Genomic DNA, 144,179 nt, shown 5'->3' with positions numbered 1-144,179 from the left:
CATAAGTGAAAGAAAAGTGAAGAGATTACATAAGTAAAAGAAGAGTGAAGAGATTACATAAGTGAAAGAATGTGAAGAGATTACATAAGTAAAAGAAGAGTGAAGAGATTACATAAGTAAAAGAAGAGTGAAGAGATTACATAAGTGAAAGAAGAGTGAAGAGATTACATACGTGAAAGAAGAGTGAAGAGATTACATACGTGAAAGAAGAGTGAAGAGATTACATAAGTAAAAGAAGAGTGAAGAGATTACATAAGTAAAAGAAGAGTGAAGAGATTACATAAGTGAAAGAAGAGTGAAGAGATTACATAAGTGAAAGAAGAGTGAAGAGATTACATACGTGAAAGAAGAGTGAAGAGATTACATAAGTGAAAGAAAAGTGAAGAGATTACATAAGTAAAAGAAGAGTGAAGAGATTACATACGTGAAAGAAGAGTGAAGAGATTACATAAGTGAAAGAAAAGTGAAGAGATTACATAAGTAAAAGAAGAGTGAAGAGATTACATAAGTGAAAGAAGAGTGAAGAGATTACATAAGTAAAAGAAGAGTGAAGAGATTACATAAGTAAAAGAAGAGTGAAGAGATTACATAAGGGAAAGAAGAGTGAAGAGATTACATACGTGAAAGAAGAGTGAAGAGATTACATACGTGAAAGAAGAGTGAAGAGATTACATAAGTAAAAGAAGAGTGAAGAGATTACATAAGTAAAAGAAGAGTGAAGAGATTACATAAGTGAAAGAAGAGGGAAGAGATTACATAAGTGAAAGAAGAGTGAAGAGATTACATACGTGAAAGAAGAGTGAAGAGATTACATAAGTGAAAGAAAAGTGTAGAGATTACATAAGTAAAAGAAGAGTGAAGAGATTACATACGTGAAAGAAGAGTGAAGAGATTACATAAGTGAAAGAAGAGTGAAGAGATTACATAAGTGAAAGAAGAGTGAAGAGATTACATAAGTGAAAGAAGCTTAAAAAAAGAGATCTTTTCTAAAGTCTTTTGCTTTGGTAAAAGTTTGGTTAACAAGAAAACATAAAAATATATATATACATTTTTAATAATTCGTAGAATTATTGTTTACAACTATAAAAACATTCATCCATGTTTGAGACTATACGTTAGGTGGAAGCGTAGGTGGATTAAAACATTAGATTTCTTTCAAATTGTGTAAAATATAAACTACTAGCAGTACACCCGCCGCTCTGCCCGTTCATTTGTTATTCCATGGCCGAAAACTTTCTCTTTTTGTTTTAAATTTCACTAAATACGCTCCCCTTAACGTACTTAGAGCCCGTGAGTGAGTGAGTGAGTGAGTGAGTGAAAGAGTGAGTGAGTGAGTGTATCTGTTACAAAAAAGTTTAACGTCCCGTTCTCTTGCCTTTGCTCTCTCACTTTCTCGTCATTCGTTTGACAATAGTCCGCTTTATATCGCCCCTCCAGACACACACACGCACATGTACTTTTAGGGAAAAGTAAAAAAATTAAAAATACGGAAGTAGTGTGATATTTTTTAAATGCTTTTTATGTAGAATGAGGCCTTTTGGGGAAATACCGAAAATAAAATACAAAGGTTTGATAGAACTTGCGCTTTTTCGCAAATCTCGGTTGTCATGTTGCAAATCTGTCAAAACCGAAATCTTCAAGCCGACTTACTAGCCACTTTGCTAGTGAAGTGCTTATGAAAATATTGATTCTTTAAAACTTACTTTAAAGCGGCGACCTATTCAGCTTATAGCACCACTTCAGTCAAGTACATTTTCTTTCCCATGTTCGAGATATCAAACAAAACAATTAATTACAAATAGTTAATTGGTTAATTGGTTATTTAAAAAAAAAAGATTCTTGTGTTGTCATGTAGAAGAAATAATGGTGCGAAATTTCAGCTTGATCTGAGATCGAGTGTCGAAGAAATAACGTGTACAAACTTTTTACTAAACAAACAGAGTGATAGGCAGTTGTTCAACTAGATGTATACATCTTGAGTCCCAAGAAGCAAAAACAAAACTCAAATAAAAAAAAATAAAAAAAAATACTAAAAATACTTTCTTTTTAAAAACAAAGCTTGTATAGCGGAAAGAACTACACATTTACAGCCATATATGTATAACCAGGGCTATCTTTAAATGGAGAGCTAAACACCCCCTATTCTTTATTTTATTTCTTTGGTCCCTGACACCCAATTTATTGATAGACATTGACCATTTTTAAGCCAGAATGAAAAAACACAACGTGCTAACAAAGGATATTACACTGTCAATAAATATTTCGTTAAAATATTTTTTCTAACGTGTTAACTTGAATATTACTCCTGCAGTTAAGTGTCTTGATTTGATAACAATATTTTTAATAATTAGTGACAGTCAATTAACTCCTTGTTATTACTAATTTTTTTTACTTAAGATGCGTACTTAGCCAGTGTGTATCAGGCCATGACGACTTTTACACACCTGACATCCATAGGCTTACTATCGTTCCCTATTGTAACAGTTACTGAAACCACGAATAAAATAATTAATAAGTAATAATTAAGGAAGATGTTTCTAACATACGTTCTTTGCATTTAACATATCTTACGTACGTTCTTTGCACAATAAAATAAAACAAAGATGTGCATGTTTGCGTGTGTGTATTTTTTTTTTGCCTTGTATTAAAACCTTTAGAAAGAAAGCTAATTTCATTGTTGAATTCTTTTGACTTATTAAATAACGGAAAACCTTACAGTACATTTTAAAATCGCATAAAATAAATTGAATAATAGTACCGCAGTTAGATCTAGCAAACAAAGAAACAATATGCTGGAGCGTAAAAAAAAAAACAACAACCCTTGATCTCTAACTAGTGGACGGGTATAATGTATCTACATGCTTGACTGACCATGTCAATGTGTTATCTTTTTTAACTGACACCCAACTCTATTGCGTGCGTATGCTCAAGGAAAAAAACAATGCTTGATGGTTAACACAAACAACTATACACACTACACTAGGACTACATGTGTAGGCTCACTAGGTATATCTGACCAAGTTGTTGGTCTGAAATTCATGAACACACACATTCGACCACTATACAAGGCAGATTGTACTTTACTTATGAGATTTACATTAGTAACTAGTTAAATATATACTAACATTATTTACATTGACCTTCCTACACACATCCTTTACAGTTGGTGGTATCGTACATACACGCAGACACACTCATGCTATACAGATTTTTAGATATACTGTTAAGTTTAAATAAATCAATCAGTAACAGAGTTTAAAACAATAAGGTATATAAAAGGAAAAAAAACAATATAGGTATGTTATTTAACAGTTTCGTAAAATGTTCAGCAATACAAGATATTTACAAGACACTTAGGTATCCGGCTCCGGCTCCGGCCCCGGCCGAATATCAAATTTTACTATCCGGTCATATCCGGCCCCGGCCGGATATCAAAAAGTACTATCCGGTGCACCCCTAATATATATATATATCTGTTGTACGATTTATTTTCTTTTTTCTGTGTTTAACAAAATTAATTATTCATTAATTATCATAATTTATTAAATAATTGTTTAATTTTTTTTCATTGATCCCTATTTTCATAGGGAAATTTAATAAATGTTTCCAATCGATCTGAGAATGAGAAGTGAGGGCAATAAGGTGTACAAAATGTGTACCAGACAGGCTGTTGGAGTGAGTTGATGTCAGCTTTGTACAAATTATAACAAGATAGAAACAGATCACGCACTCACACGGTCACCCACATATACACAAAGCAATCAGTTTATGACAATAAGGCCACATTTTTAAAAAGTCTAAAATATAACCAAAATTAAAAAAAAAAAAAACAATAGTCAGATTATTAAAAATGGAATATTTCCAAACACAACAGTAGTTGTCAATTTAATATATTCTTTTTTATAGGTCCATACCTAAATGTTTATAATCTAATCTTTCATGATAAACAATACAATCATATAAAGTTGGTGAACGAATTTTTAAATAGTTTATGATTAAATTCACGGTTTTCAGTGAAATAATTTGAACTTTGTACACTTTTTACTGGCCACGCAATTTTCTAGTGACCCTTGTATCAAAGAAACGGATCAACTAACTTCACCAATCTCCGAGGACCTTTCAGAGTCACGTCTGAACTAAAATGAAACCACGGAGGGTCTACGAACTGAACTCCCCTTAGACCAGACAAGGTTTCTCGGATGTTTTTCTTTGGTATTACCCAACGTTCACACACACACACAAACACACACGCAATTACACTCGTATATATATATATATGACCCGCGGTGTGCGGCCGGGTTTACTCAATTTGTAATAGAGTTTCGCTCTTTAATAGAGGAAAATTTAGGTTTTTTATTTTATTTTTAGTCCCCTCCCCCTCTTGTTTCGAAAAAGAGGGAGGCATTAAACATACACTACGGTCTCCTCCATGATATAAGGAACATTTATGCCACGTTTTGTCAAGATACATACACCTTACACTCTGCTTTATATAGTAGATATCTATAGTAAGAGCTGTGTTGTCTGCCCTAACCGACATCCCAAATGACTGTCTGCGTATCCCAGATTGAGAACCTCGCAGCGAACCTGGAGACCAGACTTTCGAGTTTATTGCTTCCTGGCATCATCTGTGGTCAAATTCAATATAGGAGGCCCACTGGTCAGTTTGACCAAAATCTGATCCAGACAAATATTGGCGTTCACTTAGGCAGTAGATTAGTGTTTACACTGGACGGTCTTGACCGCTATCTGGTCATTTGTGTTAGTGACTAAGGTTTTCATGAATGCCAGTCACGTGTCATCCCCACTGCCTCATGGTTTAGATTTATCTTGTGTGTGTTTATCACGTGATCAGTTGTTTCAAATCATAATGCACATATAGAAATCATATTTGGAAAGAGACATTTCTTTCCAGTCCAAAGATTTTAAAAGATGTCAGAAATGTTTTCGGCACATGAGACACAGCTGCTACCAATACATTGGACACACACATGGTGTAGGCGGAGCCGTTCTTTGCTGGCCTCTGTATCTTCTTCTAAACTTTGTTTCGAATTTCAAATAATCACGTGATCTTGGAAATAGATTTCAAACTACCAATTTTAGAGACGAATTTACTGCCGTGCATTGGCATATAATGTAAGAACAAGTACAAAAAGATAAGCCCATAGAGTAAGTACTAAAGATGTGCTCACTCCCAGAGAAAGTACTAGAGATGTGCTCACTCCCAGAGCAAGTAGTATAGATGTGCTTACTCCCAGAGCAAGTAGTAGAGATGTGCTCACTCCCAGAGCAAGTAGTAGAGATGTGCTCACTCCCAGAGCAAGTAGTAGAGATGTGCTCACTCCCAGAGCAAGTACTAGAGATGTGCTCACTCCCAGAGCAAGTAGTAGAGATGTGCTCACTCCCAGAGCAAGTAGTAGAGATGTGCTCACTCCCAGAGAAAGTAGTAGAGATGTGCTCACTCCCAGAGCAAGTACTAGAGATGTGCTCACTCCCAGAGAAAGTACTAGAGATGTGCTCACTCCCAGAGCAAGTAGTATAGATGTGCTTACTCCCAGAGAAAGTAGTAGAGATGTGCTCACTCCCAGAGCAAGTACTAGAGATGTGCTCACTCCCAGAGCAAGTACTAGAGATGTGCTCACTCCCAGAGCAAGTACTAGAGATGTGCTCACTCCCAGAGAAAGTACTAGAGATGTGCTCACTCCCAGAGCAAGTACTAGAGATGTGCTCACTCCCAGAGAAAGTACTAGAGATGTGCTCACTCCCAGAGAAAGTACTAGAGATGTGCTCACTCCCAGAGCAAGTAGTAGAGATGTGCTCACTCCCAGAGCAAGTAGTAGAGATGTGCTCACTCCCAGAGTAAGTACTAAAGATGTGCTCACTCCCAGAGAAAGTAGTAGAGATGTGCTCACTCCCAGAGCAAGTACTAGAGATGTGCTCACTCCCAGAGCAAGTACTAGAGATGTGCTCACTCCCAGAGAAAGTACTAGAGATGTGCTCACTCCCAGCGCAAGTACTAGAGATGTACACACTCCCAGCGCAAGTACTAGAGATGTACACACTCCCAGAGCAAGTACTAAAGATGTGCTCACTCCCAGAGAAAGTACTTGAGATGTGCTCACTTCCAGAGCAAGTACTAGACTAATCGAACATCAAGAAATCTGTGCGATTACTCATAAAGAAAGTGTAGGATATCTGGCAGGATTTTACAGTTAGATCTGAATTTGAACTCGTGGCTCACGCATTCTAGGGCTGATGTGCTAACCACTCTGTTAGCGAGGTTCTTGTGAATAGAGAAGATTAATAGTTATAGAATAGATTGTTATTTTATAATTTAGAACTGCGACCTATAAAGGGAAATAATTCAGCTTATACTATCACTTCAGTCTAATACAATTTCTTTTCCTTGTTTGAGATACCAAACAATGTAATTAATTACAAATAGTTAATTGGCTGATTGGTTAACTTTTAAAAGAAAAAAATTGATTCTTGTTTTGTCAGGTAAAAGAAATAATAGTGCTAAATTTCAGCTTGATCCGAGATTGGGTGTGGAAGAAATCACGTGTACAAACTTTTGTTTTTCCTAAGCCCATTTGTAAAGAGATTTTTTTTTTTTTAGTATTTTAACATGCACTGTTTTATAAACGCTCAAGTTCCTAGACAAAATCTGGCCAACAAATCTGACACTGTTGTGGCGTAATTGATGTCTGCCATAGATGTTATGTCACCCCCCCCCCCCACCAAAAAATAAAATGTAACCTTAAGGAAAAATGTTTGTTTTAATATGTTCACCGTCTGAACAGAAGCTCATAGTCCCAGTGCTGCTTTTCATTTCTCGGAGACACAGTATGTTACGATCATGGGCGAAGTCGGGGGGGGGGGGTTCTTTGGGTTCAACCCCCCCCCCCCCCCCCAAAATGAAATCCCCCCCCCCGTAGGTATTTAGTGACTGCTTTTTTGCTTTGATTTTGTTTATTTTAGGTGAGATTTTAATACTAAACTATCACTCGCCCCATCACAGCAAAGGAGGTTTTGAGTTTAAAACCCCCTACCAGGGATGTTAGAGTTTAAAGCCCCCTACCAGTGGGGTTCGAGTTTAAAACCCCCTACCAGGGGGGTTTAAGTTTAAAACCCCCCTACCAGGGGTTTTCACATTTAAATTCCCCTCTTCTATAAAACAAAACAAAAATGCAAACGACAATCCCCCAAATTTCACGAGCACAGTTAAGGAAGATTTTGATTTTTAAACTCCCTCCAAAATTTATGATAAACCCCCTCTTCAATATGAAAAAAGAAAATTTTCACTCAAAATTCTATGAGCATAGCCAAAGGGGTTTTGAGTTAACCCCCACCCCTCTTCAGTAGGGTTTAAAGCTAAAAAATACCTCTTCAATACCCGGTATAAAAAAAACTCAAATTACGCACTCGAAATGTTATGAGCGTAGCTAAATGGGTTTTGACTCAGTTTTGAATTTAACCCCCCCCCTTTCAGCGGGGTTTGAAGGTAAAAAATACCTCTTTAATATTAAAAACAAAGCAAATTATACACTCAACATGTTATGAGTATATTCAAAGGTGTTTTGAGTTTAAATTCCCCTCCAGTGGAGTTAAAGTGGAGTGAAGCTAAAAATTACATCTTCAATATAAAAAAAAAGAAAATACACACTCAGAAATCTATGAGCGTTGCCAAAAGGAGTTTTGAGTTTAAACCCCCTTTCAGAGTGGTTTGATGCTAAAAAAAATACCTCTTCAATATAAAAAAAAAGAAAATTACACACAAAATTTATTTTGAGCGTAGCCAAGACAATTGGGGGTTTTGAGTTTAACTCCCTCTCCTACAGATGGCTTTTTAAAAAATTTAAAACCCCTCCAGATGGTTTTGAGTTTAAAATCCCCCTACAGAACGTTTTGATGTGGAAAACCTCTATCCTCAATATTATTCTAAAGCGAACTACAGTTACTAAATTCTATGACCGTAGCTAAATGGGGTTTTGAATTTAAAAAAACAACATAACTTCAGAGATTTTTTAGTTTAAAACCCGCAACAGATGATTTTGACAATAAAACTTCCCTTTCGATATAAAATCTAAAGCAAACTATAATCACTTAATTCCAAGAGCGTATTCAAGAGAGGTTACATATTTCTACCAGTGGCGGGGCTCAATTAATAAAGTGCAGTGAATAGTCATCTGCCGAAAGGTAAAAACACTAAATGTCGCTCAACAAAGATGGCTAAGACAGATTTTAGAAGTCAGTTATAGAGATCGGGTCTAAATCAAGGAAATCCTATGCCGAACTGAGAGTCAACACGTTAGTAAGATTGTGACAGAGCGTCGCACGAGGTTTGCGGTTCATGTACTCCGACAAGATGAATTACACATTAGAAGAGTTGCGATGACATCCTAGTACAACTTGGCGCCACTCATTCATGGAGGTCCTCGGAGCAGGTGGAAGAGGCTTCAGATATTACCAGTGACAGATTTTTGTGGAAACAGCTTGACGGCAAATGCGCCGAACGGAGCGGGATGGTCTAGGTCAGTAAGAATAGCACATTAGGTTTTTGAAATAAAACTTTTTAATAGCTTTAAAATGCACTGTAGATACCTCAGAATATGCATTTTGTTGGCTTTCATCATCAGAAATAGTGCATGGCGGCGGGGCTGCACCCCGCGCTGGGGAGCTCCTAGCGCTCCCCCAGACACCATTGCTGGCAATGGCGGGAAGTCTACAATTTTCCCACTAACTCCAGGAAGAACCTATTCTAGGGCACAGTAAGCGTCTTTCGAAAGAATGATGGGTCAGAATGTAATAAAGATTATATACACACACACACATACATACTTATAAATATATTTTTTTCGCGGGGGGGGGGGGGGGCGGGGGGAGAAAAAAATCCCCCCAAACCCCCCCCCCCCCCCGAAAAAAAATCCTTGCTACGCCCATGGTTACGATAGTAGTTCTCTAGACTTTCTTTTCAAATAAAAAGCTGTTTCAATCATAGGGTGTAAAATAGAAGAGCTTCTTACGCATGCAAACATTGTGACATGCGCAGAACACGTTCGGCTTTTAATATAATTGTCAAGGTCAGACAATGGGGCTGACAAAATGACGTCAGTGACAGTTTATGTTGTTTATAGTTTTATACTTATATCAAATAGTCCACTGGGTCATAATATAAATGCCTAGTTACTATAGTTTAGGTTAAACCTTTATATATATATATATTGTCAAACATACAAAGGTCAATTTTGTGCACTGCGATAGTTTTAACAAGTCCTGTTCAAAATAATATAAGTTGTCTGTGCTCCAAGTCTATGGGTTGTGAAAGTTGATTCTACAAGGCTGAAAAGTACACACAATGTATTACGTTTTTTTTAAAATACTTCGCGTATTACTACTTCCGGCTTCTTTTCACCGGATACACCATAAAGCTTGCAATTTATGAATTAGCCTCCATGTATGACAATCCTATTCACTACAATAAAAGAAACCTTAGATTTGATTTACTTCATAACAATAAGTCAACTAGACACTGTTTACAGTTTCTTCTAGTTTCTCCTCCGACTCATTCTCTTATGACTTTGTCTCTGTAGATATTATTTCCCCTGTCAATGTGTCTTGCTGGTTCTTTCATAAGGACATTTGGTTCAATAATCAAATTTCTATCAACCAACTCAAGTTTTATTTCGCATCTAGTCCTTAATGAAATTGATTTGGCACAGGATATTGACTCGAGTCCTGGGTTGCTGTCCATTAAGTGACTCTAGCCCTGCTGTGGGGTCCGGGGGAAACTGGCGGACAAGATTTGTGCCCATTGATCGTGTGTGTGATTATCTGTCATTGATTTATTTCTGTTTCAATAATCTATAGGCATGACGGGATTGAAACTCTTAAGATAATGTCAGCTCATTTAAAAAGAAAATCCATTCAGTGGATTGAAGTTATACCATGAAGTTATTTATGAAGTTATACTATGAAGTTATTTATAAAGTTATAAATCTAGAAATGTAATTAATAAACAAGCAAAATTGAATTCAAAATATTAAAAAAAAAACAAAGCTTGTATTGAATAAAGGCAGAGGACCGTCCAATTGCTGCCATTGGCTCCAGTACAATCTGCCCATGTGGAGTGTCACCAGAGAATGCTGACCATGTGGAGTGTCACCAGAGAATGCTGACCATGTGGAGTGTCACCAGAGAATGCTGACCATGTGGAGTGTCATCAGAGAATGCTGACCATGTGGAGTGTCACCAGAGAATGCTGACCATGTGGAGTGTCACCAGAGAATGCTGACCATGTGGAGTGTCACCAGAGAATGCTGACCATGTGGAGTGTCACCAGAGAATGCTGACCATGTGGAGTGTCACCAGAGAATGCTGACCATGTCCTCCAAAACTGCTCTCTTTATCAAGAGGCCCGTACAAAACACTGGTCCCAAAACACCCCTATAGAAAGTAAACTATGTGAAGAGCTCCTTGATTTGGAAACCACTGCGCAGTTCATCTCATGTATTGGTCTAGTCATCTGAACGCTCCAACATAACGATGAGAACAAAGGAGAAGAAACTGTCAAAGCTCTCAATATTAAAAGGTTTATATCCCTTTGTCTATATTAAAAAAAAACTAAATTAAACGCCACTAACTAATTAATTAATTTGTTTTTTTTTATATTTGTTCTTGTGCTGCCTTCGAGAATTCATAATTTCTCAATCTCAACTTGATCCGAGAATGGAAACTGGGAGAAAACAAAAGGTGTACAAGAATCCAGACAGACAGACAGAGATAGTTGATATGTGCTTTGTAAAAAGACAGTTGTATGTAAACATAAACATAGATGTGTAGCGCAAACAAACATTGAGAGAATAAATAATAAACTTGTTCAAGATTTGATCAGAGTTTCAGAGGAGGAGTGAAGGATGAGCTTTAGGCGGAGAGGAGGGGGAAACGCTTTACTTTTTCAAATGATTTCAAAGGGAATGAGAGGGGAACACATTGTGCTGTATGGAACTAAGAGACTATTCTCGATCTGAATTACTATTCACTTTGTTTTATTGTATGTTTAAAAAAAATACTAATCACTTTTAATGACATATTTAAGTGTAACATTGAGACTTTTCTGCTACCATCTCTACTGCACATTTTTCAAGCATCTTTTTGGTATTTACATTTCGTGTCTCCCCTTTCAGACCCGGCGATCTATGGGGCATATGATGTAAAGGTTATCTCTTTTGTGGCCCATTCTTTAATGAAGTTGTCATGTTGCCTCAACAACGACCAACCCCTTTTACCCAGCTGATGCGAGCTTCCCTTTAGAGGTGGTGAAACTCAATGGGTGCCCAAAAAATACCGAAATTCACAACTTTACTGCTGCTGTAAACCCTAACCTTTTCATAGAAATTCAAAAAAACTTTACTGCTACTGTAAACCCTAACCTTTTCATAGAAATTCAAAACTGTACTGCTACTGAAACCCTAACCTTTTCATAGAAATTCAAATAATATTTCTTGTAGCTAATGGTGTGGTTTATTTCAAATACACTTTTTAAGAGTAAGACTACTCTTGGTTCAATCCACGAACACAAGGAGGGGGGGGGGAGGAACTTGTTATATGACAGCTCGTCAGTGAACTCAAGAAGGTGCTAGGTAGACCTATTTATAGACTTACTTTTCGCACCTGCCCTCGTAGATTTGCCGTCACCGCTCATGAGCTAATTGGCATGAGGCAAAGTTACAGAGGCGAAGCTTGCAGGAGAACCCCAAGCTCTTATCTGGCATCATCTCGGAGCGGATGGCCAATTGACGATAGCAGACGTCAGCAGTGAACTGGCTGACCTTATCCTGAGGCTTCTCGTGCCACGGCACCTCGGAGTGTGAAGACTTACTGGACACAGAATACCTCGCGAGAGTGTGATACTCAGTAGGGTTGTGAGATATGATGAGATGAAACATGTCTGATTGAGGAGAGAGAGAGAGAGAGAGAGAGAGAGAGAGAGAGAGAAGGTATGAGAAAGAGAGGAGCTGTTTTAAAGAGATTTGTCAGCGGCAGATAACTTGAGACATTAAGGGGATAGTACTGCTGTTTGTCAGCAGCAAAAAAAAACAAACAACTGCAGACATTGAGGGAACTATTTCTTGTCAGCGACAGGAGACTGCAGAAAGACTGGCGATATTAGATCACAGCGGCAAAAAACAACACCAATGTTGTGATCTCTAAAAACAAATGAGAACTGTTTGGCGAATCTCTATTTAAAATGTGACATTTCGTATACACAAACTCAGCAATGTCATAAAACGTAAAAAAAAAATGCGGGGGGGGGGGGGAATTGTTGTATAACTGATGTCAAAGTTCAAAGTGGAATTGAGGTACAGAGATACAATAGATGCCTCTGGCCAATTACAAAAGACACTTCTAACAGTAACAACTGAATGACGAAAAATTCGATAGATTATCTTGGTTTGAATCAGGGGAAACAATGTCTGTCTATCTAACTATCTTTCAATCAATCAATCAATCAATCAATCTATCTATCTATCTATCTATCTATTATATATATGTATCTATATTTCAATCAATCAGTCAATCAGTCTATCTATCTATCTATCTATCTACCTATCTATCTATTACCTATGTATCTATCTTTCAATCAATCAGTCAATCAGTCTATCTATCTATTTATCTATCTATCTATCTATCTATCTATCTATCTATCTATTATCTATCTATCTATCTTTCAATCAATCAGTCTATCTATCTATCTGTCTATCTATCTATCTATTTATCTATCTATCGATCTATCTATCTATTATCTATGTATCTATCTATCTATCTATTATCTATGTATCTATCTTTCAATCAATCAATCAGTCTATCCGTCTATCTATCTATCTATCTATCTATCTATGTATCTATTTTTCAATCAATCAGTCAATCAGTCAATCTATCTATCTATCTATCTATTATCTATGTATCTATCTTTCAATCAATCAGTCAATCAGTCTATCTATGACTGTGAAATGTAAGCTTCTCCGTCTTATACCCCCTACCCCTACCCTTACATCTTGACCCAAACTTCCAATCACGGCAGTGTGAAACTCATTTCCTCCCGGTTGAAAGTAGGCCTATATGAGGAGGGATGACTCGCCTCAAGCAATTCTTTACTATCTCAACAACATTTAACAACACAACAATTTGAACAGGCTTAGTACAAACTTCAGTGTTTAATATCACCCTCATCTTTATAACACTCCACTTCTAGAGTGAATCCTAGTACTTCTTCTTTGACATGTCAATGACACTGTAACTTATGGGGCATAAACCTGTCAATCATTTACAATGATCCTTTGGTCTTTTTTATTTTAAGCGCATAGATTATTGCCACTTTGCAAAGTACGAGTTATTCCCCATGGATTGGATGAAGCACTTTGTGATGGCAAGCTAACAGAACTGGCTGGACGCTCAAGAAAGAGAAATCCAGCTCGTACATACCTGAAGAATGGCTTGGGGACTCTTTTGGTCAATTTTTTTTCCTTGTTAAATGAGGTTGGTGTCTTTTTTTTAAATAAGCATGTAGTATTTGATGTGGCTACTTCGTGTAACCAGCACAATAACAAGCAAAGGTCTATAGCTTTGAGCGCAACACAATTGGAGTGGAGATGAAAATTAAAGTCTGATAAGAAAAGAAACGTCTTAGTTCTGATATGTCCTCTCTATCCAGCCACCCCCCCCCCCTAACGAATTGGGCGGCCAAATTAAATGGATGCTTGCAAGGCCCCTCTTCTAGTTTTTTAAATAGAAATTATTACTATTAATTAGATCATTAGACCAACATTTGCTATACAACATGCATAGGAAGCAAGTCAAACACAATAGGCGCCAGTGGGTTCCTTGAAGTTACGTCAATGGGACGATAGGCCTACACTAAATAGGTTTACCCTACAAGTTTTACATCTTTAAAAAGCCTTTGAAAAGACAAGAGCCATAACTGATAATATGTTTAATGTAAATTGCAGGGCCCATACCAGGTGCAGGGCCCAATTAGAGCTATTGGTCAAATCGGCCTAAGACCGGTCATGTCTCTATCTCTTTCATAAAGTGTTATAAAATTCGTTATCTAAATCTTTTTTATATCATTTCTGACCTCGTTTTCACATGTGATCAAATCCAAAAGTTATTTGCAACGAAAATTTAATATATTTTGTTAATCGTTTTCGTAATATAACATGCGCATAGGGCATAGACTGAGATCTTGTCACTTAGAGACAGAGCCTGAGATCATGTCACTTAGAGACAGAGCCTGAGATCTTGTCACTTAGAGACATAGCCTGAGATCTTGTCACTTAGAGACATAGCCTGAGATCTTGTCACTTAGAGACATAGCCTGAGATCTTGTCACTTAGAGACAGAGCCTGAGATCTTGTCACTTAGAGACATAGCCTGAGATCTTGTCACTTAGAGACAGAGCCTGAGATCATGTCACTTAGAGACATAGCCTGAGATCATGTCACTTAGAGACATAGCCTGAGATCTTGTCACTTAGAGACATAGCCTGAGATCTTGTCACTTAGAGACATAGCCTGAGATCTTGTCACTTAGAGACATAGCCTGAGATCTTGTCACTTAGAGACATAGCCTGAGATCTTGTCACTTAGAGACATAGCCTGAGATCTTGTCACTTAGAGACATAGCCTGAGATCTTGTCACTTAGAGACATAGCCTGAGATCTTGTCACTTAGAGACATAGCCTGAGATCTTGTCACTTAGAGACATAGCCTGAGATCTTGTCACTTAGAGACAGAGCCTGAGATCTTGTCACTTAGAGACAGAGACTGAGATCTTGTCACTTAGAGACATAGCCTGAGATCTTGTCACTTAGAGACATAGCCTGAGATCATGTCACTTAGAGACAGAGACTGAGATCTTGTCACTTAGAGACATAGCCTGAGATCTTGTCACTTAGAGACATAGCCTGAGATCTTGTCACTTAGAGACAGAGCCTGAGATCTTGTCACTTAGAGACATAGCCTGAGATCTTGTCACTTAGAGACAGAGCCTGAGATCTTATCACTTAGAGACAGAGACTGAGATCTTGTCACTTAGAGACATAGCCTGAGATCTTGTCACTTAGAGACATAGCCTGAGATCTTGTCACTTAGAGACATAGCCTGAGATCTTGTCACTTAGAGACATAGCCTGAGATCTTGTCACTTAGAGACATAGCCTGAGATCTTGTCACTTAGAGACATAGCCTGAGATCTTGTCACTTAGAGACATAGCCTGAGATCTTGTCACTTAGAGACATAGCCTGAGATCTTGTCACTTAGAGACATAGCCTGAGATCTTGTCACTTAGAGACATAGTCTGAGATCTTGTCACTTAGAGACATAGCCTGAGATCTTGTCACTTAGAGACATAGTCTGAGATCTTGTCACTTAGAGACATAGCCTGAGATCTTGTCACTTAGAGACATAGTCTGAGATCTTGTCACTTAGAGACAGAGCCTGAGATCTTGTCACTTAGAGACATAGCCTGAGATCTTGTCACTTAGAGACAGAGCCTGAGATCTTGTCACTTAGAGACATAGCCTGAGATCTTGTCACTTAGAGACATAGCCTGAGATCTTGTCACTTAGAGACATAGCCTGAGATCTTGTCACTTAGAGACAGAGCCTGAGATCTTGTCACTTAGAGACAGAGCCTGAGATCTTGTCACTTAGAGACATAGCCTGAGATCTTGTCACTTAGAGACATAGCCTGAGATCTTGTCACTGAGATCTTGTCACTTAGAGACATAGCCTGAGATCTTGTCACTTAGAGACATAGCCTGAGATCTTGTCACTTAGAGACATAGCCTGAGATCTTGTCACTTAGAGACATAGCCTGAGATCTTGTCACTTAGAGACAGAGCCTGAGATCTTGTCACTTAGAGACAGAGCCTGAGATCTTGTCACTTAGAGACATAGCCTGAGATCTTGTCACTTAGAGACATAGCCTGAGATCATATCACTTAGAGACATAGCCTGAGATCTTGTCACTTAGAGACATAGCCTGAGATCTTGTCACTTAGAGACATAGCCTGAGATCTTGTCACTTAGAGACATAGCCTAAGATCTTGTCACTTAGAGACATAGCCTAAGATCTTGTCACTTGGAGACATAGCCTGAGATCTTGTCACTTAGAGACATAGCCTGAGATCTTGTCACTTAGAGACAGAGCCTGAGATCTTGTCACTTAGAGACAGAGACTGAGATCTTGTCACTTAGAGACATAGCCTGGGATCATGTCACTTAGAGACATAGCCTGAGATCTTGTCACTTAGAGACAGAGCCTGAGATCTTGTCACTTAGAGACAGAGCCTGAGATCTTGTCACTTAGAGACATAGCCTGAGATCTTGTCACTTAGAGACATAGCCTGAGATCTTGTCACTTAGAGACATAGCCTGAGATCTTGTCACTTAGAGACATAGCCTGAGAACTTGTCACTTAGAGACAGAGCCTGAGATCTTGTCACTTAGAGACATAGCCTGAGATCTTGTCACTTAGAGACAGAGCCTGAGATCTTGTCACTTAGAGACATAGCCTGAGATCTTGTCACTTAAAGACAGAGCCTGAGATCTTGTCACTTAGAGACATAGCCTGAGATCTTGTCACTTAGAGACATAGCCTTAGATCTTGTCACTTAGAGACAGAGCCTGAGATCTTGTCACTTAGAGACATAGCCTGAGATCTTGTCACTTAGAGACAGAGCCTGAGATCTTGTCACTTAGAGACAGAGCCTGAGATCTTGTCACTTAGAGACAGAGACTGAGATCTTGTCACTTAGAGACAGAGCCTGAGATCTTGTCACTTAGAGACAGAGCCTGAGATCTTGTCACTTAGAGACAGAGCCTGAGATCTTGTCACTTAGAGACATAGCCTGAGATCTTGTCACTTAGAGACAGAGCCTGAGATCTTGTCACTTAGAGACATAGCCTGAGATCTTGTCACTTAGAGACATAGCCTGAGATCTTGTCACTTAGAGACATAGCCTGAGATCTTGTCACTTAGAGACATAGCCTGAGATCTTGTCACTTAGAGACATAGCCTGAGATCTTGTCACTTAGAGACAGAGCCTGAGATCTTGTCACTTAGAGACATAGCCTGAGATCTTGTCACTTAGAGACATAGCCTGAGATCTTGTCACTTAGAGACATAGCCTGAGATCTTGTCACTTAGAGACATAGCCTGAGATCTTGTCACTTAGAGACATAGCCTGAGATCTTGTCACTTAGAGACAGAGACTGAGATCTTGTCACTTAGAGACAGAACCTGAGATCTTGTCACTTAGAGACATAGCCTGAGATCTTGTCACTAAGAGACATAGCCTGAGATCTTGTCACTTAGAGACAGAGCCTGAGATCTTGTCACTTAGAGACATAGCCTGAGATCTTGTCACTTAGAGACAGAGCCTGAGATCTTGTCACTTAGAGACATAGCCTGAGATCTTGTCACTGAGATCTTGTCACTTAGAGACATAGCCTGAGATCTTGTCACTTAGAGACATAGCCTGAGATCTTGTCACTTAGAGACATAGCCTGAGATCTTGTCACTTAGAGACATAGCCTGAGATCTTGTCACTTAGAGACAGAGCCTGAGATCTTGTCACTTAGAGACAGAGCCTGAGATCTTGTCACTTAGAGACATAGCCTGAGATCTTGTCACTTAGAGACATAGCCTGAGATCATATCACTTAGAGACATAGCCTGAGATCTTGTCACTTAGAGACATAGCCTGAGATCTTGTCACTTAGAGACATAGCCTGAGATCTTGTCACTTAGAGACATAGCCTAAGATCTTGTCACTTAGAGACATAGCCTAAGATCTTGTCACTTGGAGACATAGCCTGAGATCTTGTCACTTAGAGACATAGCCTGAGATCTTGTCACTTAGAGACAGAGCCTGAGATCTTGTCACTTAGAGACAGAGACTGAGATCTTGTCACTTAGAGACATAGCCTGGGATCATGTCACTTAGAGACATAGCCTGAGATCTTGTCACTTAGAGACAGAGCCTGAGATCTTGTCACTTAGAGACAGAGCCTGAGATCTTGTCACTTAGAGACATAGCCTGAGATCTTGTCACTTAGAGACATAGCCTGAGATCTTGTCACTTAGAGACATAGCCTGAGATCTTGTCACTTAGAGACATAGCCTGAGAACTTGTCACTTAGAGACAGAGCCTGAGATCTTGTCACTTAGAGACATAGCCTGAGATCTTGTCACTTAGAGACAGAGCCTGAGATCTTGTCACTTAGAGACATAGCCTGAGATCTTGTCACTTAAAGACAGAGCCTGAGATCTTGTCACTTAGAGACATAGCCTGAGATCTTGTCACTTAGAGACATAGCCTTAGATCTTGTCACTTAGAGACAGAGCCTGAGATCTTGTCACTTAGAGACATAGCCTGAGATCTTGTCACTTAGAGACAGAGCCTGAGATCTTGTCACTTAGAGACAGAGCCTGAGATCTTGTCACTTAGAGACAGAGACTGAGATCTTGTCACTTAGAGACAGAGCCTGAGATCTTGTCACTTAGAGACAGAGCCTGAGATCTTGTCACTTAGAGACAGAGCCTGAGATCTTGTCACTTAGAGACATAGCCTGAGATCTTGTCACTTAGAGACAGAGCCTGAGATCTTGTCACTTAGAGACATAGCCTGAGATCTTGTCACTTAGAGACATAGCCTGAGATCTTGTCACTTAGAGACATAGCCTGAGATCTTGTCACTTAGAGACATAGCCTGAGATCTTGTCACTTAGAGACATAGCCTGAGATCTTGTCACTTAGAGACAGAGCCTGAGATCTTGTCACTTAGAGACATAGCCTGAGATCTTGTCACTTAGAGACATAGCCTGAGATCTTGTCACTTAGAGACATAGCCTGAGATCTTGTCACTTAGAGACATAGCCTGAGATCTTGTCACTTAGAGACATAGCCTGAGATCTTGTCACTTAGAGACAGAGACTGAGATCTTGTCACTTAGAGACAGAACCTGAGATCTTGTCACTTAGAGACATAGCCTGAGATCTTGTCACTAAGAGACATAGCCTGAGATCTTGTCACTTAGAGACAGAGCCTGAGATCTTGTCACTTAGAGACATAGCCTGAGATCTTGTCACTTAGAGACAGAGCCTGAGATCTTGTCACTTAGAGACATAGCCTGAGATCTTGTCACTTAGAGACATAGCCTGAGATCTTGTCACTTAGAGACTTAGCCTGAGATCTTGTCACTTAGAGACATAGCCTGAGATCTTGTCACTTAGAGACATAGCTTGAGATCTTGTCACTTAGAGACAGAGCCTGATATCTTGTCACTTAGAGACATAGCCTGAGATCTTGTCACTTAGAGACAGAGCCTGAGATCTTGTCACTTAGAGACAGAGCCTGAGATCTTGTCACTTAGAGACATAGCCTGAGATCTTGTCACTTAGAGACATAGCCTGAGATCTTGTCACTTAGAGACAGAGACTGAGATCTTGTCACTTAGAGACAGAGCCTGAGATCTTGTCACTTAGAGACATAGCCTAAGATCTTGTCACTTAGAGACAGAGCCTGAGATCTTGTCACTTAGAGACATAGCCTGAGATCTTGTCACTTAGAGACATAGCCTGAGATCTTGTCACTTAGAGACATAGCCTGAGTATCTGTCACTTAGAGACATAGCCTGAGATCTTGTCACTTAGTGACATAGCTTGAGATCTTGTCACTTAGAGACATAACCTGAGATCTTGTCACTTAGAGACATAGCCTGAGATCTTGTCACTTAGAGACATAGCCTGAGATCTTGTCACTTAGAGACATAGCCTGAGATCTTGTCACTTAGAGACATAGCCTGAGATCTTGTCACTTAGAGACATAGCCTGAGATCTTGTCACTTAGAGACAGAGCCTGAGATCTTGTCACTTAGAGACATAGCCTGAGATCTTGTCACTTAGAGACATAGCCTGAGATCTTGTCACTTAGAGACAGAGACTGAGATCTTGTCACTTAGAGACAGAGACTGAGATCATGTCACTTAGAGACATAGCCTGAGATCTTGTCACTTAGAGACATAGCCTGAGATCTTGTTACTTAGAGACATAGCCTGAGATCATGTCACTTAGAGACATAGCCTATGATCACTTAGAGACATAGCCTTAGATCTTGTCACTTAGAGACATAGCCTGAGATCTTGTCACTTAGAGACATAGCCTGAGATCATGTCACTTAGAGACATAGCCTGAGATCTTGTCACTTAGAGACATAGCCTGAGATCTTGTCACTTAGAGACATAGCCTGAGATCTTGTCACTTAGAGACATAGTCTGAGATCTTGTCACTTAGAGACATAGCCTGAGATCTTGTCACTTAGAGACATAGCCTGAGATCTTGTCACTTAGAGACATAGCCTGAGATCTTGTCACTTAGAGACATAGCCTGAGATCTTGTCACTTAGAGACATAGCCTTGTCACTTAGAGACATAGCCTGAGATCTTGTCACTTAGAGACATAGCCTGAGATCTTGTCACTTAGAGACATAGCCTGAGATCTTGTCACTTAGAGACATAGCCTGAGATCTTGTCACTTAGAGACATAGCCTTAGATCTTGTCACTTAGAGACATAGTCTGAGATCTTGTCACTTAGAGACATAGCCTGAGATCTTGTCACTTAGAGACATAGCCTGAGATCTTGTCACTTAGAGACATAGCCTGAGATCTTGTCACTTAGAGACATAGCCTGAGATCTTGTCACTTAGAGACATAGCCTGAGATCTTGTCACTTAGAGACAGAGACTGAGATCTTGTCACTTAGAGACAGAGACTGAGATCTTGTCACTTAGAGACAGAGACTGAGATCTTGTCACTTAGAGACATAGCCTGAGATCTTGTCACTTAGAGACATAGCCTGAGATCTTGTCACTTAGAGACAGAGCCTGAGATCTTGTCACTTAGAGACAGAGACTGAGATCTTGTCACTTAGAGACATAGCCTGAGATCTTGTCACTTAGAGACATAGCCTGAGATCTTGTCACTTAGAGACATAGCCTGAGATCTTGTCACTTAGAGACATAGCCTGAGATCTTGTCACTTAGAGACAGAGACTGAGATCTTGTCACTTAGAGACATAGCCTATGATTGTCAGTAAGGAACATAGCCTATGATTTTGTCACTTAGACATAAACTATGATCATGTGAGTAAGGAACAATGCCTATGATTATGTGAGTAAGGAACAATGCCTATGATTATGTGAGTAAGGAACAATGCCTATGATTATGTGAGTAAGGAACAATGCTTATGATTATGTGAGTAAGGAACAATGCCTATGATTATGTGAGTAAGGAACAATGCCTATGATTTTGTGAGTAAGGAACAATGCCTATGATTATGTGAGTAAAGAACAATGCCTATGATTATGTGAGTAAGGAACAATGCCTATGATTATGCGAGTAAGGAACAATGCCTATGATTATGTGAGTAAGGAACAATGCCTATGATTATGTGAGTAAGGAACAATGCCTATGATTATGTGAGTAAGGAACAATGTCTATGATCATGTGAGTAAGGAACATAGCCTATGATTATGTGAGTAAGGGACATAGCCTATGATCATGTGAGTAAGGAACATAGCCTATGATTATGTGAGTAAGGACATAGCCTATGATTATGTGAGTAAGGAACATAGCCTATGATCATGTGAGTAAGGAACATAGCCTATGATTATGTGAGTAAGGGACATAGCCTATGATCATGTGAGTAAGGAACATAGCCTATGATTATGTGAGTAATGAACATAGCCTATGATTATGTGAGTAAAGAATATAGCCTATGATCATGTGAGTAAGGAACATAGCCTATGATTATTTGAGTAAGGAGCATAGCCTATGATTATGTGAGTAAGGGACATAGCCTATGATCATGTGAGTAAGGAACAATGCCTATGATTATGTGAGTAAGGAACATAGCCTATGATCATGTGAGTAAGGAACATAGCCTATGATCATGTGAGTAAGGAACATAGCCTATGATTATGTCAGTAAGGAACATAGCCTATGATTATGTCAGTTATGGATATCTATTTTTAACTTTTTCTCTCCGTAATTATTTGTTCAGGTTTTGGATGGAATTCTTCATTTTGCTCATTATAATTTCACTCACCTGTTACGATTTGACTTCAATAGCTTTGTTGTTTGTTATCAAAAAATGTTGTATTTGGTATAGAATTAAAGGGAACTGAATGCTCTTTATATATATATATATATATATAGTTCAAAGTCAAGTTTTAAAAAGTAAACATTAATTTATTTTAATGAGGTGAAAATAAACGATGGTATCGTCGATTAGGAGAGAAAGAGTTAACGTTATCACTACATTTATATCTCCTTTAAAATTTTGCTTGAAAAAGAGACTGACGTTTTAGTTTTTATAAACTTACATTTATTTTTATCAACTTCATAAACTTCATAGCAACCATAAATATTTTTTTTTGCTTGCCTCTCTTCTTCCAATGACCCAAAACTTCTTCCAATCTGTCTGCAGTCTGTGATGCTATACAAGACATCTACAATTTCTTTGAGAAGATAAAGAAAAAAAGACTCTCCTTAAGTCTTATCTAGCTTTGTAGCACATCAACGCTTTGAAACCGTCTGGGAAGAGACTGTTTGGCAATGGATGGGAAAATTAGCGTCATTAGTCCACTGACTCACACGTCAAGAGGCAACCAAGGGAAGTAATGCAGACAAAGAAAAACATGACTAGGGGAGAGAAATTTTCTTAGTCGCATTCAAACGAAGTAACAACCATGTTATTCTATTGGATGAAAATATGAATTTCTAGTCCATGGACTGAAACAAGGTGTGAATACAAACAAAATTAAAGGAATACATTTATTCTAATCCTTCAAACTAGAAATGAATTGTACAGACTATTAGTGCAGGCGTAATTAATTACTTCTCCCCCTGCTATATATAATATAAATATTCAATCGGACCTGTTTCATACTACTCAATGTAATGTAATACAATCAGACGACCTGTAATATGGATCTTTAGTATTAAAGATATTAAACTATGCTAGTTTTGAGTTACTGTTTGAGTTCTCAAGTTGCTTTAGTTGAGAATATTGACAGCTAAAACTACTCCAGTAGCAACCTTGGGAACCCCTAAGTAGAAAAAAGGAAATTGCAAAGCGGACCATATAGATTTATATGTCAATTTTCTTTCTCCCTCCATCGCTGTTTAGTTTAATTTTTTGTTGTTGTTCTTTCTTTCTCTTTTATTCTTTCTCTGGTTCTCTTTTCTCTAGTTCTCTTTTTGATTTACCTTGTCCTATCTCATTCTCTCTCTCTATTTCCAGAATTTTTGAGTTGCGGGGGATCGATTGATTTTATTTCCAAATCCTAATCTTATGTTTAAACAAACTCATACACACAAGTTTCAAAAGTGGGGTTGGGGCGGAGCCCCAATGCCAAGAGTTTTTCTTGCATTTTTACACGTAAAAACGCATTTTCCTGATGTCTACAGTTCACTACCTATAAAAAAAAGACAAGTCAGATGAAGTGAAATAAAGTAAGGTGGCTGCATGAGCCTCTTCCACACCTAGGGTATCTGGGAAGGGCTAAAATCTTCCCCACCAGGTTTCGGGGTGGAGATAATATAAAAATTTGATAAAAAAAAATAATTAGTATATATTACTAAGATGGGAAATAGGTTTCTACTCAAATTGTATAATTTCTTTATAAAAATTCGCCCCCTGGATCTACCACTGATGTATACATACATACATACATACATACATACATACATACATACATACATACATACATACATACATACATACATACATACATACATACATATATATAGTTCGTCCATCGTGGTTCGATGATGACCACTTTGTCATCCAGGGGGCTGAGGGCTTTACACTGGGGTTTTATGCCTCCTCATGTGGCTGGTGAGACCTATGTGAGCCCGGAATGTTCGACCGCACACTGGGCAGGTTATTCCAGCTGGAGCTAGTGTCGTTTGTCTTGCTTTTCTTTTCTGGCGTTTTTCTTCTGCCTGTGTTGTTCTTTTTTTCTCAGCAACCTGTGCGCCAGTTTTCACAGCGTGACGCCATGATGCTCTGTCATGTGCATCTGTCTCCCAGGTGCCAGGGTCTACGCTGAATGCCTTCAGAGAAGCTTTGAGGGTGTCCCTGAAGCGCTTTCTTTGCCCACCTTGCGAGCGCTTTCCTTCGCTTAGTTGGCCATACAAGAGTCGTTTTGGGATGCGGTGGTCTTCCATTCTGTAGACGTGACCTGCCCATCGCAGCTGGGACTGCAACAGGATTGTGTGGATGCTTTGCAGACACGCTCTTCGAAGGACTTCTGTATCTGGTATTTTGTCTTGCCATTTGACATTTAATATTTTTCTCAAACATGTCATGTGGAAGTGGTTTAGTTTCTTTGCATGTTTACTGTACACTGTCCATGTTTCTGAGGCAAAGAGCAATGTAGGGAGGATGACGGCTCTATCTGTGGCATTTTATCTGTGGCATTTTACGTCTCGAGAGACGATCTTTTCCCTTTGCAACTTCTTGTGTGACTAAAGAGGCCAATCCTTGATACACAGCTGCGATCGCAGGTTGGGCATATATAATCACCAGGCGCCGTTGCATTTTCACCCTTCTTTCTGCTTCTGTTGTGTATGACATCTGCAATCTGTGACCCTTCCTTTATGCTCTCTCTCCATGTGGATCTGTCCAGTGCCACCTCTTCCCAGTTGCCAGTGTCGATTTTGAAGAGCTTCATGTCTCGTTTGCATACATCCGTATAACGTAAGAGTGGGCGACCAGCGGCTCTCCTGCTACTGGCATTCTACGAACGTGGCCAAGCCAGCCAAGGCGTCTGCTGCTGATAACAGAGCGGATGTCCTGGCATCCTGCTCTATGTAGCACTTCCTCATTGGTTATCTTATCTTGCCACCTAATTTTAAAGATCCGCCTTAGGAATCGGAGGTGAAAGACATTCAGCTTTTTTTCCTGCCATGAGAAGGTTGACCATGTTTCACTTCCGTACAGCAAGGTGCTCAACACACAGGTCCGGTAGACTAGGGCTTTAGTACTGCTAGTCAGCAATATGTTGTCCCAGACTCTTTTCTGCAACCGTGACATGGTGGCCATTGCCTTGGCTATCCTGTTGTTTATGTCTTTATCCAGTAGAGTGTTGTTGGATATGATGGAGCCGAGGTAACAAAAGTGATCAACAATTTCTAGTGGTTGGCCATTAATGCTTACTTGAGGTGCAGTGTTTGTGTTTTGGACAAGTATCTTAGTCTTGCTTTGACTGATGTTTAAGCCGAACTTCTGGCAAGCAGCAGATAGTTTGTCAACCATGGACTGTAGCTGAATATCAGAATCAGCCACAATAGCTGCATCATCAGCATACAGGAGTTCTCTGACGAGTAGCTTCCTAACCTTGGTTTTTGCCCGCAGCCTTGATACATTAAATAGTTTTCCAGAGGATCTTGTATTGAGAAACACACCTTCGTTTATGTCGCTGTACGCATAGTGCAGTAGACAGGAGAAGAATATGCCAAACAGAGTAGGTGCGAGCACACATCCCTGCTTGACACCACTGCAAACCTCAAAAGGTGCTGATTGGGCTCCATTGAATTTGACAGTACATTTAGTTTCCTCGTGAAAACACTCAATTAACTTCAGTAGTTTGGGAGGGCAACTTATTTTCCTCAGGAGTTTGAAAAGGCCACTTCTGCTGACCATGTCAAAATCTTTAGTCAGATCAACAAAAACAATGTAAAGGGGTCTGTCTCACTCTCTGAATTTTTCCTGCAGTAGTCGTAGAGAAGATATCATGTCTATAGTGGATCTACCACTCCTGAATCCACACTGAGACTCTGGGTAGACTCTAGAAGCTATCACTTGCCCACTATACTGAGGAGAGAGATACCCCTATAGTTGTTGCAGTCACTCCGATCCCCTTTGTTCTTGTATATTGTGACTATAGTTGCGTCACGCATGTCCTGTGGGACATGACCTGTTTCCCAACAGCGGCAGAGGAGAATATAGAGTTCAGGGAGCAGGAGTGATTCGTTGACTTTCACTACTTCCACTGGGATACCATCGCTCCCAGGAGATTTTCTATTTTTTAAGCAGTTAATTGCTTTTTTGAGGTCACTAAGGCTCGGAAGCTCATCTAGGCATTCCAGTACTGGAAGATCTGGTAGAGAAGCCAGGGCGACATCGTCTACTGTATTCCGCGTGGCATAGACTTCGAGGTAGTGTTCTGTCCATCGTTCTAGCTACATACATAGATTCTCAAACGTTTTCTCCTGACCTATATAGCTCACTCTATCCTATTCGAAAGGCAAATCAAATTACGTGATATGTAAGGCACGGGCCGATACTGAAGTGTGAGTTTCTTTAGAGGCAGATGTCATAGCTCTATTTCACTTGATAATTAAAATTATTTTCGTATTTTGTAGTTGGCATGTTATGGTCAACAGGAGACCTCGACACAATTCGTTTTAAAGCGGGCAAAACTGGTAGAATTAGTTTGGCGGATATATATTTAAATGAAATACTCTAATATATATATAGGCCTATATAAATACTCTAATTTATAAAAAAAAACAAAAACTTTTGAATAATGATTTTTCTAGATTAATATTTAAATCAGAATTGAAAGCGTCTAACTAGATTGCAAATGCAATACATTTTTCCCTCGGAAAAAAAAGAAATCTTCAAATTCTGTCAGCAAAATGCGCCCCTCAAGTTGAGAAAAGCTGATTCAGATAAGGGGAGTTTAAGTGTCGCCCACGAAAAAAAAAATAGTGTCTTCATAAAAGTATATTTAAATAATGAATTAAGTTCTCTATGTCTGTATAAAACTTAGTCTTGCAAAGCTCTGAAAGGAAAGGTTGGTGAGAGTCAACAAAATAAAATAGGCCCAGATCTACTACTCTACATTTTGTGCAATTTAAGCAGATTACACCATAATTGAAAGTGAGCTTTAGGACCAAAATTGGGAGGAGGCAACTAGGAAACAAAAAATTGAGCCTCAAAACTTCTCATTTGTTCCACCATGGTTCCACTTATATTTAAAAGTTCCTCATGACTTTTAATAGTTCCAAAACAAAGTCCTTCTCTCAATAATTGCGACAAATTCATGCCAGAGATGAAAAAAAAATGTTAGAACGTGAGGAATGACATAAAACCTGTCGCCATATTTGAATATCATGTTTTTTTAAGTCATGTTTTCGGCGAAGGAGTTGAGGGAGCTGTAGAATGAAATCAAATCCTGGTCCTCTCTCTTCTATTTAGGCTATCTATTACTTCAGTTTGTAGTTGGCAAGAAAACAAAAATATGAGAAATAAATTTTAAAAATACTTTAAGAAAAAAAAGCTACTATTAAGTGTCATTCTATCAATTAGATTGAATCACTCATGTCATTAATTTGTACTAGATCTAGACAATCTAGACTATTCTAGACGAACAATAATAAATCTGTGCAATTAGAAATATTTTGACCAATTGTTTTCCTGCTCTAGCATTCTTAATGCACTATTGTCCAATGACTTTTGTGGACCAGCTTGGTGAATGGGCTTTCTAGGAGAAGGTTTCGGTGATAGTTTTGAAAACCAAATTTAATATAAATATGTGTGTGTGAAAAAAAGGTTGGTCAACATGTATTCGAGCTCCAGGAAACAAGCCTACTCAAGCCACCAATGAGCCAATACTGAAATAGAAGGTTTTATAGTTATCTATTGTTATTATAACATTTTAGGCGGTGGCCTTATTTCTTTACACAAAGCTTATCTTACCTTATTGTCTCTATATAAAACGAAATTAATTCACAAATGAATTGTTTCATGTTTTGTGTAAAGTTTCAACTTGATTAGGGGGAGATAACGTGTACACAATGTGTACAGACAAAGTTTTGTAATGAACTGTTAGGCTGCACTTAAACTTGGCAAGACATAAAATAAGGTGAAATCGGATTTTCGATAGTTTTTCTAATATTATCAAAATCTAAACGTGACAGACGAACAGACAGACGGAAAGACTGTCCCCATAAATTAAATAGCGGCCTATCCCATTACGGAACACGCTAATAGGACAATGTATATCTAGTATTGAATCAACGGACAGCAAGTTTCAACTGGGGTCTGTTTCTCGTAGGACAAATAATTCATCGAAACATAATGGACTCCATGGGCTACATTTGAGCAATGAAACATTTGTATTAGATGTCTTTGTGCTGTTCCTGCCAACTTATATTGATGTCAACTAGAAACATATGCAGACATGCGCATTGAATCAGAACGTCTGCCTGGCACGTGTACAACAGGAATACAAACACATGGACTTTTGGAAAGACCACGTGACGTTTGCTTTGACTGGGCGTGAGTACTGTTGCTACCACAACAGTGTCATGCTCCATGGTGAGAACCTGTGACGTCTTTTGTTGTGGGAAGTGTTGGAACTCTTCCTGGACTGTTGGGAAGTCTCGCGTTGTGAGGGCGGAACACTTCCTGGACTGTTGGGAAGTCTCGCGTTGTGAGGGCGGAACACTTCCTGGACTTTTGTTTTACTGGGAGACATTGGCCTTACAATCGCGATAGATGTTTCTGGAATAATGTTTACTCTTGTTCACTTTTTTCTTTATATTCTCTTTGTATTTTCTCTCGTTCTCTCTCGCTTTCTGTCCTTCTCTCTCTCTCACTCTCTCTCGTTTGTTAGCTCTCTCTCTATATATATTTCTCTATCTCTCTTTTTGTCACTGTTTTTCTCTGTTTCTCTCTTTCTCGCTCTCTGTTTCTCTCTTTCTCGCTCTCTGTTTCTCTCTCTCTCTCTTTAACTTTCTTTGTCTTACAATCTCTCTCTCTCTCTCTTTCTTTCTATCTTCCCCTCTGTTACTTGTTTTTGTGTTTTTTTTTGTATTGTTTCTATTTTTTTCTTTCTTTCTTTGTCAGGTGAAAGAAATAATTGTGTAAAATGTCAGCTTCATCCAAGATTGGATGTGGGAGAAATCACGTTGACAAACTTTGTACCAGACTAACAGACCAATAGACAGACCGAGTGAGTTGATAGAAGCTTTGTAAATATTTCTAATCGCACAGATTTATTGCTGTTGGTTTAGATCTATTACAAATCTAAGTACATGAATGATACTAACTAATTGATACAACTACACAAACCGAGGTGGGGGGGGATTAAGGTAGGATACTTTTCAAGCTAAGATTTCTAGTAGAACTGGATGAGAAGAGATGGTCTCAACTTCTCAATATTAATCTTGTTCACACAATAAAAACCTAGTATCAACACAAACTACATACTCGACTCTGAAGAAAGGGCTGAGGGGGGGGGGTGGCTCGAGGGAGCACCAGAAATGAATTCCTTTTTTTTTTTTTTTTCAGGCGAAAACGTTTACAATCAATGCTTCATGTAAAAAAAAGGTGCAAACGTTTTGATAGGCCAGGCGCCTACCGCCTTAGGGCTGCCGCTATCTTCTCAGAGGCGTAGTCTTGTGGCTGAGCAGACGTCAGTTGTTTATTGCCTATTTCAACTATCACCGCCGACTGCATCGCCAAGTCTGTGAAAAGTTTTATGACCATGATGAAACATTTCTTTGCTTAGATGAAGTAAGCCGAAAAAACAATTTATTTTTAGTTTCATTTAATAGATCTATTATATCATACAGCTGTGATAGATCTTTTGTATCATACAGCGGTTATAGATATTTTGTATCATACAGATGTGATAGATCTTTTGTATCATACAGATGTGATAGATCGTTTGTATCATACAGATCTGATAGATCTTTTGTATCATCCAGATGTGATAGATCTTTTGTATCATACAGATGCTTATAGATATGTTCTATCATACAGCGTTTAATCGAACTGTAGTTTAGTAGCATAGTCATACACTGATTGATCAACATATAGTATGGTACCATTGGCGCCCGCAGGGCGGTGCAAAGGGGTGCAAAGCGCACCCCCTGGATTCTGGGCAGCCAAATTGTAGCCATATTTTGTACCATCAAAATCTAATTAACAACTGAACAAGTAGTGCTTCCACTTGTGCCTGAAGTACAGCTGTAGTAGACTAGTCAAGTCTTATCAGGAATTAATGGCTGACCATGTACATGCACCCCTCTGTATTCTGAGTAATCAAATTTTAGCAATTTTTTTACACTTTCAAATCAATTAACTTCTGCTAGGAAACAACTTAACATGTAGTATAAAATATGAAATAAAGTTAATAAGGAGAAGCTGTTATTGTAATAAACTAGAATAGAGGCTCATCTGTAGTTCATGTCCGACCATGTGCGCTTTATTATAGGCTTGCAATATTCTATAGCATGTTAGTCGCGACGATTTGTTTTCACTTGCACACTATTATAGTTATCATTATATTTAGTAAAGGCCTAGAATATGATAAAAATGGTAAATGCATTTACGTGGAGTTGCGGTCATTGTTAGTGCTCAATAAACTAGCAGGTGAAACACGTCCACCAGTTTACGATAGAAGAGATACAAGAAAAGTTCTTCCCGTGCCATCTGAGTCAAAACGTTGATTTGTATCGACGGAGCACTGGCAGCAGCATCAATTAACTGCGTTTTCTTGGTATTTTGATAATGAAACTGCAGATATCTCTGGCACTGAACTGATGTGTTTGAGAGTTGGATTTGTTGATGGCGATTGTATTCGAGAAAAATTCAAAGGTTTTGTCCCTGTTGTTAAGAAGGACGCAGTGCCTGTATCTAACGTCATTGTCAGCGAATACATTATGTATAGTTTAGATTTGGACAAATTACTCGGCCAAGATTACGATGGCTACCCACGTGATGGGTAACATTCAGAACTGGGTTCAGGCTAGGATTCGTGAAAAATATCCAAAAGCAGACCTTGTCCATTGTGCGTCCCACAGACTTGAACTTGTTATCATTGATCTGAATGACGTTTCAGATATATGTAATGCTGTCGGACCATATGAAGTCCTTCTATTCTGTCCATACCGGCGTTCGCAAGGACATCGCTGTTTGTAGTGCCACCGTATGTCCATGATGAAGCACAAGCATCTTTGGTGAAAGCGCTCAAGTAGTCTTAGTTGCTTTCTGTATAGTGTCCATGTCTCAGATCCATATAGAAGGGTTGAGAGAACCACCGCCTGGTAGACATTGATTTTTGTAGGCAGGCGAAGCGATTTATTCCGCCAAACTCTCGCCTGAAGGCGTCCAAAAGTGCTATTATCGAGGCATTACACTTCTGTCAGTAGCAGTAAAGATCTTTGCTCAAGTATTGCTCGACTGACTAACCCACTCTTTAATGGATGAGGTGTTATCTGAGAGCCAATGTGGCTTCAGAGCCGGTAGAGGTATTATCTGACATGATATTTGTTCTGCGACAATTAAAAGGAAAATGCAAAGAGCAGAACCTAAACCTATACGCTGCCTTTATAGGCTTTCGACACAGTCAGTCGAGATGGTTTGTGGAGGATTTTGGCTAGGCTGGGATGCCCACCTACGTTCCTATGCATTCTCAATCGGTTTCATGTGGGACAAAAAGGCCAGATCAGACACAATGATGACCTGATCACTTCCCAATAGAAAATGGCGTGAAGCAGGGCTGTGTACTTGCCCCTACTCTATTCGCTATCTTCTTTGGCGTAATGCTGGGTCAAATGAGGCAGCGATTGCACGAAGGCATCTACATCAGGTTTCGTTCAGACGGCAATATGTTCAATCTTCGACGTCTACTACCCCATACAAAAACAAAGGAGATGGTCATAATGAAGCTTTTCTATGCCGATGATTGCGCCCTGCTAGCTCACAATGAACATGATCTCCTAGAAAGAGGTGTGTCTTTGAGGGGTGTCCTAGAAAGAGGTGTGTCGTTGAGGGGTGTCCTAGAAAGAGGTGTGTCGTTGAGGGGTGTGCTAGAAAGAGGTGTGTCGTTGAGGGGTGTGCTAGAAAGAGGTGTGTCGTTGAGGGGTGTCCTAGAAAGAGGTGTGTCGTTGAGGGGTGTGCTAGAAAGAGGTGTGTCCTAGAAAGAGGTGTGTCGTTGAGGGGTGTCCTAGAAAGAGGTGTGGATTTGAAAGGTTTGTGAAGAAGATGCGGTGTCATGAAGAGAGTCAAAAACTGGCTGTGTTGAGGCTCAAATGGTCAGAATCAATGGGAAGTTTTTAAAGAGGTGAATATTCCCACTGGACACAATGTGGAAGAGAAATAAGATCCGGAATTTCAGTGGATAGTGCGTACACATCACTGGGATGTAGAGTCCCGATCAAGAGCGAAAAACAAAATGTCTCACAAATTGTCATCAAGTGCGCACATTTGAAATAGTCAACTAACAAATTCAACTACTTCCAAGATCATTGATAAGCTTTTTCTTTTTCTTTCTTTTTTATTTTAAAGAGATCAAAGGTCAACCCAGTAGATATTAATACGTATGAGACCGAAAACTTTTCTCCACAGTTGCAGATCTTTTAAACCAAATCTGTTTCTGAACCTACCGCCCCCTGCACTAATAATAATTGTATTCCTTGCCCCCCCCCCCTCAGTGTTTTCACATCGGATGTACAGGCGAGGTACGCACATAGAAACATTCGTTCAACTCTATTCAATTACTGATGGATTTCGGAAGTAACCGCAAAAAAAAAATAATATTCATCAACTGCGCCCTCTAGCCGCGCCCTGGGGCCAGGTTTAAATAGATAGCAATAACAGCACGGTCATCTTCAAGTCGTTTTAACTGACGCCCCACTGTTTAGCCCTGGAAAAATTGTTGCCACGAGACAGATAGTTGCCCTGGTAATGGGTTTTCCTCACAGTCCTGCTTTGTAAATCTTCCCTCGCTGTCTAAAGCTCACCCCGTCAGGAATTGAAAGAACTCGCCAAACAGTCCATGAATTTCAAACACAGCAGGGAATTTGTATTGGAGGCTTTCTTTCCATTTCTCTATCTCCGCTACCTCTTCCTGGCCCTCAAACCCAACGCTCTCTCTCTCTCTCACACACACACACACACACACAAACTCTCTCTCTCACACACACACACATACACACTATCTCTCTCTCTCTCTCTTTTCGCTCCTACCATTTCGTGTTTAAAAAAAAAACAAGAAAAAGTGGGTTCCACGGTAATGATTGTAAGCCCCATTAAGGACACGCCGCAGGAAGGGACATGCACCATTTCAGACGTGAAATGTACAGCAGGCTGACAATGACCGTTGTGACATGACATTTAGGTCAAACTGACGTCTAAAAACAAAAACAACACGGACGGACAGACGGACACTTTTTTTTCCTTTGAAAGTAAACAATGTCATTGCGTGTCCAAAGCGAGGACTGTTTGAGCATTCAATAGAGAACTGGAATACGTCCAACTGTCTTTTCAAAGGGTGCATGCTACAATTGTACACTGTCATAGTACGCGAAATGTTTCAATGACATGTATTTGTTGCTCGTTTGAATGTTTGAAAACTTTTCAGGGACTCGGCGAAAACACATACAGACTTAAAAAACCCTAGTCACGACAAGAGGCGACCCCCCCCCCCTCCCTGTTAGCCAAGCGATTTATTCTTGGCGTCACATCAGACAATGACCTAAGCACTAGATGTTGAGTTGATTTCAATGGGACACTGTTACGTATCAGTTTAAATAAACCTAATCTAGGGTAATAAACTTAGTATATTATTATCCCAGTATGGAAAACCCCTCGTGCAAGTGTTTAGAAAAACGGTAACGCCTCCTAGAGAATGATTGGATTGGTTCAAGCAAGGAGTTAAGGAGTTTGGGAGGAGTTAAGAAAACGGTTTGGTAGAGCGGGATTTAGAGAAATTAGTTTGGAGATGTAACTTGAAGTGACAAGTCATATATTTTATTAGTTGTAAAAATTAAATATAGTATTAATCTGAATCTATTAGTACCTTAGCTTTGAAAGAAGATATTCATTTGATACAGTTTTATTTCTGTATATTCTGTACATTATTGTGATTCAAGTTTTTGAATTAAAGTTCTGTATTTGAATTGAAAGGATCTTCGTTATTTGAATCTCTAAGACATATTTAGATCTAGAGATAAATCTACAGAATCCCCAGCACGTCACAGGAACATCTTGAGACATTGACACCTCATCTAGAGACTCCAGTGACAGAATTGACCCATCAAAACACTGTTATATCTGACACATCAAGAAGTACCGTGACAGACACAATCATTGTTTATTTATTGAAAGAATTGAATGCATTAACAAAGCTGCATACTATATCCAGAGGCCCGAACAAGACTCTGGCCCCAAAACCTTCTTATAGAAAATAAACAATACGGAGAACAGCCAGATCTGGAAACCACTGCGCAGTTTATCTCAGAAGATGACTGATCTGAACCCTCCGACATGTCAAATGAGAACGAAGAAGAAGAGGAAGAAGAATGCATTCAAATCAAAGTCACATTTTATTTCCTTAAAACTTCTTCCATTTGGGGCAGCGCCATCACATTGCCACACATTCCATCAAGTTACCAGAATACTTACGGATTTTCTAGACTGTTAGTTTTTATGTTTGGAAATAGACATCAAACGCCCGCATCAGTTTCATCCGGGACGTGGGTTCGATCCTACCCCTGTAAACTTTTTATCCATTTTTTTTTATTTTGATGTTCGCAAGGCATCAGTTGTCATAACAGTTACAGCCCCTTGATCCACTCTAAGGGAGATAATCAAGCCAGGATTTTCCATCAATGTCATTCGGACTTCCTATGTGACCGTTGCTGGCTAGGGGAAGGACGTTAAGGAGCCAGTGGCGTTTCGTGGATTAGGAAGGGAAAAAAGGCGGGACGGGATTGGGGGTGTCTTTTTTAGCACTAGATCATTATTTATCCAACAAGTTCAGAACAACCCCCTACATCCTACTACCAAAGCATGAGTGAGCCTCATTCGGTCAGTTCCGGTCATACTGTGTTGTCCTACAAAGCGAAAGATGAATCTCTCAAGACGACAATCCCGTTGACACTCTTAGTAGGGTTAGTGTTGCCTGGACTTCATTCAAAATGGCAGACTACAAAAACTTAAAGATTCTTAGAATTAACAATTAAGTGTGTGTAACTGCCGTCACTTGTGTGTGTGTGTTGCATAATTTAAAAAAAAAAAGTAAAATATAACAAAGACACTTAGGCCTATGCTCATTGAGATAGCATCAATTACCTTGAATCAATCATGTCATTAATTTTTAATGGATCTAGATCAGCGGTCTTCAACGGGGGGCGATTTCGTGAAATTGGGGTAGCTGGGAGCCAAAGGGGCGGTAGGGGGCGCTGGGCACAATTAGGGTGGTAGAGGGAGCGCTGGGCATAACAGTTTTGCGAAACCAATGATGAGCAACATGTTAAACTCATATTTTACACCGAGGTTCGCTGAAAGGGAGTTTAACAACTCGTTATGTTGTACTGTTTAAGAAACGTTTTGGAATTATTTCAGAAGCAGGAAGATCCATCGGTTGGCGATGACTTCAAGTAGGCTACAAAAAAAAGAAGATTTGTTTCACATGGTAGGCAACTAACGCAAATGAATAGAACCAAACATCGACTGCAAGGAAAGAGGTTGACTTTCATTGATATAATCATTTTTTATTCTTTTATTAAGAAATTAAATTTATTTTATAGGTTTTTACAATCTCATATAACATTTTTGTTGAAATACGATTCACTGCCTAAGGACATCGATGTTTTTATCTAATCCACCTAACAATGCTCTATGACGAAATAACAATTCCCTCTAAGATTTGATAAATGGGAAAATTTTAAATATAAATGAAAATTTTTAAAAAATCCATTACTGATGTATAAATTGAGTCGCAGGAGCAAAAATAGATTTACAAAATTATTTCTTCAGTAAAAAGAATGTTTACGTAGGAGGCACAACAGAGATGTGGCTGCACCTAAATATGCCTGTAAGATATGGCTGCACCTAAATGTGCCTGTAAGATATGGCTGCACCTAAATGTGCCTGTAAGATATGGCTGCACCTAAATGTGCCTGATATGACTGCACCTAAATGTGCCTGATATGGCTGCACCTAAATGTGACTGATATGGCTGCACCTAAATGTGCCTGATATGGCTGCACCTAAAAGTGCCTGAAATGACTGCATCTAAATGTGCCTGATATGGCTGCACCTAAATGTGCCTGATATGGCTGCACCTATATGTGCCTGTAAGATATGACTGCACCTATATGTGACTGTAAGATATGACTGCACCTAAATGTGCCTGATATAACTGCACCTAAATGTGCCTGATATGGCTGTACCTAAATGTGCCTGATAGGGCTGCACCTAAATGTGCTTGATATGGCTGCACCTAAATGTGCCTGTAAGATATGGCTGCATCTAAATGTGCCTGATATGACTGCACCTCAATGTGCCTGTAAGATATGGCTGCACCTAAATGTGCCTAATATGGCTGCACCTAAATGTGCCTGATATGGCTGCACCTAAATGTGCCTGTAAGATATGGCTGCACCAAAATGTGCCTGTAAGATATGACTGCACCTAAATGTGCCTGTAAGATATGGCTGCACCTGAATGTGCCTGTAAGATATGGCTGCACCTAAATTTGCCTGTAAGATATGACTGCACCTGAATATGCCTGTAAGATATGGCTGCACCTAAATGTGCCTGATATGACTGCACCTAAATGTGCCTGTAAGATATGACTGCACCTGAATGTGCCTGTATGATATGGCTGCACCTAAATATGCCTTGATATGACTGCACCTAAATGTGCCTGTAAGATATGGCTGCACCTAAATGTGCCTGAAATGGTTGCACCTAAATGTGCCTGATATGGCTGCACCTAAATGTGCCTGTAAGATATGACTGCACCTGAATGTGCCTGTAAGATATAACTGCACCTGAATGTGCCTGTAAGATATGGCTGCACCTAAATGTGCCTGTAAGATATGACTGCACCTGAATGTGCCTGTAAGATATGGCTGCACCTAAATGTGCCTGTAAGATATGACTGCACCTGAATGTGCCTGTAAGATATGGCTGCACCTAAATGTGCCTTATATGACTGCATCTAAATGTGCATGTAAGATATGGCTGCACCTAAATGTGCCTGATATGGTTGCACCTAAATGTGCCTGATATGGCTGCACCTAAATGTGCCTGATATGGCTGCACCTAAATGTGCCTGATATGGTTGCACCTAAATGTGCCTGATATGGCTGCACCTAAATGTGCCTGATATGGCTGCACCTAAATGTGCCTGATATGGCTGCACCTAAATGTGCCTGATATGGTTGCACCTAATTGTGCCTGATATGGCTGCACCTAAATGTGCCTGATATGGCTGCACCTAAATGTGCCTGATATGGCTGCACCTAAATTTGCCTGTAAGATATGGCTGCACCTAAATGTGCCTGTAAGATATGGCTGCACCTGAATGTGCCTGTAAGATATGGCTGCACCTGAATGTGCCTGTAAGATATGGCTGCACCTAAATGTGCCTGATATGGCTGCACCTAAATGTGCCTGATATGGCTGCACCTAAATGTGCCTGATATGGCTGCACCTAAATATGCCTGTAAGATATGGCTGCACCTAAATGTGCCTGATATGGCTGCACCTAAATGTGCCTGATATGGTTGCACCTAAATGTGCCTGATATGGTTGCACCTAAATGTGCCTGATATGGTTGCATCTAAATGTGCCTGATATGGTTGCACCTAAATGTGCCTGATATGGCTGCACCTAAATGTGCCTGTAAGATATGACTGCACCTAAATGTGCCTGATATGACTGCACCTAAATGTGCCTGTAAGATATGACTGCACCTAAATGTGCCTGATATGACTGCACCTAAATGTGCCTGATATGGCTGCACCTAAATGTACCTAATATGGCTGCACCTAAATGTGCCTGATATGGCTGCACCTAAATGTGCCTGATATGGTTGCATCTAAATGTGCCTGATATGACTGCACCTAAATGTGTCTGATATGGCTGCACCTAAATGTGCCTGTAAGATATGGCTGCATCAAAATGTGCCTGTAAGATATGACTGCACCTTAATGTGCCTGTATGATATGGCTGCACCTGAATGTGCCTGTAAGATATGGCTGCACCTAAATTTGCCTGTAAGATATGAATGCACCTGAATGTGCCTGTAAGATATGGCTGCACCTAAATGTGCCTGATATGACTGCACCTAAATGTGCCTGTAAGATATGACTGCACCTGAATGTGCCTGTAAGATATGGCTGCACCTAAATGTGCCTGATATGACTGCACCTAAATGTGCCTGTAAGATATGGCTGCACCTAAATGTGCCTGATATGGTTGCACCTAAATGTGCCTGATATGGCTGCACCTAAATGCGCCTGTAAGATATGACTGCACCTGAATGTGCCTGTAAGATATGGCTGCACCTGAATGTGCCTGTAAGATATGTCTGCACCTAAATGTGCCTGTAAGATATGACTGCACCTGAATGTACCTGTAAGATATGGCTGCACCTAAATGTGCCTGATATGGCTGCACCTGAATGTGCCTGTAAGATATGGCTGCACCTAAATGTGCCTTATATAACTGCATCTAAATGTGCATGTAAGATATGGCTGCACCTAAATGTGCCTGATATGGCTGCACCTGAATGTGCCTGATATGGGTGCACCTAAATGTGCCTGATATGGTTGCACCTAAATGTGCCTGATATGGCTGCACCTAAATGTGCCTGATATGGCTGCACCTAAATGTGCCTGATATGGCTGCACCTAAATGTGCCTGATATGGTTGCACCTAAATGTGCCTGATATGGCTGCACCTAAATGTGCCTGATATGGTTGCACCTAAATGTGCCTGATATGGCTGCACCTAAATGTGCCTGATATGGCTGCACCTAAATGTGCCTGTAAGATATGGCTGCACCTAAATGTGCCTGTAAGATATGGTTGCACCTGAATGTGCCTGTAAGATATGGCTGCACCTGAATGTGCCTGTAAGATATGGCTGCACCTAAATGTGCCTGATATGGCTGCACCTAAATGTGCCTGATATGGCTGCACCTAAATGTGCCTGATATGGCTGCACCTAAATGTGCCTGTAAGATATGGCTGCACCTAAATGTGCCTGATATGGCTGCACCTAAATGTGCCTGATATGGTTGCACCTAAATGTGCCTGATATGACTGCACCTAAATGTGCCTGATATGGTTGCACCTAAATGTGCCTGATATGGTTGCATCTAAATGTGCCTGATATGGCTGCATCTAAATGTGCCTGTAAGATATGACTGCACCTAAATGTGCCTGATATGACAGCACCTAAATGTGCCTGTAAGATATGACTGCACCTAAATGTGCCTGATATGACTGCACCTAAATGTGCCTGATATGGCTGCACCTAAATGTGCCTGATATGGCTGCACCTAAATGTGCCTGATATGGCTGCACTTAAATGTGCCTGTAAGATATGGCTGCACCTAAATGTGCCTGATATGGCTGAAACCTAAATGTGCCTTTAAGATATGGCTGCACCAAAATGTGCTTGTAAGATATGACTGCACCTTAATGTGCCTGTAAGATATGGCTGCACCTGAATGTGCCTGTAAGATATGGCTGCACCTAAATTTGCCTGTAAGATATGACTGCACCTGAATGTGCCAGTAAGATATGGCTGCACCTAAATGTGCCTGATATGACTGCACCTAAATGTGCCTGTAAGATATGACTGCACCTGAATGTGCCTGTAAGATATGGCTGCACCTGAATGTGCCTGTAAGATATGGCTGCACCTAAATGTGCCTGTAAGATATGACTGCACCTGAATGTACCTGTAAGATATGGCTGCACCTAAATGTGCCTGATATGGCTGCACCTGAATGTGCCTGTAAGATATGGCTGCACCTAAATGTGCCTTATATGACTGCATCTAAATGTGCATGTAAGATATCTCTGCACCTAAATGTGCCTGATATGGCTGCACCTAAATGTGCCTGATATGACTGCACCTAAATGTGCCTGATATGGTTGCACCTAAATGTGCCTGATATGGCTGCACCTAAATGTGCCTGATATGGCTGCACCTAAATGTGCCTGATATGGTTGCACCTAAATGTGCCTGATATGGCTGCACCTAAATGTGCCTGATATGGTTGCACCTAAATGTGCCTGATATGGCTGCACCTAAATGTGCCTGATATGGCTGCACCTAAATGTGCCTGTAAGATATGGCTGCACCTAAATGTGCCTTTAAGATATGGCTGCACCTGAATGTGCCTGTAAGATATGGCTGCACCTAAATGTGCCTGATATGGCTGCACCTAAATGTCCCTGATATGGCTGCACCTAAATGTGCCTGATATGGCTGCACCTAAATGTGCCTGATATGGCTGCACCTAAATGTGCCTGTAAGATATGGCTGCACCTAAATGTGCCTGATATGGCTGCACCTAAATGTGCCTGATATGGTTGCACCTAAATGTGCCTGATATGACTGCACCTAAATGTGCCTGATATGGTTGCACCTAAATGTGCCTGATATGGTTGCATCTAAATGTGCCTGATATGGCTGCATCTAAATGTGCCTGTAAGATATGACTGCACCTAAATGTGCCTGATATGACTGCACCTAAATGTGCCTGTAAGATATGACTGCACCTAAATGTGCCTGATATGACTGCACCTAAATGTGCCTGATATGGCTGCACCTAAATGTGCCTGATATGGCTGCACCTAAATGTGCCTGATATGGCTGCACTTAAATGTGCCTGTAAGATATGGCTGCATCTAAATGTGCCTGATATGGCTGAAACCTAAATGTGCCTGTAAGATATGGCTGCACCTAAATGTGCCTGATATGGCTGCACCTAAATGTCCCTGATATGGCTGCACCTGAATGTGCCTGTAAGATATGGCTGCACCTAAATGTGCCTGATATGGCTGCACCTAAATGTGCCTGTAAGATATGGCTGCACCTAAATGTGCCTGATATGGCTGCACCTAAATGTGCCTGATATGGCTGCACCTAAATGTGCCTGTAAGATTTGGCTGCACCTAAATGTGCCTGTAAGATATGGCTGCACCTAAATGTGCCTGTAAGATATGACTGCACCTGAATGTGCCTGTAAGATATAGCTGAAATGTTATTCAAATTTGCCTTCTTCTTTATTAGTATCTTTCTTTGAAAAAGGGTGGGGGGGGGGGGGCGCTGGCGGATTTTTTTTAGTAGAGAAAACCACGAAAAATGTTGAAGACCACTGACCTAGACAAACAATGCTAACTTTATGCGATTGGAAATATTTGTACCACTAGTTTATGTTCAGTGCAACATTCATGTTTATAGCTTGCTCAGTGCATTAAGCTCCAGTCACGTGTGTTGGAGGAGGGATATATGGGAGTGTTCGTGTTAGCCTCGGAGCTATTCAACTACTTATTTAAAAAAAATAAAAAAAAAGGTTTTATAGTTTTTGAAAGTCTGTAGTTTAAAGCTATTAGTGAACGACCTAATTCTCTATCCAAGGCGTATCTCTCCATAGCTTAGTACCTTTTCGATATAAAGCATAACTAATTGATTACAGGGGCGCGGTTGTGGAGTGGTTAAGCGCTTGGCTTCCGAACCTGGGGTCCTGGGTTCGAATCTCAGTGAAGACTGGGATTTTGAATTTCGGTATCTTTAGGGCCTCCCATCGCTTTTTCTGTCTGCCTCTGGGAGGATGGGAGGACAACATTAAAGAATGGAAAGGCCTGACATTGAGAGAGGTTCTGAACAAGGCAAAAAAAAAGGGAGGAATGGAGAAAGACGGTCGACAAATCTTGCCTGGTGCCCCAACGGTCCAACAGACTAAGGGATAGGTAAAGGTATCTTTAGGGCGCCCCTGAGTTCACCTAACTCTAATGGGTACCTGACTTAAATTAGGGAAAGTAATGGCGGTTGGTCGTTGTGCTGGCCACATGACACCTTGCTCGTAAACCGTTGGCCAGAGAAAAAGATAACCTTAACATCATCTGCCCTATAGATCGCAAGGTCTGAAAGGTAAACCAATCAATTACGACTAATTGATTCAATAATTAGTTAATTTTTTAATTGATTCAGGTGTTGCCATCGACAATGACTAATTGTGTTTCACCTTGATCTGAGAAAGGAAGGGGGAGATATAACGTGTACAAGATTCCACCCAGCCCGACAGACTGAGATGATATCAACTTTGTAAAAACTGTACAGGGGCATCACTTCTCTGAAATTATTCGATGGGCCATGAGGAGGGAAAACGTTTCAAGAAAGGCACACCCACACCCCATACACATGCACACACACACACATGCACACCCACACCCACCCACACACACACACACACACACACACATCAGCACACAAACATGCATACACACATACATTCACAAAAGAGATTAAACCATAGCGCACTAAGTAGGCTAGCACCATAAACATTGCTCTCTATAAAAGAAAATGCAAAAAATAAATAAATAAATAAAAAAAAAAAAAAATTTATAAAGAATAAGAAAACTGCGTTACTATTACTAATTTATTTATCCCCTGAGCCCGCCCCTGACATTTATAACTCTATCCCCATTTTTTTCGATGACCGTTTGACCTTTGCAGGAGTAGCATAGACAACTAATCAACCAATTAGTGACATGAGCAGGGAGATCTGGTCAGTGTTGAGTGGCCAGTGGTCAAACTAGGAGAGTAAGATTCCATTAATCACCATGATGCTACTGTGTGCACGGTTATTGGAACATACAGTAAACGTTTTTGCTGTCCAGTGAGCCGATGGTCAGTGGCATCTTCATTACGTCCTAGCTTATGGCAAAGTTCAATCTCCTATAGCGGAGTTGCATGGGTTTCAAAAAATAATCTATACTTACATTGTCACAATTAGGAGTAAAAAAAAAAAAGAAACAATTTATGCGAAAAAAAAAAAGGTTCCGGGAGGTAGGACGTAGGGTACACATCTGGTGATAAAATATTCAACATTCCCAATACGATTTGGAGCGGTTTCGGTACCCACAACAGTTTTGATAATGTGCTCCGCCTTTACTAGAATAACGAAGCGATCGATCATTGTAAATTTCACCAATAAATCTTTGTCCTTCTACTTGGGATCTTAAAAGTAATAACAAGATATCCTTCTAGTAATTTTACAGGGATTCCCAAACGTTTTCATTAACGGAACACTTCGCACATTCTGAGTATTTAGCGCAGCGGTTCTTAACCTTTTATGCTCGGCGACCCCTTTTTACAATCCCCCACTCTGCCGCGACCCCCACACACACACACACACACATATATACAGCAAAAGAAGAATAGAAAATAACCATCCATATTTTCGATGGTCTTAGGCGACCCCTGGCAAATCGTCAATCGACCCCCAAGGGGGGTCGCGATCCACAGGTTGAGAACCCCTGATTTAGCGGAACACTTTGCTTATTTTTTTTATGGAGAATTATTCACGTGTTCAATTATTCTAGTTGTTCGTGGAACACATATTCAGGTCTAGCGGAACACTAGGGATTCGCGGAACACAGCTTGAGAAACACTGAAATAAGATAGTGTGCGGGCGCCCTAATGCCAAACTAGACTGCCATGTGGACCTTTTTTTTAATTGTGTGTGTGTATGTAAAAAAAAATACAATTAGCGTAAACAATAATGTACTACTCTAAAGACTAGCTATGTATAGGGCCTATAGGGCCTACTGTTTTAAAGTGATTCTGACCTCGGGTCAGTGGCGTAGCTAGAAATTTGCAATCATTTTCAAATTCTCTCCTCAATCCTCCCACCTTAGCTACGCCACTGTGATCTGTAACTTCAGTCATTCTGAAATAATGACATCTAGTTGTTTTTTTTTAGACATAATTAGTGCAAATAAATAAATTTAAAAAAAGACTATTAGATATCAGTTAGACTTTATTAATAAAAAAAAAACAACCTATAAACTGTACACAATAAATAATGAGGTTTGAACGCAAACTTTTATTTTCCTTTTCAGACCATTGTTTAAATGATAGATAGATATATAGATAGATAGATAGATAGATAGAAGCAAAAGTGACACACGCGCGTTGCTGTTTGATGAAACTGATAAATTCATTGTTAGTTCAGCGTGACACCTGTCAGGTAGCGTGGCCGAGCGGTCTAAGGCGCTGGTTTTAGGCACCAGTCTCTTCGGGGGCGTGGGTTCGAATCCCACCGCTGCCATTTTTTTTTATTATATTATTGCCAATTGGGCCTATAATCTAAATACTAAATATAAACTAATTTCTGCATTTTTTTATTTCTACTAATAAATTATATAAATATATATATAAATAAAAATATAATACAAAATATATATAAATCTATCTATCTATCTATCTATCTATCTATATATATATATATATATATATATATATATATATATATATATATATATATATATATATATATATATATATACAGGGCCGGTCCTAGCAATTGCGGTGCCCAATGCGAAACGGATTGCGCGGGGCCTAGTCTGGGTAGCGATAAGGATAATAAGTGAAATTAAGGTTTTGTATTAGAAAATAAATTCGTCTTTGCATTTTATTCATTCATTATTTAGTACAAAATCACGATCAAATTAACTTTACTTTACGAGCCTTGCGTGTAGCGAAGTCAAAATGTAGTCTCCCACATAGATCACTCTCAGTAACAAGAATTACCAAATTGTTCAATCTATTTCGTGAATTGTTGACCTCAAGTAATATTTCATTAGTTTGAGGTGCGAGAAGCTTCTTTCACCAGATGCCACAGTTACCGTTATTGTTAACACAAATTCTGAGTGCAACAAAGTAGTTTGGGAAAGCAGTGCATCTTTCATTAGTGGACAGATAAGCTAAAATTTCTACCGAGGTTTAGGCGGTATATGGTAGAATAAGCCTTAAAGATGTCATTTCTATCGCCCATTTATATCGGCTGACTGATATGATGATGACGTCAATCCTTGCTCGAGGCTCCCGCCAAACTTTCGCAAGGATTGTTTTTGCCATTTATGATTTATCCTGTAGTCATCTTAAATTCAGCCTTTCCAGGTGTGATGTTTTCCACAGATTTATCATACTGCCTTTCTCTTTGACGTTTGGCTGGAAAGATTGCAACAACTTCCATGTTTTCAGCCAACTCCTTTGCTGTCACAAGAATCTGAACAAACCCATTAACTCTCAGTTTCCTGAGCCAAGTCATCAAGTTGTTGTAGGAATCCATTGCAGTGTTTAAATCTACTGTTGCAGTTCTTAACTCACAACATTGACTTGGAAGAGCACGCCGTACCATAACACAAGTGACTCTAAGACTTTGTACTGCTTCAATGTTTCATACAGTGTTTCTGATTCACTTTCAATTATCGCATCATTAGTCTCTTCAGTTAATTTATCGAGTGGGTCGCATATTATATTTATATGCCAGTGACTATTAAAGTAATTGTATTAAAGTATTGAAACTTTCGGTTTCGGTTAAAATTCGCCTTATTATTACATTTTTATTAATGAAAGCTGACAATGCCTTTTTTTTTATCACGCGTAGGATTGGCTTTTTCCATATTGAATGACACTCCAAAATGACAATTTTGCCTATTAAGTTTTTATGAGATTCTAATAATTTCAATTTTTATTTTTTGCATATTTAAAATTCCAGAAAATTCAGTTATAATTGTATAAGTTAATAATTTACACCTAGAATTAGCGCGGGGCCTTTGAAAGTGCGGGGCCCACTGCGGCCGCATAGGTTGCAGTGGCCTAGGACCGGCCCTGTATATATATATATATATATATATATATATATACATAGGCGTAGCCAGGGAGGGGGGTGGGGGGGGTGGGGGGTTGAACCCTCCCCCCCCCCCCGAAATAAAAATCCCCCTACATGGGAAGGGGGGGGGGGGGAAATAGGAATTTAGTGACTGATTTTTTGTTTTGATTTTTTTTATTTTAGGTGAGATTTTAATACTAAACTATCACTTGCCCTAGCAAAGCCAAGGGTGATTGAGTTTAAAACCCCTTACTAGGGGGTTTTAAGTTTAAAACCCCTACCATTGAATTAATGCAAAATAAATAATTATAAGTACAAGTCACTTATACAATGATATGTAATAAAAAAAAAGTTCCGGGTGCGACACACTACGAGACAAAATTTTCGTTGGAGCCCTCATTAGAAGCTGGGGGTCTATATTAGCGATGTGGGCTCCCACAGTTAGTCAATGAGGTTTTTAAGTACATAAAAAGTCATCACTATAATGAAATGGAGTAGGCAGAAAAAAAAATCAATCATTCTGAGACAAGAAAATCTGGAAGAATCATACTAGCGGAGACGTTTTGAACCCTATCGTTGTATCCACCTCTCGCGAAAAACTACGCTTGACAAAGTCTTATTAGAAGATGAAACAACGTCTCTTAAGATATTTTAATGTTTTAAACATGGGTAATTATGTAATTTTAATGATATTTAGACTTGAATTAATAACTACAATAAACATTGTTTTCGCCGCCACCCCCCCCCCCTTTTCTTGTTGGATGGTAGTTAATTTATAGCTTCAAACAGCTAGTACAACTGAATCGATGTAGGCGCTATATTTTAAAAAAATAAACTTTAAATAACTTGAACAAAACTCTCTTGTCAGTCAGTCAGTCAATAAAATTGTTATTACAATAAACAGAGATTTAACTTGTTTAACAGCCATTTAAAATAAAAGTGAACATGTTTTAAGCATTCAATTTATAATTACTAGATCTTACATGGCGCGCTTTTCGACTAAACAATAATATGTATATGTAGTAAGTAGATACTAAAAAGAAAACACAAAATGTGTTGACTGATCTGCTTCTGTAAAAGTCATTCAATACAAATACTACAAACAACCAGCGAAAATTCAAGGCCAGAAATGAGTTGGAGCCTATTGTAAAACCCTTGGGAATCCCTCGCGCGCCGCTCTATTTTGTTTTAAATAAAGTTTTCAAAACAACTATTTTTGTACGAAAGTCTTTTTCTATTTAAAGAATAATTGAACAATTAGAATTCATATAAAATATTTAAATATTAAAGTAATTGTTGTTTTTTTTAAATTAAACTACAAATTTTTTTTAAAAGTTAACCTTGACCTAATGATTTGAACGCTCCCTAAATTCGGCCGCCTGCACACATTGCACAGCAGCGGCCCTGATCGTGAGACTAGAAATTGTAAGTCATTTCACGAGCAAGACAGCACATCTCTGGCAAGGTGAAAGTACAACAAAAGTGTTAGACAATGAATTCTACTACGTCAAGAGTTGTACTTTCTGAGTACAATAATGTCTACATGAGGAGTATAATCCTGTGTACATTGAGAAGTTCAACGTTGCATGGGCGTACAGGAAGGAGGGGGGTGCAGTTTCGGGGGTCCCCCCTTTCCGAAATAAGTACCTCCGGCTATGGGGAGGGGGGGGAGATTTTGTGACTGCTTTTTTTTCTCTTTAATTTTTTTTTTATTGTAGGGGACATTTTAACGTTTAAACACTACTTGCCCCAACGGAGCCAATTGGGATGGGGGTGGGGGTTGTCTTTAAAATTCCTTAACTATTCAATAAAACAAACCAAAAATAACTGTACCGGAATATTGTGAAGTATAATGCTATGTATATTGAGGAGTACAATGATGTGTACATTGATGAGGAGTACAATGATGTGTACATTGAGGAGTACAATGATGTGTACATTGAGAAGTACAATACTGTGTACCTTGCTGAGGAGTACAATGTTGTGTACATTGTTGAGGAGTACAATGATGTTTACATTGACGAGTACAATCATGTTTACATTGAGGAGAACAATGATGTTTACATTGAGGAGTACAATCATGTTTACCTTGAGGAGTACAATCATGTTTACCTTGAGGAGTACAATCATGTTTACATTGAGGAGTACAATGATGCTTACATTGAGGAGTACAATCATGTTAATATTGAGGAGTACAATCATGTTTACATTGAGGAGTACAATGATGTTTACCTTGAGGAGTACAATCATGTTTACATTGAGGAGTACAATCATGTTTACATTGAGGAGTACAATCATGTTTATATTGAGGAGTACAATAATGTTTACATTGAAGAGTACAATCATGTTTATATTGAGGAGTACAATAATGTTTACATTGAGGAGCACTTTCTTAAATCTTCTACCAAACATTTTGTGCTCGAGACAAGCTATGTATTGGCAGCTTTGTCAGAAAAATTGATATCAGAAGTATCACAATTCACTGGCGCATTTAGTCTCAAATACCCTCCAGTAGTCTCAAATAGTCTCAAATAGTCTCAAGTAGTCTCAAATAGTCTCAAATAGTCTCAAGTAGTCTCAAATATTCTGTACACTTTCATTTGTTTCTCTTTTCTTACAGCTCGTTCGCATCACCTCCTCAAAAATATCTACTTCCATCACCTCCTCAACAATATCTACTTCCATCACCTCCTCAACAATACCTACTTCCATCACCTCCTCAACAATATCTACTTCCACCACCTCCTCAACAATATCTACTTCCATCACCTCCTCAACAATACCTACTTCCATCACCTCCTCAACAATACCTACTTCCATCACCTCCTCAACAATATCTACTTCCACCACCTCCTCAACAATATCTACTTCCACCACCTCTTCAACAATATCTACTTCCACCACCTCTTCAACAATATCTACTTCCACCACCTCTTCAACAATATCTACTTCCACCACCTCCTCAACAATATCTACTTCCACCACCTCCTCAACAATATCTACTTCCACCACCTCTTCAACAATATCTACTTCCACCACCTCCTCAACAATATCTACTTCCATCACCTCCTCAACAATATCTACTTCCATCACCTCTTCAACAATATCTACTTCCATCACCTCCTCAACAATATCTACTTCCATCACCTCCTCATCAATATCTACTTCCATCACCTCCTCAACAATATCTACTTCCATCACCTCCTCAACAATATCTACTTCCATCACCTCTTCAACAATATCTACTTCCATCACCTCTTCAACAATATCTACTTCCATCACCTCCTCAACAATATCTACTTCCATCACCTCCTCAACAATATCTACTTCCATCACCTCTTCAACAATATCTACTTCCATCACCTCTTCAACAATATCTACTTCCATCACCTCCTCAACAATATCTACTTCCATCACCTCTTCAACAATATCTACTCCCATCACCTCTCAAAAATACCTACTTCCATCACCTCCTCAACAATATCTACTCCCATCACCTCCTCAACAATATCTACTCCCATCACCTCCTCAACAATATCTACTTCCATCACCTCCTTTCCGTTACCTCCTCCTCATCACCTACTTCAAGTTACCTCTTTCCCATTACCTCCTCTCCATCACCTCCTCTCCATCTCTCCATCACCTCCTCTCCATTACCTCCTCTCCATTACCTCCTCTCCATTACCTCCTTTCCCTCAGCTCAGTCAGTAGACTTGACATAGACGTATGTCACTCAGTCTCACACGGTATGCCAAACACCAAATTTCAAGAAGAATTTTTTTTTATTGAAATAATTCCCTTATTCGTTTTACAGCTCGTTGTGTGCGGAGTGGAAAGTGAGTAGAACAATACCAGAAACACGAGATCTTTGATGTTTGACTCAGGAAACTGTTGGTCGACTTCTGTAGCAGTTCTGAAACTTGATAAATGACATTCATTGCACATAACGCGTTTTAATGGAACTGTGAGCTATCATTAGCTAAAGAGTAGATAGATAGATAGATAGATAGATAGATAGATAGATAGATAGATAGATAGATAGATAGATAGATAGATAGATAGATAGATAGATAGATAGATAGATAGATAGATAGATAGATAGATAATTTTATTTATAAATCGCTGTTAACAAACAAAATGTAGGCTCAAGGCGCTGTGATAACATTACAAACATAAACACGAGAGCTGAAATGACAAACTAATCTAAACAAGTTGTAAAATGGTAGGTCTTAATGATATGTCAGGTGTTTTTTTTTTCGGGCTCATCTAGGGTATGAGGCTACCCCCCCCCCCCTGCTGATCAGTGTAAACCAAAGCAAAGAATGCTCGCATATAACAGCGAGGTAACTTGAACAACAAATAAATGTCATCGAGGACAAGATAAAACTAAAACATCCTCGATTAGCCAACAATAGTTCACAACGAACAATATTTAATAATTATAACTTAATAACAAGGTATTTCTCTAAGTATCAATTTCCTGATGGTGATCAGGACATTAATAATTGTTCAAATAACAATAACACACCTTCCGCACACACACTCGGCGCCCTACAGAACAGCAACTTCATACACCTTCAACAACGATAGTTAACGATACGGCTCCAAGGGCGGAAAGGCGACACTCTTTCCCATAGCCCCAAGTCTAACAGCCTGAAACGAAAGACAACCGAGATCTAGCGATGCCGCTACAATGAAGAACTTTTCATTAACGACACCCGTACCGAGAGATCAGCCTACTAAATAAACCTACGTACTTACGTACCGTTAAAACGGGGAAACAGACAATCAACTAACACAAAAGCTCTTTCTCCTGCGGGAACTAAGGATGATGCCATAGACTTCTATAGTATACTAGACTGGAAACCGGAAATAAATTCTTATACGCGACTGATCGATTCACAAACCTATACGTATATATATATTTTTTTTTATGTACGTAAACTCTTTTGTAAGCGCTAAGGAGAGTCGCCCCAATAAATCTTTTCTCTCTTAGAAAAGCAATGATCTTTATTTTTTAAAGTTTAGAAATAATGCAAAATCATTTCTCGGATATTCACGCAAATATATGAAACAAAGCCATTTTCCTGTTTTTTTCCATTGAGATAATGTTTCAAAAATCCTAGATGGAAATAATTCACGTTGATTTTAATCATCTTATGTACATTTAAATAGATTGATTACCTAGATCTTTCTAGATTATGTATCTAAAAATTGCAAAATAATAATTATGAGACGAGAGTACTCTTATTTTTGATGTTCAATTACTATATCTAGATCTAGAAATTAAATTATATGTTACATAGGTTAGGGTTGAAAAAAAAATACAACTTTACTTCTTTTAACTACTTTACAAAACAACGTCTTGTTCCAACTTTCTAAAAGATTTTCACGACATTTTTTGTAGTTTTAAAAAGTCTCCATGTCCAGTCTAGAGTACTAAGTTTAAGGATGACACCTAATGCAAACTACTTCCTATGCACTAAATCACAAATACTAAATAAAAGTGCATACTTCACGCGCTCACGACAATGTATATTAACTATTTATTAACAATGATTGATTGATCATTACTTCAAACATACATTGTGAAAGTTCAATCTTGATGAAATAATAAACTGCAGAGTAAAACAAAAAACTATCCACCTGAAAAAAAAAAAATTGCTTCGTTTTCTTCCACCAAACTTTCCATTTCTTTCTTTCTGTCACTAGTATTTAAGTTGCATCACACCCCCCTCCCTTCTCCAGCTCATTATCTGTCCCTTGTGGGCCTGCTATTTACTCTTGCTCAATTGTCTGTTCGATTCACTCGCCACTCGCCAACTAAGACCGACACTTTTATCGCCCTTGGGATTGTCAGTTTGATCACGTGACCAGCCAGGAGGGAGAGTTAGGTCTGAATACATCGGCTTCCCATGTAGCATTTACACTTTACTCAACACTGTTGGTGAGGGCTGCTTTGGGGAAGGGGGGAGGTGGAGGGCCGCCCCTAAGGGACAGTGGCGAGTTGAGTGAAAGGGTATCTCCCATAGAGAACGTGTTCGTCACTGCCAAGGTTTAAACACTTAATACAAGGTCCATGTTTTTATGAGGGAATTCTCAATGATAAGCAAGATAAGATCGCTTGTTAAGTAAAAGACTATTGGATTGTGGGTAGCAGACGACACATCTATCTACTGTTTTGAAAAAGTGCATTCATTCAGTCAACACTAGTGGTAGTGGGTGTCACTCTGTGCGGCCCGCACCTCACTCAACGCATCATCGTGGTGATAGCACTCTCTATCTATCTATCTATCTATCTATCTATCTATCTATCTATCTATCTATCTATCTGTGTGTCTGTCTGTGTCTATTCTATTTTATTCTGTCTTTCTGTCATAAGATACCTGATTAAACTTTTAGATTTAATAATGGTGCTATTTTATTGACATCTCTCTCTCTCTCTCTCTCTCTCTCTTTCTCTCTCTCTCTCTCTGTCTCTCTTTCTCTCTCTCTCTCTCTCTCTCTCTTTCTTTCTCACTCTCTCCAAGCCAATAAAAGTACCTAATGGCATGAAAGTATGAAGGTAGTACACTCTAATCAGGTGCGTAGCCAATCAATAAACTCAATAGATCTCCAATCAACTCCAGCTTCGATCGAGACATCGCCAGTCACACTGGACAACTGACAAATGTCATTTTTACACACTGATTGAAATATATTCTGGGACTTAAGCAGCAGAAGTTTGAGTAGAAATTTACACAATTTAAAGGTTTATAGACAAATGTTAATCTATAGTATGTCTCTATGATTTATGTTTCTAGACTAGAGCTCTCGGTAACTGCGAACGGATTCGTATAAAATTTTCGTACACGGGTTCCTTTTACCTCTTAGGAGCTTGCTAAGCAACGGTTTTGACAGATTCGCAACCTGAACGCCGCAATTCGCATGTTTTCTATTTAACCTTTGATTTTATTTTCGGACGTTGTCTATATATAAATCTTAAATACAAACGTTCAATAGTGTAAATTAGACTTCCTAGTTTTTTTAATAAGCATATTTTATTTCTTTTCCGTTAAACCGGAAGTAGGTGAATGTTTTTGCTTGTTCAGGGTTAAGAAAAGAAACTGGAAGCAAATAATTGTTTGGGTGCGTAACTCGCCATTCTGGACACTTTTGAAAGTTAACTAACAAAAACAAATTGATAATTTCATTTTTTTTGTTCTGAAGAGCACCGAATATCTTTAAGGCCTATTAAAGTTGTTTATTTGTTTTACAGAAGATTTGTATTCTTTGGGAAAGATTCAGAAAGTAACATACAGCCTAGTCAACATTTATGTATTGCATTGAGACGTCGAGAGGAGTCAGATACTGTAAGACTTTTTGGTGGTGGGGAAGGCTGAAACAGAAAGGGGATATTAAAATTAACGTGACAAAATGTTTGTTTGGGGGGGGGGGGGCGCGTTATAAAGTGGGATGTTCCAAATCTGTGGGGTGAGCAGTACGATGTGCATGTTCCAAATCTGTGGGGTGAGCAGTACGATGTGCATGTTCCAAATCTGTGGGGTGAGCATTACGATGTGCATGTTCCAAATCTGTGGGGTGAGCATTACGATGTGCATGTTCCAAATCTGTGGGGTGAGCAGTATGATGTGCATGTTGCAAAGAAAGGGTGAGGTTCCAGAGAGAGAGAGAGAAAGTAAAAGAGTGGGTATTTCCAATTATTTACAGTCTCCATATCTCTTTAGTATTATTATCTTATTCTTTGACATTTTCGTTGAAAATTTAAACTTTCTGCTAGTTACTTTGTTTAGCCATGCCTTAGTCCTGGTCTTCGTGCACATAGAGGTTTCCCTGAACTCCACGACACGTACCACCAGGCACCAGTGGTGGAAATCAATACAAACGTAACTAGCTAAAAGATGTTCACAATGTGTTACAAGTGCTAACTTCCTAACTAAAAGCTAAAAGATGTTCACAATGTGTTACAAGTGCTAACTTCCTAACTAAAAGCTAAAAGATGTTCACAATGTGTTACAAGTGCTAACTTCCTAACTAAAAGCTAAAAGGTGTTCACAATGTGTTACAAGTGCTAACTTCCTAACTAAAAGCTAAAAGATGTTCACATTGTGTTACAAGTGCTAACTTCCTAACTAAAATCTAAAAGATGTTTACAAGTGCTAACTTCCTAACTAAAAGCTAAAAGATGTTCAAAATGTGTTACAAGTGCTAACTTCCTAACTAAAACCTAAAAGATGTTTACAATGTGTTACAAGTACTAACTTCCTAACTAAAAGCTTAAAGATGTTCACAATGTGTTACAAGTGCTAACTTCCTAACTAAAAACTAAAAGATGTTCACAATGTGTTACAAGTGCTAACTTCCTAACTAAAAGCTAAAAGATGTTCACAATGTGTTACGAGTGCTAACTTCCTAACTAAAAGCTAAAAGATTTTCACAATGTGTTACAAGTGCTAACTTCCTAACTAAAAACTAAAAGATGTTCACAATGTGTTACAAGTGCTAACTTCCTAACTAAAAGCTAAAAGATGTTTACAAGTGCTAACTTCCTAACTAAAGCTAAAAGATGTTCACATTGTGTTACAAGTGCTAACTTCCTAACTAAAAGCTAAAAGATGTTCACAATGTGTTACAAGTGCTAACTTCCTAACTAAAAACTAAAAGATGTTCACAATGTGTTACAAGTGCTAACTTCCTAACTAAAAGCTAAAAGATGTTCACAATGTGTTACAAGTGCTAACTTGCTAACTAAAAACTAAAAGATGTTCACAGTGTGTTACAAGTGCTAACTTCCTAACTAAAAACTAAAAGATGTTCACAATGTGTTACAAGTGCTAACTTCCTAACTAAAAACTAAAAGATGTTCACAATGTGTTACAAGTGCTAACTTCCTAACTAAAAAACTAAAAGATGTTCACAGTGTGTTACAAGTGCTAACTTCCTAACTAAAAACTAAAAGATGTTCACAATGTGTTACAAGTGCTAACTTCCTAACTAAAAACTAAAAGATGTTCACAGTGTGTTACAAGTGCTAACTTCTTAACTAAAAACTAAAAGATGTTCACAATGTGTTACAAGTGCTAACTTCCTAACTAAAAAACTAAAAGATGTTCACAGTGTGTTACAAGTGCTAACTTCCTAACTAAAAACTAAAAGATGTTCACAATGTGTTACAAGTGCTAACTTCCTAACTAAAAGCTAAAAGATGTTCACAGTGTGTTACAAGTGCTAACTTCCTAACTAAAAACTAAAAGATGTTCACAGTGTGTTACAAGTGCTAACTTCCTAACTAAAAACTAAAAGATGTTTACAATGTGTTACAAGTGCTAACTTGCCAACTAAAAGCTAAAAGATGTTCACAATGTGCTACACGTGCTAACTAAAACATGCTCACAAGTGCTATTACTGCTCACATGTCGCGAACTCCTGATTTCTAGTCTGTTACTATATCCGTCTCCTGCCAGTTTTAGACCAGACACTTTCCAATCAGCGGTGAAGTCAGTGTTTCAGAGACATCTAATTCCGAGATTAAGATCCCTCGCGGTGGCTCGGGTTGGCTGAACCGTCGAGCCGGCAATCCAAGTCACGTGTAATTTTCATTAACCAACCAACAGTACCAGACCTAATGGGCCGCAGGCATCCCGCCTCTAAGCTGTTTCGACCTCGGATCTATAAATGGTTCTAGAACTAAAATAATAACCTATAATTGAGGTCAGCTGGTCAATTGGGACGCAGACCTAAAATGGAGAAAAACAAGAGATAGGTGAAGGACATTCTGATGTCCTTAATTATGATTTCAGGAGCGTATACATGATTTTTTTTGTCTCCAAGTGTATTTTTCTTTGGGAGCGGTATATACGTTTTAAAATCACTCATCCAACACTTTAATGCTAATAAGTATTTTATGAATTTATAGAATTATGGTATTACTTTTTAGCGGCCCCCCAAAAAGGGAATAGACGCTATTAGTTTTGTGTTTAAACACAAACTGTCTTTGTAACCTTGTAATATAACTGTGTCTAAATTAATTGATGTCGCTGCAAGTCAAGTCTATGTCCCTTTAGCTAGAGTAGTGGACGGACCTTGAGCATCAGTTGTTTTTTATATTGTTTTTGTTGTAGCCGTTAGTTTGATTAGCCTACTCCATACGTCCATTCCCCGCTTGCCTTTCCCTCTTCCATAGCAAAGAATTGATCCCCAGCGAGGCAGGATTGAGACAGTTGAATGCCCAAACACACAGACTTTTCCTCTTCCATAGCAGAGAATTGATCCCCAGCGAGGCAGGATTGAGACAGTTGAATGCCCAAAACACAGACTTTACCTCTTCCATAGCAGAGAATTGATCCCTAGCGAGGCAGGATTGAGACAGTTGAATGCCAGTAAACACAGACTTTTCCTCTTCCATAGCAGAGAATGGATCCCTAGCGAGGCAGGATTGAGACAGTTGAATGCCCAAAACACACAGACTTTTCCTCTTCCATAGCAGAGAATGGATCCCTAGCGAGGCAGGATTGAGACAGTTGAATGCCCAAAACACACAGACTTTTCCTCTTCCATAGCAGAGAATGGATCCCTAGCGAGGCAGGATTGAGACAGTTGAATGCCAGTAAACACAGACTTTTCCTCTTCCATAGCAGAGAATGGATCCCTAGCGAGTCAGGATTGAGACAGTTGAATGCCCAAAACACAGACTTTACCTCTTCCACAGCAGAGAATTGATCCCCAGCGAGTCAGGATTGAGACAGTTGAATGCCCAAAAACACAGACTTTTCCTCTTGACTCTCTTGAACACCAAATGTTACTGGCGCTTTACAAGAGGATGACATGTCGTTACCGTATTTATCTTCGTGTCCAATTAATTAGACTTTGAAGGCCCAGATGTAACCTACATATTTAGTAACATCTAATGAGGCCATATCAAGAAGTCCTTTGGGCTAACTGCAGGGAACGGCTCTGGGGAATAAGGCAGACAAAACAAAAGCAATACAGCATCTAAGAATGGACGGGTATGAAACTGAAAGGGTCTCTTCTATTCAAGGCAAAGGGCAAAGTGGAATAGAGAAAGACCATCGCCAGATCATGTGTGGTACCCCAACGGCCCAATAGACTTAAGGACATGTGAACGTGACAACAATGAGGCCGCTTTTTTTTTTTTTTGCCGATGCATCATAAAATACAGACATTATCTGCTAGAAGGTGAATCAGACATTATCTGCTAGAAGATGGATCACAGTAATGTACTGCAATAAAAAAAAATAATACCGTTACAGTGAATTTGTGCTACTCATTAATGCGTGGGCGGCCCTCGCGAAACTGTCGTACTAACACCTCAAGTTACATAGTGGCTATGTTGTGGTGTGCTATAGCATAAATGATTACAGAATAGCATGAAATATCCTTTAAATCAGGTTTTAAATATGGTGCATGTTTATTCAATGCATATAATTTATTTACAAAAATAAATGTTTGTTTATTTAGTAATTGTAAGCATTTTCTCCAAAGATAAGACACTAAATCATGAATGTATAAATAAAATTGAAATGAGATGCAATCCTGAATACTACGCCTATACTACAAAATCAACAGAAACATTTCTACTATCTGTTTCACTTATTTCGGAAATTGTATTTTCACCCCATTTTCTTTTCATGGCTTAAAATGTAAATGCTAGAACACTTTTCATTACAATGTCAAAGAATGAATTACTTTAAATTACTTAAAGCCGACCCCCCCCCCCCTTTTTTTTTTAAATGGGGGCAACACAAATATGCGTTCATGCCATCGCCAATTTTAGATGAATGAATTTCAATCATGTGCAAAAGAAGACCGAGTCCTTCGCTTTCAATATTCAAAGCCACAAAACAAAAATCGTTCCCTCACATGCCCGAACCACGTAGTTACCATGTAAACAGATCAATTCAGCCTGCCATGTCTCCATGTCAGATGATACAGGCCACATTGTTTGTACGTCCTGACCTCGAATGTGTGATATCGCTGGTGATAACTGGATTAGTATCAAGTGCACTGTGTACTAACACTGGCTTACCTTCAGGTTTGTTTGAGCCCTCGACCTTGAGCCCTCCCTCTCTCTCTCTCATTGCCCCCCCCCCCCCCAGTTCCCGTTTCTTTAGTTCTCTTCTTCATAAGGCAGTCATCGATAATACTAAAAGGTAGGAGGCTAGATGTGGAAACAATCTTGAAAACACAAGCTGCAGCCTAACTCTTCTACCCAGAAGTCTACGTGCGCCTGTTTCTCTTTGTACTGATCATACCAATGTAGGAGGCTTTTCATCCAAATCTGGAGGGATCAACCTAGACCTGAAACACAGGAAATGCGGTGCTTCTCTTCTTTCGCTTAGTGAGGCTTAGTCTGTATGACTGACTGGCCTTATGGTTTGCCCTTTAGACTGTCACCTTTATAATTCCTAGTTCGAACCCCGCCCCCCTGTCGTATCCAGGCGTCCTGTTAGAAGTGTGCATAGGGGCTTAGAGGAAACCTCATCACTTCTAGAAGAAACTTGACACTTCAGTGGCCATTGGTCAGTACTGTAAGTACTGTATTGTAACCAATGAACTGTAGATCTAGTACACAAACAGCAACCAAAGTTTCAGGTTTTTTTTCCAGGCAGTAGTAGTGTCACAATGTCATGACTTTTCTGTTCACACTTGAGTGGAGGGAGAATTGTTAGACCTAGATCAATGAGAGACTTGGTACACAGTGGGAACTCTTCAAATTGTGTCTATTTATCTAACAGGTGACTAACATTTGTGTATCACCTTGAAACGAGGGAACCTTGTCTTTCTCTGTCACCAAACTGAACTTTACAGTGATACATGGGCAACAAGCCAACACTTTGTTTGATTAAGTTCACCTTTAGAATGTACTCACTGATATCAAAGTAATCATTTAAATTCTCACCTTTTCTCTCTCTCTCTCTCTCTCTCTTTTTCTCTCCCCCCCCCCTTCTCGCCCTCTCTTCTGTCAAAATTATATTCTATGATTCGCGTTTTCTTAGTCTCTTCCAGTCTAAAAATTTGTCTCTCTCTCTTTTTCTCTCTCTCTTTCTCTTTTTTTCTTTCTCTCTCTTTCTCTCTCTCTCTTTCTCTCTCTACCTTTCTCTCTCCCTTTCTCTCTTTCTCTCTCTCTTTCTCTATCCTTTTCTATTTCTTTCTCTCTCTTCTTTCTCTCTCTACCATTCTCCCTCTTCTTTCTCTCTCTACCTTTCTCTCTCTTTCTCTATCCCTTTCTCTTTCTTTCTCTCTGTCTCTCCCCCCCCCCCTCTCTCTCTCTCTCCTTGCTTCACGCGTGAAATTAGTCCCAAAACTTCTTGAGTTACGTATACACTCGCGCGGACACAAAACTACACTCACATACTGAACTGTTATTTTCAGATAACCGTAACCAGGAGGGGAAAAAAAAGTTACTCGTAAGTTACTTCCCCCGTTCCTATGAACTACCCCTCTTCCTGCCAGTGAAGTCTTGTGTTGAAACAGCTGCTAGACTCTAGTCATAGAGAATCACAGCCAAATAGGCAAATATCTTTTTTTTTTTCATCATCAGCCTGGAGTAGAGATCACGTTATTTTGTCGTCTAGTCTCTAGACAAGAAGTAGCTTCAACATGAAGTCTAGTCTCTAGACAGAAAGTAGCTTCAACATGAAGTCTAGTCTCTAGACAGGAAGTAGCTTCAACATGAAGTCTAGTCTCTAGACAGAAAGTAGCTTCAACATGAAGTCTAGTCTCTAGACAGGAAGTAGCTTCAACATGAAGTCTAGTCTCTAGACAGGAAGTGGCTTCAACATGAAGTCTAGTCTCTAGACAGGAAGTAGCTTCAACATGAAGTCTAGTCTCTAGACAGGAAGTGGCTTCAACATGAAGTCTAGTCTCTAGACAGGAAGTAGCTTCAACATGAAGTCTAGTCTCTAGACAGGAAGTAGCTTCAACATGAAGTCTAGTCTCTAGACAGGAAGTAGCTTCAACATGAAGTCTAGTCTCTAGACAGGAAGTAGCTTCAACATGAAGTCTAGTCTCTAGACATAAAGTAGCTTCAACATTAAGTCTAGTCTCTAGTATAGACAGGAAGTAGCTTCAACATTAAGTCTAGTCTCTAGACAGGAAGTAGCTTCAACATTAAGTCTAGTCTCTAGTATAGACAGGAAGTAGTTTAGTTTCACTATTAAGTCTAGTCTCTAGTATAGACAGAAAGTAGTTTAGTTTCACTATTTAGTCTAGTCTCTAGTATAGACAGGAAGTGGTTTCAATTTTTAGCACAGTTACTAGTATAGACAGGAAGAAGATTCACTATTCAGTCTAGTCTCTAGTATAGGTAGGAAGTAGATTCCCCGTGTAAACTGGTTTCTGGTATAGACAGGAAGTAGTTTAGTTTCACTGTTTAGTCTAGTCAGTAGTATAGACCACGGGGAGCTTCACTACTTAATTTAAACTTGATCCGAAGTGGGAAAAATAATGAGTTTAAAGTTCTATCCAGACAGACAGAGTGAGTTGGTCTAAACTTTGGAACAAACAAAATGAATGTATTTCAACCAGTTTTAGAGGCTCCTAATATTCGCCACAACCCATCTGAGTTTATCTCTACTAGCAAGTTGCATGAATTCCTTATGCTTAGATCTATATAAAAAGGTTTTACATGAAATCATAAAAGTCGTGATCATGGAAGTCAACAGTCATGTATTTAAATTTTAATAGATCTAAACTAACAAAAAAAAATAGCATTTATAAAAAAAATGTTTAAAATTTCTACTAGTGGGTTAAGCTTCTCAAGCTTCTATGTAGAGCATATGAATATGGAAGATTGTATAGTTATCTGCTAGTGTTGATTTTGAAGAGCTTTATGTAGCGTTTGCATACATCCTTATACCGTAAAAGTGGGCGACCAGCGGCTCTCCTGCCTTCTATTAGATCGCCATACAGAATGTCTTGTGGAAACATTCTTTGAACGTGGCCAAGCCAGCCAAGGCGTCTGCTGCTGATAACAGAGCGGATGTCCAGGCACCCTGCTCTTCGTAGCACTTTCTCATTGGTTATTTTATCTTGCCACCTTATTTTACAGATCCGCCTTAGGCATCGGAGGTGGAAGACATTCAGCTTTTTTTCCTGCCATGAGTAGGATGACCATGTTTCACTTCCGTACAGCAAGGTGCTCAACACACAGGTCCGGTAGACTAGGGCTTTAGTACTGTTAGTCAGCAATATGGATAGATCCACATGGAGAGAGAGCATAAAGGAAGGGTCTCGGATTGCAGATGCCATACACAACAGAAGCAGATAGAAGGGTGAAAATGCAACGGCGCCTGGTGATTACATATGCCAAACCTGCGACCGCTACTGTGTATCAAGGATTGGCCCCTTTAGTCACAAAAGAAGTTGTAAAGGGAAAAATAGCATCTCTCGAGACGCAAAATGCAACACAATTGTTTCTAAAGTCTCAACCTATGTTTCATGTTGTGTTCACTAAGACTCAATCGACGATGTATAAAGGGGACTAACTCAGCTTATACCACAATTACAAATTCCTTCCCTTGTTTGAAATACGAAACAAATTGATTAATTGCCAATTATCAATTAACTAATTGGTTAATTTTTATTTTAATTGATTCTTGTGTTGTCATGTGAAAGAAATAATTGAGCAACATTTCAGATTGATCAGAGATTGGGTGTGGGAGAATTAACGTGTACACATTTTTTACCAGACATACAGGCAGACAGACAGAGTTGATATAAGCTTAGTAAAAATGTTTGAAGACAAGCTTGATAAAACATTTTGTGATCTTTCTAGAGAGAACACACACGCACACGCACGCACACAAACACACACGCACACACACGCGCACACACCTATCTGTAGAACATCATTAAAAGCAGAAACAATAAAACGTGTCCATTAGACTGTGTGACAGGTTGAAGATTGGGACTAGACCAAGTGGCTAGAGATCCTGTTCGAATGACATGTCTAAGGGAGGATATAGATGCAGGACAAATCATTAGAGAGGAGGAGGAGGGGGGACCCTGAGAGCAGAAAGAAAGGGGGGGGGGCTAGAGAGAGAAAAAGTTAATTGATAAAATCCTCGGAGAGAAAAAAAAAGAAAAGGCAAGAGGGATAAATGGAGGAAAGATAGATAAAGAATGTAAAATAAATGGAAGAGTGAAGGATGAATAAAGAATGTAGAATAAATGGAAGAGTGAAGGATGAATAAAGAGTAGGGCTTGTTTTTACACTAGACCAAGTTTTGCATTATTTTAAAGTACTTTGACGTTATCCGAATAACTTATTTACAGTGAATTAGAACAAAATGAGTCTTTTAAAACCAATTCAATGTAATAGATAGTACAAGGCATGGGCTCAAATAGTTTGCCAAGTGGGATCGTTACAATGCCGGCCATTTTATTGGAAATGTTAAACAAAAAAGGAGCAATGGTTCCCGGTCCAAATAAACAAATATATAGTCAGGTAACGACCTAACCGTTCGGTGTGTGGTGCTAGTTCAATACTAAAACAGAGGTCTGTATTGATAGACAAGCCGGTAGATTTCAATCGACCTTATTGACATTTTGTTTTATCGACAAACAAGGAGAACCCGCTATAATCACTGTCATCGAGGTCAATAGGAAAACCTACCGCTAGGAGATTAAGATGCTATATTCGATAACAATACACCACATTTATGATAACAGCCGAAAGGTGATGACAACTGACTACAAGACATCTTTAGAAGTCAGTGTTACCTGCCAGAGGGTTGTACTGCAGCAGACCTGCCAAATCATTAGAACACCTATCAATGCGCACTGGTAAGGGAGACTACAGCGATTGATTTGCCGTTTAAAACGAAGCTCGATCCTGTCAGTTTTAGAGAATAACTTTGAGCTCAGTGAGGTGTTTGGATGTTTTGTTTGGTTTCCATTTTATTTTAAGATTAATAAACGCGCCCGCCCGCCCTCCCGCCCGCCCCCCACCCACACACAACCACCATCCCCCCCCACACACACACACAACTACAGATTCAGGTTACACCACTTCATGTAACTGTACATTTAATATCATAATGTATGTACCGGTATAGAGTTGAACGTAAGCCAAGTGTTATTTGATTGGCAAGCAGGTAAAGAGGAAAGGGGAGACTATGTACCACAAGACTATCAGAAGCTATGAAGTACAAACTCTCAACAAACACAATCCTGCCTCAGTCCACACACAACAGACAGTGTGTGGAGCGAGAATGTTAGCGCCCTGATGGCATCTCTGGACCGTCTGGAGTTGATATTATCAGTATTATTACATTTTAAATATCCGCAAATGTTTAATGAAGTGCCTAACGGGAATGATAGAATCTTATCGATGGTTGCCCAACAGACAAGAGGCTGATCCCGTAGTCCAGGCCTCTGTGTGCAGTTTACTGTCATGTGGCATGTTATAGGGACAAAGTCCAAGTATTGATAAAATTCAACACTGCTTATTAAATCAGGTTTTAAAAATTAGCATATTTGTATAATTTTTTTGGGGGGAAATAACAAAATTGAATACAGTTTTCAGTAAGCGGAAAGGCTGAGCCTTAGAGCCAGAGAGTGAGGTCTACAAAAGGGATTGGACCATAGCGCACTGAGCATGCTATAAGAATGAAAGATGGCAATAGAAAAGCAATTGAAAAGCAATTTAAACAAATGTATGTCACATAGCATAAAGCTGCTGTTGTATTAATTTTTTTGTTTTTTTTGCAGCGCAAGGTCAATGTTATATTGTTGGCTAGTTTCACGGAACAGAAGCGTGCAAGTCCATTATTAACGCATTCACTGGTGCACAAGTTAATTTCAGACCAAAAAAGGAGCGAGATTGTTTGCTTCCAAGTATGGAAAGACGTAGATGGTCAAAAGTATTTCAAGGACGGAGCTAGTTGGGACGTAGACATCACATTTGTTTCATTACATTTTAGTGTACAGTGTGTATTTTATGAAAGAGATTCCTAGTTCCAGAATTAAAGCTTTGTATTTATTGATAAAGGGTCTTAACCATAGATATATAGACTGGACGATAAAGTAAAAATTATTATGGGAAACATTTGGGAAAAGATAAATTTGTATGAGTTATACAGCAGTTATGAGCAGTGTAAAATTAAAAGTATTTATAGTTTGTTTGTTTTTCAGCCATAACCTATATAATTGATAGAACCCCTTCTGTATTATTATATCTCTAAACGTGCCTAATTATAAATAGTTTTAAATACTAGATTTAGATCTAGTCTATATAAATACTATAGTAAAAAAGAATACTACTTACTACTAGTACTATACTACTATACTTTACTATAAACTATAATTGTAATCTGTATAGTCTAGTCTATAGTCTACAGTAGTATAGATAGTATATAAATAGTCTAGGACTAGATTCAAGATTGTCACTAGATCTATAATCTATACTTATACTAGATCTAGTCTATAGTCTGCATGCATAGATGATAGACTGACTAGTTTAATAGTTAGTAGTAAAAAGTATGAAAAGTATTAGAACTAGTTATTACAAATATTAGTCATATTTATTAGATTTAGATCTATCAATATTAAACTAGTGACAGTCACATTGTCAGTGATACTGAATTATTCTGACTTACTGAAACTGAAAGTTACTGTGTTGTGTGTGTATAATATTCAATTTTTTTTCAACCTTTAGAATTTATCCTTGGCCTATCGTACTACGAACATTTGCTAATTTTCTTTGACTTTTTTGACTAAAAACTAATTCTAACAATTTGAATCGATAAGACGACCGCCATACATTAATAAAGAAGCCATGTCAACAAACATAGATCCACATCACAAACTTATATATATTTGCCTATGTCTATGATTATGAAACAAAGGCAAAATATTGGGAATATGGCAGTTTTGTACTTTTCAAAACTAAAGATCATAATTATATATTGGCTGAAATGTTAGTCCTAGAATTTATAGCTCGATTGCCGCCATTTTTTTTTCACATAGATAGAGTACATAAAACATATTTGACTTCCCCCAAATAAAAATAACTTCCTACTTCCAGTCTATATTTATTTATGTCTATGGTCTTAACTCTTTCTCTCCGTAATTATTTTCCTCTTTCCGAAAGAATATTTCACTCATTTGTATTTCACTATCCTGTTATGATTAAACTTCAATATCTTTTTTGTTTGATATCAGAAACTGTTTTACATTTGGTATTGAATTGTAGGGGAATGCACGCTCTTCTTACACAACACAAATTAAAGTTTATAAATCCAAAAATCAATTTAGTTTAATTGGGTCAAATCAACATTGGCATTGTAAATTATGGATGTATGTGTTAATTGTTTTGAATTCTTAGTTTACATTTGAATCTCAGGCATCGTGATATTGTTTGAGTGTCCAGTAATTGTTTAAAAGTAGAAATCTATACTAAATTATAACATCAGAAACGCTTTGTCTGATCAACACAATCTCACTGTAAAATCAAGAACCATCACATCTAGCACTCAGATATAAATATCATTACAACATTATAACACAAACTCTCATATTGTGTTTTATTTGAGGAATGGTTTCTAAGTTGTTAAATATTGACTTTGAAGTAATTTACAAAGCCAAAACAAAAACCTAACACAGTTAGCTCGCTTGAACGTTTAAACAACACCGTCAATGTCTATCCATATCATACTTCATTGTGTTAGATACAGTGATGGGCAAACTTTTTAAAGCAGCGGGCTAAACAATTAGAGGAAACATTTTGTATGAATTCAAAAAGCTGAAAGTGTTTTGAGAATAGTTCTTCTAAAGAGTCAACTAAGCTATTCATCGTCAATCTATTTCTGCCACAGATTTGTCTAGACTGCTGTATATGAAGATGCAAAAATTGCACCAATTAACTGGACTAGATATTTCATTTGGAAAACTGGATTTCGACAAGCCTCTTGAAGAAAAACTCAAAATTTTAGAATATTTAAAAATGATTGTTTGAGGTGACTTTGTTTGGAGTTCAGGAGCTGGTCTCTCTACTTCACACTACCTACTGAAAGGATTTCTGAATGTAACTTTTTTTTTTCAACAGCATAGAAGTCTTCAGAAATCTACTTTCAAATTCGTAATTTTCATAAAGCTGTCTCTCTTCACAACAGCAGAGAATGTAACACCATGTAATGAGACAAGTCATTTTACCTAGCTGGTTTGTAAATAAAAAGGTTTTTGAAAAGTGGTCTCAGATGTAATAAATACATTGTCTTTTATGGTGTTTCATTTCTTCATGTGGCAGAGAAGTGCTGTAGACTCTGTTGATAAAGAGCTAAAAAAAACATTTTCTAAGCAACACGTCGCGCGAGTTCGAGGCGTACAATCTTTGTCTCCATCATTTTATTTTGTAGACGTTGCAGGATGCGCGAGAACACGCGCAAAGAACCTGTTTTCTATACGGCTTTGTAAAAAAAAAACTCGAAGTCAGCGTTCCTTTAGTATAGTTCCATGATCTGTTGACTCTCCAATAAGAATTAGTTTCTGTTTTCCAGTCTAGGTTAAATATATAAATATATATAGGTCTGTGGATTTAGCCGGACTAATAAAACTGATTCGTTTCGGAGATCTTCGCATTTTGTCTTTTCTTTCGTCCTAGAGCTATAAATAGTTTTGCTTTGCTTAGAAGTGACGTGTTGGAATATACTGCTCATGAACGACTTGGTGTCATTACAACTGAGGCAAGCTTGGTTGGCACTATTCCACTTCAATGTTACAACTGAGGCAAGCTTGGTTGGCACTATTCCACTTCAATGTTACAACTGAGGCAAGCTTGGTTGGCACTATTCCACTTCAATGTTACAACTGAGGCAAGCTTGGTTGGCACTATTCCACTTCAATGTTACAACTGAGGCAAGCTTGGTTGGCACTATTCCACTTCAATGTTACAACTGAGGCAAGCTTGGTTGGCACTATTCCACTTCAATGTTACAACTGAGGCAAGCTTGGTTGGCACTATTCCACTTCAATGTTACAACTGAGGCAAGCTTGGTTGGCACTATTCCACTTCAATGTTACAACTGAGGCAAGCTTGGTTGGCACTATTCCACTTCAATGTTACAACTGAGGCAAGCTTGGTTGGCACTATTCCACTTCAATGTTACAACTGAGGCAAGCTTGGTTGGCACTATTCCACTTCAATGTTACAACTGAGGCAAGCTTGGTTGGCACTATTCCACTTCAATGTTACAACTGAGGCAAGCTTGGTTGGCACTATTCCACTTCAATGTTACAACTGAGGCAAGCTTGGTTGGCACTATTCCACTTCAATGTTACAACTGAGGCAAGCTTGGTTGGCACTATTCCACTTCAATGTTACAACTGAGGCAAGCTTGGTTGGCACTATTCCACTTCAATGTTACAACTGAGGCAAGCTTGGTTGGCACTATTCCACTTCAATGTTACAACTGAGGCAAGCTTGGTTGGCACTATTCCACTTCAATGTTACAACTGAGGCAAGCTTGGTTGGCACTATTCCACTTCAATGTTACAACTGAGGCAAGCTTGGTTGGCACTATTCCACTTCAATGTTACAACTGAGGCAAGCTTGGTTGGCACTATTCCACTTCAATGTTACAACTGAGGCAAGCTTGGTTGGCACTATTCCACTTCAATGTTACAACTGAGGCAAGCTTGGTTGGCACTATTCCACTTCAATGTTACAACTGAGGCAAGCTTGGTTGGCACTATTCCACTTCAATGTTACAACTGAGGCAAGCTTGGTTGGCACTATTCCACTTCAATGTTACAACTGAGGCAAGCTTGGTTGGCACTATTCCACTTCAATGTTACAACTGAGGCAAGCTTGGTTGGCACTATTCCACTTCAATGTTACAACTGAGGCAAGCTTGGTTGGCACTATTCCACTTCAATGTTACAACTGAGGCAAGCTTGGTTGGCACTATTCCACTTCAATGTTACAACTGAGGCAAGCTTGGTTGGCACTATTCCACTTCAATGTTACAACTGAGGCAAGCTTGGTTGGCACTATTCCACTTCAATGTTACAACTGAGGCAAGCTTGGTTGGCACTATTCCACTTCAATGTTACAACTGAGGCAAGCTTGGTTGGCACTATTCCACTTCAATGTTACAACTGAGGCAAGCTTGGTTGGCACTATTCCACTTCAATGTTACAACTGAGGCAAGCTTGGTTGGCACTATTCCACTTCAATGTTACAACTGAGGCAAGCTTGGTTGGCACTATTCCACTTCAATGTTACAACTGAGGCAAGCTTGGTTGGCACTATTCCACTTCAATGTTACAACTGAGGCAAGCTTGGTTGGCACTATTCCACTTCAATGTTACAACTGAGGCAAGCTTGGTTGGCACTATTCCACTTCAATGTTACAACTGAGGCAAGCTTGGTTGGCACTATTCCACTTCAATGTTACAACTGAGGCAAGCTTGGTTGGCACTATTCCACTTCAATGTTACAACTGAGGCAAGCTTGGTTGGCACTATTCCACTTCAATGTTACAACTGAGGCAAGCTTGGTTGGCACTATTCCACTTCAATGTTACAACTGAGGCAAGCTTGGTTGGCACTATTCCACTTCAATGTTACAACTGAGGCAAGCTTGGTTGGCACTATTCCACTTCAATGTTACAACTGAGGCAAGCTTGGTTGGCACTATTCCACTTCAATGTTACAACTGAGGCAAGCTTGGTTGGCACTATTCCACTTCAATGTTACAACTGAGGCAAGCTTGGTTGGCACTATTCCACTTCAATGTTACAACTGAGGCAAGCTTGGTTGGCACTATTCCACTTCAATGTTACAACTGAGGCAAGCTTGGTTGGCACTATTCCACTTCAATGTTACAACTGAGGCAAGCTTGGTTGGCACTATTCCACTTCAATGTTACAACTCACATTCAAAACTTGAATTTTTCTATTGTGTATGAATGTTATTTAAATTATTATTGAAAAACATGTGGCGGGCGGATGAAACTTATTCGCGGGCAGAATAAAGCCCGCGACCGTAGTTTGCCCATCACTGGTCTAATAAAATAGTCTAATTTTGTTTGAGTTTTAGAATCTGACTTTGACTTTGTCGCCTTGTTTCCGTGTTCAGGTTCTCTGTCACGTGACCAAATGTTTCCGTGTTCAGGTTCTCTGTCACGTGACCAAATGAAACATGAACATACACGGAGAAAAGTAAATTTTAGTTTTTTATTTTTATTTAGCAAAACGAATCTTTATAATTTCCAATCAGTGGCGTAGCTACCAATGTGCGGGTGGTGCGGGCCGCACAGGGCACCAAGTTGAGAGGGGCACCAAAATTCCCCCAGTGTGTATTAATTTCCTATTTGCCTGAGCATTTCAGTAAAAACGACTAATTGTATGGACACGAACAAACTTAAACTACTGTATTTTAAACATGAACTAACGATTTATAAACTAGTCATGTCGCTATTTTGTTTCATTTCCTTGACTGTTTCTTCCATACAATGTAAGCTATAGAACAGTTTGAATCTAATTTAGGCCTACTACATTTATTTCGGACACACGGTACATGTTGTTACTACACTGATCGATGCTCTGTAATATAAAGAAGAAGAAGAAGAAGAAGATAGGCCAACCTTTTTTTTTACTTCATTGTTTAGTCCATTGGTTTAATCTAAATATATAGAGTTTACAAATATATTACTAAACACTAGCTCTAAACAATTGTCTTAGTTTATTCATTTCTTTATGATTCTTAATAGTTTAATTTTTTAAATAATTCTATTGTAATGTCCATTTTTTAAAATAAGCTAACCTTTGTTTTCTACGAGTTTTTTTTTTTTTTACTAACTAGTTAATTGTAATACTGTAACGTAAACAAAATGATGAACAGTACTCAAAACTGACTTGTCTGGCTGGCGCCTCAAAACCCTTTTAAGCTCAGACGGAGAAATCGGCATCTCTGGTTCTGTCCAGTCTGTGTAGTCTATAAGGGCCCCATACCCAGATCTATCGGGGTCCCTCATTACCGACTCATCGGTGAAGCAGAAAATGGCATCTGATGGGTAGGACTTTAGTGTAGCTGTTGCCAAGTTTTGGAGTATGGCAGGTGTTAATCGCCTCTTGGTGGCTCCCTCTTGCCCTATAAGGGACATGTTTATTTGTGGGGCTGGAATTCTCCTCCACGGAGGGCAAGTACTAATTCTTCTAATAGGAATTCTATCAGTGGAGAGCCCAGATGATTTTGACAAATTGGCCGCAATGTGGAGGGAGGAACGATCGCATTTTTATGCGGTTCCTCTCTCTTCACTGTTGCACTAAGATTTAGGTGGGTAGCCTAGAGTCGCCCCTTTTGTAGAGCTCGTAGGCCGTAAGTACCGCCCTCTCCCTCCTTAAATGTAAAGGGGCCACGTTTGTTAAGATTTCATCATCTTCGTTTAAATCCAAAGATGGATTCAATGAGTGGTGGAGGTTATCCCCGAAAATAGAAAAGAGACCAGCAGAGCTCACATTCAGTCATCGCTAATCGCTTGGAGGGAACTTGAAGTTTGCCTGAGAGTAGGAAACAATATGGACAACAAGGCCCAAGATTTGATTATACAAGAGACGAAAACCTGGAGAGTTAGTAAATTTACTATCAAAGTACGATCCACTCTTGAGGGAGCATGTGCTTCGAACTAAGCTTTGTTCCAGACCGAATACATACATGTCTCCACAAATACAAAATGAATTTATTACAATATTGGGGGATCACGCTAAAAAACAAATCCTACAACAAGTAAAACAAGCCAAATATTTCTCTATTATTTTTGACAGTACACCTGGCATCTTAAAGCTGGATCAAACTTCCCAAATTTTACGGTACGTTGTCATGGATAATGACGGGGTGCAGGTTCGTGAGTCTTTTGTTGACTTCATCGACACAAAGGACAAGCATGCTGCTGGAATCGCTGAGATGATTCTAGAGAAACTGCGTTCGGATGGCTTAGACATAATGCAGGGGTCAAGGCTATGATAATGCTGCGGTCATAAAAGGTCAAAACTACGGTGTCCAAAAACGTATTCTAGAAGTCACTATTCATTGCCTGCTCAAACTCTGGAGACATTAACTAACAGAGATGAAAATTCATCGACTAGATCTGAAGCAGGTGGATTATTAGTTGCTATTCAGTCTTTTAATTTTCTCACCTATCTTAAATTTTGGGCTTCTGTATTAACTGAAATTAATGATGCGCAATTCTACCTTCGAAAACAAGGATTGTCTATTCGAGACTGCTCACTCAAACTAAAAACATTAGAGACATTTTTAAGCAGTAATCGAGAGGACATCGCTGAAGCCAGCATTACCTTTGCTGAAAGCGTGTGCTCAGATCTGAGAATCAGTACAGAACCTCAAAAACGTATGGGCCATAAGAAAAAGATGCCTGGTGAGAAAAGTGACTACTCTGTACTTACACACAAAGAAGAGCTACGAAGGGAAATTTATTCTACCTTGGACAGGATTGTTCAAGAAATAATCACCCGATTCGAGCAACTTCATGATGTAGCAGATAGATATGAATTTTTGTCGCCTTCCCAGCTATTAAATCCTCAGGTCGAAATCAATCTCGATAGTACTCCTAGCGACATTGATAAAAACGCATTTCTGCTGGAGCGAAAGAGGCTTCAACGGTTTGTCACAGTTTCATCAGAAGCCTCCGAACTTCCAAAACAAGGACCTGTTGAGCTCTTGAATTTTATTAATAAATATCAGCTAGATGATTCAGTCCCGAATAGCGTCATCATGATTCGCATATTTTTTGCTATTGCAGTAAGCGTCGCTACATGCGAAGTTTTTGCAAACTTAAACTGAAGAATTATTTGCGATCAACGATGACTCACTAATTTGGCCATTTTGTCCATTGAACAAGAGCTGGTGGAAAAAAAATGGATTTCGATAAAATTATTGATGCTTTTGCCAGCAAGAAAGCGCGTACAATTCATTTGTAGTATGTTTATGTAAAAGTGATTTTTTTGAATTAGCAATATTTGATTTATGAATACATATTATTTTGAACAGGTTTGCAATGTTATTAATTAGTTAGTTGTTGTTTTTTTTTTTTTGGGGGGGGGGGGCATCAAGATGAGGTACCGCACCAGGCATCATATACTCTAGCTACGCCACTGTTTCCAATTAACAGTTATTTCTAATTTTGTTAACGTCCATTTCACCGCTAGTAAGAATATTTAAACAAGATCATTGACCAATAAGTTTCACCAGACAGTTCGATGTTTGAACAGTGTAAAAATGATTGCCGTCTGTTCTACAATACCTGCTGTGCACTGGTACAAGTCGTCTGTAAAAACACTCCTATTTATATTCCTTAAAAACCTAGATTTCCTAAACTAAAAAGTAAAAATAAAATATATCATATAAAACCAATCAGTGCCTGAAAATACATACATGTATCTCAAAACCCAGACCTCCACCTGTTAGACATATGCCAGGAGTAGACCACTGAGATGTGCATGAGTCGCTCAGCTAATCTTGCTCACAGCGGCGCCTAGAGAACCAAGTGGAGCTAGGGGCGGGTCACGTGGTGCGAACGTTTTTTCCTTGCCGCTAACAGACTCAGTTCTGCTCGAGTTGCGTGGAACCATGGGAAAGAACTCTTTCTGCTCAAGTCTCTACAAAGTGTTACACGATGTTCCACGAGTAGTGGCTGACTATCAGACCTACCTTGGCTATCAGACCTACCTTGACTATCAGACCTACCTTGACTCAAGACTAGTCTTTATCCCTTAACGTGTGTGACCTAATAAATGGTTGACTACTTATGAAGTGGTTTTTATTTCACTATTTTCACCCGTCTCTCTCAAGTTCCAGTACTCTGTTGTTGTTTTTTTTAATTGACTGCGACCAGGGCGAGCATTACTTTGTATTTCATCTTTGGTTAATCATTGCTTCAGTTTATTTTTGGTTCAACGTTAGTGGCTATTTAATGTTCACATTTGGATTTCATGAGTACAAATACTTTCTAGTAGCACAATACGTGAAGGGGAGATTCTAAGCACGACATGTCTGCAGATTTAGCTGGGGTAAATAGTGGTACTAAATGTCTGCAGATTTAGCTGGGGTAAATAGTGGTACTAAATGTCTGCAGATTTAGCTGGGGTAAATAGTGGTACTAAATGTCTGCAGATTTAGCTGGGGTAAATAGTGGTACTAAATGTCTGCAGATTTAGCTGGGGTAAATAGTGGTACTAAATGTCTGCAGATTTAGCTGGGATAAATAGTGGTACTAAATGGAAGGGGCAAAAATGACTTCATTTTCCTATTCCTGTAAAAGTAAAATGTATACGTCAACGTTTACACTATAGAGGTGTAGATGTTGATATTGATGTGGATGTAGATGTGGAAATCGATGTGGATGTGTACATGTGGATTTAGATGTAGATGTAGATATAGGTGTGGATGTAGTTGTGGATTTAGATGTAGATGTAGATATAGGTGTGGATGTAGTTGTGGATTTAGATGTAGATGTAGATATAGGTGTGGATGTAGTTGTAGATTTAGATGTAGATGTAGATATAGGTGTGGATGTAGTTGTAGATTTAGATGTAGATGTAGATATAGGTGTGGATGTGTACATGTGGATTTAGATGTAGATGTAGATATAGGTGTGGATGTGTACATGTGGATTTAGATGTAGATGTAGATATAGGTGTGGATGTAGTTGTAGATGTGGATGTAGATATAGGTGTGGATGCGATATGGATGTGGATACAGATATAGATATATATGTAGATGTGGACCATGGGCGTAGCTAGGGGCTGGGTTTCAACCCCCCCCCCCCCCGAAATGAATTCCCCTGATTTTTTTGCTTTGATTTTGTTTATTTTAAGAGATTTTAATACTAAAGCATCACTTGCCCCATCGCAGTCCGTTTTCTTTTGAGTTTAAAATCCCTTACCAGGGAGTTTTGCAGTTAAATCCCCCCTCTTCTATAAAAAAAATGTAAAAAATAATGTAAACGACAATGCCCAAATTCCAAGAGCATAGCTATGGTGCGGGGGGGGGGGTTGATTTTAAAACCCCCTTCCGAAATTTACGATAAAACCCCCTCTTAAATATAAGACTATCCATACATGTCACCTGATTTTATGAGCGTAGCCTAGAGGGGTTTTAAAACCGCCCTCCAGCAGGATTTGCACCCTAACCCTAACCTCTTCAATATAAAAAAAGCTAATTACACATTCAAAATTCTATGAGCGTAGTCAAAGGGCGTTATGAGTTTAAACCCCCCTCCAGCGGGGTTCGAAGCTAAAAAAAATACTTCTTCAATATAAAAAAAAAGCAAGTTACGCACTCAAAATTCTATGAGCTAGCCAATCCAAAGGGGGTTTGGCTAGCTTCAACACCCCTCATCCAGATGGCTTTTTTTAAAGTTTAAAACCCCTCCAGATGGTTTTGAGTTTAAAATCCCCCCAACAGAGGTTTTTAGGTTGAAAACCTTTCTCTTCTATATTATCTAAAGCAAACTAAATTCACCAAAGATTTTTTAGTATAAAACCCCCAACATATGATTTTGACGATAAGACTTCCTTTTGCGATATAAAATCTAAAGCAAACTACAGTCACCTAATTCCAAGAGCGTAGTTAAGAGAGGTTACACATTTCTACCAGTGGTGGGTCTCCATTAATAAAGTGCAGTGAATAGTCATCTGCCGAAATTGAAAAATACTAAATGTGGCTCAACAAAGATGGCTAAGACAGATTTTAGGAGTCAGTTATAGAGATCGGGTCTCAATCAAGGAAATCCTATGCGAACTGGGAGTCGACCCCTTAGTAAGATTGTGACAGAGCGTCGCATGAGGTTTGCGTGACATGTTCTCCGACAAAATGAATTACGCATAATAAGAGTTGCGATGACATAGAGGCCATTACGAGGAAAGCGCAAACAGGGACATCCTAGTAGGCTATAACTTGGCGCCACACTTTCATGGAGGTCCTCAGAGCAGGTGGGAAGAAGCTTCAGACATTGCCAGTGACAGATTTTTGTGGAAGCTGCTTGTCGCCCAATGCGCCTAACTGCGCCTGAGGATCTAAGTCAGTAAGAATAGCAGATTAGATTTTTGAAGTAAAACTTTTTAATAGCAGGATAATGCACTGTGGGTACTTCAGAATATGCATTTTGTTGGCTTTCAATACCGGAAATAGTGTTTGGCTCCCAGCGCTCCCCCAGACCCCCTGGCAAGGGCGAGGAGTCTACAATTTTTCCACTAACTCCACGAAGAACCTATTGTATGGTACAATAAACGTCTTCCGAAAGAATGAAGGATCAGAATGTAATAAAAATTAAGTATGTACACACACACACACATGTATATATATATCCTAGCTACGCCCATGATGTGGATGTAGATGTGGGTATACAAGTAAGTAAGTGTAGATGTGAATGTAGAAGTAGGTGTAGATGTGGATTTAGGTGTAGATATAGATATAAATGTGGATGTAAATGTGGATATAGATGTGAAAGTAGATGTTGATGTTAATTTAAAACTACTTTTGTTACCGCTCAATCAATAGACGCAGTGTTAGATCAGACAACGCAAACAAGAAGACTGTCACTAACCCCAGAGAATACAAAATAAACCGTTGACTAATTACTTAATTTCCTTAGTAAGGATCAAGCAATTGTATTTTGTATCTTGTATTTTATCTTATCTTATCATACATTCTTCACTGTTTTATTTGTTACTGTATTTCATTCAAATTCCATTATTGATTTTAACACACAAATGTCTGAAATGTGAATTAAATGCACAAATAATATTTGAGATAATGGATTTTACAGATCCTTCAATATGACTGAGTGTCGAGACGTCAGATTTGAAAGCTGCTAAAATTATTGGAAAGCCGATCAGACATTTTGTCATTTCAGTTTTTTAGATTTCTTCTTGTTGTTCCAGCATTGTGGCATTTTTGTTGTGGCATTTTTGTTGTGGCATTTTTGGTGTGACATTTTTGTTGTGGCATTTTTGGTGTGATATTTTTGTTGTGGCATTTTTGGTGTGACATTTTTGTTGTGGCATTTTTGTTGTGACAAATAAATTCAAACAAAATTTGGGTAGAAACCAAAAAAAAAAAAAAGATTTATGTAAGTTTCTGTTCGAATATAAATTCAAGATTTGTTTCCATTAAAGTTTCAATAGAAATTGTACAATGGCAAAAAATAATAGGAGAAAACTCTTCATGCAATGTGATTAATGTTTGTATTCTGTATTGGCCACCATGTCTCAGACATCACAGCCCAACACTTTATAGTTTTCTTTCTTTTTTTTTTTAATTCATTACTCACGAGGATCTTGACCAATCATCAAACACACACATACACACACACACACACACACACACGCCCTCACATCGAGGTGAAAAGAGACTAGTCTAATATGTTAACTCTGGACATCATTCAAAGTTGCACAACATGTACAAACACACACACACAGGATGTTGAAATAACAATATCAGTTCTAGACGTGAGACTTGACTGAATGTTTCACTCTCCTAACATCTGCAGACAAACAACAAGTGTAGTGTGGAGTATAGAGAGTGGCTGAATTCATTTATATTTGTTTGGCAGACGCATACACACACACACTCACGCTTAAGCACATAGTTCCTCATAAGTGATTCCAACTCATTTTCCTTAGATCGACTTCGAGGAACATCGAAAGTAAGACTAGGGAACAATTTTCCAAATCCCTTGAAGCTATTCATACATCACAAAGCCTTTAATTATATTTTACTTTTTTTTGTAAAGCATCTTCCCCCAACCAAAAAAAAAATTAAAAAATTCGGATAAAAACGATTTAAGATTCCAGCAGTGCCGGTCCACGGTGTATCGGAGCCCGGTATTTTTCAAGTCCAATTATCTCACACAGCATCAATTTTCATAGCAACCAATGGGACCATGGCGTCATTATTACATCATTATTGCGTCATCCTTCTAGCGTGATATTACTACGCACAAACCTCATTATAAAGTGATCAAAGTTTCCACAGATGTTGTTACGCCGTGAAGTTAACCTTCACTCTTTTTTTTTCATTAGCACACTCTTTCTTTTTGTCTCTACGCGGACATAAATAGATCCTAGTGACTGTGTGTGTAATAAGGCTGCTTCGTTTGAACATTTTGAAATTTCACCAAATTGAAAAGAACAATCTTTTATGTTTCATCTTCCACCATTAAACTCTAGAGAATACTATTACTTTTAGCAATGATTCTTTTGTGCAATAAAACCTTTGTTCAGATGTTCAAATTTTTTGTTGTTCAATGTTTTTTATTGTTCAAATTATTCTAGTGTTGAACTTATTCAGTTGTTTAAATGATTAGACGAGGTTTAAATGACCGCGTTATGGTTATTACTAAATCATGACTTGATATTTATTTCAAGTCATTCCCAAATGTTATTTTATACTGGCATGAACAAATAAAAAAAAACAATACAGAGTGCTTGTTCCTTCACTTCATTCATTTCTGTCCAAGTTTTCGAAGACAAATATCTCATAGAATGAGAACATGGACAAAATACAACATTTTATATACATTACAAATTTACAAGAAATAATAGATGAAAAGAAATAATAGATCATTTAACAAGGATTGGATTAATTGATAAGTCTCAAAATATCACAACCATAAACAGATAATCCGGACGAAAAATGTTGCACAAACTGGCAAGAATATTGCATTGCATAAGTCGTGTGTGTGTGTGTGTTACAGTGGGTAGTTGTGTGTGTGTTATATTAGCTTGGATTCAACGTCTAGAGAAATCTCGTAAAAAGAACGTGATTTCATCACACATCCGGTTTCTGAATGTCATAGTCAAATTGAGCAACTTACACTTGCAAGGAGATATTTAGAGTACACTTTGACTACATGATACATTTATGAATTTTAGTTCAAATAAACATTAGTTCAACCCAACTTTAGTTCAACCCAACTTTAGTTCAACCCAACTTTAGTTCAACCAAACTTTAGTTCCACTCAACTTTAGTTCCACTCAACTTTTGTTCCACTCAACTTTAGTTCCACTCAACTTTAGTTCAACTCAACTTTTGTTCAGCCCAACTTTAGTTCAACTCAACTTTAGTTCAACTCAACTTTAGTTCAACTCAACTTTTGTTCCACTCAACTTTAGTTCAACTCAGCTTTAGTTCAACTCAACTTTAGTTCAACTCAACTTTAGTTCAACTCAACTTTAGTTCAACTCAACTTTTGTTCCACTCAACTTTAGTTCCACTCAACTTTAGTTCAACTCAACTTTAGTTCAACTCAACTTTAGTTCAACTCAACTTTTGTTCAACTCAACTTTTGTTCCACTCAACTTTAGTTCAACTCAACTTAAGTTCAAATCAACTTTTGTTCCACTCAACTTTTGTTCCACTCAACTTTTGTTCCACTCATCTTTTGTTCCACTCAACTTTTGTTCCACTCAACTTTTGTTCCACTCAACTTTTGTTCCACTCAACTTTTGTTCCACTCAACTTTTGTTCCACTCAACTTTTGTTCTACCTGGGGTATCAAACGTACAACGCATTGAACTAGTTCAAACCATTTGGTTCTACTTGTTCAAAACTAATGCGTCCAGCCGAGACCAATCATTCTAGAAGGCCTGAACACAGATCTGTACCACGTGGCAATGAGCTATTGGTCTAAACTGCCCACAGGTTGTGACGTTGCAGCTTAGTGTTGAGACCTTCTATAAGAATGGTGTCGGTCCAGCTGACCTGTAAAAGTAGTTGCTTGCATTAGAACTAAAGACATTGCTTTAGAAAGAGAACAACGAGTAACACTCGAGTTAGAATGATTATAGATAGACACTTTAGCATACCATTATGGGATACTGTATGGACAATTAAACATTGATACCATGATACGACTGTAGACTTCATCTCAATAGAAAGTATATACACAATAATTCAGGCTGGTACATCATGCAAGAACTCGTTTCATTGAGTTGACATGATTACATTAAGTATTCTAAAGTTACAGTAGATTTCAAAGATAAAGTTACAGTAGATTTCAAAGATAAAGTTACAGTAGATTTCAAAGATAAAGTTACAGTAGATTTCAAAGATACAAAGTCTCATTCTCAACTGAAGAAAATCTCTTTGTACATGTACATGATACTTCTTATTTGTCCTTAGGTAGTGGCAGGGCAAGGTGTACGCTCTCCTTCTAAAAGAATTGAGGTTTCAGTTGGATGAAAATAAATCTATTCTCCTTGTTTATATCAGTACATTTACAACAAGACTTGTACAAATGATAATGTTATTACACTCAATTCATCAACGACTTTCTACTAGTAAAAGTGTCCCGACACTCAATATAGCAGCTTCATACAAGTGGAAGTGTCCCGAAACTCAATATAGCAGCTTCCTACAAGTGGAAGTGTCCCGACACTCAATATAGCAGCTTCCTACAAGTGGAAGTGTAGCGACACTCAATATAGCAGCTTCCTACAATTGGAAGTGTCCCGACACTTCCTACAATCCCAAATGGAAAAACTAACGTTGCCCCCTCCCCCATCCCCTCCCGTCAGCATCGTTAGTATCTGATTAATTTAGATTTCGTACATATGTGTATCTATAACTACAGAACATATGTGTATCTATAACTACAGTATATGTGTGTATCTATAACTACAGTATATGTGTGTATCTATAACTACAGTAAATATGTGTGTATCTATAACTACAGTATATGTGTGTATCTATAACTACAGTAAATATGTGTGTATCTATAACTACAGTACATATGTGTATCTATAACTACAGTACATATGTGTGTATCTATAACTACAGTATATGTGTGTATCTATAACTACAGTATCGCCCCCCCCCCCCACATTTTTTGAAGGAAGTGTATAACAGGATGAAAAACGCTGACTCATGCTGCTTCAAAGTAATCTAGACATTGAGTGACTGTTGAAAGTCAAAACTAAGAACTGGAATGATTGTGACATAAAAGTGAAAGAATCAGAAACAGACGTCAAAATAAACTTCAGTTTTAAAGAGTAGACTGACCTCCAGGACCTAGCCAGCTAGGCAGGTCACTTGGTGTTCCAGTCTCACAACTATTGTAGGGTCAGCAGTTTTAGTTTATGTCTGGTGATTCATAGGACACATGGTGGACAGGACAATTACACACAACACACCATACACAGGACACATGGTGGACATAATAGTTATACACACACACACACACATACATTAGTTAAGTCATTGCACATTATTGTCTAGAGGAAAAAACAACAACTGATTACTATAATTTACAAAATGTATGTTACAAAACAAAATGACTAATTTACTGACTTATAAGCTTGTGACCCATTAGCGTTGTCTATACTTAATAAAGCATGATCAATATGTCAATTTGCCGTGTGTAAACATACGATAGATCAATTTACCCTGTCTATGCTATCTATACTTGAGCTAGATCAATTTACCCTGTATATATATATATAAGTAGGATCAATATACCCTGTTGATGAATAAGCTAAACTAAAAAACCCTGTCCATACTAGATCAATACCCTGTTTAGGTTAATTAGGATTAAATTTGATCTATAGGGCTATATGTATGCACTCGGAGGAATTACTGATGCTAATTTCTTCTTGACTCGGGCGTAGAGTCTGCTGTGACGAAACAAGGTCATTCTGAAGTGTGAAACTATGTCACAGTGTGTGCACGTGAAGGAATCTGTTGTAGGTCTATCAGAAAGAAGAAACTTATTTCTCCAGGACCTCAGTCCTCTCTGCGATGTTGAGCAAGGTTCTCTTACATATTTTCCTTGAGACCCTAGACCTGAGGTCATACTTGCGGACATCCTTTTAGGCTATTCTCTGACGTGTTTTGTGTCCTCAGTAAACTCGGCTAAGACGATACACTTAGTCATTCTTCCATTTGGCCAATAGTGCATGGACACTCTGCCAAATACAAAACTTCCTGGTTAGAGACGTGATCTGTCCACATGATGATGCACTTTTGGTAGCTCTTGGTACATTTCTGATGACCAGCTCTCTCGAAATCTAAAAGTTTCCCAATCAGACCTTGTGGTCTATAGGGCAGATGTTTCATCTGATTCTGTGGCCTACGGTTGGGCGTCATGTGGCCAGCACAACGACCAACCATCTTTACTTTTTCCAACTAATATCAGGTACCCATTAGAATTAGTGCCCAAAGGTACCGAAATTAAAAATCCCTGTCTTCACCTGGATTCGAACCCTGGATCCCCGGTTCGGAAGCCAAACGCATTACCGCTCAGCCACCGCGAGTCATCATGAAATCTAAGGAGAAGCTCAATCTTTAGGTCCGTGTGGGTGAGAGAGTGGCTAGACTTGCACGAACAACAAGATCAAAGCCCTTCACCACATTCTAATGGCTCGCCATTATGCTGGTCTATAGGCCCAATATTGTCTCAATGTCAGTTTTAGGTAGATGTTCAAACATTGTTTTCTGGAGTTACATCTAAACGTATACAAGAGCCATGTTCAAATATAGTGTTCAAATATAGTGTTCAAATCTTGGAGAAATCAGTTTCCATAATAATGGCATTAAAATACTACAAGTATAATATGTTCATTCAGACGCTAAAATACAATTTTTTGTTAGCAGAGTGAATGATTCTCACATATTTACATGTTTTCATAAATCCATCAATTAATTTATTTAAATAATTGAATGTGAGTCCGCTTTCATTATTCACAGTTAAAATGAGGCAATTCCAAGACTTATTGCAACTTAAGGGACAGTTTACATCGTTCTTCAGTCCTCGGGAAGGTATTTATGGCTTTTAATTCCACGTCTATTGTATGCTGCTGTTCATTGCATTTCATTTTATGTAAAGTTCAAGTAGAAACTATGGATTGCTTTCAATTCCAGTCAAAGTTCTGACCGACTTGTTGATAAAACTTTGCATTAAAAGGACGGTAAAAGTCTTGGAGTCTCTGGAGGACTGCTTCTTTTACTACAGGATGCTCGCGACCTTTCGTCTTTTCACCTAGACAATGGGGCTTGCCGCGTTTTATCAGGCATGGGAACTTGCCCTTGAAGCCCCTTAAGTAGAAGTGAGATGGGGTGATGAATTTAGGCAAGCCCAGAAATTGTTCCACCTTCGCGAGCTCGCTGGCCGGGTCGTCTATCAGCCTCTCCCCATCCACGACGTGGATCTGGGCTAGAGGAAACACCTGCAGCCAATGTTCCATGTGTCTGGAGTACACTCCAATCTTGATGGCACTCCACGACGTGTTGACGAGGCCCAGCGACTCATCCAGAAGCGCCATAGACTCGTAGGGCTGCAGTGTGTGCTTGGTGGCCGCCTGGCAGTAGTCCGAGATTGACCTGGTCACTGGGTCACGCACCACCAACAGTAGTTTAATATGAGGGTCCATATCGTAAATCCGCTGTGGCGCTTCTTTTGTGACGAAATAGCCAGGAGTTTTCTCGATAGCAATTTGATCTGAGTACGTCTCTGGCATTCGATCCCTGAAAATGAAAAAAAATTGTTAGTTTAAATTTTATACAATAAATAAATACACAAATAGGCAAACAAAGTTAACAAACAATAATAGGAATTGAGTTAGAAAATTAACTAAGATATTATTTCACTGTTGTTTCTAAATGTATCTACATAGAAGTGGAATCTGTGAATATTTGTTAATAAAAGTAATATTCATGATTTGCTTTAAATGAAGTCTGTTCAAGTTTTCAGATATTAATAAGCCTACTACGTGTATAAGTTAATTTGAGCCACACACCCAACGACTATCAACACTCAAACTTTCTTCCTAGTTCGTCACAAAGGAAGCTGAAAAGTGCTTACAAGAAATGGAATCCTTTATGTCAAGCTACAATTTCGCACCAAGTACTAGGTCTGGTTCAGTTTGAGACAGCGTCCTACTAATGATACGAATGTCCAGCCCCATACAGATCTTTTTTTTTTTTCAATGTCAAATAAAATAGGAAGTTTTTGTTTACTGCATAAATTTATTTTTTTTTACTGTATAATCTATATTATAAAGTAGAAAGTAAGGCGTATGTATGTATGTATGTTACGAATAGAAATCAAAACCGTTTGACCAATCTTGATAAAACTTGTTCCTTGGGTGCTAACTTAGACCGTAGTGTATGTATTGTAGCCCTAAAACAAACTTAAGACCCTCAAAAAAAAAAAAGTTGACCAACTCTATGAAAGCATTATAACTTCAGCGATGTAGGCTATGTTTACCATATTTACATGAAAAGATCGAAAGGATCTAGATCAAGTTTTATTTTTAGAAACTACACTTTGCGCAGATAGTTTTTTACTTTGACACATGAAAATACAAAATATAGTCTATTGATTTCATTATTTAATAAAATTAAGCTTCAAATGCATTTTACATAAATTCGTTCCTTATATCTATGAATTTAGAATTCCTGACAAACATTCTTTCATTAGACATTACATCTCTCTATTCCTAGGTCTAAAACTCTAAGAGGATACAACTTCTCTTCGCAAAGATAGTTTTATAATTAAACACATGAACATATTAATTATAGTCTATTCATTTCATATTTTAATCAAATTAACATTCTAATTTGTTTTTCTAAAGCATTTTTACATAGATCTACATTCGTTCGCCAATGTAATCATAAAAAATTGAATTCAGGTCATTAGATATTTTTAGCTCCATTCATAATATTTATATTTTTATTCATGAATTCATGCATTCGCTTTACTTTTATTTTCTTTAATTGTTTCTAATGTTAATGTTAATGTTTCGGTGACTATATCAGCAATTCGCGAGTTAAAACCCGAGGGCAGCGGGTAATATCTGTCTAGTTTGTACATAAAGTAAGAATTGATTTTAATAAAAAGGATATTGTTTTGTTTGAGATATACTGGTGTCTACTGTATTAGTACTTTTTACTTTTCTAAACTTATGTCCTGTCTTTCATTTGGTAATTTTACTTATGATGTTACTTTTGATATTTATCTATATAAGAAAGATGAAAACCTAAAATAAGAAAGACCACAAGCTGAATATATAAGATCAAAAGCTAAATGTAACAGAGCATATGCTGAATGTAAAAGACCACATTCTGAATGAGAAAGACTGATAAAATACTACATTTCAAAATAAAGACCACTGCCTATATAAAAAGACCACAACCTGTATGACAAAGACCAGTGCCTATATAAAAAGACCACAACCTGTATGACAAAGACCAGTGCCTATATAAAAAGACCACAACCTGTATGACAAAGACCAGTGCCTATATAAAAAGACCACAACCTGTATGACAAAGACCAGTGCCTATATAAAAAGACCACAAACTGTATGACAAAGACCAGTGACTATATAAAAAGACCACAACTTGTATGACAAAGACCAGTGCCTATATAAAAAGACCACAACCTGTATGACAAAGACCAGTGCCTATATAAAAAGACCACAACCTGTATGACAAAGACCAGTGCCTATATAAAAAGACCACAACCTGTATGACAAAGAACAGTGCCTATATAAAAAGACCACAACCTGTATGACAAAGACCAGTGCCTATATAAAAAGACCACAACCTGTATGACAAAGACCATGTTTTGGATGGCCAAGACCCAGACCCAGTTGTATAACCAGTATATTAACGTGTCCTCTACCTCCAAGTCGACAGGAAGTGATAAGCCAATAATGCCTACGGAACCCAGCAAGAAATTGGTGTAAATTGGTCAAATGTTCCATTAGCTGATGAGGCGAGGACCCTGGCAGACTATCAGGCTTACATATTGATCGGTCCCTAAACCTCTGCGGGGCGATCAAGACGAGGATAAACTCCAGGATAGTCACATGCTCTGTAAGAGAATTACCTCCCCTACCCTGCTCCACCATTTTTTTTTCCTTCATTCCTTTTTATTTATTTTGTTTTCTATTCTGAATAGAGCTGTCATTACAGGAACCTGTATGTGTAAGTAGAAAAATTGAATGTCAAGGGCGTTTGGAGAAACGATACACGCGGGGCTGTAATCGATTATATACCGATTTTGTTAGGAACATATATTCGATTACAGTCTGTCTCCTTGTTGAACGTAAGGAGCCACACGAGATCCCAGTGGAAACACAGACACTAAGTTTAGCTTTCATTACAAGACCTCATCAACGTGTCAGAAATGGTTCTCAATGAGTTGAATCAGCCATGTCGAAATATGTATAATCTTGCTTAGAGAATGTTTACATCGGAGACAGTATTTTATAATAAGATAAAAACACATTCATTGTACATACATTGATATGTGAAATATTAATCAGTGCACAGTGCAGAGAACATAAGCTCAAGATGTTGAGAAGCTCTAGTAATTTTTTTCTTTTGTTTAAAAACAATACAGATATTATAATTTATCTTTAAAAAAAACAATCTAAGCCTCGCTATCATGCTAGATTGATTTTCTTTCTGGGTTTAAAAACTTAGGTTCTCGTAAAAAAAAGTTTTCTTTTTTGGAAGCACGTCTAGCTCAACCAGAAGTGGTGGCCGGAAGTGAGCGACATTTGAAAATTTTTTTAACACTTTCTTGTTACCTAGCTTTTAACCGGTTTATTTATTTCCACAAACCGGGCGGGATGATTAGGCTCTATATTTCAGTTAAAATATAACGAAAAAACAATTTGAGAACCTTAATTAAGAAAAAAGAGTAACCTCTATCCACATCTTTATTTTTAAAACTCTAATAAAATTCTTTTATTTGGATTCTGAAGCAAATGTTGAAACTACAGATCATTGGAAATATCCTGGGACTTGGACATGTTTTCTGGTGTGTTTCAGGAATTGTGGTTACGTTCTGACCTTAAAAAACGAGTTGTTTTGTTTTTACCCAGGGACAATACAAATAGGCATGTTCTAGTTCGTTATCCTATAGATAAATGTTCTGAGTTGTAATAGACGCTTATAATGAATTAATTATCTTATACATCAAATGTGCCTAACTTTAACTCTTAGTCTACACTCATGTGTCAACGTCATGGTCCTGTGGAATAACGAGCTCTAAAGAAATATTCCATGACTGTTCACTTGTAAACAAACAAACACTTGTAAACAAACAAACACTTGTAAACAAACAAACACTTTGTAAACAAACAAACACTTGTAAACAAACACTTGTAAACAAACAGTTGTAAACAAACAAACACTTGTAAACAAACACTTGCAAACAAACAAAAGCAATTATCTAAGGGAACAAAACTCCACAAATTAAGCCATACTTATTAATACTGAATCATTAATTTCTATTTTAGACATCAAACAAAATTATTAATTACCAGTAATTAATTGACAAATTAGTGTTACCTTTGCGGGTGTTTATGATTTGTTAAAATAAACAATTGTAAATAATTGTAAAGTTTCAACTTGATTCAAGAAATGGGTATGGTAGAAATAAAGGGTTCAAAATGTGTACCAGACAGACAGACAGACAGACAGATGAAGTAGATATAAGCTTTGTACAAATAGATTGTTGTTTTACAATGGAAATTCAAAATTCCAATCGAATACTTCATATTTTTTAAAGATAAAAACGGCAAAGTTCTCACATAGGTCATTCTCTTCCTCTTGAACAAATAACATTGTAATCCAATGAATGAATAGTAAGCTGTCAATGTAAACCCAAACTTACGCCACGTTATTATGTCAAAGTCAGTACATTCTTGATTCACATCTATATCTACATTCCCCATGCATGTTTACATCTAATTACCCTTCGTTGTCAGTATTCTCTCTCTCTCTCTCTCTCTCTCTATTTCTCTCTCTCTGTATGTATATAATAATAATAATAATTTCAACAAACAAAATGTAGGCTCCAGGCGCTTTAATAACATTACAAACACAAACACCAGAGATGACATGACAAAAACAAACACCAGAGATGACATGACAAACTAAATCTAAAAATGTTTTAAACAGGTAGGTCTAGATGTTCTTCTTGAAAGTAGTGTAGCAAGTTGTCTGTCTGAGATCAATGGGGAGTGAGTTCCAAACCTTTGGTCCGTGCACTGAAAAAGCCCGCAGACCGTAGCTTTTGAGGGAGAAACGTGGCACCACTAGAAGCGTTGAGTCCATTGAGCGCAGGGCTCTCTGAGGGACATATGGAGTAATCAGTTCGCTAAGGTACAAGGACATCTCATTCTTATATATACACTGATGACAAAGTGTGGCCACCTTGTAATCGATTCTCGCTTTCACGGGAAGCCAATGGAGAGTGCGCAAGAGCGTAGTAACAGAATCTCGTCATGTTTTACTAAGGACTATTCGAGCGGCGTTGTTCTGTATACGTTGCAACTTGGCTATTTGGTCATCAGGTATACCTGCTAGCACGGCGTTGCAGTAGTCAATGCGGGAGAGTATGAATGCCACAGCTGCAGATAAAGACCCTTGCAGAGCTGACTTATGTGTGGGTCTAAAGACTGTGTTGAGTCAAAGAAAACTCCAAGATTCCATACTACATGGACAAAAGGAACCTGGCAGTTCGTGATAAAAAAGGGAATCTGTGCTCTCGACTTTTGTAATGTGGTTCCGAGTGCCAATCTTAATTATTTCTGTTTTGTCTTCGTTCATTTTGAGTTTATTCTCAACCATCCAATCGCTCACCCTTGCAACGGTACTACTGATTTTCTCTACCAGATGCGACACCTCTGAGGGTACTGAGGAATCGTATAACTGTGAGTCATCGGCAAAGAAATGGTATAAGATGCCGGTTGGCCGTATGACACCGCTGAGTGGATATGTCTACATAGTGAACAGTACTGGGCCTAGAACTGATTCTTGGGGTACCCCGTACTTCAAGAGTAAGCTTGTTGATTCTTTCCCGTTGACAACGACACTTTGGGTGCGTTCAGTCAGGTAGGATTCAAGCCACTTTAGGACGATTCCAGCTAAACCAAAAGTGGCACAGAATCTGGCCATCATAATTTCGTAGTCCAGCTTATTAAAGGCTGCGGACAAGTCCAGCATGGAAAGTATTGATATGTGGCCTATGTCGGAATTGTGAAGTAAGTCGTTTAGTACCCTGACCACTGCTGTCTCTGTGCTACGGCACTTCCTATGTGCAGATTGAAATTCTTCCAAGAGACAGTACTGTTCAAGATGAGAAAGAATTTGCGCTAACACGATGCGCTCTAGAAGCTTTGACAGGAAGGAAGGCTTTGATACAGGGCGATAGTTTTTTAGACATTCCTGGTCAAGACTGGATTTCTTTAATAATGGCCTGACAAGTGCATGCTTAAATTGCTGTGGTACAATGCCTGAAGTCAGTGAAGAGTTCACAATGTTAGTAATTGTGAGTGCAAGCTCATCTAAACATTCAAGGAGCAATGCAGTTGGAATTGAATTAAGGTCACATGACTTATTTGGCATTTTAAAAATAATACTCATGACATAATCTACCGAGACACGCTGAAACTCGCCAAAAGGAGAATTTTGAAAGACAGGAGAGTGGTCAAGCTGTGATGAGTCGGATGGCATGTCCATTCTGATCTGATCATGTATATATATATGGGGCATACATCAACATCTATATTCTATAGTCTTATTAAGAAATAGTTTCACATCTGTATCCACGTAGATTATATCCACAGCAACTATTACACCTATGACTATATCTCTAAAAGTCGATGTGTGTAATGACGCCAACGAGCATTTCCACTTCCACAACTACATCAACATCTGCATTTCCATTTGTATCAACCGAGACTCACATACATTTATTTCGCTCTCAGATACACACACACACACACACACACACATTTGTACAAGATTCTCTCTCTATTGTTCAGCCTTCCCTCGTGTAAATCTATTCCTTAAAGATTTTTGTTTTATTAAGAGAAGAGTTCCCACTGGCTGGAAAGATTTGGGGAGAAGAAAAAAAGGAGAGGGGGGGGGAGCTTTTTGACAAATTGATTTGACATCATCCAGGTCAATTATTTTGTAGAGCTGACCAAGGTCAAATGCTTGGTGGTCACAACTGCTCTATGCATGTAGCAATTTATTGCTTACAAGAGTTGTATCCGGGGGACTGGACCAGCCTTTGTTATATACACGTCACTGTAAGTCTGTAATGATAGTTCGACTTATGCTACTATTGATGGTGAATCCAATGAAGGATGTAACAACCATGTGCAAACGTGACTATGGAATATTGCCAAGACCTTAATCTATTATTAGCATTGTAATATCACACCAACACATTGTACTGACAGCAGTGTGTAGCTCTCTCATTGTCTGCACAAGACATTATACACTATGGAAAATGAAATGTCTTTGGACCAAAAAAAAAAAAGGATACCTTCCCCCCAAAAACATAACTAAGTATCCACCACATCATCACATAGTCACACATACTATCAGACATAATCACACATTCACACACATACTATCGCACATTCACACACACACTATCACAAGCATTTCAGTAAAGATTGAAGAATATTCTCGTGCAACAGATTGTGAAATCAATCGATCTTTGCCATCGGCCACCACACCTTCAGCTACGAATGCCTCGCCTTCGACCTTCAGCTTCTCTATCATAGAGACACTAGGGGCAATCACTCTAATTCAGGTCTTTCCACACTAACTCTTCTCTTAAGAAAAGAAATAAAATGAAGCAGAAGCACGTCCTAGATACTGTGCTAGCATGCCTTAGCTTCCTGCTAGGTAATGGAGAGGTGGAAATGTACTTTAAAAAGAAAATCTAATTTATTATTAAATATATCCTTGAATAGGTCGAATTTATTTCAGCTTCAATATATAACATGTAGAGTTATAGGAGTGCATACAAGTATTTTAAATTATATAATATAACGAATAATATAACAAAGTTAACGAATACAAATCAAAACAGTTGAACCAATCGTGATAAAACTTGGTATAAATGTTCGCTAGAACACGGCGGAGACCGTAGAGTATGGTTGGTGCCCAACGGGAGGGCCCTAAATAGTGACATAAAAAAAATAACTTATTGTATTTCTCTTAAAGAACAAAAGTTTTAAGAAATCTGGTCAATCCGTTTTGTATCTTATATTTGATATGAATATGTCGGAGGTAACCCCAATTTCACATCCTACATGGCAAGGGGTTCCAAGTTTGACATAGATCTAAATTTGATACAGTAGATCAGTACTACCCATACTGGTATTGTGAGGCCACGTATCATATTCGGCTAGTCTACTATATAAGGAGTATATGTGTATGCTTTTGATGGTGGGCGTTGTGTGTATATGTACATTGAAAATAAAAGATCGATACAAATAAATTGAATTTTTGTTTCTTTTAAGAGTTTCAATAATTTGAATAAACTCATGTATACTTAATAAATATTGTATTTTTAAAAAGACTACAAACGTCTTGCTCTGAACTAATTCTGAACATTTGGTTGAACATTTTATTGAACATTTTGATCTGGTTTAAACAATGACTCTATGTTCCAGTTTTAAAAAATTGAACATCAATCTTACATTCAGATTCAATCAAAGTGATTGATTTAAATCAAAGTGATTGATTGATTCAACTTGCTTCCCTTTTGTTTTTAACTTTTTTTTCTTTATTTATCGATTTTACGTCGTTTCCAGCAGCGAATTGAATTCAAATCTTGTAGCAATTAAGTCAAGTGAACCAAAGCCTGAGAGATGTCGTCTGCTTTGTTTTGAACAGAACCTTTTTTTTTTTTGCACAAGTGTGTCGCTGGATCTCACAATAGATGGAGGTTGAAGTCACTTTTAAAAATAAAACATTACAGTAATACCGTCTACTTTTCAACTTTCTCTTCATCCCCCCACCCAGAGAACATACAACACACTGGGAGTACATAACACACTGGGAGTACATAACACACTGGGGGCACATAACACACTGGGAGCACATAACACACTGGGAGCACACAACACACTGGGAGTACACAACACACTGGGAGTACATAAAACACTGGGAGTACACAACACACTGGGAGTACATAACACACTGGGAGCACATAACACAATGAGGGCACATAACACACTGGGAGCACATAACACACTGGGAGCACACAACACACTGGGAGTACACAACACACTGGGAGTACATAAAACACTGGGAGTACACAACACACTGGGAGCACACAACACACTGGGAGTACACAACACACTGGGAGTACACAACATACTGGGAGTACATAACACACTAAGAGTACACAACACACTGGGAGTACACAACACACTGAGAGTACACAACACATTGGGAGTACATAACACACTGGGAGTACACAAAAAACTGGGAGTACATAACACACTGGGAGTACACAACACACTGGGAGTACATAACACACTGGGAGCACATAACACACCGGAAGTACATAACACACTGGGAGTACACAACACACTGGGAGTACATAACACACTGGGAGTACATAACACACTGGGAGCACATAACACACTGGTAGCACATAACACACTGGGAGCACACAACACACTGGGAGTACACAACACACTGGGAGTACATAAAACACTGGGAGTACACAACACACTGGGAGCACACAACACACTGGGAGTACACAACACACTGGGAGTACACAACATACTGGGAGTACATAACACACTAAGAGTACACAACACACTGGGAGTACACAACACACTGAGAGTACACAACACATTGGGAGTACATAACACACTGGGAGTACATAACACACTGGGAGCACATAACACACCGGAAGTACATAACACACTGGGAGTACACAACACACTGGGAGTACACAACACACTGGGAGTACATAACACACTGGGAGCACATAACACACAGGGAGCACATAACACACTGGGAGTACATAACACACTGGGTGTACACAACACATTGGGAGCACACAACACATTGGGAGCACACAACACACTGGGAGTACACAACATACTGGGAGCACACAACACACTGGGAGTACATAACACACTGGGAGTACATAAAACACTGGGAGTACATAAAAACACTGGGAGCACATAACACACTGGGAGCACATAACACACTGGGAGTACATAACACACTGGGAGTACATAACACACCGGGAGTACATAACACACTGGGAGCACATAAAACACTGGGAGTACATAACACACTGGGAATACACAACACACTGGGAGTACACAACACACTGGGAGCACATAACACACTGGGAGTACACAACACACTGGGAGCACACAACACACTGGGAGTACACAACATACTGGGAGCACACAACACACTGGGAGTACATAACACACTGGGAGTACATAAAACACTGGGAGTACATGAAAACACTGGGAGCACATAACACACTGGGAGCACATATTACACTGGGAGTACATAACACACTGGGAGTACATAACACACCGGGAGTACATAACACACTGGGAGCACATAAAACACTGGGAGTACATAACACACTGGGAATACACAACACACTGGGAGTACACAACACACTGGGAGCACATAACACACTGGGAGTACACAACACACTGGGAGTAAACAACACACTGAGAGCACATAACACACTGGGAGCACACAACACATTGGGAGCACACAACAGACTGGGAGCACACAATACACTGGGAGAACACAACACACTGGGAGTACACAAAACACTGAGAGCACACAACACACTGGGAGCACACAACACACTGGGAGCACACAACACACTGGGAGCACACAACACACTGGGAGTACACAACACACTGGGAGCACACAACACACTGGGAGCACATAACACAATGGGAGCACACAACACACTGGGAGCACACAACACACTGGGAGCACACAATACACTGGGAGCACACAACACACTGGGAGTACACAACACACTGGGAGCACACAATACACTGGGAGCACACAACACACTGGGAGTACACAACACACTGGGAGGACATAACACACTGGGAGTACATAACACACTGGGTGTACACAACACACTGGGAGTACACAAAACACTAGGCGCACACAACACACTGTGAGTACACAACACACTGGGAGCACACAACACACTGGGAGTACACAACACACTGGGAGCACATAACACACTGGGAGTACATAACATAGGAAACACAGAACACGCTCTAATAAAAAGAATAAATTAGTAGCACAGTACACACTAGTAACATAACTCAAACTGGGAGCACAGTACACACTAGTAACATAACTCACACTGGGAGCACAGTACACGCTAGTAACATAACTCACACTGGGAGCACAGTACACACTAGTAACATAGCTCACGCTGGGAGCACAGTACACACTAGTAACATAACTCACACTGGGAGCACAGTACACACTAGTAACATAGCTCACGCTGGGAGCACAGTACACACTAGTAACATAGCGCATAGCTCACGCTTGGAGCACAGTACACACTAGTAACATAACTCACGCTGGGAGCACAGTACACACTAGTAACATAACTCACGCTGGGAGCACAGTACACACTAGTAACATAACTCACGCTGGGAGCACAGTACACACTAGTAACATAGCTCACGCTGGGAGTACGGTGCACACTAGTAACATAACTCACGCTGGGAGTACGGTGCACACTTACACTGGGAGCACACAACAACCTGGGAGCATCCTCCTGCGACAGATAGAATTACTGATACATAGTACATTCAAAGGTTGCAGTCCAACATAAAAACACTATTGTATACATGTATTTATAATAATCTTGGGACAAATTCAAGTGCAGAATGTTTATGACTTTTTGTGTTCAAACCGGAACAAGATTTAAAGGCTTAGAGATGTGACATATGAGTGTTAAACTCAAACACTAAAGAATGAGAGAAAAAGACTTTGAAGTCCCCTGGACAGGTAACATGGCAACAGGTAACAAGGGATAAGACGAAACGAGAAAGAACATGGAAATTGTTTTTGTTTATTTGCAACACAACTTCAGACTAAACGAGCCCCTGAAAGCAAAGGGAGAGAATCCGAGACACTAAGAAAAATGATTTCTTAAAAGAAATATATATTTAACCCCAATTTAAAAAAATAAATAAATTTGATAAATAACTTTCTTGTTGAAGGCACAGGGATAGGATAGAGAGTGGGGCACTATGGGAGCAGTGAGGGGTCCACTACAGGAGTAGTGAGAGGAGGGTCAAGTTGAGAGCAGTGAGGGGTCCACTACAGGAGTAGTGAGAGGAGGGTCAAGTTGGGAGCAGTGAGGGGTCCACTACAGGAGTAGTGAGAGGAGAGCTGATAAGGGGCACTATGTGAGCAGTGAGGGGTCCACTACAGGAGTAGTGAGAGGAGGGTCAAATTGGGAGCAGTGAGGGGTCCACTACAGGAGTAGTGAGAGGAAAGCTGTAAGGGGCACTATGTGAGCAGTGAGGGGTCCACTACAGGAGTAGTGAGAGGAGGGTCAAGTTGGGAGCAGTGAGGGGTCCACTACAGGAGTATTGAGAGGAGGGTCAAGTTGGGAGCAGTGAGGGGTCCACTACAGGAGTAGTGAGAGGAAAGCTGATAAGGGGCACTATGTGAGCAGTGAGGGGTCCACTACAGGAGTAGTGAGAGGAAAGCTGATAAGGGGCACTATGTGAGCAGTGAGGGGTCCACTACAGGAGTAGTGAGAGGAAAGCTGATAAGGGGCACTATGTGAGCAGTGAGGGGTCCACTACAGGAGTAGTGAGAGGAAAGCTGATAAGGGGCACTATGTGAGCAGTGAGGGGTCCACTACAGGAGTAGTGAGAGGAAAGCTGATAAGGGGCACTATGTGAGCAGTGAGGGGTCCACTACAGGAGTAGTGAGAGGAAGGTCAAGTTGGGAGCAGTGAGGGGTCCACTACAGGAGTAGTGAGAGGAGGCTCAAGTTGGGAGCATTGAGGGGTCCACTACAGGAGTAGTGAGAGGAGAGCTGATAAGGGACACTATGTGAGCAGTGAGGGGTCCATTACAGGAGTAGTGAGAGGAGGGTCAAGTTGGGAGCATTGAGGGGTCCACTACAGGAGTAGTGAGAGGAAAGCTGATAAGGGGCACAATGTGAGCAGTGAGGGGTCCACTACAGGAGTAGTGAGAGGAGGGTCAAGTTGGGAGCAGTGAGGGGTCCACTACAGGAGTAGTGAGAGGAGAGCTGATAAGGGGCACTATGTGAGCAGTGAGGGGTCCACTACAGGAGTAGTGAGAGGAGGGTCAAGTTGGGAGCAGTGAGGGGTCCACTACAGGAGTAGTGAGAGGAAAGCTGACAAGGGACACTATGAGTATGGTGGCAATATGAATCACTCTGAATGTGGTTCAAAATTATTTCCTTTGTTACTCTGATGGTTTATGCCAGGAGTTTCTTCAATTATTTTCGCTAAATTTCTTTACGATTTGACTTGCCTGTAGTTGTAATGAAAACCTATGGATGTATTCTACTTAAACTGGTAATGTACGTGCATGCATTCTCTGAATACTGAGTAATAGATGCTCATTTTATTATAACGATTCAGGGGCTGTCACTACATCTTCTATACATATTAAGCATTAATGTTCTTGTCATACTTTAACACTTGTATTTTATTCTTTAACCGAAATTTATTTCGTAGACTTTGTAAGCATCATGAATATTCCGCAATTTTATTTATCTGGAAACATGACGTCACTTCCTTGCTACGATCGCCACGCCGGAAGTTTCGCTCAACTTCAAAAACTGGAGCAGTCAGACATATTGGTTTGAAAAAAAAAGTGTTGATGCATGTGGTTGAAACAAAGTGTTGATAAACATACAACCTCTCCAACATTTTCTGCCGGTTCACCAAGGAGAGAAGACAGACGGGAAGACAAAGACAAGGCTAAGAGATGACAACGCGAGGCAGTAAGTTTCCTACTCCCACTGGGAGGAAGTTTGTGTCATGGAGGAGACATGAAGTGCAGCATATTGAGATCTTGTCGTCCTGTAAGGAATACTTCAGCTCTGGTAATATGTTACTCTACTTGCATGCATTCACTGGATACTGAGTAATAGAAGCTCATTTTATTATAACAATTCTCTCTCTTGCACAAGAAGCTCAGACACCCAACAAAAATAAAAATATTAGTAATCCTATGAAATTGGGTGGAGGTTCTTACACCCTGATTGACCCCTTCATCTGCCCTCAACTATATTTTTTTAAACTTGTGATTGTATATAGCCCATGCCTCCCCCACCCCCCTTGCCCTCGCCCTACTCAAAGTGTATGAGTGCTATCTAGTCATGACCGTGGTACACAAGACTTGAGAGGAGACGGTGCAGCGCGGTGCGAATGTTTTCAAGAATGTGATGACGTCAAGGAATGGTCAAGTCAGAGCAGACGCAGGAAAGTCGACTGCCATTGTTACTGTTATGAATTTCAATCTAGTTTATAAAGTACTAACGATTGTAATATGGATTGTAGCAGTCGAGATGAAGAATTGGAATATATATTACGCCCACAGTAATAGTATCCAAAGTAGATCTACTTAAAACGGATTCTCTGTGGTGAACTGTACTAATCATACGAAAAGAATTAGTTTTGTTTTGTTTTGTTTTTTCATGTGCAAATGTGAGGTAAAAAATAATTCGCAAGGACATTGAAAAGAGTTCAGTTATGATCAACTCGACCAGATGTGACCAATAGATAGTTTACATCTCTGGCTGTCTGATGGTTTGACACTAAGCTTTTCTGAAAGAGGATTACATCCGGGTGACACGCTGCTCGCCTCGGTTTCACACTAATCTTTTGTCTTACTCAATACACGAGTCCTTAGTTTGGACAGACATTCATACTTACAGACAGGCTGTCAAAAGTTTTTACTATCTCAGTCTCTGTCTCTCTCTCTGTCCCTGTCTCTCTCCCTTCTGTCTTATTTCTCTAGTTTCTCTCTCAACACTCGCACACATACACAGTTACATTTCATAGACGTCTTCAGACACAATAGATTAATTAACACATGATCAGTTCATTCATTCAATAAGATATCCAAGGTCAATTCATTTAGTCACTTGACACAATAATCAATACAGGTCTACAGAGTACCACTTCACGCTAAAGACCAACTCTTTCCCCGAGTGTTAACAACAAATTAGTTGTAAATGCCAACTAGATTGAAGAGAACTCGTTTTTCCTATTAATAATAATAATTATAAATAGTAGGCCCTACTCCAAAAAAAGATTGATAATACTTTTGATTAGTCTCGATTTGAAAGCTTACTTTTCTAAGAACACATTGGGTATGTCGAGCAAGACTTTGTAGTTGGTGTACTACTGACCTGCTTAGGCGCCAACTTGCTTTTAACTGACATAGAAGAGAACAACTGGCAGCAGGCACGAGAGAGATGGAGATTTTTTTAAAAGCTGCTGGTTACGAGAGGTACACATTTAAGACATTTGGACGGCGAATAGAGATCCTAAATCAACCACCGGAGGACAGCGGATATGTCTGTGATGAATGTGGCAAAATATGTAGGTCACAGCTGGGACTGTTTATCAACGTGAAATACTGCACTCCTCATTAATCTTCAGACTCTTGTTAGATAAGAATTGAGCCCCAGGTTAGCCCATTCATTTCACTTAACGCCAGATAGAATCAATGTAACTGTACACTAAAGTAGGTTGAACGTGAAGTCAATCGAGCAGACAAGATTTCATTCAAAGCTTTATTAATTTGGTGAAAGCTTCAAAGCTTGTGAAACAGAAAATGAAGTTGAGCGTTAGATGATAGGCTTTTAGCACTACATGAATTTGTGTGTGTATGTGTGTATAAGTGTCATTGTGTATGAATTTGTGTGCTTTAGCATGAGTATGTGTTTCTAATTTTGTGTGTGAGTGTTTACATGTAGACTAAGTGTTAATTTGATTTATCCTTGGAGTGCTAGATTCACGTGTCCTTGCAGTGCTAGATTCACTCATCGTTGGAGTGATAGATTCACTTATCCTTGCAGTGATAGATTTACTTATCCTTGCAGTGATAGATTCACTTATCCTTGAAGTGATAGGTTGACTTATCCTTGCAGTGCCAGAGTCATTTATCCTTGCAGTGATAGAATCACTTATCCTTGCTGTGCTAGATTTACTTATCTTGAATCCACTTAACAATGCAGTGTTCAACTCCTCTACCCTTGCACTATTACTAGAATTCAATCTATTTCTATTTCTAGTGTTGAGAGATCTTGACATTTACTCTCACAGCTTGAATAACAAAACATTGAGGACATTCCTAAACTTAATTTTCTTTGCTTGATTTTTAAAACTAGTAATGAGTTTCTTTCCGGGTGAGAAAATCAAACACAGGTTTCACATGAAATCATTACTATCCACGAGGCTGTATGGACCACACAATCATATGGGCATAAAAAGACAATCAGGAAAGTAAAATGAAAGATTTATGTATGGAGAATGTAAGAAAGTAGGTCACTATTGAAACTGTTCAATATCTGCTGATGTGTGTAGGCCGACTGTGTGATAGTTCCTTATCTTAAAAAACAAAAAAACAAGAACAACATTTTAAACTATTTTGAAAGACAATATCTCCTCAAGTTATACAGCGATTATGTTTCTCTTAGTAACTAATGAAGGTCTTTTTTTTAAAGGAATAGATTTACACCCCACCCCAATTCACCCCTGTTGAAATGTTTAAAAAGGTTCGAGATAAATCCCGTTTATGAACGACCCGGGAAAGAATTGTATCCCGTTGCCAGGAGGAAGGATTGGCTCTTCACTGACCCTTCTGTCTGGAGACCCCCATCAACTAGATGATCATTTCATCGCATCCATTTGTTCATGGGTCACGGTCCCTTGAGCCAATACAATGGGTTCCCCATCCCATATAAGGCCGGAAGCCGAGCCCACGAGTGGACCAACTCCATATTCCTATAATGTACCATTGCGTTCCGTGGGTTAAGCGAATGTTTAGATCTTTTAGACTTTCTAATACTTCAATGCTAGGCCTTTAGATCTAGATTTAGAAGACGATGCGCAAACATTAATTTATTAAACTCTTAAATGAATGCGGAAATAAGTCTATTCTAGTCCTCTAGCCAAAGTTAAATTTCTTTTTATACTTTGAAAAATGACAAAGGTCCAACTAGAGTTTCCCCAGTGTGAGCAAAGAGCTAGTCATTCTTTTCTCAATGATATACATCAACTGTCAAATTTATAGGAAAAGCTTTAGAGCCATTTTCGAAATCCGTGTCTAGATTTTTTAACCCAGCAGGATTGGAGTTGAATAGAGGTATTGTAAAACAGTGTGTAGAATTAGGTAAGTGGCAAAGAAGTTGTCTCCCATTCTGATTCTAACTTTATTTTATTAACATCATTGACTTTTTTGTGCTTGTGTTTTTCTATAACACCGCTAAAGGTTGTAAGTACCTTAAGAAGTAGCTAGAATATATCTACAGTGTCAAGAAAAGTCCATCACACAGACTGCCAGTTTGATCTTTTTCCATTGTTTTCAATGTTTTCCATGTTGTAACTTTGTACAGAACTTTGTCTACAGTTGTACCGCCGTTCTTATTACTCAATACGTTCTCTATCACCTGACACCAACTCACCTGGCACAATCTCACATGACACCATCTAGCCTGACACCAACTCACCTGGCACAATCTCACATGACACCATCTAGCCTGACACCAACTCACCTGGCACAATCTCACATGACACCATTTAGCCAGACACCTTCATGTCTGACACTATCTAGCCTGACACCAACTCACCTGGCACAATCTCACATGACACCATCTAGCCTGACACCAACTCACCTAGCACAATCTCACATGACACCATCTAGCCTGACACCTTCATGTCTGACACTATCTAGCCTGACACCAACTCACCTGGCACAATCTCACATGACACCATCTAGCCTGACACCAACTCACCTGGCACAATCTCACATGACACCATCTAGCCTGACACTTTCATGTCTGACACCATAATGCCTAACGCCATATCACTTGACGCCATCTCAACTGATACCATTTCAACTGACACAATCTCACTTGATACCTTTTTAACTGACACCGTCACAAATGACACCATCTCACCTGACACCATCTCAACTGACACCATCTCACCTAATACCTTCTCAACTGACACATCGACCGTCACATGTACAATACCTTCACTTAAACTATTTCAGCCTACACCGTTTAACCATCATCTCTCTTGTACAATCTTAATGTGCATAGCCTCCCCTTTGTACCATCTAAATGTGCATAGCCTCCCTTTGTACCATCTAAATGTGCATAGCCTCCCCTTTGTACTATCTTAATGTGCATAGCCTCCCCTTTGTACAATCTTAATATGCATAGCCTCTCCTTTGTATCATCTTAATGTGCATAGCCTCTCCTTTGTACCATCTTAATGTGCATAGCCTCCCCTTTGTACCATCTTAATGTGCATAGCCTCCCCTCCACCACCTTATTGTAACTAAACATTTCACTCTACCAACTTATTGTAACTAAACATTCCACTCTACCAACTTATTGTAACTAAACATTTCACTCTACCAACTTATTGTAACTAAACATTCCACTTTACCACCTTATTGTGACTAAACATTTCACTCTACCAACTTATTGTGACTAAACATTTCACTCTACCAACTTATTGTAACTAAACATTCCACCTTACCACCTTATTGTGACTAAACATTTCACTCTACCAACTTATTGTAACTAAACATTCCACTTTACCACCTTATTGTAACTAAACATTCCACTTTACCACTTTACTGTAACTAAACATTCCACTTTACCACCTTATTGTAACTAAACATTCCACTTTACCACTTTACTGTAACTAAACATTCCACTTTACCACCTTATTGTAACTAAACATTCCACTTTACCACTTTACTGTAACTAAACATTCCACTTTACCACCTTATTGTAACTAAACATTCCACTTTACCACTTTACTGTAACTAAACATTCCACTTTACCACCTTATTGTAACTAAACATTCCACTTTACCACTTTACTGTAACTAAACATTCCACTTTACCACCTTATTGTAACTAAACATTCCACTCTACCACCATATTGTAACTAAACATTCCACTCTACCACCTTGTTGTAACTAAACATTCCACTCTACCACCTTATTGTAACTAAACATTCCACTCTACCACCATATTGTAACTAAACATTCCACTCTACCACCTTATTGTAACTAAACATTCAACTCTACCTCTTTATTGTAACTAAACATTCCACTCTACCACCATATTGTAACTAAACATTCCACTCTACCACCTTATTGTAACTAAACATTCAACTCTACCACCTTATTGTAACTAAACATTCCACTCTACCACCTTATTGTAAGTAAACATTCCACTCTACCACCTTATTGTAACTAAACATTCAACTCTACCACCTTATTGTAACTAAACATTCCACTCTACCACCATATTGTAACTAAACATTCAACTCTACCACCTTATTGTAACTAAACATTCCACTCTACCACCATATTGTAACTAAACATTCAACTCTACCACCTTATTGTAACTAAACATTCCACTCTACCACCATATTGTAACTAAACATTCCACTCTACCACCTTATTGTAACTAAACATTCAACTCTACCACCTTATTGTAACTAAACATTCCACTCTACCACCATATTGTAACTAAACATTCCACTTTACCACCTTATTGTAACTAAACATTCCACTCTACCACCTTATTGCAACTAAACATTTCACTCTACCACCTTTTTCAAACAAACTCAGGACGCGACACGTTTACTCTTGGCCTTTAAAAGTTCATAAAATTCTCTAGTCTGAATGACCCAAGCCAGGCGGCTATTAACACCTTCTATAAACTGGATTTCAAAGATTTAATGCGCACAGTAAACACGTCCGCACACACACACACAAAGGGGAGACAGAACAAAAACAAAAACTTGAATGCACTTATTGGGGACAAACACATTTCTCTCATTTCCCCATTGTCAAGGACAACGCCATTCTGTTCTGTTCTTATTGCACTCCATTGTTGGCGGCCATAGATTACAAGGGGAACTAACCGCATTACAGTGTGCATGATGAGATGGCCTAATTCTATGCGCTGCAGGTATTAGCTCCCTTTCACCCTGAAAGCTAAGGAACACTTTCCACCAGCCTCCAGTCGATAAAATTTAATTCGCTCTAGAAAGACACGAAAGCTGATTACAATAATTATATTGACAATTAGTCGTATTTTACCTGGCAGTGTCTCAAAGCTTTAATTTGAGATTTTGAAGGTGTCCATGTGTTGACCTACTTACCTGAGTTGACCTACTTTGAAAAGTTCCTAACATTAGTTTGGGAAAGTAGCATTGTGGCCACAGGTTACCCTAGTGTCAAACTGGTTGAGACACTGTTACGAAGTAACGATTCTAGATCCAATGAATGTTGTTATCACTTGAGTAGGACTTGCAACGAAACAAAGATTAGAACACTTTCCCAATACTTTCACCAAGACTCAAACCCGACACATTCAAATCAGCAGCCCAGTACGATGACAACAAACAGTTGTAAATCTCTACTATAGCTCATATATCGGTCACTGGTTTCTACTAACCTTCAGATGCTATAGTCGGACGTTTCCGGTCTTAAGGATTTTTTTTGTTTAAATATAATTTAGAAGGTTCATTGAGCGTTGTGCAAGACCTACTGTATCCATGTGAACTGTCACAGTTACGGTAGAATTTGCATTTTCAATTCATTCGTCAATTAGGAAATGTTCCAAAAATAGTTTTTAATCGCTTTTGTATAGCACAGTTTTCATTCTTAAAGCAACCACAGAGAGCTACGGTCTTAAGTGGACCAGTGGGGGGGGGGGGGGGGTCCGTGCTGCCGCGCTCATATAGCACAACTTTGCTCCAAGTCCTATAGATAGGTAGCCAAGCAGCTTTTTGTCACTCACACTAACCACAAGTCCTATAGATAGGTAGCCAAGCAGCTTTTTGTCACTCACACTAACCACAAGTCCTATAGATAGGTAGCCAAGCAGCTTTTTGTCACTCACACTTAGCACAAGTCCAAGATCAACATTTTGCAGCTAGAAAATCTTACAAGTCTAACAACTAACGAATGCTTAAAAAAAAAGAACAAATCCAGAAGAAACCCAAATTAAAAAAAAAAACACCAGAATAACCCAACTTCTTGCATAACATTTCCCAGCAGCACTGACATTTGTCTCTAAACAAAAGAAGAGAACGGATGTGACGAAAGTATTTTGTTACGCTTGTGTTGCTCTGGCTGCTCACTTGGTCAACAAAAGATTACTTCGTGGCTTGGAAAGCAAGTTTTCAACTATGTTCATGTGTATACAGAACTGAAGTACAAGTGTCAGAAAAACTCACGCCACCGCGAACTATATTGGTTTTTAGTCTTTTTTTTGTCAGAATAAACCAACAATTGAGTTCTGACTTTGTACACACATCTTTTAAAAAAAAGTAAATTATGTTTTTAGACCGTGCGATCTAATGGGTAGATGATTTAAAGGTCATTTATTTTCTACGGCCGACAGTTAACGAGGGTGTCATGTAGCCAGCACGACAGCTAACCGCCTTTACTTTTTCTCCATTTATTTTGTTGACTTTAAGGACAAACCAGAACAAAAGAAAATAAAAGAACAAGCACGCGAGGTAATTTATGCAAATAAGCGGTGCTTGTTTTGTTTTTTAATTGATCCTGCCAGACAAGATTAAATTTAGTGGGGCAGACATGTCTGGAGTGAAGCAGTTGAACATGTGCACAATGCTTTGAAGACATGTTCTAGAAGACTCGATTACTTTGTTCTGCTTGCATGTCTACTAACCTACGTCTTAGTACCGATGTCACGTCATAGAAATATTTCATTGATTTCTACATAAACTATTAATTTAAATTTCGCTATTTCTCTACTTAATTAAGGCCTGGTCACGTGGTATGCGCTTCAGATTAACACTTCCCCAGTTTTCATCTACTGCCTTCTCGCATGAGGTTGGAACTAGGATTTTATTTTTAAAGGAACAACCGAAACTTGCAGAGAGGAGAGTCCAGACTTGAGAACCCTCGAACAGCTACCACTTATTTTGCATATGAAAGAATAAAAAGACTTCAATCCATTAGGAGAGTCAGAACAACAGGCTGCTGTAATTGTCTGCTACATGTATCTGTCCACGAGACATTTGTCTAGACCTTAGAGCTACCATTTCACCCACTACAAAGTGAAGACGTGAAAGAGAGAGAAAGAAAGAAAGAGAGAGAGAGAGAGAGAGAGACTACAGCTGTTCATGAATCATACATACGAGGAGGTAGATGAGGACTCACAGTCACATTGCAGTATACCCAGTGACCTATGACCTCCTGGTAACGCCCCCATTGCGGAAAAGAGACAGAGAGGATCAAAAGTAACATTTGTACAACATTAAGGTAAATACAGTGGCGTACCGAGGAGAGGTCTAGGGGGGAGCAGAGGCCCCGGGCGGCGGAGTCTATGGGGCGCCAACTTGGGTATCATAGCACTATATAAAATATATGTTCCTGTGGCTACGTCCTTGTACTTTATATGTATGTTTTATACTGCTTACTGAATGTAGTCCACTACGTCATTTGTTTGAGTTGAATGGGAAGCGAGATCCAAACCATTGACCCAGTGGTTCCAGAACTTTTGAGAAAGGGGGGGGCGATTTGTTCAAACCCTAACCCTAACGCCCATTAACCCCAAACCCTATGTAAGAACGCGCGCACACACACGGCATAAATATATAAAAGAGAATAACACAAAGTGGTCTATCTTAATTTTGGAGCAGTGTTTCTCAAACTTAGGGGGTAAAGTCAAGTCGGTGACCCTTCTCTTGACAGCTAGCCGGTCCGGGGATAGCTGTAAGCTTTCTCACCAAGATACCAGAGTGGAGCGACATAATATAAAATTTAAATTGTATAGATATTCAACTAATTTCGTTCACAAAATTTACATAAGAATTGGACCGCCCTTTACTCAAAGTGTTTGGGTGGGGAGGGCAGTAGATGTACCCCACACACACACACACACACACACGCCGAATCGACCAACATACCAGGATGGGAACGTCAAATATAAAAATTTGTTAAAATATCAACAAGTATCTTTTATCATATTTTTCTAATCGCACAGATTTATTGCGGTTGGTCTAGATCTATTACAAATGTAGTTGCATGACCGACCCAAACTAACTGATGTGAATGACACTTCGAATAAGCTTTTTTTTGTTGTTGTTGTTCTAAGTATTTGTTTAAAATGTTTTTCTCATTTGAACGCTTTCAAATCTATAACTCCACTAGTTGAACTGGCAACATTTTCTAATACACCAAAACTTTCTGTATCGCCTCCCACAAAGTAAGCTGTTCACAGATCACACAAAAATGTATCTGATTTCAATTTCCCAAGATACAACACAAGCAGCGTATACAAGTGCATTCAATTTATACCACTACCATTAGAAAAACATCGTAGCTGATGAACAGATGAAAAAAACTTCCCCATGAATCCATCCATGCAAGTGTCTCAAGCGACTTCTGCTTTTTTTCGGATACCTGTGGCAAAGTTTCTGCAAATAGAATTCTCTCCTTTAACTCGACAACAGCAGAAGTTCGTTGTTTTTGTTTCTTTTCATCCGGAAGTTACGTAAATTGTCATGTGTTTTTGATATGTCCTCCCCCCCGCCCCCCCGGCCCACTGCTGTTCGTGTTACTGCTACACTGTTTTCATGTCAGATTCATGAGCTGCTAACTGGTATATGCTTGAAAACTGATCAGCCATTTTTTTTCTGCTCGGGATAATTTGTTTGGTATTAGGCAGCGTCGGGCAGACATATTGCTCAGATTACTCTGGTTCCAAAAAAAAAAAAAAGGAGATAACTCAGCAGTATCTTGAGAATACAGAAGGAAGGGGGGATAAAAAAAAAGTAACGATAGCGATAGTGAATCTGAATAGTGAGTAGTCTGCCCCTCTATGTTGTTGTGGAGCGGTGTCTAAGACAAAAACCCAGAAAATACTGGCTCCATACTAAAGTATATTTAAAGCCAAGATATTTTCTTAAGAAAAAAAGACTTTAAAAACGAGTGAATACTGAAAAGACAATGCTATGACGTGAAACAAAATCGGTTATTCCATAGTATCTCCATTTTTGTCACATATATTTAACAACACCCGAGTCTTGACTAGTAAGTTTTCTGTGATTCATTTGTTTTTTGAATCACAGAAATCTTGGGTTTTTTTTGTTTGTTTTTTGTTGTTGTTTTTTTTGCTCACACTGTGCTAAACAAGGTCAAAGACGCCATATTGTAAGATGTTGTCATGTAAACAATACAAATTCTTTGGAATGCAAGAGAAAGAAATGTGATTCTACAGTGCTGCAAAGTCCACACTAGTTCCATGGGTTCTTCAAACACTTTCAATATCAATATTACACTTCTGTATTCAGTACACCAGTTACACCAGTAACTTTCCTAGTTTTGGAGTCGCCTCCATATTTGAATATTTCCAATGTATAAGAAAAAGTTTCAGAATTATTATCATGTATTTTTTTATTTCGTTCTACAGGGTATAAAGAACGTGATCAATGTTTGGAATGTTCAATACATCTTTGATCTATTTATGCATGTATATAGGCTATTTATATTCTAATCATTGCTAAAAACATAATAAAACCAGTGTTTGCAGTTATTAAAACTATACTTCATAGCAGACGTTAATCTGTTGATCTTTCCTTTCATGTTTTGTTTTGTTTTGAATGTATTTTTATTTTGGGTCCTTCTCTGAGTTGACACCGACAAACGGAAGTGCAGAGAAACCATTCTCTACCCAATCAAAAAAAATCTCTCAGTTGGAGTTGCACGGGAAACGAAGTCCGCCATTTAATCAGGTGTACATTTGGACATTCTCCATCGCCTTTGAAGTTTCGAAAAGAGACGCAGCAGCCATTAAGTTTTCCGTTCCAATGATTGGCTGAGCACTCAGCCATTATGACCTAGCTTGAACTCAAACAAGGCTTGAAAGGGCGGTAACTGGCTTGTGTTGTGGGAGTGTACCTGGAGTTCTGCAAAGTATACCACGATCGAGGATTGTAGTCCTAAATCTTTTGGCTTGCTAAATCAAAATATAAGACATATATTGTTAACGCACATATCTTACCCTATCTTTAAATTTACTGACACTCTTAAATTTAAAAAGTCTGGTCAAATGATATATACTGTTTACCGAGTTTAAGCAGTTTAGTTATATTTTCTTGGTATGCATTTAGTTACGCTAATGCGCAATATATGAAATAACACTAACCACATTACAAGCTAAGTAGATTCAATAAAGCTGTCGTCTCAGGTACACTGGGGTAACATACAGAAGAGCATGATGCCATTAATTTATGTTGAGTATACCATTTTTATTACTTCGATAAGCCTGATGGAGGAGATAACCACCTGAGAGGTACAATGCTCAGATTATTCCCCTTGACGTGGAATTTAAAAACCTAAAAGAGTGAAGGCATATAGGTCAGTGAGAGAAAGTTATAAAAAAGCCACAGGAAGCCAGTGCTAATGTTTCAATAGACAACAGGCTCTTCACAAATGAGAGATATTTAATTATTACTAGACGTCAGAGACCAAATAGTATCTGACACATCAATTGCTCTTCGATAATTTGTCAAAGTGACCTCATCGGAAGAAGCTCTGACGCATGGACATTAATTCAACCTATGAACTTTGACTGAAGAGTTCACGGTATGAACATTGACTCTTCACCCAATGAACATATGCTTCAGAGTTCACCCAATCAACATTGATTCTAGAGTTGATCCTTTATTATGTAAGGGTATGGAAGCTGTCATTTCCTTTACATTTATATGCTTCAACTAGATTTAGTGTTGAAAAATGTTTCATTGTCCGCAAACAAATTCTTTCAATTGTCAAAATCGAACATTTTCCCAACAGGCAACTCTCTATCCCATAATTTCAGTCCATGAACAATCAAGATGGCGGTGGAGGGACGAGACATAAAATAGAGAGAAGGAGGGGGAGGTAAGGAGCAGTCAAACCGCGCATGCGTGACATGACGCCTACAATAGACAGCATTGAACAAGTCCAGCGCGTTAGTACGTTCGTCTGCATTCATTTCTTTCTGTTCTGCTTTGTTCCACTTAACAAATCTCTTAAATTCAATAGACATTTGGTGTGTATGTGTTCCATCCATTCAAAGCCACAATCCCTCGAGGAGAGGGGGAGGGCTGGAAATTGTACACTCTTTCACGGTCACTAATTTCTTTTGGCCTTAATTTGAAAGCTTGGGTTTTTGCTTTTCTATCCCAGGCCAACAAGCCCAGCTAATGGAGCGTGCGCCTCCTTCACTCGCCGGGCCAAACAAAAATCTCTAGTACTGACTCGAAACGCGAAACGACTGGGTAAAAATTTTTAGTATTCAGTTTAAGACCCAACATAACCTGTCAAAAATCTCTTCCTTGTACTTTTGATAGTAGGAACAAATTGTGATTTTAAAAAATTGAATACAAATATTACCTTGAATCCATATTATTGTTTACCCCACAGTACGATTTAAATGTGACTCCATATAACATAAATGCAAACATTGAGACCAGTTTTACAAAGCGAAAAACATCCTCCGGAATATTTAAGTGACAGAATAATACAAAAAAGAGACATTATATTTTTTATTGACTTTGAAACATTCCAAAGTATATGAGAAAAAAGACAGCTATGTGCACTCCAGGTGCACTGAATGCAGGAGATTTTGGACTAAACAGGGGCCTTAACCCTGTATATGTTTTTGAATATTGTTTAGCCCCTAACCCATTTCTCTACAATGTGTACGACTGCTCCTTTTGTTTTTGATCTAAACTTAGAAAATCTCTGACGCCTCTATTGGACAGCTTACTTCTCAACAAGAACTGCAAGAAAACTGATCATCAACAAATCACAGCACACATTGACACAAAAAGAAAATAAATAAAAAAATTGACCTATTGGCTAAATTTGGGTGAACGAGTCATCAGTCAAAACTAAAATAGAAACAAAGAACTTTTTCTATCCAAAGATGAACACGTTGTCAACTTCAAGAAGAAATGGTGCACTACAACTGTCCCGGCACTACAACTGTCCCGGCACTACAACTGACCCGGCGCTACAACTGACCCGGCACTACAACTGTCCCGGCTTGATCAACGAATTACGTTTCGACACAACAGAATTGAAACATGCCTCTAGGGAGTGTCACCAGAGAATGCTGGCCACGTCGTTCAAGGCTGTAGACTTTACCGAGAGGCCCCAACAAGATCCTGGCCCAAAACACCTCTTTTAAGGACAAACTGTATGAGAAGCTGCATGATATGGAAACCATTGCACTTAGTAAACATCTCAGATAAAGAGCTAGTTAAAAATCCAGAATAGCCCCTACCCCCCCCCCCAAACCAGTGTCGGACTGGGTGTCAAAATCGGCCCGAGCGTTTCTATATCATCGGCCCATATCTTTTATATCGTATGATGGGCATCCAATTCTGGGTCTACCTGCCCTCAAAATCATTAAGTTAAGTTTGATAACGTATCGATAGCTGTACGCACGGTGAACTCTAGTTAATCCTTCAGTGTGTAAGCCCTTATAGGATGAAGCCTACTAGTAGCACTGTCTACGGGCCCTTATAGGATGAAGCCTACTAGTAGCACTGTCTACGGGCCCTTATAGGATGAAGCCTACTAGTAGCACTGTCTACGGGCCCTTATAGGATGAAGCCTACTAGTAGCACTGTCTACAGGCCCTTATAGGATGAAGCCTACTAGTAGCACTGTCTACGGACCCTTATAGGATGAAGCCTACTAGTAGCACTGTCTACGGGCCCTTATAGGATGAAGCCTACTAGTAGCACTGTCTACGGACCCTTTTAGGATGAAGCCTACTAGTAGCACTGTCTACGGGTATTGGCTATTACATTATTTCGAAAAATGTGTTAGATTAAATAATTTCGGAAAATGTGTTAGATTAAATAATTTCGGAAAATGTGTTAGATTAAATAATTTCGGAAAATGTGTTAGATTAAATAATTTCGGAAAATGTGTTAGATTAAATAATTTCGGAAAATGTGTTAGATTAAATAATTTCGGAAAATGTGTTAGATTAAATGTGCACTACACTTTAGAGTCTGTAAAAGTTTGTTGTTTTTTTTAACACGACGCTCAGATGGCCCCTTTTACAACAGAACACTTTAAAAACCTTTAACAATTAAATGTTCTATAGTGGCAATCATGAGGCCCTATAGGTGGCCCTAACGGCCCATTTGGGTACCGGCCCACCGGACATTTGCCCAAATGCCCATTAAGCCAGTCCTCTCCCCACACACACACCAACAAAGGGAAACAAAGAAGAAATGTATTTATCTTTTTTTATGCAGACAACTTGAGAAAACATGTTTCAAAACAAAACAAAAAAGTTCTACTTGTAGTGAAATTCTAGAAGGGATCTCTTCCCTACCTCCTGACAACTTTCCCCCCCCCCCCCAAAGGAAGATGAGGAGATAAACTCATTTGTACAGTTTGTAGAAAACCCCAGAAAACACAATCAATAATCTTATCAGACTAACATCTTCTCTCGCCAACCGATTGTTTCCCCTTTGCCAAGTTGGCGTGAAGCAGGAATCCGAACCAAATATTTTATCAGCAGACATCAAGCTGACGAGAAAACGATTTCACCTTGTAAGTGTCTCCTGTTTGGAGATGAAACAAAAAGTTTTCATAAATTGATGGATGAACCTGAGATTAAGAGCAAGATAAAATTATGGAAGCAAATTGTCGATAAATTGATGGATAAAATATTGCTAGAAAATAAAATTTGGCCAGAGTTTGAGCTTCGAGTTCAGATTCTAGTCTAATAATAACACATTGTGTGTAGATTTTTTGTGTGTTTGATCTTAAGATTTAAAAAAAATGTCTTTTCATCTTAAAACTATGAAACTGAAAACAATTACCTGCCCCCCCCCCCCGCCCAGGAAAAAAAAACAAATAATCGTAGGATTAGTTCAGCAAAGTTTGATTCACCAGGACACTTACATTTCTCTTCATGTCTGGCTGTCACAAAGGAATTTTTCGACACAATACTCAGAAAAACAATTACAAAAAAATAGAATGGCATGTGAAATATATAGACGCATAAAATACCAAGGAATCTCAAGTCCCTCATCTCGGCGACATCTAAGTCACGTGAGAATTGATTTCTTTTTAATTGCATTTTAAACAGCGCATCTTTCGTGCTTATAGTGTTTTGATGAAACGAAGAGAACGCATGAATACAAACTAGACGACTGGTGTTCTGTTCAAATAGTCAAATAATACCCACAAAAACAAAACAAAAAAACTAACCGTAACCCACAAACCTAACCCTAACCTTAAACATACAAACATAACTTTTACACACAAACCTAACCCTTATGCACAAACCTAAACCCTAAACACACAAAACTAATCCTTACACATTAAAGCCTAACCCTTACACACAAACCAAATTCCAAGGCTAAACATACAAATCAAATCCTAACCCTAACCATACAAACCAAATTCTAATCCTAAACATACAAATCAAATCCTAACCCTAACCATACAAACCAAATTCCAATCACAAACATACAAACCAAATCCTAACCATAAACATACAAAGCAAATACAACCCAAACCATTACACACAAACGTAGACCGTAGCACAGACCAAAAATTCTTTGTAAATGTTTGTTTCCTGTACTTTTAACGATTGACTATTTTATCCTCCATTACGTTTTAAACCATTCAACGAAGCAAGTTCACGAGGAGGTCATTACCTCAAAAGTTAGCGATCGTAATGAAGAGACCACAATGGGCCCATTCTAAAATTCATTAACTTTTATCCAAAATGTACATTGGTGAAAAAAAAACATTATTTGAAAATATTAAAATACAAGGTTGAGGTCAAGTATTTTAGTATAATCCGTAAAGTCAAGCAAAGTATTTTAATATAATCCTTCAGGTCAGCAAAGTATTTTAATACAATCCTTCAGGTCAGCAAAGTATTTTAATATAATCCTTGAGGTCAAACAAAGTATTTTAATACAATCCTTCAGGTCAGCAAAGTATTTTAATATAATCCTTGAGGCCATGCAAAGTATTTTAATATAATCCTTGAGGCCATGCAAAGTATTTTAATATAACCCTTGAGGCCATGCAAAGTATTTTAATATAATCCTTGAGGCCATGCAAAGTATTTTAATATAATCCTTGAGGCCATGCAAAGTATTTTAATGCAATCCTTGAGGCCATGCAAAGTATTTTAATATAATCCTTGAGGCCATGCAAAGTATTTTAATATAATCCTTGAGGCCATGCAAAGTATTTTAATACAATCATTGAGGCCATGTAAAGTATTTTAATATAATCCTTGAGGCCATGCAAAGTATTTTAATACAATCATTGAGACCAAGCAAAGTATTTCTGTCCAAACATTCTAAAACATAAAAATGGAGATTTAAACGTTATTCTCTAACCAAGGGGAATCATTCTCGAAGATAACAGAAGCAGGTCATGTAGAGTTATGTTCCATATATCTAGTGCACTGTTGATAATAGCCTAAGATGTGTATCGTGTGTTGAAATGGCGAAGGTGCAAGAGTGAAGTTACGGAGTGCATCCAACTGATTCATCAAATCACTCCCAGGGCATGCAGAACATTTCACTTACAACCTACTCGTCACACGGAATTGATTCATCAGATTAAGTCCGTGACAAAAAAAAAAAAGTAGATTATTTCACCTAGTCAGTTATTTTAATTGTGGGTGTGGGGGTGGAAAGGGAACACAAATAAGTCCTGTGATGTATCTGTTTCAACTTGCTTACATTCCGAAATTTATTTTAAACATGGAACAAAAGAAATGACGTTTCTATTTATCCTGGATTTGTTGAGGAGATTCTTTTTCTTTGTATGTTCTTTTGTGTGTGTGTGTGTGTGTTCATACCAACCTCCTTCATTCTCTCACTCCCCTCCCCCCCCCCCCCCACAAAAAAAAACATTTCCAATTTGGATAAGTAAATTTAAAAAGCCCTTCTCTCAAGGCCTTGACCCCCATTGGAGGGTACTTGTGGCCAAATCACGAGCAATCGACTGATCTAGACCGTCCATCTGTCCAGCTAGCGGCTACTTCTGGAGTCAAAGCTCATTTACTGGCTCCCTGGCTTCCTCCCCCCCCCCCCTCAAACTTGTTTGGTTCATGTTTTTTTTTTATTGCTTGAAAAAAAAAACTTCCCCCGAGGCTCAGAGTGGCCCACGGACCACAGTTTTATGAGCGTTTATTTCATTAAACCAGCGTGAGGCGACATCATTTTTAGCGGCCCCCGAAAGGGGAAAAGACGCTATTAGTTTTGTGCGAAATGTCTGTCCGTCTGTCCGTCCGTCCCGTTTAGATCTCGTAAACTAGAAAAGATATTGAAAATACGACATCACAATATTTTAGACCATTCAAAGTTCTGATGCAACGGCTACTTTTTTTTTTCTGAAAGCGAAAAATCTAATTTTTAAAATCAGTTATGCAAGCAGTTTTTTAAAGAGAAAAAGCTAATTAGTATGCATTATAAGTTAGACCTAATTTAAAATGAATAGTAATCTTATAAACTTCATTTTTCTGAACATTTTTTTTATGCGGAATTTTTATTTTTATTTTTTATTTTATTTAGGATATTCGAATAAGAGATTGAGCCTTTTCAAAACAATTAGATCAATTATAAGACATCAGTTAGGCGGTTAGGCCAGGGGAGGCGCGGTGGCTGAGCGGTAAAGCGCTTGGCTTCCGAACCGGAGGTCCACTCAGCTCTAATGGGTACCTGACATTAGTTGGGGAAAAGTATAGACGGTTGGTCGTTGTGCTGGCTACATGACACCCTCGCTAACCGTAGGCCACAAAAGCAGATGAACTTTACATCATCTGCCTTATAGACCACAAGGTCTAAAGGGGGAACTAGTTAGGCCAGGTTCACATCTAACCTTACATTCACTTACACCTATCTGATCTGCGGGACCGTTGGGGCACTACACAAGATCTGTTAACCCTCTTTCTCCATTCTTATCTCTCATTTGTCTTTGATATTATTTCATTTGGATGTTCTTTCTGAAAATATTGAAGCCTGCCTGGGTGGACCTCTTCGGGGGCCGATTTTAAGTTTGTGTTTCCACACAAACTGTCTTTTGTAAGCTTGTTTGTTTCTATAATGCAGTAGAGTGCACAGAAAATGTTTAATAAGTTGCTAGCGTAGAACTGTTCATTGAACTACGACTGTTTATGGTACTACGACTGTTTATGGTACTACGACTGTTTATGGAACTACGGTACTACGACTGTTTATGGTACTACGACTGTTTATGGTCAAAAGTGCTAAGGTAGTACTTATATTGTAAATATTTTAAATGATATCTACTTTTATTTAGTGTAATGATGCTATACTAATTTTTAGCGGCCCCCGAAAGGGGAAAAGACGCTATTAGTTTTGTTTGGCCTGTCTGTCCGATTTCAGTCCCGTTTAAATCTCAGAAACTAGAAGAGAAAATGAAAATCGGATATCATGATAATTTAGATCATTCAAAGTTCTGATGCAACGGCTACGTTTTTTTTCTTTTCTGAAAGCAAAAAATCTATTTTTTTAAATCAATTATGCAAGCATTTTTTTCACTATTAATAGTAACAAATACTGAAGGCATTGTAGTAAGTGAGATAACTATTTACCATTTTTTAAACACATTTATACAAAGGTTTTAGATTTTTTATCAAAATGTTTTTTTTTACAATTGTATTGCTAAGTTATGGAAGTTCTGTCAAACTAAATATACATTTACAAAAAATGTTTACTTTTTTTTTTAAAGAGAAAATATCTTTTTTACTATGCAAATACGTTGGACATAATTTAAAACAACAATTAATAAGTTCTTTCTCATATTATCGCGTGAACTAGAGTGACCTAATCATCATAAAACACAAAACTAAAGGATTTTTTTATTTTTTTTTTTACGGAAATGTTTTTTTTTTCCTTGATGCTTTGAATAAGAGATTGACCCTTTACAAAACAATTAGATCAATTAGATATTCATTATAATACATCAGTTTGGCCAGGTTCACATCTAACTTCACATTCACTTTTACCTATGCCTTAGTCTGATCTGTCAATCTTCTTTCTCCATTCTTCTCTGTCATTTGACTTTGACAGAATTTCATTCTGATGTTCTTTCTGAAAATATTGAAACCTGCCTTTTTACCTGCCTGGGTGGACCACTTCGGGGGCCGATTTTGAGTTTGTGTTTCCACACAAACTGTCTTTGTAACCTTGTATTGAATGTAATACTTCTGATGGAGATACTTCTGATGGAGATACTTCTCATATTGACGATTCACTATTTAAAAAAAACAAAATCTCAAATTTCACTTTCCAATTATATCTCACTAGTCTCACTAGTCTCGCGGTCTCACTAGTCTCACAACTGAAGCTGAAATATCTATATCTAGTTATCTTCAATTGTATGGAATGAGGCTTAGTGGTTCAGTATTAAGACATGTTGAAACGTTTACTCGGAAATTAAGACTACAGACTGCACACAGACACACAGACTGCACATAGACACAGACTGCTGACAGACACACAGAAAATACAGACTGCACAAAGAAACACACTGCACACAGAATGCTTAAAAAAACAATCACTTAGTAAATTAATTACTGATAATTCATTATATTTTGTTTGATTATGACAAAGGAATAATGAATCCTTCAGTATTACAGAGACCTAGCTCAATATGTCGCTGTTGTTGGTTTGTGTCCTCTTGAATAATTGTACACGTGACTTCTCCCTTATTCATTCTCGAATCAAGTTGGAACTTTGAAAATGTATATGTACCAAACAAATCATGAATCAATTAAAAGAATAACCAAGTGGTCACCTAATTATTGGTGATTAATTATTTTGTTTTATATCAAATAATGGAAATAACGTTTACTCTATCGAAAGTGCAAAGTTGTTCCCCTTTGATTTTTAAAAAGGATTTTTTGTGTTTGTGTCCCTTTTGTAGTCGACTAGCGCTAAGTATGATATTATGCACATTCAGTTGTGCTTTTACAATTCTCTAATTATCATTTAAATAGGCACGTCCAGCTGTAAGACTCATGATTATTTTCCTAAATGTTGTAGCCTGGTCCTTCACTCGAAGTTAATTTTCCTCAGAACATTTCGTGGAACACATTTAATTGGTGATCGATTATTGCCCTTTACCTGCATGTTTCACTAGTATAAGAATTCTAAGATTTTCTTATTAACTTTTTTTTTTTGTTAGTGTAGTTTATAGTTCACTCTATTCAGACCTTGCGATCTATAGGGCTGATGATGTAAATGTCATCTGTTTCTTTGGCCAACGTTTAACAAGGGTGTCTTGTGGCCAGCACAACGACCAGCTGTCTTTACTTTTCCCAGGTACCCATTAGAATTTGGTGGACTTAGAAACACCCTTAAAATCCCGAAATTAAAGTTACCAGTCTTCGCCGAGATTCGAACCCATGACCCCAGGTTCGGAAGCCAAGCGTTTAACCACTCAGCCACCGCGCCCCCAAGTGCAGTCTCTATTTTAGAATTCTTCTTCTTATTAACTTGCAAACTCTTTATGAGAAGAGCTCACTAGAAACTGGGCGTGTAGTAGGAACACGGCGCTAATGATGTTCCTTGAAATTTGGCTCTTTATTCATATCTTTAGGCAGTGCTTTCTTTTGTAAAAAAAAATAGGTGCCGGTACTCAGTGATTAGGTGCCGGTACTCTGTGATGAATTGCCTAACTTTTAACAACTAATATATTAATAATAAACGTTAACATACAAGAACAGTAATACGTTTTTCATACATTGAAAAAGGTGCCGGTACGCTGTATAGATGCGTACCGTCACAAAAAAAGCCCTGTCTTTAGGAAACAATATCTAATTGGCCAGAGAGTGAAAACTCAGGCTTACCTTTATAATTTTTCAAAATATAATCATCTTAAAATTTAATATGGCTTACATCTTGAACACACCTTTAGAGGGAATTTCCGCACTAGTCTCAAATGTGTCTTTGTATTCAGTTAGTAGTGGAATAAATAAATAGAGGTACATGAACATTTTGCGCACCGTCTAATGTAGAAATCATTCGCTGGACTGGTAATAAAAGAATTGGCCTGTACAAACTCATTGAACAAAAAAAAAGACTTCTTGCAACAATGAAGCATTAGAAGAAATAAATAAAAGAAAAAATGAAAGACCATCGTCAGTTTCAGAAAATTGGAATTGAAATTGATTTTTTTTTTAAATAATTTTTGTCACTAATCTTAATCTTTAGGTATTTATGAATGTAGGCCTGCTGAAGCGCACTCACCTCTCAGGAGGTTAGCCAAATTGGTCTTAGTTGTTTAATTTAAACAGGTCCAAGTCTCCTGACCAAGTTTTCCCCAAATGGACACTAAATTGTGAACTGCCCTTTCAGACTCTGGAGTCATTCTCAAAGAAGAGATAAACTTGGTCAACTGAGAGTACAACTGGCATGTCATTTCCACTCAACTGAGCGGAGCCTGGCACACTCCTCCCCACTCCCTTTTCAACCATTCTTCCCACGGAAGCAGTCTTCACTCACACCTCCTGCCCGGCCCGGCGTCTCATCTGCTCACTTCCGTGTTAACTTCGTAAATCAGGCGGGGAAATGAAGAAGGCAGAGAGAGAGAGAGGGAGAGAGAGGGAGAGGTGATCTAGTTACACCAGAGCGTCTTTACTTTTTTTGTGTGACACCTTACCACCCCCCACCCTTTTTTTTTCCCCATTTCTTTTCTTGCGAACAAATCTTTTCCGCCCCCTATACTCCGTACTTCGTTCCTCTCTCTCTCTCTCTCTCTCTCTCTCTCTCTCTTTCTCTCTACTCTCTCTCTCTCCATCTCTCTTCGGTAATTTCTCTCTCTCTCTCTCTCTGTTCTGTGACTTTTCTTTTTCTCTCTTTCTTCCTTTCATTTCGGTGCCGTTTCTCTTTTTCATGCTCTCTTTATCTGTCTTTCTTTCTCTCTCTCTCTCTCTCACTCTCTCTCTCTCTCTCTCGTTATCTTAATAAATATATATATTCTAACCCTATGAATTTCCACTGAAGAAGAAATTATTTCACCCGCGAAACGCACTTAGTACTCTGTTCTACAGCTACCACAATCAGTACTACATACAGTAGTAAGTTGTTGTCCCCATCACACGTGTTAAGTTTTAATGGGTTTTTTTTCTTTTTACAAAATATTAACAAATATTCTAGACACAGCGGACTCTCGGCGGCTGAGTGGTAAGGCGCTTGTCTTCCAAGCGGGGTGTCCCGGGCTTGAATCCTTGTGAAGACTGGAATTTCTAATTTAGGTTTTTAGGGCGCCTATGCGTCTACTCAGCTCTACTGGGTACCTGACATTAGTTGGGGAAAGGAAAAGGCGGTTGGTCGTTGTTTGGCCACATGACACCCTCGTTTTCAGAAACAGATGACCTTTACATCATCTGCCCCATAGATCGTAGATCTGTAAAGGTAACTTTGTTGTAGTCGCAGTAAAAAAAAAAAAGTTCAATATTGGTAGCTCATTGATTCAAGACTATAATTTAAATATTCTACACACAGTAGCTTAATTATCTTGACACAGTAATTCAATTGTTCTAGATCCAGTACCTTAATTGTCTAGACACAGTGATGCAATAGTTCTAGACACGGTAGCTTAATGATCGAGACACAGCTCAAATCGTTCTAGATACAGTAAGTCAACAGTAATTAACCGAAGGTAGGTCTAAGTCTGCAAATTAGTCTACGTTGAAACATTGAAACTTTAAGATAAAAATGGCAGCTGGTTATAGAAGATGTTGAGATTTACAGCACCTAGTCAATGGTATCATTTTACAGCACCTAGTCAATGGTATCATTTTTACAGCACCTAGTCAATGGTATCATTTTACAGCACCTAGTCAATCAACGAAATCAGATGCACACATAAAAAAATAACATAAAATCTGCTGTAAAAATCTGAGACAAAAAGAGACACGCAAAATTGGACAACTACGCGAGAAAGCAAGCGACACACGAGAAGGCAAGGGACACACTAAATGAAAGACCGCACGAGAAAGCAAGCGACACACGAGAAGGCAAGGGACACACTAAATGAAAGACCGCACGAGAAAGACACACGAAAAAGAAAGGGACACATGTGAATGAAAGAACATTCGAGAAAAGCATGGGGCATACGAGAAAACAAGGGACACAAGTCAACACAAGCATGGGGCATACGAGAAAACAAGGGGCACAAGTTAACACAAGCATGGGGCATACGAGAAAACAAGGGACACAAGTCAACACAAGCATGGGGCATACGAGAAAACAAGGGACACAAGTCAACACAAGCATGGGGCATACGAGAAAACAAGGGACACAAGTCAACGAAAGAACACACAAGCAAGGGACATCCAAAGACTGCAAGACTGAGACATGAAATAAGAGACCAAGAACTAGGTCTTTTTTAATTGTAGCCTCGGACATTCGTGTGTGTGTGTATGTGTGTGTGTATGTGTGTGTGTGTTTCTTTTTCAGGAAACGTAATCCTGCTTTTTAAATTGCTTTCTTGGGATTTTGTAACATGCAAGCATTTTTTTGTTTAGTTTGCAGAAATGTCTAAATTAAAATTTGTTGAGACAAAACAAAATTTTGTTTCAACTAGGGAGGGGGCGGAGTGTGAAGGTAACAGACGTGTTTAGGTTTGTCCAGGAAAAGAAAAGTAAATAACATTTTTTTAAAAAGGGGGAGGGGAGAGAAATTGTAATGTGGTAATCATGAATAATCACAAACTTTTTGAAACATTTATAGAACTAGACATCAGACTTGAATCTTTCTCATTTTTCTGTCGCTTGTCGTCGTCCAAAGCACTCCAGATGTCACTCTAGAAACTTGAAAACATTTCATTACTGTGTTCTTCCCCTCTAACCAGGTGTGTAGATAGACAAAACCTTTGCATTCAATTGAAGAAGAAATCAAATATGTGATTCTTCTTATTCGCCAATAAAAGCAGCTCAACAAATGTTCATAGATTTGAGTTTTCCAATTGAACTAGAGACAAATGAACAAATGAACTAATGAACAAATGAACATCCTCTTAAGTCTGTTGATCTCTTTGCCTTTCATTTTGTAGTTTATACCTTGGAAAAAGAAAAGCTTGTTTTTCTAATCATGTGTCCAGTACTGACACCATACCAGGTATTTGTTGATGGCGTGTAGTGTAGTTAGGTGCTAGGTGACCGTTACACTGTTTGTTAATTGCGTGATCTGATAGTTGCAGTACTGATGTTTAGTTTGTTTGTTCTAATTAAAATATATAATCTATATTACCACTTACATTATTATTACTTTTCTTTTGTTTTCATTTCAATCATGTTGATTTTGTGTAAACTGTTATTATTTGTAACTTTGACCGCCTTTGTAGCACTTTGTGGCGAAACAAATAAATGTGTTAAAAATTGATACATTGTTGCTGAAAAAAAGCGTCTGTCTGGGGAAGTAGGGTCTTTCAGGGACGATATGGTCTGTATGGGGAAGTAGGATCTTTCAGGGACGAAACGGTCTGTCTGGGGAAGTAGGGTCTTTCAGGGACGCTATGGTCTGTCTGGGGAAGTAGGGTCTTTCAGGGACGATATGGTCTGTTTGGGGAAGTAGGGTCTTTCACGGACGATATGGTCTGTTTGGGGAAGTAGGGTCTTTCAGGGACGATACGGTCTGTCTGGGGAAGTAGGGTCTTTCAGGGACGATATGATCTGTTTGGGGTAGTAGGGTCTTTCAGGGACGATATGGTCTGTTTGGGGAAGTAGGGTCTTTCAGGGACGATACGGTCTGTCTGGGGAAGTAGGGTCTTTCAGGGACGATATGGTCTGTCTGGGGAAGTAGGGTCTTTCAGGGACGATATGGTCTGTCTGGGGAAGTAGGGTCTTTCAGGGACGATATGGTCTGTTTGGGGAAGTAGGGTCTTTCAGGGACGATATGGTCTGTTTGGGGAAGTAGGGTCTTTCAGGGACGATATGGTCTGTTTGGGGAAGAAGGGTCTTTCAGGGACGATATGGTCTGTTTGGGGAAGTAGGGTCTTTCAGGGACGATATGGTCTGTTTGGGGAAGTAGGGTCTTTCAGGGACGATATGGTCTGTCTGGGGAAGTCGGGTCTTTCAGGGACGATATGGTCTGTTTGGGGAAGTATGGTCTTTCAGGGACGATATGGTCTGTTTGGGGAAGTAGGGTTTTTCATGGATGATATGGTCTGTCTGGGGAAGTAGGGTCTTTCAGGGACGATATGGTCTGTTTGGGGAAGTAGGGTCTTTCAGGGACGATATGGTCTGTCTCGGGAAGTAGGGTCTTTCAGGGACGATATGGTCTGTTTGGGGAAGAAGGGTCTTTCAGGGACGATATGGTCTGTTTGGGGAAGTATGGTCTTTCAGGGACGATATGGTCTGTTTGGGGAAGTAGGGTTTTTCATGGATGATATGGTCTGTCTGGGGAAGTAGGGTCTTTCAGGGATGATATGGTCTGTCTGGGGAAGTAGGGTCTTTCAGGGATGATATGGTCTGTCTGGGGAAGTAGGGTCTTTCAAGGACGATATGGTCTGTTTGCGGAAGTAGGGTCTTTCAGGGACGATACGGTCTGTCTGGGGAAGTAGGGTCTTTCAGGGACGATATGATCTGTTTGGGGTAGTAGGGTCTTTCAGGGACGATATGGTCTGTTTGGGGAAGTAGGGTCTTTCAGGGACGATACGGTCTGTCTGGGGAAGTAGGGTCTTTCAGGGACGATATGGTCTGTCTGGGGAAGTAGGGTCTTTCAGGGACGATATGGTCTGTCTGGGGAAGTAGGGTCTTTCAGGGACGATATGGTCTGTTTGGGGAAGTAGGGTCTTTCAGGGACGATATGGTCTGTCTCGGGAAGTAGGGTCTTTCAGGGACGATATGGTCTGTTTGGGGAAGAAGGGTCTTTCAGGGACGATATGGTCTGTTTGGGGAAGTATGGTCTTTCAGGGACGATATGGTCTGTTTGGGGAAGTAGGGTTTTTCATGGATGATATGGTCTGTCTGGGGAAGTAGGGTCTTTCAGGGATGATATGGTCTGTCTGGGGAAGTAGGGTCTTTCAGGGATGATATGGTCTGTCTGGGGAAGTAGGGTCTTTCAGGGATGATATGGTCTGTCTGGTGAAGTTGGGTCTTTCAGGGATAATATGGTTTGTCTGGGGAAGTAGGGTCTTTCAGGGATGATATGGTCTGTCTGTGGAAGTAGGGTCTTTCAGGGATGATATGGTCTGTCTGGGGAAGTAGGGTCTTTCAGGGACGATATGGTCTGTCTGGGGAAGTAGGGTCTTTCAGGGATGATATGGTCTGTCTGGGGAAGTAGGGTTTTTCAGGGATGATATGGTCTGTCTGGGAAAGTAGGGTCTTTCAGGGATGATATGGTCTGTCTGTAGAAGTAGGGTCTTTCAGGGATGATATGGTCTGTCTGGGGAAGTAGGGTCTTTCAGGAATGATATGGTATGTCTGGGGAAGTAGGGTCTTTCAGGGATGATATGGTCTGTCTGGGGAAGTAGGGTCTTTCAGGGATGATATGGTCCGTCTGGGGTAAAAGGGTCTGTCTTGGATAATTAAGTTTAGCTGACATAATAGGGTCCGCCTAATGTAGCGAAGTATGTTTGAGGTAACAAGGTCTCTGTTAGAGCTGGTAGGGTATGTCTGATATAAAGGTCTCTGTTAGAGCTGGTAGGGTATGTCTGATATAAAGGTCTCTGTTAGAGCTTGTAGGGTATGTCTGATATAAAGGTCTCTGTTAGAGCTGGTAGAGTATGTCTGATATAAAGGTCTCTGTTAGAGCTGGTAGGGTATGTCTGATATAAAGGTCTCTGTTAGAGCTGGTAGGGTATGTCTGATATAAAGGTCTCTGTTAGAGCTGGTAGGGTATGTCTGATATAAAGGTCTCTGTTAGAGCTGGTAGGGTATGTCTGATATAAAGGTCTCTGTTAGAGCTGGTAGAGTATGTCTGATATAAAGGTATGTCGGGGGTAAACATTTGTCTGGTAGGAACACGCCTAGGACGTAATCATCTTCTCTTTTTTTATATTGAAGTAACGTCTGTATTTTATAAGATAAGATAAGATAATCAAGTTTTCCTAAGGTAATTGGGTGAGTCTGTGTTTATAGGGTATTTCTGGGGTAATTCTGTCTTTCGGGGGTAATAAGGTTTGAAGTGATTGGGTCATGGTATGTCTGAGGCAATAGTGTCTAACTGGGGTAATAGGGTATGTCGGAGATAATAATATATAAAGTCGTAGGGTCTATCTGATGTATTAACGTGTCCGTTTGGGGTCATAAGGTCTGTGTGACACTCTGATGGACTTCATAAGATTGGGACCAGTGTCTGTAATCAGAGAAATGCACGGGAGAGTTGTGTGTTCAGCCCAACTGATTCAATCTATTGACATGAACAGTTGAAGTTTTGCTTCGTATTCTAATTTGACTAAGACACAAAAAAAACTATAAAATTGCAATTAGCACTCAGTCTTGTGTTTCTATTGCAGACATTGACAAATCTCATCATAATAAGCTGTCTGAGTGCTGAGCGGGTCATTTTCACAACTTAAGGTTGAGTCGGTTCTATGTCATCGGTCATTGATTGATTGACCCCTTCCATAAGAAGGTCACTCAGTAAAAACAAATCGATGAGACGATAAGAAGATTAGTATCGATGTATTGGGCTATGGACGGAATGTCAATTAATACACAAGATTGAGGTCACGAGCACAAAAAAGGTTCACATATCAGTACATAAGGAACTCGCTGTCTAGCAATTAAATATATGAATAAATATGTGATCAAACAATTTCAAAATATATTTTCAATCTTTCCTCTATGTCGATATATCAAATGGTTGAACGTTGTAGCAGAGCTAGAGGGCAGGTGGCGATTTAAGGAGATTTATTTCAAAGGTAATTCAAGATCTTGCTTAAGTCCACCAGGACTAACTGTCTCATGGACACATCTGCCGTATGTACATAGCACTTAGTAAGTGCAGCATCAATACTTCCACAAGTTGCCCCATCACTACTTCCACAAGCTGCCCCATCACTACTTCAACAAGCTGTCCCATCACTACTTCAACAAGTTGCCCCATCACTACTTCAACAAGCTGTCCCATCACTACTTCCACAAGTTGCCCCATCACTACTTCAACAAGCTGTCCCATCACTACTTCCACAAGCTGCCCCATCACTACTTCCACAAGTTGCCCCAGCACTACTTCAGAAGCTGCCCCATCACTACTTCAATAAGCTGTCCCATCACTACTTGGACAAGCTGTTCCATCACTATTTAAACAAACTGCCCCATCACTACTTCCACAAGTTGCCTCATCACTACTTCCACAATTTGCCCCATCACTACTTCCACAAGCTGCCCCATCACTACTTCCACAAGCTGCCCCATCACTACTTCAATAAGCTGCGCCATCACTAGTTGGACAAGCTGTTCCATCACTATTTAAACAAACTGCCCCATCACTACTTCCACAAGTTGCCTCATCACTACTTCCACAATTTGCCCCATCACTACTTCCACAAGCTGCCCCATCACTACTTCCACAAGCTGCCTCATCACTACTTCCACAAGTTGCCCCATCACTACTTCAACAAGCTGCCTCATGAACACATTAGGTCTTCCCATTATAGCACCTTTTTCCCCCAGCCCTCTTTTATATCCAGTGTTACAGAACTTATATTAACTCACTTCGTTATATATGTGTATATATATATATATATATATATATATATATATATATAGATAGATAGATAGATAGATAGATAGATAGATAGATAGATAGATAGATAGATAGATAGATAGATAGATAGATAGATAGATAGATAGAGACAGACAGACAGACAGACAGAGACAGATAGGGAGAGCAAAAAAAAACATTCACGAGTATCATCATCTACAACAGACAGACAGACAGACAGAGACAGCACAACACCTACACACACATGTATCTTCCTCAACATCCTCTACCACAGCCGTATAATAAGGAAGTGGAGTCAGTAGGTCTAGATCTACCTTTCCGACAGTATTATCATACTTCTCAATAATGACGCCAGTTTACAACTGAGGAATTAGCTTGTATTTCACGCCTGATTGCATTGGCTGCACTACAGGCGGCTTAGTTCACTGACTACGTTTTAGGGAACAGAGTAGTAGGGGGGCACTCAATGAATAGCAGGCGTGGGGGGGGGTACAAAATATTGTTTATAACGTGAGGCTGTGGACCAAACGAACACAACAGCTAAACTATAGAACGGCGCTATCACACTGAGCTGCTAGGAACACACCAACACACACACAATGGCACGTGCCAGGGACATACTTACACACGTGTCATAAACACCATCAGAAACACATTTTTTTTTTAGTTGAAATATAAATATTGAAAAAAAAACAGCACATGAACATTTTGAAGATTTCATAAAGATGTTCATTTAGCTCGATCGTGTATTTAGGCTTATAATCATATAATTTATTTCATTCTCTTTTATTTATTTATTTTGTGCAATTAATATAATTCAGTCTTATAGTTCAAGAACTGGCCAAACAGCATCACGAGAAAGATAAACAAGTATTTACAACAAAATAAAAGTTGGTTTCTTTTGTAATCCATTTCTATTCCATGAAGCTGAATCCTTTTATTTAGTATTATATTTAGATCTAATGTTTCATTATTACAAGGAGTCTTTCTAGTAAGCTTTTTGCACAATCCAGTTTATCTAGTAGCAGTCTAGCCATGGTCCAGTTTATCTAGTAGCAGTCTAGCCATGGTCCAGTTTATCTAGTAGCAGTCTAGCCATGGTCCAGTTTATCTAGTAGCAGTCTAGCCATGTTCCAGTTCATGTAGTAGCAGTCCAGCCAGGGTCCAGTTCATCTAATAGCAGTCCAGCCAGGGTCCAGTTCCTCTAGTAGCAGTCCAGCCAGGGTCCAGTTCCTCCAGTAGCAGTCCAGCCAGGGTCCAGTTCCTCTAGTAGCAGTCCAGCCAGGATCCAGTTCATGTAGTAGCAGTCCAGCCAGGGTCCAGTTCATCTAATAGCAGTCCAGGGTCCAGTTCATGTAGTAGCAGTCCAGCCAGGGTCCAGTTCATCTAGTAGCAGTCCAGCCAGGGTCCAGCTAATGATTTTACAAGAGCACGTGGACTCAAACTTCCATATAAGACTTTTGACTTCATACAAAGAAATATTTGAGTCGCTGAAGACGTGCTCAAAGAAAACAAATGAAGCCAAATTTAATTTTAAGATTTCAAAAATGATAGAGATAGTTGTATTTCTGTGTGGCCAATTAGGTCAGTCCCAAATATGTAGGCCTACATAAACTATCCAATTTCTAAGAAAATCGTTTGAGGCGTTTTCGAAATAACCGTCCCCTCAGTTTCCAACCAGTTTGTAACGTTTGGAAACCAGGAAGAGAATGCAAGCTGTGGGAAGTGGAACACACATCTCTATGTAGATTTCTTTCTAAACAAACGTGTACAATAACCTCGTCTAATTATTTAGGAACTAAGTCTGAACTAACGCTAATGATACCTGCACTGAACACTGATGACCTGAATTAAGAACACAATAACAGCGGATAATCTCGTCCAGGGCCGGCGTCCATTCAATATGACTACGGAAACTGCCGGCCACCCAAGCGAGGCTCTGGATGGACCCATCAATCAACTCATTCATTTTAGGCCTGATTCAAGTGCTCTTCCTTCACTGCTGATCCGAACATAAAAGGGAATTGCTGGACCCAGATTTGCAAAAGTTAAAAACTTAAAAGCTCGGTGTAACAAAAAAAAAAAGAATAGATTTAAAATAGATTAGATTTTCTGTGAACAATGCAAGAGAGCAACCCTATCACGTGACTTCTGGTACAGTTATCATGTATTAACGCGGTTTGTGTCAAGAAATAATGTCACCTAACAAAAATAAGCATGGACTCTGACATTTGTTCATTGAATGGTATTTGTAGTCTAAAAGGAAAGTATTGAGATCGAATTCATTGTAAATGTATAAAATAAATATGTTTATTAAATTCACCACATCAATAACAAAAGCGTTTTGTAAAGGCGTTACGCTTCATTAAAACCCAGTTTGCTACTAATTGTTTTGAATTTCACGAATAGCTGAATTAATAACTATGAAATTCTTTTTGTATTACTGTGTTTAGTATTTCTGTGTATGTGTGTTTCTGTTTACCTTGAAATGTTTGCAACATATGTGTGTGTATGTCAACCCAAGGTGCACCGACTGAGCAAGGGAGATCAACGTGGTAGGATGTCCTTCAAAACAAGACAAAAGGAAATCTGTTCAGTAGAGACATTTCATGGGAAGTCGAACTTTAGGATGTGTACGTGGGGGTGGGGGAGGGGTTCTTGGGAAACGAAGGGGGCGTCTGAAAAGGACAAAACACCCTGGCCCACAGCCTGTCAGCATACAACAATACCGGCACCATTGACTACGCCACTAATAAGGGTGCACTGGGATTGAAGAAGAAGATACTGACTGTTTTGGCGCCCCGCCGTGGCCCCCGGCTATACAAATTACCCAGTGGACCAGAAGGAAAAAAGAATCCTCACTCTAGATCTAGTTCCTTCTTAGAATTCCAAGTAAATGAAATAAAATACATGTAAGAATGCTTTACAATTGAATGAATGAATGACACTGTCCTAGTGTAATGTATAGGTTTAGGATTTGATATACTTTGACAACAGATAACTGAGACCAGTGCAGTGTCAATATGTCATCACGTGATCGGATCTCTACAAGAACTTCACTACAAGAACTTCACTAGGTCAAACTTTTTTCCAATTCTGAAAGTTGAAACTATGAAAGAAACCGTATTGACAAGATGGCCAGATTCACTAGCCTAGATATTGTTTACAAGTGCTTATATGAACGTATTACTCTGTCTGTCTAGTACAAAGTGTGTACACCTTACTTCTCCCACACCCCATCTCGGATCAAGCTGAAATTTTGCACAATTATTTCTTTTAACTGACAACACAAGAATTAATTTAAAAATTAACCAATTAGTTCATTAACTATTGGTAATTAATTATTTCGTTCGTTATCTCGAACAAGGGAGAGAAATTGTCCTAGACTTAAGTGGTGGCATAAGCTAAATTTGTCCCCTTTATAAGTCGCCGCTTCAAAGTAAGTTTGAAACAAACGCTAGGAAGCTTGAGCCGTGAGTTCGAATTCAGGTCGTTCCCCCTTTTTTATTTTTAATAAATGCTTTTAAAAAGCTATTACTTTAGCTTTACCCAGATTTCCCTTTCTTTCTCCCCCTCCCAATGTTCCCCAACCTGTCCAGATAAGTGATAGGATCATAGCGTATTGAGAAAGCAAAACCGAGTAGCGCTTAACTAAATCAATTGGTAACATATTTCTAATCTCGAAAATGTATTGTTGTTGGTCTAGATCTATTACAAATTTAATGACATAACTAATCTAACCAAATTAATGCAATTACACTTCGCATAAGCTTTGTTTTTAAAAAGTATTTTGTACTGTTTGTCTTGTTTCTTCACTTTGACGTTGAAAGAGAAGACGAGGAGATTGAGGGCAGTTATTAAATAGTCAATAGTCTGCTTCAGCCAAACAAAAGCTTCCATAATTTGGTTTCCCTTTGTTTTCAATACTTACGTTTGAGCACTTTTAAAAGTTCACATTCAAACTGCCAGTTTGTTGTAAGTTCAACAAATGGCTCTAGTCTCCCCTGTCAGTCACTGCCAAAGTCACGCCATCATCAGATATAAACTAGACAATCATTTTAAAGTTAACCGGTATATCGTAAGGAAAGAAAGTGTCCAATGTTTTCTGAAGCAAAGGAAATAGATTCTTAGTCACGTGACACACCAAACAGAGGCCCCGCCTTCAAACGCTCAGAAAAAATGTTTGTGATTTCTTGTTCAAAGGGAGATAAATTGATGAGACACTGAGCAGACGGAGATAGAACAAGAAGAAACAGAAAAAAAGAGAGAGGGAAATAGAGAGGGAAATATGGGGATTGGGATAAATAGAGAGAGATAGAGAGAGAGAGAAAGAGAGGAGATGAGAGTAAAAGAGTAATGCGAAGAGAGAAAACAGAGAGTGAAATTAAATTAGAGAGACTTTAAGAGAGACTTAGAGAGACAATCACAGAGGAACTTATAGAGACAGAATGTCTTGAGACAGAGACTGTTTGAAAGAGAGACTCAGAGAGACTTACAGACATAGAAACTTGTTGAAGAGATAAAAGTAAACAATTACATTCTAAACACTCTGTTTCTGTTTATAATTTGCAATTGTGAGGAAATGTTTTTTTCTGAAAAACAACAACAACATTATTTCGAAATCATTGCTTCCAGAAGGCCAGGTGTGCAGCGATAGGTCAGAGCAGGACTAACTTCCAGAAGGCCAGGTGTGCAGCGATAGGTCAGAGCAGGACTAACTTCCAGAAGGCCAGGTGTGCAGCGATAGGTCAGAGCAGGACTAACTTCCAGAAGGCCAGGTGTGCAGCGATAGGTCAGAGCAGGACTAACTTCCAGAAGGCCAGGTGTGCAGCGATAGGTCAGAGCAGGACTAACTTCCAGAAGGCCAGGTGTGCAGCGATAGGTCAGAGCAGGACTAACTTCCAGAAGGCCAGGTGTGCAGCGATAGGTCAGAGCAGGACTAACTTCCAGAAGGCCAGGTGTGCAGCGATAGGTCAGAGCAGGACTAACTTCCAGAAGGCCAGGTGTGCAGCGATAGGTCAGAGCAGGACTAACTTCCAGAAGGCCAGGTGTGCAGCGATAGGTCAGAGCAGGACTAACTTCCAGAAGGCCAGGTGTGCAGCGATAGGTCAGAGCAGGACTAACTTCCAGAAGGCCAGGTGTGCAGCGATAGGTCAGAGCAGGACTAACTTCCAGAAGGCCAGGTGTGCAGCGATAGGTCAGAGCAGGACTAACTTCCAGAAGGCCAGGTGTGCAGCGATAGGTCAGAGCAGGACTAACTTCCAGAAGGCCAGGTGTGCAGCGATAGGTCAGAGCAGGACTAACTTCCAGAAGGCCAGGTGTGCAGCGATAGGTCAGAGCAGGACTAACTAACCTGGAAGGGGGCAAATGTCTATTTTTTATGTGAGCTTCTTACTGCTACATTTTTTTAAAATCAGTACACTGTTGAAGTGCTAAAGCCTGACAATTTTTTTCAATTGTATGTTAAGTTTCAAACCCAGGCCTTGAGATCTGCTTCACTTCTTTTCTTGGTCTACAGTCTGCTGTTATCAGTACAATGTGAGCTATCCATTAGAGAGCTCAACGAGGTTCTCAACACCCCAGTCTACAGTCTGTTGTTATCAGTACAATGTGAGCTATCCATTAGAGAGCTCAACGAGGTTCTCAACACCCCAGTCTACAGTCTGTTGTTATCAGTACAATGTGAGCTATCCATTAGAGAGCTCAACGAGGTTCTCAACACCCCAGTCTACACAAGCTCCGGATTTCCCAATCTACATCAAGACTTAAGCTCAGGACTTTTGAACCAATGGCTAGGCGTCTTACCAAATCATGAAATTGAATCCCTCAGACTTCAAACTCAAGACTTTACCTTGAGGAATATGTTCTCTACCTTGCCTCTAGAAATTAAAACAGCTGGCAGTCAGTTTTAGTTACACTCTAGATGCATGCACAATTACCGGTGTACGACTGGATGAATACTAGACAACTTAGTTACTTCATGTGAGTTGGGCTTCAGTTTGGGTTTATTAGCGCCAACAGTTTCAGCAGAACATTTAATATGCTACTATACTACTGAAGTAACTCGGGCTTCAGTTTGGTTTATTAGCGCCAACAGTTTCAGCAGAACATTTAATATGCTCTACTGAAGTAACTCGGGCTTCAGTTTGGTTTATTAGCGCCAACAGTTTCAGCAGAACATTTAATATGCTACTATACTACTGAAGTAACTCGGGGTTCAGCTTCGTTTATTAGCTGCTATATTAAGAGGAGTGTATGCTGTTCAATATTTGCCGTTCACTGTGACTTACGTACTCATATGTGGGGATTTGTTTTAGCGGGTTTGAGGGCAACATGAATTTGGAAGGCTATCTGGCTCTATATTTTTGTATTCTGTCACTGGATACTATCAAGGAAGAAGAACGCGCTGATTTATCTTACATTGTCTGAGAAATCTGGCGCCTTCTCAGATTTAGAAGTAATGTCAATGTGAATACCAACTTTAACGACGCCGCTGTAAGAGCTATGAAATAATTGCGGAGATTATTGCCCCTTACTTTGTCTAGGCTGGCCAAAACCTCTATCTTCTCTATTTATCGTAGTTCCCGTAACCTGTTTGACAAAAAAAAAATGTTCCAGAACTCTAAGCAAACATTGTTCCTGGGGCTAGGAGCATCACATGGCAACAAGAGGCGGAAACTTTGGTGTAGCTGAGGTTGTTATGACACTTTGGACGAGCACCCGTCCAATCATCAACTGAAGAATGCTGTAGAGACGTGAGCAATACTTAGATGTAGAGATGTGAGCGATACTTAAGATGTAGAGACGTGAGCGATACTTAAGATGTAGAGATGTGAGCGATACTTAAGATGTAGAGACGTGAGCGATACTTAAGATGTAGAGACGTGAGCGATACTTAAGATGTAGAGATGTGAGCGATACTTAAGATGTAGAGACGTGAGCGATACTTAAGATGAAGAGACGTGAGCGATACTTAAGATGTAGAGATGTGAGCGATACTTAAGATGTAGAGATGTGAGCGATACTTAAGATGTAGAGACGTGAGCGATACTTAAGATGTAGAGACGTGAGCGATACTTAAGATGTAGAGATGTGAGCGATACTAAAGATGTAGAGATGTGAGCGATACTTAGGTGTAGAGATGTGAGCGATACTTAGGTGTAGAGACGTGAGCAATGCTTAGATGTAGAGACATGAGCAATACTTAGATGTAGAGATGTGAGCGATACTTAAGATGTAGAGATGTGAGCGATACTTAGATGTAGAGATGTGAGCGATACCTAGGTGTAGAGACGTGAGCAATGCTTAGATGTAGAGACGTGAGCAATACTTAGATGTAGAGACGTGAGCGATACTTAAGATGTAGAGACGTGAGCGATAATTAATGTGTAGAGACGTGAGCGATACTTAAGATGTAGAGACGTTAGCGATACTTAAGATGTAGAGATGTGAGCGATACTTAAGATGTAGAGACGTGAGCAATACTTAGATGTAGAGACGTGAGCAATACTTAGATGTAGAGATGTGAGCGATACTTAGATGTAGAGATGTGAGCGATACTTAGATGTAGAGATGTGAGCGATACTTAAGATGTAGAGACGTGAGCGATACTTAAGATGTAGAGACGTGAGCGATACTTAAGATGTAGAAATGTGAGCGATACTTAAGATGTAGAGACGTGAGCGATGCTTAATATATAGAGACGTGAGCGATACTTAAGATGTAGAGACGTGAGCGATACTTAGATGTAGAGATGTGAGCGATACTTAGGTGTAGAGATGTGAGCGATACTTAAATGTAGAGATGTGAGCGATACTTAAGATGTAGAGACGTGAGCGATACTTAAGATGTAGAGATGTGAGCGATACTTAAGAGGTAGAGACGTGGGAGATACTTAAGATGTAGAGACGTGAGCGATACTTAGATGTAGAGACGTGAGCGATACTTAAGATGTAGAGACGTGAGAGATACTTAAGATGTAGAGACGTGAGAGATACTTAAGATGTAGAGACGTGAGAGATACTTAAGATGTAGAGACGTGAGCGATACTTAGATGTGGACGTGAGCGATACTTAAGATGTAGAGACGTGAGAGATACTTAAGATGTAGAGACGTGAGAGATACTTAAGATGTAGAGACGTGAGAGATACTTAAGATGTACAGACGTGAGAGATACTTAAGATGTAGAGACGTGAGCGATACTTAGATGTAGAGATGTGAGCGATACTTAGATGTAGAGATGTGAGCGATACTTAGGTGTAGAGATGTGAGCGATACTTAGATGTAGAGATGTGAGCGATACTTAGGTGTAGAGATGTGAGTGATACTTAGGTGTAGAGATGTGAGTGATACTTAGGTGTAGAGATGTGAGTGATACTTAGGTGTAGAGATGTGAGTGATACTTAGGTGTAGAGATGTGAGTGATACTTAGGTGTAGAGATGTGAGCGATACTTAGGTGTAGAGATGTGAGCGATACTCAAGATGTAGAGATGTGAGTGATACTTAAATGTAGAGATGTGAGTGATACTTAAGATGTAGAGACGTGAGAGATACTTAAGATGTAGAGACGTGAGAGATACTTAAGATGTAGAGACGTGAGCGATACTTAAATGTAGAGATGTGAGCGATACTTAAGATGTAGAGACGTGAGAGATACTTAAGATGTAGAGATGTGAGCGATACTTAGGTGTAGAGATGTGAGTGATACTTAAGATGTAGAGATGTGAGCGATACTTAAGATGTAGAGATGTGAGTGATACTTAAGATGTAGAGATGTGAGTGATACTTAAAATGTAGAGATGTGAGTGATACTTAAGATGTAGAGATGTGAGTGATACTTAGGTGTAGAGATGTGAGTGATACTTAGGTGTAGAGATGTGAGTGATACTTAGGTGTAGAGATGTGAGCGATACTTAGGTGTAGAGATGTGAGCGATACTTAAGTGTAGAGATGTGAGCGATATTTAGGTGTAGAGATGTGAGTGATACTTAAGATGTAGAGATGTGAGTGATACTTAAGATGTAGAGATGTGAGTGATACTTAAGATGTAGAGATGTGAGTGATACTTAAGATGTAGAGATGTGAGTGATACTTAAGATGTAGAGATGTGAGTGATAGTTAGGTGTAGAGATGTGAGTGATACTTAAGATGTAGAGATGTGAGCGATACTTAGATGTAGAGATGTGAGTGATACTTAAGATGTAGAGATGTGAGTGATACTTAAGATGTAGAGATGTGAGTGATACTTAAGATGTAGAGATGTGAGTGATAGTTAGGTGTAGAGATGTGAGTGATACTTAAGATGTAGAGATGTGAGCGATACTTAGGTGTAGAGATGTGAGCGATACTTAGGTGTAGAGATGTGAGTGATACTTAAGATGTGATAGATGCTCATCAGTTACTGAACTGAAACAAAGTTCCATGAGAAGAATTGTTGTAACAGTTTGAACAAAGTGTTCTCAGAATGTGAAGTGGGACACAAAATGTAGTGAAAACAAAAAAATTATGTGGCTTGTTAGTCTTTCGAAATATTTTCCTAACTCGATCATTTTCAGCTTTGATATTTTGTTCTTTATCAAACACTGTAAGGCTTTGTCTGCATGTTGTTGGAGGTCGTTGACTTGACCTCTGGTAGAAAACTAAACCGATGTAGACGTATTATATTTTAACTAGAAAAACTTGAAATAACTCCTTTGGTGACCGCTACTAAATATCAAGCAGACATGAGATCAAAACAATCTACTAGACTTTAGTAGTACTATTTCTGAACAAAATCTAACTCACTACAATAACACAACCTTTCACCGTCACATTCTGGAGTCGTCTCCCCTAACTAAGACTGCTGACGACAATGGCACCTATCTAGCATCATTCACAACCAATCGCTGACTTCTTCGTACTGTCACCTTAGAAACATACACACTCTATAACACTGCACCAGATGGGGAAAATATCAAGTCGTAACCATAGTCATATGAAACACTGCAATCATTCTTAATCTTCGGGATCGAAGACATTGCCATTATTTCTTCTTTATAAGAAAAATTACAAAGTATACTCACAATAAATGCTTAAGTAATTGTATGCATATATATATATATATATATATATTATATATATACAGTTAGAAAGTTTATAAATTGTAAAAGTTTATTTTTAGAAGGTTAATGATTGAATGCAAACATTTCAACAAATAAGGCGAAATGTTACATAACAATCACGGTATCGACTAGTGAAATCGAATCTTTTCTATTCCTAGAATCTCCCAAGATGTTTGTGAATGTTTTTCAAGCAAGTCAATCTACCTTTTGTCAGCTCAAACACACACACACACACACACGCACACACACATAGACATGTTGACAGACACTCCATCGGAAGTGAGGAGAGCCAAAGTCAGCAAGTCTAGCGGTACCTGGCGCACCGGGTCAGACATAGTGGACCACAAAAACAGGTGGTAGGTTTGTGCGGGACGTGAACGTGCGGGTGTGTGTGGGGGCGTGAAAGTATGTGCAAGGGGGGGGGTGGCGAGAGCGGAAGGGAGGGGGACATACATATGTTCAAAGTCTACCTCAGGCTTCTGCCACAGCTTGAAGACAGAACACCAACCTTGTGGTACTAACATTCTGTCCATGGAAGATGTACAACAGTTATCCATTATTTTCCATCTTGTTATCTTTAAGCTGCGTTTACACTGTGCAGCATGAAACAAGTCTCATGACCTAGATAAGTCACTTTCCGTCCGGACACAAAACATTTCGGTGACTTTGTCATTGAACAAAAAACACGTTGACTTCACCAGAAACATTTTCTTTGAACGAATGCTGAGAATGGCAGGCAACTGCTGGTAACGTCAAAGAGCAGGGCAAGGGTTAACAAAAGAGATGATATTATTGAACAAATGATCGAATCAGGCTGTCTGTCGTAAAGTTGAGATAGAATTCAAGATGCTCTAAATACAATGTGTGTAGATTGTTGGACTTGCGTGAGACTCTCAGAAACACTTGAAAAGATAAGGGTGGAAGTAATGTGATAAGCACAGCTACACGTGATTGATACAGCTATACCAGCTACAGGAGCATGTCCCGTTTGAAGACGCACATTTTGAGGATCAAATGTATTCTCTCAACATCACCTCCTGGTCTAATCATTGCAAGAGATGTCAAGTAACATTTCTAACAAATACAATCGAGCATCAAGCATCAATTAAAACCAACAGTCCAACTAACACACAACACGCCCCACTCCCCGACTTAACAGTAAGCCCACACATTCTATTTGAATTCGCCTTCCAATCTTTATAGAGATCAAAATGTTCAGCTATGATCTAAATGTTCAACGTTGATCAAAATGTTTAACTTTGATCTAATTGTTCAACTTAAAAAAACCTTAACACTTGTAATACTATCTCTTTAAACTTGTGCATCATATGAATCTGAAGGCTGGCGGTGTGTCTGTGGAGGGGGGGGGGTGCTGTCATTTACATCCGCGCGGAGGCGGGAGGGGGGGAAGGAGGGGCAGTGGAGTGGTCCTTAGTGTTCTTTTAATGACATGTTTCTCTGCAAGAGTTCGGGTCTGGTTGAGTTTAAAGTTCATATATTAGAGGGCTCGCTTGCCCGACAATTGCTATCCCAGTGGTATCGAATCAAAGTTAAATACAGGCCGCGAGTGTAACGAACAGCTGGACGAACAGAGAGACTGTTTAAAAAAAACAACAACAACTTAATATTCATGTTGGAACACAGGCACTACACATAACAATCATTAGAGTCCATGCGAGATGGTAGGAGCTCTTGGCGCTTGTGTGTATAGGCCAGCCAGATAGTCTAACATTGAGAGAAATGGTCTATGCCTAGTTTAAATGGCCTTTTTAATACCTAGGCCTACTCTAATTAAGCTGGTCTATGCCTATTGCCCTACTCTAATTAAGCTGGTCTATGCCTATTGCCCTACTCTAATTAAGCTGGTCTATGCCTACTGCCTTACTCTAATAAATCTGCTAATGGCCGACTCAAATAAACCTAATTTATGCCAACTCAAACCAGCTCTATGACGACTCAACTAAACCTGCTCATTGCCGACTCAACTAAACCTGCTCATTGCCGACTCAACTAAACCTGCTCATTGCCGACTCAACTAAACCTTCTCATTGCCGAAAAAAACTAAGCCTGGTCTTGACTGTTAACGAACATAACAATTTCCTTGTTGAATATGTGCCTCTAGTTTTCTACTGTTCATTTAACAGTCCATACATACTATTTATGTATGCTTCTGTCTATATGTACATCCTAGTATTCCTTTCATTTATGTTTAGATTCAATCAAATGTTTGAGGTTTGACATTTTTGTATGTTTAGATTCAATCAAATGTTTGAGGTTTGACATTTTTGTATGTTTAGATTCAATCAAATGTTTGAGGTTTGACATTTTTGTATGTTTAGATTCAATCAAATGTTTGAGGTTTGACATTTTTGTATGTTTAGATTCAATCAAATGTTTGAGGTTTGACATTTTTGTATGTTTAGATTCAATCAAATGTTTGAGGTTTGACATTTTTGTATGTTTAGATTCAATCAAATGTTTGAGGTTTGACATTTTTGTATGTTTAGATTCAATCAAATGTTTGAGGTTTGACATTTTTGTATGTTTAGATTCAATCAAATGTTTGAGGTTTGACATTTTTGTATGTTTCGATTCAATCAAATGTTTGAGGTTTGACATTTTTGTATGTTTAGATTCAATCAAATGTTTGAGGTTTGACATTTTTGTATGTTTAGATTCAATCAAATGTTTGAGGTTTGACATTTTTGTATGTTTAGATTCAATCAAATGTTTGAGGTTTGACATTTTTGTATGTTTAGATTCAATCAAATGTTTGAGGTTTGACATTTTTGTATGTTTAGATTCAATCAATGTTTGAGGTTTGACATTTTTGTATGTTTAGATTCAATCAAATGTTTGAGGTTTGACATTTTTGTATGTTTAGATTTATGTCGACTACAATTGGAAGTAAAAAAAAAAAGCTAACTAAGGGAAGTAAGATACACACACACACACACACCCTCACTCACACAAGCCCGGTGATTAAAACTATCATTATTTTCATCTTCGGCACCGACATCTATAGCAAGTGTCTTTTACACGGTCAGGGCGAACAATCATTTCAAAGCGAGGCTGCAGCCAAGGGCCATCACCGGGACGAGAAAAGCGCCACCAATGCAATCTATGGCGGTCAGCGAGGGGTCAGGCCACAGCTCTCATTACTGGGATGTGATGAGTCGCGTGCCAGGAGATTTGGCTGCCCCAGGTCAGATATTTCCACCAGATAGACCAATTACCTGACACTCCGCTAGAATGTTCTTTTGTTTTTAATTGATCAGTCAGTTGTGCACTTTCTTGCAAGCTTTCATTATTGTTAGACTATCCATTTAGTCAGGAGTATTTCTTCATTAATCTGCTTAGAAAAGTGAACACATATTTTGTAGCGGACAAAGACCTGCTTGCCTAAACGTTGGTTGTTTTGATCCAGCAGAGTTTTATCTTTCATCTATTAATCAAAAGATTTTACAAATATTTCCTCTATGCCTTTCGATCAATTTCTTTAGATATTTTGTTCTATTTCTCTCCACATTTTGTTCGATTTCTCTCCACATTTTGTTCTATTTCTCTCCACATTTTGTTCCAGTTCTCTAGACATTTTGTTCTAGTTCTCTCCACATTTCGTTCCTTTTCTCTCCACATTTCGTTCCTTTTCTCTCCACATTTCGTTCCTTTTCTCCCCACATTTCGTTCCTTTTCTCTCCACATTTCGTTCCTTTTCTCTCCACATTTTGTTTTATTTCTCTCCATATTTTGTTCTAGTTCTCTCCACATTTCGTTCCTTTTCTCTCCACATTTCGTTCCTTTTCTCTCCACATTTTGTTTTATTTCTCTCCATATTTTGTTCTAGTTCTCTCCACATTTCGTTCCTTTTCTCTCCAAATTTCGTTCTTTTTCTCTCCAAATTTCGTTCCTTTTCTCTCCACATTTCGTTCCTTTTCTCTCCACATTTTGTTCCTTTTCTCTCCACATTTCGTTCCTTTTCTCTCCACATTTCGTTCCTTTTCTCTCCACATTTTGTTCTAGTTCTCTCCACATTTTGTTCTAGTTCTCTCCACATTTTGTTCCTTTTCTCTCCACATTTTGTTCCTTTTCTCTCCACATTTTGTTCTAGTTCTCTCCACATTTCGTTCCTTTTCTCTCCACATTTCGTTCCTTTTCTCTCCATATTTTGTTCTAGTTCTTTCCACATTTCGTTCCTTTTCTCTCCACATTTTGTTCTAGTTCTCTCCACATTTCGTTCCTTTTCTCTCCACATTTCGTTCCTTTTCTCTCCACATTTTGTTCTATTTTCTATACATTTATTCTATTAAGTGAGAAAGTCAAATTTCTGGCTTAAATGCGATGAATGTTCCAAGTGAAATCTGGCGATAACAAAGATTGCTTGAATTTTCATCTGAACCAAATCTAGAGATTTTCATCAAATGGAGGCTAGTCTCTAAATAGCAAGATGTCGGTGTCTACGATGTACAGAATGTGAAAGTAGTGATAAAGTAGAAAACAAATTGAACCGACTACAATAGTTCACAAATACAATAGTTTCTCAAAGCAAAATGATTTTATTGAAAACTTAATGTTAGGGTTAATGAGTAGTGCATCGACCCTATCCTTGTAATCACAACAAATTTCCGTAAGGATCAATAAAGCAGTCTTAGTCTTAGTCTTAGTCCTAATTTTTTTAATACTTTTTGTAAACTTCTCAAATTCTTGACAACATCGTCTAGATTTGTTCATAAACTCGACACCGATATATTTGTAAGCTTTGAAATCAAGTCTAAATCGACTTGTCGTGAGTTGCTTCGCGGAATGACGTCTCGTATTCTGTCCAGATCTCTATGTGTCAGTATTCAAGATGGCCGCACATTTTTTTTTTCCCGTTGAATGGTTGAAAGGAGAAAAACATTCAGACATCAAGAAATAATTCCAACTAGAGTTGTGAAAGTAATACACGGATATCTTTGTTAACAATAAACCTAGATTAAAGCAAGATCCAACACAGATTAAAACTAGATCAATGATAAAGACTTTATTAAAAACGTACATTTGTATCTCCTGTTTATAAAGAGTTCTCAGTGAAATAATTGAAGCAAAAAAAAAACACAAAAAAGTTCAGGTAAACTTAAAAGAAACTTTACGCTAGTCAATCAAGTTAACAGCTTATAATAAGCCTTATTAAACATTTTATTCAAGATACGCCCACGTCCATCTCTCAAAGCCCCTTGATAAAAATTATTTTCTAATGATCATTTGCTTCCTCCTCCCCCCCCCCTCCCAATTCAGAAATGAAAGAGAATATGTTGGTTTAAGATAGTTCCATAAAATGTGGTAGAAGTGTACAAGTCATTAAAGCAACATAAAGAGGTAGAGGGCAACTCTAATCTTGTGTTCTGTATCCAAACACCTGCAGGAACACTTGGGGGGGGCGAGCGGTAATGAGGTCACTAATATGTGATTAGCATCTTTATCCACTAGCATGTAGCTGATTAAGTTGATTAAGTTGATTAAGTGGACGTTTCCACTAAGGATAAAATGGATTCATTGCAAGAGGTATCGTTTTGTAGACGGTTGATATGTTTTCTAAAGTATCAACAAACAGTATGAAATGAATACAAACACAGAAATACAGACATAAATACAAATATAATCATAGACAGACAGACAGACAGATAGATAGATAGATAGATAGATAGATAGATAGATAGATAGATAGATAGATAGATAGATAGATAGATAGATAGATAGATAGATAGATAGATAGATAGATAGACTCACCTATACCATTCTAAACCCATGTTGTAATTCTTATCAAAGTAGTGAGGTTCGGGGCCACTACATTCTACATTGGGATGGATGCGTAGAAATTCCAATAAAGCTCTGGTTCCGGCCTTCTTGACGCCTATAATAATGGCTTTAGGCAGTCTCCTGACTGCTACTTCAGACGTGTTTCGCCTGGCATGGGGACGATGTCCAGATTTAGTCAACACATGATGCAATGCAGTCTGAGTTAAGACGTTAGATGACGTCACATGTACAGATTGTTTTTGAGAATTCGTATCCTTCGATACTGGTGACTTGCTAGTTGTTAGGACCAACTTTCTGATGTTTCCGTGGGCGGAGACTTGTGGGGGTTGGGACTCTTTGCTTAATACGTTTATCTGAGAAGGATGAGAAGAATCGTGTGCCTCGCCGCTGTCCATCTCATGAGTTTCTAGCGACAGATTTAGTCGCTCGTCCTTTTGAGACATGGAGATGTTTGTCTCCAAGAAATGCAGCAGTCTGCTCAGCCTGGGGATGCTCGTCAAGTACGGTGAGGCATCCACTTCTGGCGAAGGTTTCTCAGGCAGGACGTAGGCTACGTCTTCATGGCGAATATCTTCACTAGATCTGGTCACCAGAGTTGAACTGACCCTCTCATCTTCAGTGGTTCTGGTCACCAGAGTTGAACTGACCACTACATCTGATGAGAACATCAAAAAGACGAAGATGGTGATCAAGACAGTGGCCATCTCTCTCCAGACGCCAGCTCTCTTTATCCTTCGCCTTATCCACAGCAGAGCATTCAGTCACATTGTGTCATGACATGTGACACTGGCAACACATCAGGTCACTACCTGGCACAAGGTGAAACACTTTTCTAGAATTAATTGCATGGGGTAAAAAAAAACACAATTCACATTGTATCCATTATTTAGAATATGTCGCCTTGGCAATATTCAAAAGTGTTGCTATACTTAATGTGTAGAAATCATTTAACCATGAGCGATTTGATCATTCTGGTTAACCTTAATCCACAGAAATAAAAATAAAAAAAAGCACGATCTTTAAATTCCGTAAGTGAAGCCAAATTGTCACATGCCTGGGAATTTTAATTTATAAGATAAGATAAGATAAGATATTTTACCAACAGTAAAAATATTTTACGATTTCAATAAAGTAAAGCTCAACACTCAATAAACGAATACACTTCTCTCCGCTAACTGATATGTTAATATCAGGGGAGGCAACAAGGCACTGCCGAGCTACAAACTTAACAAGTAATAAACTTTTAATACGCTGTCGCGCAGAGCCAAAAAGTTTTCTCCTCTCATAAAGTTTTCTTTTCTCCAGAATGATCATTTGGCCATGGCATAACAAACCAAATGTCAACACTCTCCCCTCTCTCCTTCGCTCGCTCGCTCGCTTGCGCCCCGATTCCACGAACTGTTCCGAATGAGGCACTCGTGTTAGGTCGGCTGGCGTGTGAGAAAACCGGCGAGCGGCATATGTCACATGATACCTATTACAACTTTCCCATTGGTCCGCGAGGTCAGGGCAAGTTCGTAAAGAACGTACATTTTTTTATTTTTTCCCCATTCATAAAACAAAACCAGTGGAGAGAACTCTGGAATTGTTTTCGTTTTACTAAGTTGATACGAAGTTGTGTTTCTTGAAGCACTACTGTGATATTCGCTCGTAAGCTAAGTAAAGATGTTTTACTGAGTGGAGGTCGCCCGTAACAAGAACAACATTAAAAATATTTCTTTAAAAGAACAATACCTTATCTTCTTATCTTATATAATACAGACGTTACTTCAAATAAGTAGTTGATTACGTCCTACGAGTCATGAATTTAGTTATGCATATTAATCAAGTGACCTAAATTCTGCTAAGTCACTGGTTTATCTGGCTGGCTCAGGCAACCCATTCCATGCTCTAATAGCACTAGGGAAAAAGGAGCATTTGTACAAATTTATCCTAGCATATGGAATGAGGAATGTGTCTTTATCTTTGTGTCTTTTCGAGTAATCTATTAGATTTTGTTTTAGTATTTGAAGATTATGGTTCAATGTTTTATGTATGATTGCTACTTTACTTTTGAGTCTTCTATCCTGAAGGCTTTCTAAATTTAGTGATTTTAATAAAGGTGTTACTCTAGTCAGATGTGCATATTCGTTTGTTATGAATCTCACTGCTCTATTTTGTATCTGTTCCAGTTTCATAATGTTTTCTTGAGTCCCAAACAGAGGATGGATATTCTATTATTGGCCTAACCAAGGTTACATAACATTTTAGTTTTATGTTCTTATTTGATTTATAGAAATTTCTTTTAATAAATCCTAATGCTTTGTTTGATTTTTTATAGTTTCATCAGTATGGGGATTCCATGACAATATTTCATTAATTATAATAGCTAGGTATTTTGCGTTTTTAGTCTGTGTTACTGGTTTACCATGAATAAAATAAGTGGAATAAATTTGTTTAAGTTTTTTTTTTTGTTACTTTTAATAACTGACATTTTTCTGGGTGGAAAGACATGCTCCAATTTGATTCCCAATTCTGTAATTCATCTAATTCTCTTTGTAAAATTTCTGTATCTTGTGTTGTTTTTATTGTTCTATATATTATGCAATAGTCTACAAATAATCTGACTTTTGTTCCTGAAGTAATGCAATTTGGTAAATCATTTATATCAATTAAAACTATCTAATTAATAATACATACAGAGCGATAGTTCTTCTCCTTATAACAATGAGTGTTACATTAGAAAAACAATTAGACATTTTTTATATATACCCAGCCCCATTAACACATTCAAAGACTTAAAAAGGGGGCGGTACTCGTGTTGAGGGAAACTTTAAGGCTACAGACCGTGCAGGAGAACAAGGATGTTGTTTGTTTTATACCATCAGCAATGGGCATAAAGATGTGGAACACTGCTGGATACCTGCCGGATTCCGTTTCGAGTCCATTGTCTTGACTATTTGTAGACAAGCGTGCATTGCTCTCACCACAGGCTTTACGTTCAGGGCATTTGGAGTAGAGTATTGAGCCTCTCAAGTCCTGACTCACTTACGTCTATGGCATTTGGAGTAGAGTATTGAGCCTCTCAAGTCCTGATTCACGTCTATGGCATTTGGTGTAGAGTATTGAGCCTCTCAAGTCCTGACTTACGTCTAGGGCATTTGGAGTAGAGTATTGAGCCTCTCAAGTCCTGACTTACGTCTAGGGCATTTGGAGTAGAGTATTGAGCCTCTCAAGTCCTGACTCACGTCTAGGGCATTTGGTGTAGAGTATTGAGCCTCTCAAGTCCTGACTCACGTCCAGGGCATTTGGAGTAGAGTATTGAGCCTCTCAAGTCCTGACTCACGTCTAGGGCATTTGGAGTAGAGTATTGAGCCTCTCAAGTCCTGACTCACTTATGTCTAGGGCATTTGGAGTAGAGTATTGAGCCTCTGAAGTCCTGACTCACTTACGTCTAGGGCATTTGGTGTAGAGTATTGAGCCTCTCAAGTCCTGACTCACTTACGTCTAGGGCATTTGGTGTAGAGTATTGAGCCTCTCAAGTCCTGACTCACTTATGTCTAGGGCATTTGGTGTAGAGTATTGAGCCTCTCAAGTCCTGACTCACTTACGTCTAGGGCATTTGGAGTAGAGTATTGAGCCTCTCAAGTCCTGACTCACTCTAGGGCATTTGGAGTAGAGTATTGAGCCTCTCAAGTCCTG

General features: G+C 39.0%; 1 protein-coding gene and 1 non-coding gene across 2 annotated transcripts; one reads left to right on the top strand and one right to left on the bottom strand.

The window, feature by feature from the left end:
• Positions 1-44,149: 44,149 nt before the first annotated feature.
• Positions 44,150-44,231, top strand: Trnal-uag (transfer RNA leucine (anticodon UAG)). The gene has a single exon. It is a non-coding gene; the product is annotated as a tRNA-Leu (tRNA).
• Positions 44,232-77,263: 33,032 nt separating this feature from the next.
• On the bottom strand, positions 77,264-141,887 carry LOC106058758 (heparan sulfate glucosamine 3-O-sulfotransferase 6-like). Its single transcript, XM_013216255.2, has 2 exons — positions 140,469-141,887; positions 77,264-82,301 (listed from the first exon to the last, which is right to left on the bottom strand). Exons 1-2 carry the CDS (start codon positions 141,200-141,202, stop codon positions 81,689-81,691), a joined length of 1,347 nt encoding a protein of 448 aa, XP_013071709.2. The 5' UTR covers positions 141,203-141,887; the 3' UTR covers positions 77,264-81,688.
• Positions 141,888-144,179: the final 2,292 nt, after the last annotated feature.

This window comes from Biomphalaria glabrata, chromosome 2, assembly GCF_947242115.1.
Source record: "Biomphalaria glabrata chromosome 2, xgBioGlab47.1, whole genome shotgun sequence".
Classification (NCBI taxonomy): Eukaryota; Metazoa; Mollusca; class Gastropoda; family Planorbidae; genus Biomphalaria; species Biomphalaria glabrata.
This window is presented reverse-complemented; position numbering and strand designations above follow the sequence as displayed.

What these genes read in the sequence shown, in the direction of transcription:
- LOC106058758 (XM_013216255.2), bottom strand. Translation starts at nt 141,202, where the DNA reads ATGGCCACTGTCTTGATCACCATCTTCGTCTTTTTGATGTTCTCATCA. An exon ending in ATGGGTTTAGAATGGTATAG is followed by an intron (nt 82,302 to 140,468) that starts GTGAGTCTATCT and finishes TTTCATTTTCAG; the next exon opens with GGATCGAATGCCAGAGACGT.